General features: G+C 41.0%; 7 protein-coding genes and 1 long non-coding RNA gene across 9 annotated transcripts; 5 read left to right on the top strand and 3 right to left on the bottom strand.

The window, feature by feature from the left end:
• Positions 1-2326: 2326 nt before the first annotated feature.
• Positions 2327-20871, bottom strand: LOC116330101 (proline-, glutamic acid- and leucine-rich protein 1-like). The gene is made up of 7 exons (XM_039613086.1): positions 20816-20871; positions 20474-20673; positions 13228-13272; positions 12871-12909; positions 12200-12314; positions 10510-10671; positions 2327-8338 (listed from the first exon to the last, which is right to left on the bottom strand). The coding sequence occupies exons 2-7, from the start codon at positions 20582-20584 to the stop codon at positions 7218-7220; spliced, it is 1593 nt and encodes a 530-aa protein (XP_039469020.1). The 5' UTR covers positions 20585-20673; positions 20816-20871; the 3' UTR covers positions 2327-7217.
• Positions 20872-39859: 18988 nt separating this feature from the next.
• On the top strand, positions 39860-65398 carry mxd4 (MAX dimerization protein 4). Its single transcript, XM_031752162.2, has 6 exons — positions 39860-40092; positions 40755-40854; positions 44231-44260; positions 58136-58250; positions 60371-60533; positions 60953-65398. The coding sequence occupies exons 1-6, from the start codon at positions 40029-40031 to the stop codon at positions 61111-61113; spliced, it is 633 nt and encodes a 210-aa protein (XP_031608022.1). The 5' UTR covers positions 39860-40028; the 3' UTR covers positions 61114-65398.
• Positions 65399-65643: 245 nt separating this feature from the next.
• LOC116330027 (PRELI domain-containing protein 1, mitochondrial-like) lies at positions 65644-75880 on the bottom strand. Its single transcript, XM_031752196.2, has 6 exons — positions 75708-75880; positions 73996-74202; positions 73030-73255; positions 72092-72205; positions 71148-71226; positions 65644-67399 (listed from the first exon to the last, which is right to left on the bottom strand). Exons 2-6 carry the CDS (start codon positions 74085-74087, stop codon positions 67278-67280), a joined length of 633 nt encoding a protein of 210 aa, XP_031608056.1. The 5' UTR covers positions 74088-74202; positions 75708-75880; the 3' UTR covers positions 65644-67277.
• LOC120440685 lies at positions 75092-77170 on the top strand. The gene is made up of 3 exons (XR_005613446.1): positions 75092-75544; positions 76153-76233; positions 76812-77170. It is a non-coding gene; the product is annotated as an uncharacterized LOC120440685 (long non-coding RNA).
• A 1643-nt stretch (positions 77171-78813) lies between these two features.
• Positions 78814-81102, top strand: ndufb6 (NADH:ubiquinone oxidoreductase subunit B). The gene is made up of 4 exons (XM_031752209.2): positions 78814-79090; positions 80350-80442; positions 80766-80810; positions 80957-81102. Exons 1-4 carry the CDS (start codon positions 78911-78913, stop codon positions 81020-81022), a joined length of 384 nt encoding a protein of 127 aa, XP_031608069.1. The 5' UTR covers positions 78814-78910; the 3' UTR covers positions 81023-81102.
• Positions 81103-82183: 1081 nt separating this feature from the next.
• toporsa (topoisomerase I binding, arginine/serine-rich a) lies at positions 82184-87238 on the top strand. The gene is made up of 2 exons (XM_031752271.2): positions 82184-82354; positions 84038-87238. The coding sequence occupies exon 2, from the start codon at positions 84041-84043 to the stop codon at positions 86447-86449; it is 2409 nt and encodes an 802-aa protein (XP_031608131.1). The 5' UTR covers positions 82184-82354; positions 84038-84040; the 3' UTR covers positions 86450-87238.
• Positions 87239-88960: 1722 nt separating this feature from the next.
• LOC116330024 (methylthioadenosine phosphorylase) lies at positions 88961-109264 on the top strand. 2 transcript variants are annotated; one of them, XM_039613449.1, is made up of 9 exons: positions 88961-89072; positions 91472-91558; positions 91713-91771; positions 91997-92164; positions 100923-101025; positions 102655-102894; positions 104902-104997; positions 107549-107671; positions 108183-109264. In XM_039613449.1, the coding sequence occupies exons 1-9, from the start codon at positions 88974-88976 to the stop codon at positions 108219-108221; spliced, it is 1014 nt and encodes a 337-aa protein (XP_039469383.1). In that variant the 5' UTR covers positions 88961-88973; the 3' UTR covers positions 108222-109264. The 2 variants fall into 2 exon arrangements, with proteins under 2 accessions (XP_039469383.1, XP_031608054.2); XM_031752194.2 differs by lacking the exon at positions 104902-104997.
• Positions 109265-109983: 719 nt separating this feature from the next.
• On the bottom strand, positions 109984-112295 carry cdkn2a/b (cyclin-dependent kinase inhibitor 2A/B (p15, inhibits CDK4)). Its single transcript, XM_031752210.2, has 2 exons — positions 111862-112295; positions 109984-110935 (listed from the first exon to the last, which is right to left on the bottom strand). Exons 1-2 carry the CDS (start codon positions 111982-111984, stop codon positions 110675-110677), a joined length of 384 nt encoding a protein of 127 aa, XP_031608070.1. The 5' UTR covers positions 111985-112295; the 3' UTR covers positions 109984-110674.
• Positions 112296-112850: the final 555 nt, after the last annotated feature.

Below are 112850 nucleotides of genomic sequence, written 5' to 3'. Positions count from 1 at the left end.
CGATGAACTCTACATGCTGAACTCAGAGGATAGAAACAAAGTAACAATCCTACTAGTTGGTAGCTCTGATATCAATTCCAGTGTTGGTATCAATACTAACATATTTGTATTGTTCCACCCACTTCTACTCAACACGATTACCACCCAGCAGAGTTTCATCATGTTTTGTCATGTTTTTGTTTTTTTTCGATGCATGAACGATCGGTTTTGTTTTAATTATTATACTTTTAAAGTAAAAACAGCTGCATGACTATTGCCTCGCCTCTGTCAGTGCGCCCCAGGGTGGCTGTGGCTACAACGTAGCTTGCCATCACCAGTGTATGAATGTGTGTGTGAATGGGTGAATGACTGGATATGTAAAGCGCTTTGGGGTCCTTAGGGACCATAAAAGCGCTATATAAATACAGGCCATTTACCATTTTAAAGTAGGGCTATGGGGTAGTTTGTGTGTGTTTACTTGCCTTTTGATGCGCTATATCCTTTTATTTATGAAACCGTCCATCACACAGTGTCTGTTTGTCCCTGATATGAGTACTTAAAGTGGTTTTCTTTGAAATGCAGAATCTTCAGTCACATTACTGCAGGGGCCACTGACTGATTGAAGAACAGATGTTAGTGGTGCAAATGTTTGGATCAGCCTTGTTCTAGCTTCTTTTGCATTTACTGTCACAATCCTTGTGAATTTTACTACTGTTACAATTAATATGTTTATTTATATTTGTTGATTTTGAGGCTTTATGCACCCCTGGTCTGTATCTGATTACATGCAAGTTGCTCTGTGACTCCTTACTCTATTGATTAACTTGCTATAAATAGATAAAACGTGATAATCCACATTTAAGCACCTATTTATGTCATCTGAAATCTCACCGCTAGGTGGCGTTAAAGCATGTTTGATGACATGGGCCCGTAGTATTTGTCACTGTCACACTATTCTTTCACTATAATGGCCTGCCTGTTTACTCACTGGCTTAGCCAAATGTTGGATCACGGTGCACATTTTCTTCATTTTCTTTCTCCCCACGGTGATAGTGGGTCCTCCTTCACGTGTCGTTGAATGTGGGTGGTACACACTGATACCATCAGGCCATCAATAAACCGGTTTATCCATGTTTTCTTCAGTTAATGCCGTAGGCATTTTGTTAAATGCATATTAACTTTGGAATGTATGACTATAGATTGTGACTGCAGATTTGAGCGATTCGGTTACTCTGAGCGTGTGTGAGTTTGTGAAATAAGAGTATTATTGTTGTTTTGAGTCAGGGCACTGAAGTGAAGCTCAGTACTGGAGACGTGTCCCTTTTCAAAGGTAACATGTAAGCTCAAAACTTGTATAAGCTAGAAAATACACTCATTGGCCACTTCATTGGGTACAGCTGCTTGCTTGTTAATAGGGGCCTTTCTATGTGGATTCTCTCCAGCTACTTGGACTGTGGGAGGAAGAAAGATTAGGTTGAGATTAGGTTAACTACAGGTTCTAAACTGGCCACAGGTGTGAAGGTGAGCACAAACATAGAGATGTTTTAGCCCTGTGACAGACTGACGACCTGGCCAGGGTATACCCTGTCTTTGATTCTATGACAGGTCGATAGCCTCTCTTTCTCCCGCAAGAAAATAGGTTGAAATAATATGGTCAAGTTGACCTGGTGGAATTCAAACTGAGCATCAGAATGAGGAAGAAATGTGATTTAAGTGTATTTTAATGTGGTATTATTGTTGGTGTCAGACAGCTGAGTAAATCAGAAACTGCTAATCTGCTGGGATTTTCACATACAACCATCTCTAGGGTTTACAGAGAATTGTCTGAAAAAGAGAAAATGTCCAGTGAGAGGCAGTTCTCTGCATGAAAATGCATCGTTGATTACAGTTGTTAGAGGAGAGTGGCCGAGAGTGGACGGCTTTGGTAACTAAAACAACCACTCGTTTCTGAATGCATAATACACCAAACCTCATTAAATCTATGCCATAAAGAATTAAAGCAGCTGTGAAGTTTGAAATAGGTCTAACATAGTACTAGCAAGGTGTACCTAATAAAGTGGCTGATTAGAGTATAGAGGATGAGTACAAAAGTCACTTCTCAGCCTCTCATACTTTGTGCTGTGATCATCACCGTCGCATTGTCAGCGAGGCAAGGACACAGATATCAAACTTCGGAAAAGTCAAAAACTTCTCCGAGTCGGAGCCGACAGCCTGATTTATTCTTAGTCATTCACGGCGACAGATACTCACGAGTAGGAGTTTAGTCAGGCGTCAGATCGGGTGTATTTCACAGCAGAATATGTGAGAACTAAAGGCGCGTATAATGTGAAGCAGAAGTACACACATGTATTTGGTAGCACATTTATTTTGACACAAAATCCACAGTTTTCTGTTCAGAGTTAAGCAGATGTCTGCGTCCAATATGGCAGAATCTCAGTGATGATCGGTGAGATGGAAGAAATCTAAAAACAACCCCACCTTCTAAAAAAAAAAAAACAAAGCAAAAAAAACCCCCAAACAAACAGAGCAAAGAAAACATGATGTGTGCAACCAAACAGACACAACAAACGTGAGAGCATCTCACTCAGTATGCATCGGAAATCTCTGAATCTGCTTTACACCAAGATACAAAATCAACTTGATATCCATGATGACACGAAAAAGTTTTGGCTTTTTTTTTTTTAAATCGACAGTTATTATGTTAACATTATACTCAACATTATCCTCACAATAAGCGACAGTGATTTTTAACAAGAAAACGGCACGGTTACTCTCTCACACATACGTACGACACGCTGAAGAGCCGCAGGTAGAATTGCACAAAGATACCTTCAAAGTACACCACATGTTGTAGTAATATTAATCTGAACTATTCCATGTACAGTCACATATACATACTGCTATATATGCTGCTGTCTCGTAGCTGCAGGAGTAGAAGGAGACAGTCTTGAGTTATCCTGAATCAAAAGGATTGGATGTTTTGTTTTTTGTTTTCCTGGCAAAGTGGTTCAACGGCTGTACCAATGTGAGTTTTTTTTTTGTTTTTTTATTCAATTCTTTAACTTTTGGCATTACAAAATAAAATCAGTACAAATATAGAGTAAATACTATCTTCAGAAGGAGAAGTGAACAGTCCTTTACAGTCAAAACTCGAGCGAGGTAACAGTCTTATATCAGGCCTTGGCCAAAGAGTGGTAACAAAGGTAAAATCTGGGGCTTTTTCTCCACACAAATTGGCTTCTGACAAGGCAAGACAAATCAAACTGGTTCTATTTACACTGACGTCAAATGAAAGCAGGAGTCGGGATACAATAAGCCCCAGTGTGTGACTCCTATGTTTCACCATCTTGTTCAGTTTCAGTCATCGAAATTAAACATCCATCCATCCACTTTCCACCAGCTCATCTGGGGCTGGATCAAAAGGGAATCCCAAACCTCCCTCTCCCCAGCCACCTCCTTCAGCTCATTCGGGGAAAGCACCGAGGCATTCCCAGGCAGTGCTGAGGGACCTAATGTCTCCGGCGTGACCTGGGCCTACCCCGGGGCCTCTTTCCGATAGGGCATGCCCAGAAAATCTCCCCCAGGAGGCATTCTAATTGGATGCCTGAACCACCTCAGCTAGTATCCGATAGATCCACACGCTAACTTTGTGTTTTTGTTAACAGCTTCTATGCTGGTAGTGCAGTGGTTGAACCTGTTGCCTCACAGCAAGAAGGTTTTGGGTTCAAATCCATGAAGTGTTTCTGGGAGTTTGCATGTTTTTCCTGGTCTTTCTGACTTACTCCCAGACTCCAAACATCCTAAATTGCCCATTCATATGAATATGAGACTGGCAACCTGTCCAGAGTGTACCCCACCTCCTGCTCTATGGCAACTGGCATAGGCTCCAGCTAAGCCTCCGTGGAGGAGGCTTAGCTGGATAAGCGGAAGAAAGTGGATGGATACTTGCTAAACTAATATCAAGAGGATGCCATGTAAAAATTGTGTTTTTTGGCCTCTTTTCTAAGTGTAAAATCTAAAACAGAATGATGCCCCTTAAGACGATTATCCTAATTAAAATCTACAATAAAATGTAAAAAACTAAACACTCACTAACCAGAGCGTCAGTGACATTACAGCTCATTTGCTTCATGATCCATCACAGTTCAAAGGTTGTTGTAATGTGTGAAGTACAGAAAGAAAGCTGTGCAGCTTTTGTTGCACAAATGAATGAGAATTAAAGTCGAGGGAGAAGTCAAGGAGGCTCGCAAACAGTCGTATCCAGGATTATCTAGCCTTGCTTCACTAAAGTCAGACCAATACTCCAGGAGGAGTAGCCATTCTTGTAAAAATGACTTGTATAGCTTTGACCTTGAGCAGTGTGGGTGCAGACACATCAGGTAGTGATTAGTCATTAAAATCCGACCAGTACTCTGGGAGGAGTACGGATTCTTGTGAATTGCGGTGGGACAAACGGACGACGGACGCCTCGCCATGGCGTAAGCGCACTGAACCTTTAGCCAGATGAGCTTAAAAAAAAAAAAATCAATACGAAACACTAAAGTTTAAGGTCAGTAACATGCAAGACACACACTGGGGCTTTAAAATACAACCCGATAATCTAAGTTTGCACTTACGCCAAAGGCATTTTTTTTTAAACTGCTGTGTTTGTACAATCGAGGGCCTTTGCCCAGCACAGCTAGCAGATGAGTCATAAAGAGGTAAATGTCATTTCAGTTCATCTCATTTCCTGTCAGCCAGCATAAACCAGAATAAGGAGAAAAAAAAGTGTGAATACTATTGCTAAATACTATTTTTGCAAGTCTCACATGTAATATGAGAATTTTAAAAAGAGACTGCTAAGTACTCTTAGAAAATATTTTCGCCATTTGATTTACAGCTATTCATAATCCACACACACACACACACACGCTCAGATATTAGCTGGGAAACTACGGATTCCTAACAGAAAAATCCTTTTTCAACTAGGCACCACTGATCAACAACACACGTTACTTAAAACTAATGAAAATGACAAGAAATGCAAGGCTCCAAAAAGGCTTTTTTGCCAATATGTCCAGAGGATGAACCATCTTTGTCAGGCCATCAGTGAATCGCTGCACAGGTGCTTTGAAGATGTTCATCACGAGATCATCAGAAAGCAAACTGCCACTTAAACTTCCATGCAAACTCACATCTTAATGTTCAAAATAGCAAATGTGACTTGTTCTTTTTAAGAGTGAACTGTGCTAAATTAGATTTCTCTCCACACTACTAAGAGTTAAAAGCTTTGCCCTTAGGCATTAAACAACTAGGGACACGGAAAAAGTGGCCTCCAGTCAGTGAACTACCGAGACCCTTGTCTCATAATAACAACTACGCCAAGACAAACATGTACAAATTGTGTTGTGAGACACTCTCTGTTTCTTTTTGAGCACATTGTTGTACTGACAGTTTACTACGAGAGAGAACGTGTGTGCTATCCCCCGCCAGGTGAGCATGGCAGGCTAACGTAATCCCTGGCCTTGCTCTGGATGTCAACTAGTCATCAACTAGGAGGCATTTAGAGAAAAACAGTCTGACTCTGCGAAGTCGCGTTTCGCCACAGCAGTATTTAAAATAAAGGAGATTCTGTTCTGTGACTTCAGATGCTCACTTCGTACATTTACGCCTTTGATATTTAACAAGCATCACTCGACACAAACAGTCATCACAATGGGCACTTCTTCCCAAAGTGACTTCTCGAAGCACACGCCTACAGACTGGATTGCCACACTGGCAAAACTCTGTTATTTTTTTCTTTTTGTTAAAAAAAAAACCCAAAAAACAAAAAAAAAGCTTTCAGTCGAGCATCATGCTATAAAAAATCCTCAAAAAACAGCTTTGAGTGCGTTTTTTTGTTGCAATGCATAACCTTTTACATTCATTATCAGTTTAGGCTTAAAGTGTGCGCCTAGTAAAAAACTCAACACGAGGATTCAGAGTGATATTGCCTTGCAAAAGGCAGGAGCACGTTAAAACTGCACTGAACCCAAAGACAAACAGCTGGCTAAGTATACAGTATACTGATGTAACAGTCTGAAACTATAATGTATAACTACAATATCATAGTAAAGCTTTGCCACCTGCACATTTAATTAAAGTTTGTACCCGCCCCCCTTTTTTAAAAATCTTTAAGAAGGAGGCAACATAAGACACAAGGTATAAAACACTGACCCACTGAATCAATCAATCTATGATAAGGGAAGTGGGCTCCAATAAAAAAGAAAAGGTCCTTCAATGTTTAAATGCCTAAAAAGATGACCAATTTTTTAGTTTAAAATGTGTGGATTTGACAAAAGTCAGAATATTTTATATCCACAGGCTGGCAGCCGGTGATACGAGCTCCATTTCAAAGCTAAAAATGCTGCTTCGATGCTTCGTACGGAGCAACACGGAAAAAAAAAAAAAGTCTAGGATGTCAGGTATTTTTCCCCTCATCTGCAGGGAAAACATTTTATCATAGTGGCTCTAGCAAGAAAACGATGCAGAAAGGGGAATTTCTTTTTAAGGATTTTGAGCCATTTGCATTTTAAGAAAACAACACCTCGTCCTCCACAACAAACCCAAATCATCTCTTATAAATCATGAGAACTTTGAGGTCTGGAGTTCCCAAAATAAAATACAGAGACCCCCTCCTAAAAATGTTACTCATCCCATCTGATGGCTTGCAGACATTTCTGTAAGCTCTCCAAGACTTTTCTTCAGTGATCACATTTTTCACTTCTTAAGTCTTCATCGACAGGCGGATGACAAATTAAAGGAAAACCCAGAAGCTGTTGGTATAGTTCACTTGTCTTATTAACGTAGTAGTCTCTTCCAGGGTTGTCCCCGTCCACAGAGCGGTCCATCAGAGGTCACTGGGCGGTAGGATGAGTATGAAAATCATGTCAATAATTTTGCTAATGCCTTTGCAGTCACCTGATCTCAGCTCAGTTAGACACTAATGGAAGATTTTGGAGACTTTCTACAACCATCATCCAAATGTCTTTTTTTTTTTTTTTTTACAGAAAAAAAAGAAGAAAAAAAGGACAAAAAATAGTGTGCCATCCCTTCAGTAGATTTACAGAGATTTGTAGAACCAACACTAAGATGCAGTGAATCTGTTCTGATAGCCCAAATCTTTCCTAAGACCGATCGTTTTCTTTTTTTTCCTTTAATTCGTCACTCATCCGGTTACGAATGCTATCCCACTTTTCCTTCTTTCCATGGCTGTTTACTTACAAGGACTCCACAGTGATGATAGCCTCACTTCTGTTAATGATGATGCTAGAAGGGGAAGAGACATGGCCGCGCTGCTCCGCGCAGTCGCCCGTGCTGGACGACTGCGCGGCGACCTTCTTTTGCTGGGAACAGTCCACGGCGTCCTGCAGCACATCTGCCTTCTCCCCTTCCTTCACGACATCTTTCCCTCCCTTATCGAAGCCCCCCTTCTTTGGTTCCTCATCCTCTTGTTGCCCTCTTTTCACGTGGCAGCGGCACACCTCAATGCCCGAGTCACCCGTCAGCCGTCGATGCCGGAAGTGGTCCTCCTCATCCTCGTCTTCGTCGTCCTCCTCCTCTTCTTCTTTTTCCCTTTTTTGCTCCTCCTTGCCGCCGCAGTGCACAGAAATAGCCACGTTTGATAAGAGGAGAGCCTGCTTAGGAGCTGAGTGCAGGGGCCTAGCGTTTGGATCATGAGGTGACGTCTCTTCTTTCGCTCTCTGAAGAGCCATGGCTCCGAGCGGGTCCGATGGGACGAGAGGGTGGACTTGACCAGCGGGAATGGAAGATAACAGCGAGAGGGGAGAGAGCGGGAGGCGAGAGGAGTGCGAAGGACGGGAGTGCAAAGTGAGAGAAAGTGGATGAGAGGGAGGCGAGACTCCTTCACTGCCGTTAGAGGAACATCTCTGCACCGGAATGACATCCGGAGTGACCGCAGGTATAACATCAGGTGGAACCTGCAAGGGTGGTGATGGCATCAGCGTGAAGGGGACCCCGACCCTTGGCACCACGGCCAAATCTCCTCCTGCTTCACTGGGTGTGGACATGTGGCTGCTGTCGTATGTCTCATCCGTCACCTGGACAGAGAAGGAGGTGCTGGATGGGGAGGTGAGGGAGCAAGACTCACAGGAGCAGCTGGTGTAGTTATCAGAGCTCTGTGAGGAGGTCAGACCGCTGGGGCCAGGGCCCAAGTAGGGAGGGCAGGGGTGACGGTGGTGGTGATGATGGGGGTAAGAGGAGCTAGGACCTGCTGCGGCACCTCCCTGCAGCGCAAAGATGGAGCTGTAAGGCGGAGGAGGGGTGCTGGGCTGCGCAACAACCTCCTCGTAAGAGGGCAACTTGAAGGAAGCCAGAAAACCTGTGACGAAAGAAACACACTTTTAGGCTACGCAGACTAGTGTTACATGTCAGTTAGCTTTCTCATGGGGTTATGCCTCATTGGTGTGGTGTGGCGAGCTCATTTGTAGTCGAAGCTTACTCCTCCCACATGTCAGGGCGGTGAGGGAGCTTCACGGTGAGACGGTTATGGGTGTGAACCTGCTGGCGTCACGCTCCTTTGGTTTTGTGTTATTTTTGGAATCTGTGAATTTTTGCTTCCCAATTTCCGTCTGAAGGTGTTTCTGCTATTCTAGCATGTGATGTCTGTATTTTTTCAAGTTTTGGGTTCCTGCTTGAATTCTTTATTATTCTATAGAGTGATATTACTGATTACTCTGGTTTTACTTCATTCTTGTTCTTGTGAAGCCTTTTAGTTTTTGTGTTTTAGATTAACGGCTTGGGTTTGAATCTTCTTGTCTCTGTTTTAAGTAATTTTCTTTTGTGTTACAGTGGTCCCTCGTTTATCGCGGGAGTAGCCAACTTTATTTTTCTACAATTATTATAGATGTTTTTTTCCACACTTTTCTCTCTTGTTTAAACACTCAAAGTTCAAACCTTCGTAGAAAAATAAATGCACTATTACAGAATGAAACCAAAGGCACCCGCGGTTCCCTTTGATGGTGCAAAAGGTTTCGTTGACATTGCTGTTTGTTGGAGAGAAAACTTACAAACATACAGTGCAGCACTTCAGAGTCTAACTGGTAGCAATCGAAGATTTATGCAAATTTGACAAGCTGAACGCATCCTGTACTGTACAGGAGACACGGCACGGAGGAGATTAACTGACAATGGTCTACAGCCAATCAGGACGCAGAACACACAAAAAAAGCATGCAAAATTGCACACAAAAAAATCTGCAAAACAGCGAGGTCGCGAAAGGTGAAGCGCGTTATAGCGAGGGACCATGTATTTCCATTTTCCTTCCATAGTTAGTTGTTTCTTGAGTCTTGATGTGATTTTTTTCCCCTATTACTTTCAGTAGTGCTCGCTCTCCACCCGTCTTTCACTTCCCTAATTAACTCACAGTTTATAAATAGTTCAGTCTTCCTTATTGTCTTCTGCTGTACCTCACGTTTTCCCTTGAAAGTTTTCTAGCTCCTGTGTTTCTTATTTGGCTGGTATTTCATTTCTGTTGCTACATCAGAGTTATCAAAGTTTTGCATTTTCTAATACATGTCCATCAAAGCCTCCTCAGGCAAGCTGTAATAATATCTTTTAACGGATACTAAAACTAAGGATGTTTGCTCTCCATTTTTATTTTATTTTAGTTCACAAAATTGTTTCATTTTTTTTCCTTCCAAAAGTCTAGTTTTTATTTTTATTGTAGTTAAATAAAACTAGATGTGCAAAAACACTTTAGTTAACTATGAAACCATGTGCTACATCTGGTGGTTTTTTTTACCACTTCTTGAATAGTTGGATGTATATGACGCAGCATGTGAAAGACCATCCAAAAGGATAACCTTTAACTTTGTTTCCTAAAATTTCAAAACTTCTAGATTAACATGCAAAAAACTTATTTTTGTGGATTTTTAACTGTGTGCATTCTTTGAGTGATCACGGTTTAATAACAATGCAAATACGTTTCACTAGGTTTACAAGATGCTGCCAGTCGATCACAGTCCACACAGAGTTTTTCACCACAGGCAAAAAGACAGAAAGCATCCCTAATGGAGTAAATCTGCGGTAGACTTGAGAGATATTTGCCGATAATAGAATTTAGATAACAAACATTGAAAATATTGGAAAATCTGGTTGTCCTCAAATGCATCTTTGCTCTGAGTCTCAGTCTGTGCCTTTGGCTGGCTTTTGCGCTGCATCACACACTGGTGATTTGCAGACTGATGTGCACACCAAAAGCTTCTATATGAGGATTTTTACTCGCTGTTACATTAAAAGCACGAGCCTCTTTCCTCAATTAAAAACAAAAACTCAGTTCATTTAACAAAACACGCTTTACATTTACTGCTTTATTACTTCCATATGATGCCTGTTAACAGATGTATTTAGAAGTATCTAAATGTAGGCATATTTCTGTTTCCTCAGAAAACGCAGTGCAAGGAAATCATAACGCATGCAAAGTCTATGGAATTGATTTCATTTAGAATTCAAAAGCTACAGCATGTGTGATTTAAAATGAAGCGAACATACTGAGGTCCAGCATTGATGAAGGATAGTTGCAAGCGCCGTTGTAAGCGATCAGATTGATTTCTCTCTGCCTCTGCTGCTGTTGAATTCTCAGCTTGGCCCGGCGGTGGCGGTAAGCACAGAAACAGCTGAAGAGGATCAGCACCGTCCACAAGAGCCAGAACCCTGTAGAAAACAGGAAATGAGTGGCCATCGTGATAAAGAAAAAACCCAAACAAAATGTAACCTTCAGGTCTGTTATCTGAATTTCATCTCAGATCTACTCTGCTTACACACAAGTTTTGCTTTTTTTCAAAGGACTCATTGAGCTTTCAGGCGCATCAGGTAACCAACAGCCCAGCGCACACACTATTTAAATTTTCTGTTTGTGCAAGCAAGCCAATCATAAAACAGCTGTCTTAAAGACGGGGGAAGGACACATAAAAGCACCGCAGCAAGGCAATTTCAATAAGGAAAGATCATTTGGAAGAACTGAACACGATTTATGGAGGAATTAATGTATTTGGTGACTGATGACCCATCAGATAGGATTTAGGACAGGAACACCCAGAGTCTAGATGCTGGTGGTTGTGAAGATGAAGACTGAGGGTTGGGAAAGTGGGAGCGATGTAAAGACCAGAGAGCAGCCGAACCCCCGAGACAACAGATGATAGATTACAGAGCTTCCTTACTGAACTTAAACATTAAGGATTATTTTAAACTAAACCACGTAAGAACTAGAAAAACTCCAAGAGCGCAAACCTCCACCAAGAAAGGAAGATGCGTAACATCAAAGTGAGGTCAGAGGTCAAATATGACATAAAATCTGGATGCAAACTATAATGTGATATTTTGAATCTGAATATGCCAGTATCATCTCCTACAGGTTGCCAATATTAACAAAATTTAAAGCTAAAAACCATTTTATGAAATTTGACCTTGTTTGAACTTAAAGGAGAGGTCAGAGGTCCAAAGTAACGTAATATTTAGAATCTCCATATATCATTCCCTATACGTCCATATGCTGTCAATAAAAACACTTTGGCCTTCAGATCAATCCACTGAATTTAAAGTAGAGGTCAAATGTGACATGGCAGTTTAAGTCTTTATATGGTATTTTCTATATTTTTACAGTACACATCTAATTTGTAAGCATCATAGTTTCTAGGTTAGAATGTTTTTTGTCAGTTTTCGACCATTAAATCATTAAGTTGACATTGAAAGCCTTAGTGGTGTTTTAATGGGTCTAATAAAAGAAACCAGAGATTTCTTCCTGGTTCTTCCTGTTAAAAGGTAGTTTTTCCTCTGAACTGTCACCAAGTACTTGGTCATCTGGGGTTGTCTGAGTGTTTATCATTATTATTATAGGGTCATGTTGTGATTTGGCGTTACATAAATAAAACTGAGTTGAATGTGAGCGAAATTTTATGGATCGTTAACATGACCCCACTCTACACGCCTACGATGTTTTATCAGAATTCATTCAAAGCTTTTTAGCGTTTACAGACAGAAAGAATGACAGCTACCAAACGCTCCTTGGCGGAGGCAACAACATTAGTGGATTATGAGACCAGAACTTTAGAGCTGCAGGTGAGCATAATAGGACACCTTGACTGTTTCCCAGCAGGGCTAAGTAATGAACGATAAACACCGCCATTAAATCAGAACCCTTTCCTCAGTAGCACAGCAGAGAAGAAGCGGTCAGTTGACTCACACCAGAGTTCATAGTAGTAGGTGCAGCAGCCCGTCTCCCCGCAGCAATGTCCCGTTTCACACAGGTAACCTGGACTGTTGTTCACTCCAGGACAGTACTTTGGATGCCTCGCCATCTAATAGATAAAACACCACATCACAGTGTAACCACAGTGGAAATATTGTAGGAAGGTGGAGCCCAGTGCTAATCGCTGCACCACCAAGATGCCCAAAATCCAAAATCCACAGACTGTGGAAACTCTGACCAGCAAAAAAAAAAGCAACTTCACTGACAAAATAGTAAAATTACAATAAATCTATTTAGTTTCCCTGTATAAATAACACATCTCCACACATAATATGGTATTCCTATGCTCTATCAATTTCTTCCCCCACTGTCTTTGTCTTTCTGTTGTTTTCTAATGAAGCACACAGTAAGTTTAACCAAACTTTAAACTACTGATACACACAGATTTGTATGTGTACCTGAAACCCTAGAAATAAAACAGAGTTATTAAAAGCATCATCGGGTGAAAATTATCATAGTAGTTTCATATTAAATCTCTGATACTTTTCTGTTAACAATGAAATAAACAGTTATTGCATCTGTAATCTTATTTTTTATATGAGTGCATATTTAATGGCAGCTGCGGGTAAAAAAGTATTTAAAAAATGTTTTAAAAAGCCTCCCACCTTATTGATTGTGCTCATTTCGATCTCTTTCACAGGCACCTATAGTGAAAAGGGAAGAAACTAAAGCAAGTGAAAACCAAAATATTAAAAATGTACATATCATAAAAAGCCAGCAAATTTCAAAGCTTTTACAGTATAACAACCTCAATGAGCTCAGGCACTTGAGCAAAGCCATAAACCATACTAATAAAGCACTGAGGAGAGGTTGCTAAATCTGTCATGTGCATAGTTACCACACAAGACCCAAGTGCTAACAAATAATTATGCATTACTATAGCAACCACTGAGGAAAAGGCTCTGAGGCCTTTTTACCCGTGTGGACAATATTTAGTTGTGGTTAAAGGTTGAACTCCCTACCGTAGCTTCTTCGGTTACATCCAGCCCTTGCAGGGACATAGTCATCTAGCAAAAGGCAGAAAGAGAAAACAGTTAAAATGAAGCTTAAAAAAAGTAAAGGGAAAAAAAGCAACAAAAGATATGATGTGTTGTTATTACAGTAATTCAAGCATATAAAATTGGCCACTAAAGACCCATTTTCCAGTATTAAGCTGGTGGCTACTACTGACCTTTCGAGAAGAAAGAAGGGAAGGTCGTTCATACAACTGTTCCCTGTGTGCTCCCTCTTTCAAACACATGCCTGTAACTACCAATTATTTTCATTACTCATTAATCTGTTAGTTAACTGTTAGAGTCATAAAACATCAGAAAAGCACCCCATGTGTATTCTCAAAGCTCAACTTCACTCACATTTTGATTGTTTGACTTAAAATTCCCTGCGAGGGTGTACAGACACAAAATTACAGAAAAAAAATGTCCCACTGCCCCAAAACCCTAACAGTGTGATACTAAATGTACACTTATGCTTCTGTAAATGTCATGCAGGCCTGCTGAGAGTAAAAGGACAAAACGCCTGTGTGTGTGTGTGTGTGTGTGTACATGTGTGTCAGTGTGTGTTCTGGATGTGAGGCCACTGTAGAAACAATGTGGTGGCACAGCTGAGGCTTTGTTGCACACCCAAACCTCCAGCCTGGTAAACGAGACCCGTTTTGTTAAATATCTGCTGGTTACGTGTTTAGCATAAGAAACAATGCTGGTCATAGTCTGCATACTTTGTGTGTGTACAATGTGCACATGTCTGTGCAACTATTCTGAGTACGAGAATCACCTCTGCTCTCTATTTATGTCAGTGACCCAAACTTTCATAAATGATCCAACTCCACATGCTGCTCTGACAGTGAAGCGCATTTAGCCAAGAGACACTTATATTTACTGTTTTTCAGTATAATATATCCCACACAACTCTGCAGTACTGTATAGTATACACTTGTAACACCTGATGCATCCACAGGGCATTTAACATTGCATCACAAAACATTATGTGACATTAGTGGAAGAGTATCAACCTGACAAGGACAGACAGGCTCCAGATCAGTATCTGCCATTGTAGTAGACACAGGAAAGGATGCATAACTCACATTTTTCTCATCAGAAACTGGTGCAGTTATAGGTAGAAATATGTGTCTATGATTACAACCACTTTCCTCGAGATGCTTTTATGGAAAATTGCTTTTAAATTCAGTTTTATTCATATAGTACCAAATCACAACAGCAGTCACCTTAAAGATCTTAAAGATCCTATGTTGTATTATGTTGTTAAGTATAGACCCTACAATAGAGAGAATAGAGAGAATACTCCCAACAATTAGAAAACCCTCTATAAGCAAGAACTCAGTGACAGTGGAAAGGAAAACTGCCTTTTTAGCAGGAAGAAATAAGGTTTCTTCCTGAAACAAGGTTTCTTCCGGGGGTGACGGGAGGGATAGAGGAGAAAAGACACACTGTGGAAGAGAGCCAGAGATTAATAATAACTAATTAATAATCTAAAGTAAATGCAGAGTGCTGTATAAACAGTGTGAGTGTGAGTGAGTGAAAAAAGGTAAGTAAAAAAGAAACAGTGCAGATGGGAATCATGGGAAGCACCCCAGCAGCCTAAGCTTGTTGCAGCATAACTAAAGGAGGATTTAGGGTCACCTGATCAAGCCCTAACTATATACTTTATCAAACAGGGAAGGTTTAAGCCTAATCTTAAAATTAGAGAGGGTGTCTGTCTCCTGAATCCAAATTGGGAGCTGGTTCCACAGAAGAGAAGGCTGAAGGCTCTGCCTCCCATTATACTTTTAAATATACTAAGAACTACAAGTAAAGAGAAACTAATATGCTTCCTCTTTCTAGTCTCTGTCAGTAGTCTTGCTGCAGCATTTTGGATAAACTGAAGCCTTTTCAGTGAGTTTAGGGCAACCTGATAATAATAATGAATTACATTAGTCCAGCCTAGAAGTATTAAATGCATGATCTAGTGTTTCAGTGTCACTCTGAGACAGGATGTTTCTCATTTTAGAGATATTGTGGAAATGCAATGGAAATGCAAAAATAAATGAATAAACTCTAAGATTCCTTAGTGTTCCTGGAGGCCATCCAGAGTAAGCATCTGGTTAGACACCATGTTTCTAAGATTTCTAGAACCGAGTACAATGACTGACTTTAGAAGCAGGAAATTAGGGGTCAGCCAGTGGCCTCAGTGTCTTTGAAACAATACTGCAGTTTGACTAATTGGCGTTTGTTATCAAGCTTCATGGATAGATAAAGCTGGATGTCATCTACATAAGAATGAAAGTGTATGCTATGCCCTCAAATGATACTGCCTAAGGGAAGCATGCATAATGTAAAGAGAATTGGACCTTGCACAGAACCAAGTGGAACTCCATAATTAACCTTGATGTGTGGAGAGGACTCCCCATTTACATGAACAAATTAAAGTCTATTAGACAGAGACGAAATGTTAAAATTTCCATAAAAGCACTTCCTGGAATCTAATCTTGATGTAGCAACCAGGCAAAATCTTTCCCTCCAAACTTCAATATCAATTCCATTTTTAATTTCAGTTTTATCTATGCAGCACCAGTTTACAGTAACAGTTGTCTCAGGATGCGTTATATTATAAGTTAAAGACCCTACATTGTTAGTAAGAGAACCCCAATCATACAATCCCTTGTAAGCAAGCATTTGGTGACAGTGGGAAGGAAGAACTGCTGTTTTAACAGGATGAAATCTCCAGCAGAAGCAGCCTCAATGAGGGGCAGCCATCTACCACGTGGAAGTAAGAGGAAGCACAAAGGAAAATGAAGGGAAGTATAGGGGAACCACAAATTGAAAACATGGCAATAAACTATGGGAGACAGCAGACAATAGTTTCTGACATGCAGTAGAGGCATATGTCGTGTGTCCCGTCTCTCTCTGCTCCCTTTTATAATTTAGGCTTACACCTTTGGAGCTTAACTATGAGATTGTTGAGGGACAGCTCATCACCAAATCCAAACTGGGAGCTGGTTCCACAAACTGATAGCTGAAGGCTCTGCCTCCCATTCTGCTTTTAGAAACTCTAGAAACCAAAAGTAAGCCTACAGTTTGAGAACAAAGTACTCTGTTAGGATAATATGAAACTATGGAGTTTTAAAGATATAATAGGGCCTGACCAGATTTTGTTTTTAAAAAGAAAGATTTTAAAATGAATTCTGGACAAATACAGTAAAGATTCTTCTGTAAATTGACAAATATTGGGATATATTACCTACCGTTGCAAATATAACAACATCTGGGGACTGGGCCTATACTGATGGAAAACATAAGAGTCACGACAGGAAATGTTCTGTCATAAATACCATCAGGTTGAGTTCCTATGTACTTCCTGAGAGGTAAGCCCACCACACGGCACAGGATATGCATACAAGTGTGACGAGAAGTCATTCAGGCTTCCTCAGATACCGCAGACTAACCACAAATGATTTCCACCCAAGGGTCCTGACAAGTCTCCATAACTTTGCTTACAAAAAACAAAAGAATAGTAAAAAACTAACAATAAAAAAACAAAAACAAAATTAATATGCAATGGCATCATTTTACTTTCAAAGTTTTTTTTTAGCAAAGTCAACCAGTTCCCCAATGTTTAAAATGTAAACAGACCAAGTTCCTTGAGCAGGAAGAACATTCAGGAGGCTCAAGTGTTATATAGAAATATTTACTGCAACAAGCCCAACCAAGGAGAACAGAGTGCAACAAAACAGGTCAACACGTCCAATATGACAACAGGACACATTTATACAAACACAACCCATTCATGTGCACTGCACTCTAAGTTTTTCCCTCTCTGAAAATAGGGCAGGTAAAGTGCTGTGATTTCTTATTTCTTTTTTTTTTCTTCCATATTTGTTACACTTGCATGTTTCAGATGTTTTTAAATGATGATTTGTCCAAACCTACCTGGCCCTATGTGAAAAAGTAATTGCCCCCCTTGTTAAATCATGAATGAACCACACTGACCACATGAGTTCAGTTTTATTTGCCACACTCTGGCCTGATTACTGGTGGACCTGTTGAATCAAGAAATCCCTTAAACAGAGCCTGTCTGACAAAGTGAAGCAGGTTAAAAGATCTCAAAAAGCAACACATCACGCCACAATCCAAAAAAAACTCGAGAACAGCTGAGAAACAAAGTCAGTGACATCTATCAGTCTGGAAAGGGTACAAAAGCCAGTTCTAAAGCGTTGGGACTCCAGTGAGTCACAGTGAGACCCATTATCCACAAATACAGAAAAAAGATTATGTGTCTGAGTCGCTACACTATACACCACCACTGAGTGACTCTGATAAATGACCTCTGAGAGACCCCTCCTCAGAGTGACCTCTTGTGAGCCCACCTAAGGAAATAATTATCAGCAACTGGAAGCCCAAAATAACCACTGTGTAAAACACTCTACTATTTCTCTAGCACATTCCACTTCAGAGCCTTAAAATGCTCCACACCTTATATTTTCTCATGAACAGTAAAAACAGACCAAGCTGAATTTTAGTTTAAAGGTCAATGCAGTAGCATCAGCAAATCTTCTTTATTTTACCCTCAAAAAGTCATTTTCGTTCACTTTCATTTCCCTTAGTTATTCATGCCTCAGCAGTTTGAGAGTCACTGCATTGCTACAGCAAATACTCTGTGAATAATTTCTGACACTGTCAACCATCACAAATGCAAACAACCTAAATGGAGCCCTGTTTAGCAACTGAACAGAGACACCCAATCAATCTGCATGTGAAATAAACCACACAGTAACAACAGCAATCAGCAATTAATCAGAAGACTCTAGCAAACAAAACAACATTATGACCTGCCTGCGAGAAACTCAACAGCTGGTGAAGAGGGGGAAACGTATCCATATCATGAAACAGCAATGTGTGGGTGACATTTAAAATAATTTCCAGCCAGAGGTCAAAGACAAACTTTTATGTTTCCAGCAAGTTGCAAGTCACTCTCAACAGCATAGCAGGTACTTTCTCTTGTTTCCCTAGGGTCACTGCAACGGATGGATTTTTTTTTTTTTTTACATTAAGCAACATTTCCAGAACAAATTTCAGTTTAACATTTGAAAGGTTGTCTTAATAAAATTTTCCAACTACTCTTATAATTTAACATTGAACATTAACATGAGTTAAGTTAAAAATAAACTCAATCTAAATGATTGCTTTAAGGTTTCCTTAATTTTGTTTTCTATGAACTTCTATTTAAATTGTAATCTTACACAAACTTTTCAACATCAACAGTTTGCATTTCAGCTTACATATTATGATGAGTAATTGACAATAAGTTCTTGTGAGTGCTTTTATTACAGTAGGATCAAGCTATGTAACGCCCTAATTGTAAAAAAAAAAAAAAAAGAGTTGGGATATTGAGTAAAATTTACATAAAAATAAAATCAATGATTGCAAATCTCATAAAATTGCACTGTAGGCAGGCCAGTTCAGCACCTGGGCTCTTCAATTATGAAGCCATGCTACATCATAGATGCAGTTTAGCATTGTCTTGCTGAAATATGGAAGGCCTTCCCTGAAAAATGCATCTTCTGGATGGGAGCACATGTTGCTCCACCATTAATGCTAAAATCTTTCAGCACTGATTGAGTCTTTCCAGATTTGAAAGCTGCCAAGTCTACAGGTGCATGCCATCAGAGATGCTGACTTTTGAACTGAACACTGATAACAAGCTGGATGCTCCTTTTCATCTTTAGTCCGGAGGACCTGGTGTCCTTGTTTTCCAAAAATTAGTCTAAAACTTTAATTTCTCTGACCACAGAACAGTTTTTTTTAAAGTCAAAAAGCTTTGGCCCAGAGAAAGACGGACGTTCTGGCTCATGTTCATGTCTGGCTTTGTTTGTGCTTGATAGAGTTTTAACGTGCCTTTGTGGATCTCATGGTGAATTGTGTTCACCAGAATTTCTGGAAGCGTTCATGAGCCCCTGCTGTGATTTCAATGACAGAATCATTCCTGTTTTTAAATGCAGTGCCACTTGAGGACTGGAAGATCGTGAGCTTTTTGGCCTTGTTCACTGCACACAGAGATTTCTCCAGATTTTCAGAGTCTTGATGATACTATGGATTGTATATGATGAGATATTCAAAGTCTTTTCAATTTTACATTGAAGAACATTATTCTGAAATAGTTCTGCAACTTGTAGACAGTTTTCCGCATACTGGTGAACCTCTCCCTGCCTCCCTAAGATGCTCTTTTTATACCCAGTTATGTTACTGACCTGTTTCCAGTTAACCAAATTATTTGGAAAATATTCTTCCAGCTCTTTCTTTTTTAGCACCACATACATACCACAGCTTTTTGTTACTCACTTTTCCGCTTTGAGATGTGCTGCTGCCTTAAATTCAGAATGAGCTAAAAAATTTTCGTGATAAAGTAAAATGTCTCAGTTTAAACAATTCATATGTTTTATATGTTCTGCTGCAAATAAAATATAGGATTATGAGATCTGCATTTTACAGTGTCCCAATTCTTTAAGAATTGGAGTTGTATTCACTGAATACTTTTAGATAACTCACTCAAAGCAGGGAACAACACAGTCATTGAACAAACCACTTCCCCAGTTCAGTAGAATAATGTTCTTCTTCTTAACAGCCAAGATTCACAAGGTGATGTCCATTAAATAGCTCTTGTTTGACAATTGCACAAGGTTTTTAAGCCACATTAATAAACAAGGAATTCACTTGTCCACAAGACTTGAAAACTACAATCTCAAACTGAAATACAGCAACTCATAACCAACGATTCATTAATTTAGTGTCTCCGAGCTTGAATTAATATAAACCGAGAATCTTTGCTTTATTTTTAAAGGATTTGCAAACCAATCCTGTTATGTCTAAGATATTCTGTTGTACACGACCACGTCTACAACTCAAACTTAAAAATATTTTGCATTGACCACAGACTAACACACAGCCTTCCCAATGTTAAAAATAATTAATTATAAAATATAACAGAGACCTAAACTCACTGACTGCAGTGGTGCACAAATACACGTGCTGTCTCGTGTATCTCACAGATGTAATGACAAAAAGGTAAAAAAAATAAAATAAAATAAAAAATAATAATAATATGTCGAGGTCACTGCTGTTTGTCAACAACCACACAGGCCGAGGGAAGCATGTTGCTCTGCAGAACAGCTGCTGACAGCTGCGTGCGCATCAAAGGTAAAGCTGTGCAGTGCATTACCTCCATAGTCTGCAGCCCGTGGCAGAAAGTCAGCGTTTTCTCTGGATCCATGGCTAAACCCTCATCACCACTGTCCCACTCCACAGACAAGACAGCCTCCCCATCCGCCATTCCCCCCAAACGGGCTGATGCCCCTCCCCGTCTCCGCTGCACGCTCCGGTGTACCGGGGCCGCACTCTCGGTGTATTTTACGGCTGGACCTGCGCAAATTCACAACACAGACGGCTCAGTCGGCTCCTGTTGTTTGCTGTAGTAGAAGAAAGATGTTTCACTCGTAGAGACGGACGGAGCCGAGCGTGATGTCATGCTTTTTTTTTCACCCCCAGCCACCACAGTACTTACACGGGAGCGCTGTATGCTTTGATTGGCCGGAGCTCCCAGCAACAGCCTCAGAGAGGCTGCTGTCAGGGTCCACACGGTGTTGCTCTATTAAACACAAATATAATCACAGCGAAATAAAGAGTGGCAAAAATATAAGAGCTTTGCCCCGCTATGATTTTTTCTGAGGCAAAAATAAATGTCTGAATCTAGTTAGTTTATATTAATATTAACAAATTAGTATTGAAATTATGAAAATAATTTTCTAAAGAGCTCAACTTTTGTAAAACTTTTGCAGCACACCTGCTTGTATCAGATGCGAGTTAAGTCTTCAGTTATATTTGACATTATTCAATAATGTAACTTCCAAATAAACTGCATGCATCGCAACATTTCAGAACATTTATTTACTATAGAACTACTTTGATGCTGTAATTGTTAGCCACAAACAACTGTGACGGCCTCCTAGGGCTAAATTGCTTGCTAAGTCCCAGCCAATCAGAATGCCCCCTGTTGCCACGAGGAGGCTGCTGGTGTGCAGCACCAGCGGAAACGACCGCTGCTGAAGGACTGTGACATTGATTGATTGATAGATCGATTTATTTATTAATTTTAATGTCTTTTTTCAGGTGTGGGCGCGCGCAGGCAACCACGTAAAGTAAGTAAATTGAAGAATTGATGTTAGGTGACCTCGCCGTTTATGCTGTGTTTGTTACATGGGCGTAACAAGTCAGGTCTAGGCCCCGGGGCAGATTTATTTTTTGGGGGGGTGGGGGCGGGCTTTACTGCCACCTTATAGAATAGAGAATGCGTTTCCTGAAGAAAAAGCAGTGTGAACATTTGTGTGTACTAATATGCACGTGAGAGAAGAACTCAGTGGATTGTTACACACGCAAAACTTTTCTGCGTACAGCTTTAGCCTTGAAGTGGAGCAGAATGGAAACTGTACCAACAATGGATAGAAGAAGAATGAACATGGAAAGCTTGAAATTAGCTGAATACAAAAGGCCAGAATAATTGGAGAAAAATTACATTTTTAATCAAATATTGTTGAAGTTTACTTTATTTGAAGTGCTGCAAGGCTCGATACTGAAATTGTTATATGCTGGCTTTTGAAAATGAATTTCAGATATCTAATTTAGGCCTTTTTGTAACTGTAATGTCTTCACTGAGAACCAAAGTCAGAGGTCAGGGGATTAGACGTGTTCACTTTAGCTTAACTACACTTTGGCTCCTCCATCAGTCGTTATGCCTTTGTTACATGGTAACTTTGTCCAAGTTGTTACTATTTGCACTGCTTGGGCAATGTTTCAGTTATTTTGTTGTTGCATCTACCCGTTTATGGTGCCAGTGGATGTGGTTGTATGGAACCTCAAATCTTGCAGTCCAATTGCAGTGGGAAATACATTTTAGTGAAGTAGGCCAACATCTGAGCACATCTGAGCTTTGAAGAAACATATATGCCAGGGAAATGTGGGATTTTTTTTAAGTAAGCAAAATTCTAAAAATTGTTAAATAGAAATCATCTATATTTTTTCGCATTTGTCAGCATTTGTTTTGTTTTGTTTCTATTGGTTTGTATGACTTAATGCATATTCTGTCCTAAAACCCAAATACCAAATCCTTTCCTCAATTGTGCTGCCAAAAAACAACCTGGGTAGAGACATATCCAGCAGTCCACCACAAGAGGGCAGCAGACAACATGCTTTTGCTTTTGGAGGCTTTTTTTTTTTTTCCTCCTGGGTTCAATGACCTGTTGTGGAAAGCAACACTTAAGATCAAAGTGAGCAAAACGAGGGTGGTTACAGATGTATACATTTGTAGTTAAGGAAGTCATTTAGTCGTTTTTGTCTTTTATTCATTGTGACGCACAGCCTCTGCTTTATGTTCTCTTCTGTAGGTGTGTTTAAGCCACTTCAAACAAAAGGGAAAAAAAGGACTCTCTAAGCTGCTTTTGTTGCCACACCTATAGTTTTTTCCACGTTTCATATCTGTGGTTGAAATCCCTCACTGTGTAATACATGTTTTAGCGCTTACACACTGGTTTTGATTCATCTGTTTAGGGTAAGCCCAGTAAATTAGTCTGGATTATGGATGGCACTCATTATAAGGGTGTGTTATCTACTTTATTTGTAAAGGCACACGTGTTAATTGTCTTTTAGCGAGACGGTGTCACAAATGAACTTTAACATTTCTCGGTTTCGGTGAGTATGCAAAGTTTGAAATTGTTTGCAGCTCCACACACGCGAGCCAAGACAAATAATTTCTTTCCTTCCTTCTTTTTTTTACTGTCACCTCATACCAGCTCAACTGTGGCACTGTACCCAGGTTTACTGTAATTTACAGAGCACTAAAGAGAAGACGATTGGTCAACTTGTTTGTGACAAAAATACACTTCCTCCAATCCATTTTATGCACATGAATGCCCATACACACACATACACACACATGCACACATCACAAAAAAACAATATGCTTTTGCATATAAGAAACGGTCCAGTTTCTGTTTAGAATTTGCACATTTCATCATGAACTTTTATATCCCTCGACTGATTTGTGAGTCAAACTGTGCAATATAATTTGGAGGAAACTCAAAATGAAACTCATTTCACGTTTTGTGTTTTTCCACAGTGAGGTTAGTGTTTTATGTAATAATTACTCCGACTAATTGCTTTGTAACTTCTCTGTAGCTCATGAAATTTCCAGGTTACATAAATTTCACGCTAACTGTCTGAGACGTGACCATGCAGCACACGTCTTCCTCTTCTTCCTCGCAGTCTCACGTCAGAGTGTTTTCTTTTTAAATCCAGAGAGGGGAAGTAGGTACTGCACAAACAACATACATGCCAGCCTTATTTTGACATATATGCATTTAAAAAATAGTAATTTTGCATTTAGCTTCAGTTTAGGGCAGATTTTTATCAGAGGCCGTTTGGCCTCTGATTCCTGAGCCAGTAGGTACTCAGCAAAGTTCCAGCAAATCATTTTTCTACAGGCATGATTTAAGAGTGACTTGTTTTCTGCTTTCCAGGAAGCCCAAATCATCACCCTTCCACCGCCATGCTTAATAGATGACATGATGTGTTTGTGCTCATATGCTTTGTTTGCTTTTTCATCAAACAGGGAGTTGTACATTATGTCCAAAGGACACTGATCAAGATTTCTAGATGAATCAACTTTGTAAACCTAAGACATGCTGCCATGTTCTTTTGTAGAGAGAAATGACTTTCTTCTAGAAACCCATCTGTTCAGTCTTTTTCTGATTGTGCTGTCATGAACTTTAAAATTTACCATGCTAGCTGAGGCCTGTAGAGTCTGAGATGTCACTTTGGGGTTTCTGGAGTTTCTCTGAGCATTGCACGGTCTAACCTTTGCTTGGACGTCCACTCCTGAGAAGATTTTGGCACCTGAATGGTTCAGACCAGCAGACTGTCAAAACCTTTGCTTTTACAAAGGCAGTCACACTTGCTGATTGTAATCAAGTTAATCAAGTGCATTTGATTTGCAGCACCTGGCTGCTCCTTTGACTCTTAATTCCTATCCTTTTTAATGATTCAGATATGAAATATAAAAAAATAAATATTGAATTTCACCCATCTTATATCTGATTAAATTGTAGTTCCACAGTCGTGTGAAGCAAACAGGATAGTAATGCAATAAAAGGACAACTTAAGTGTGTGATTAAGTGCAGACACGGACTAAACTTGAGAGTTCATATTGCAGACTTTGACACAGTTATCAATAAAACGATTATATTACTGTGAAGACTGTTTCCTGTAGCTATGCATGCTGTCATTTTTAAACCTATCAAACGATAGGTGCTCGTAGGGCTTGACACTGGTGTCACTCCGGACAGCAGACCAGGAAAATGCACAAGTCATGCAACTTGTAACTTCCCCTTTCTCTATAAATCTCCAACAGAAAGCCCAAAGGAAGATGTCACCAAAGCTTAATAATTTGCTAATGCCAGGAAATGCAAAGTGGTCTGGCACTGGAAAAACAGCATGCATCTGTCTGCACACACCACACTGTCAATTCACATCCTGTGCCTCGTGGTCATGTGACATTTAAAAATGCCACTGTAAATGACAGCACAGTGCACAGTGGGTCCCTGATGGGCCCCTGAAGGGGAGAGCGAAATTCCATACGCTTAGCATTAGTATCAGCCATATTTCCAAGCAGTGAAGGAGCACTGCATGACATATAACTTTGTTTGCCTTTCCTCTTTGTGCGCCTTTGATCATGTGCATATCAGATGTTAATGCTTGAATTTTGAGAAAGCTGCTAACCTGCAGATCTCCTTGCGATGCTTTACTGGTTTCTAAAGGCCCTGTTGTTGCACTGCGTTTGACCTGCTATTTTAAAGCATACAAAAACCACAGGTTCTTAATTCACTCAGACGTCTAATGAGTGGTCTGCAGATTAAAATAATTGATAAAATTCCGCACTGTAACATCAAATTGATTGTTTCTGTTTGAGTCAACAGCCTCTTTTGTTGTGATTTTAAATACCCCATGAATAAATTGCAGCATAGTCCTAGACTGATATCTTTCAAATCAGCTGATCTGAAGGGGATTTATTGACATTGAGATTTTTTTTATTTAATCTATTCTCTTGTATGGTATATTTTAAAGGACCAATCAGAGTTTAAGAATATAGAAACAATAAGTAAATATAGTAGAGAATATAACTAATCCAGTGTTTGCCTGATAGCAGACAGAACTGTCAACCCACTGCGCTCAGTTTAAAACTTCATTCGGCTCGGTGGAGTTGTCACTTGCAAAGGTCGAAGCTCAGTCCCGTGCACAAACGATGTGTTCATGCCCCTTAAAAATTTGTCTAAAAAGAACCTATATACAACCATTCATGCTCACAGTTACACCCACGGCTAATTTAGAATAACAAAATTAAAGAAACATGCATTTCTTTGGACTGTGGGAGGAAGCCAGAGTACCTCGAGAGAACTGAGAGAGACATGGGGAGAGCTTGCAAACTCCACACAGAAATGCCTCAGCTGGCCAGTGGATTCAACCCCAGGACCTTCTTGTTAATCACCAAACCACTGAGCTGCACGTTGGACACTCAACTATCTTCTTACTGTAGCGATCATAGTGTATAGCTGTCTCTTCCCTAAGCCCTCCTAAACGTGTTAGTCAATGAATTTGTTTATATAAAACACTCTTTTGGAACAAATGTTAGGGGTTTTTGTAAGTGAACTAAAGTCCATGTAACACAGACCCACAGCACCCAAAAGATGAAAGGCTGATGTCATAGTGCCAGAGACCGTTGCGTGGATGGCAGCATGAGGAGGACCAAGACAACAATAGGCAGGTGGTTTTAATGATGTAGTTTATCAGTGTGGATTAAACAGGAAGGGATTTTGGAGATCCAAATTTGACAGTTTTGTTTTGTTACCTGCGTTGATTTTAAGATTGAAGAATTTTTCAGTGCTTAACTCATGTTATATCAACTGCAAGACTCGATACATTAAGGCGCTTTAAGATTTATTGGCCGTTTGTACAAGCAGCTCTTGGGCAATTTCTAATTTCTTGTCTCATCAGTCAGTTGGTGGTGATACATGACATTTAGAATGAGGCCTTTGGAAGATCCTCCTCCAGCTGTCCCTGGTTAAGAAACACAAGAGTCACTGGATCTGCGTCTTTGGGCTCTTTGTTTGAAGTATGATGGCAGTGTGTTGTCAGAGCCATTGTAAATCAGCTGTGCCTGTGCTAATATACTACAGCTGTCAAACAACTACACAGAGACGCATGCAGAAAAGTGTTCCTCTGATGTTTGTAGAAGGATCACAACTCTAATCCGGGAGCAAACATTTGTCATTATGTTCTGCGGCAGCACAACCCTTCACCAACATACAAAAACTCAATACTTGTCAATATACACACACGCACACACACAATTGGATTTAGTGCTTTTACACTCTCATTGTTTCTTTTTGTGTTATCTCTCTTATGAGACTGACATTCGGTTTGCAGTATTGTATTTCTTTGAGATTTGAGAGTTGAAATTACTGTTTCTTGGAAAAGGCCACACCTTGGCGCTGTGAATTGAGGAGCTCTTTGGGGCAAATGCTTCACTGAAACATTAGATTTTTCTCCACAGCACTGTTTCTTTGTATTTTGCGATGAAAGTATTGTTTCATTGCGGGCAGTCTGAGGGCAAACATGATTCATGGCTCTCTAATGCTGGAACAAACACAAAGCGGGGGGGGGGAAAACACATGTGACTGACAGGCTGTTTAGCACCCATACTCATACTCTGTTCCTCTCGTTGACAGCAGATTGAACTGACAGACCCCACCTCCTCAAGCGCATGCGCACACATACACACACGCACGCATGCACGCATACACAGTGGAACCACAGGCCAAACGGAGCTCCATGACAAGTCCTGGCAATTCAACCATAGTTAACTTAATGAGGGTAGTAGAGACCTTGACACATACACATGCAAGGGGCATGCTATCAAACATGATTATCGTGGTGTTGAGTGAGACAACCAAAACATCATATGAGAAGACTTGATCGGGTTACCTCGCTCTGCAGTCTGAAGCGTGCAGCTGCATAGCAGAGCAGCGTATCATAATCCACTGAATTATTTTTGTTTGCTGCAGGCTTAAAAAGATAACCTGCTGAGCCAGGTACATCGTGAAATAAGCTCATGGCGTTTTGATTCTGTACCTCGGCCACGGAGGTTTTGATCATGTTAATACGACAGCAACAAATGTACATACGTACAGTGTGAGCAGTAATATGGGTTTCAGTTTATACTTCATTTGGCATTAACACTTTTTTATTTGAGTTTACTTGTAATTGTGTGCACAGCAGTGATGCAAACAACACCGGTCTGTTCAGTCGAGCAAGAGAAAAACAGATCAAAGTGAAATGAGAATCACATCCACAGAAAGTTCATCTTTGGCCTGCAACAGGACTAGAAATAGATTTATATAGATTATTCTGCAAAATCTGATCTGAGGGGGAATAAAACATTGGGGTCAGATAATTAGAGAAAACCACAAAGTGAAATGGTTGAGTTTTTTAAAAAACAACAAACAAGGTTCCCCCATATTAACGCAGTTCCCCCGCCGCCCCTCCTTCTGCAGGACCGTGGTGACTTTCAGTGTTTAGTGCCGCTTCTGCTGCTGACACAAGGCTTTTGTTTCAGCTTGGCTCCAAAACAAGAGGAACCCAGAGGACCATACGAGCACAACAGGAGCACAACAAGTGAACCAAACTCGGTCACCCTACTGACTCCTGTAACCCAGTTAGCAGAGGAAACTCTTCACAAAAGTAGAAAAGCCAGTTCCTAGTGCATGTCTGCAATGTGTCTGCTTTCCCCGTGTGAATGCTTTTTTTTTTTTTTTTTTTTGCTGACAGTGGAGGGCTGACTAATTACAGTCCAACTACTGCAGCCACACTTTGATAGGCACCACGCTGCTGCAGCACACAAACATCCTTTTTTTTCTTTTTTCTTTTTCTGTTCTGCAGCCCGCATCGCTGCAGTTTCTGGGGACAAAAACAAACTGTTTTCTGGTGAGAAACTGTCAATATGGTATGCATAAAAAAAGAACTGTCTGATACTGAAACATGAAGCCTCTTTTCCACTTGCACTCTTTTTTTTATGCCACACCTGCTTTAAGTGCCACAATGTGAAAGAAATGCTTGTGAGAAATACTTTTGCAAACACCTTTTAATTTTTAGCTTTTGTGTTGTTGTTTTCTTAAAACAAGACTCAAGCAATGTGGCATCTGGTTTTGCCCTCTTTCTGCTCCTTGTGTGGATTTGTTGCTGCACATTTGAGTCCTTTGGATTCTTGGCTGGCCTCAACTGACTCTCTCTGTCTCTCGGTTTCCCCTTCTCCCCTGCTCTCTATTTTTCTTTTTTCCTCTCTTCTGGAGTCCTGAGACACAGTGACCCACTTCCAGTTCCTTCCTCTCTCCAAAGCAGAGTGTGTGTAAATGTTAAAGTTAACGGTTTTTGTTTTTGCAGCTTTTTTGCTGCACAAGCCCCCCCCCCACTCCCTTCTTTCCTGTCTTTTTTTTTCTCCCATACAACAAACCCAACTCCACTGACACTCTCTCTCTCTTTCTGTGACTCAGAGAAACTCAGTCAGTTTCTATGAACTTTGCCAGGGGTGATTACCAGGGGATCCCTGGCGGTCCACTGTAAGAATGGCGATTTTAAAAAGTTTTCTTTTTCCAGTAGCAAGGTTGTCCAAAGATGTGCACATATGCTTGGAGCAGCAATGGAAAAATTTGCAAGTGCTCACACAAGTCTGTTGTCTGACATGCCATGCAACCTGTCAAACCTATAGCTGAATTCTGCTTTTCTGTCTCTCTCTCTCTCTCTCACACACGCATGCCCCCCCCCCTTACTGTTTCTTTTACCCCTCTTGATTCCAGTGTCTCCTCCCTCTTGTTTTTCTCCCTCTACCTTCCCCCCATGGCTGAGTCTGGCAGGGCCACGGGTTCAAAGATGTGCAAGCACCAGAATGTAGGTCAGCCGTCGGTGCTGAGTTACCGATTAGAAACAGCTGTGTGTTTGTGGGCCATTTTCTCCACTGAGGCCATTGCAGAGAAACGGTGCAGAGAAAAGCTTTGCTGTTTTTGAACACCCTCTGCTCTGAAACTCCTACACTTCGTTCTACTTTCACCCCCCTAGACAGAGAGAGAAAAAAAGATGAATCAGCCACTTTGGCTTTGGTCATCTCCTCTACAATGACATGTAAACAAATCTAGCCGGTTAGTGCTGTCCTATCAGTCTCTATGCATGCAAAAACAATAAAAATCTGTTAGCATGTTTAATTTGCTGCTCTTTTGTTCATAAAGCACCCATGGTGGTTCCTTGCCCCCCCCCCCCCCTTTTTTTTCCTCTTTCCTCTGAGCCCTTAAAAATAGTCTGGCATGTCTGTGGTTCTGTCTATTGTGTTCGAATGAAACCATTGCTCAACTGCAGAATGTTTCCCTCCTTGTGCTGTAACTAATGTGTAGCATGAATTAACTGGGAATTGGGGGGGGATCTGAAAATGACACCAGTACTGGCATGTCTAGATCAGCCCTGGATGCCCCTCCAGAACAGCCCTTATTGCCAGTGCCAGTCTATATATACAATAATTATCTTTCTCCTGCCACAAAGCCATGTGTAAAACCCCTAAATACACTAGTGTTGTTGTGTGGGAGGAGCGCAGGGAAAAACTACAGCATGTGATCACTCCTTGCACATCCAAACTATCAAACAGCCCTCCTTCTAGTGCCGTCTGAGCACCGGATACGAGCCAAACCCTGTACCTTGCAGCTGCGTGCCCAACATGTCAGATGGGGAAAAAAACAAATGCATGCAGACACCCAAACATAGATTTACATGTAGCACACTCAAAGCAAATGTGCGTGCAAGCAAACAAAGAGCATATACAAAGGCTCAGATGCAATCAGTCACAGAAGCTCAAATTGTACGGTATGTATGACCTCGAGTGATGTAGTCATCATAGCGGCGTGCTGTCTCTGACAATTGTCCCTGCCACGCCCTTTTGAACACTTGTGAGCTAGCTAATGAAAAGCTTAAGATGGGCATGTCAGTAACAACAGTACAGACGCACACTGACACACACACACAACTTATCACTGGTACGGCACGTGTGCATTTTTTAAAGATTGGCAGAGCCCAGCTGAGAAACTGATCCTCCAACCAAAATATATGGTGTCCCTCATTTGTGCACTATGTGATATTTGTTCTGGGTCACGCCATCATTTAGCAGGAGTAGTAAAAAGTAAATTAAAGTGCAGAAGTGGTTAAAGATGTTTCTGCTGAATATTAGATTGGAAACTCTCGGGTAAGTGCGCGAGATATGGAGCCCTGACGCTGTCGTCACATGCTCTGGGATGGTCCTAATTTCCGCATTGGGAAGTTGTTCTGCAGACTTCTGTGTGTTCATCTGACCTTGAATTGGATTGTGGAAACAACATGAAGATGGGTCGCTTTTTAAAGAACACATCGGCAGGTGTTTCCAGTAAAATATTACTTTGCAAATCAGGTGCCTAAAAGTCTGAAATTTCCATAGTTTCTGAATAGTTGTCCTGGCTTGCAAGGGTGTTTTCCCAGTTGGGAAATTTATTTTTACCTTTTCCAGCTCTGCATGAATGTGCAATTAGAATAAAATTCGAAAACATAAATAGGTGCTTCCCATTAAACTACAAATTTGTGTGTGGTTTTACTTCTGGCCTGTGTTCAGCTAAAATAAATGAGATGTACACTGAAAAAAAGGGATTGGCCAACTCTTGGATTTACGTAAACATCTTGCGTGTATTTAACATACGTGCCTCATGCTTTAAAGTTAAGTGTAACTATATAGTGTAGAAACTACATGATATGCAGAGAGGCTAGATTAAATTGTTCATATCATGTTCGAGTGAAGTAAGTCAATAACTTTCAGTCTCGTACGCTTTGGATCATGGTTTCAGGAAGGCATCCATCTCAGTCAAATCGAGCAAATTGGGTGGTTGTTACATTAAAAAAGTCTAACTTGTAATTTAAACACAATAATATCATGTTTCTATGAACGTAATTAAATCATGAAGGATCTGTATGAAATTCAACAACTTAATTTGTTCTTGTTGAGATGACCTGATACAATCTAGTAAGAGTGGTTAGTTGCTGATCTCATGAAATTCACAAGATCGCACGAGATGTCAAACTGCAGGAAAATCACTGGAGTTATAAGAGGCAGACAATTATACACACACCACGTGTATGCTATTGCTATTTATTGTGGTTTAACCTGTCAAGGACAAAACGCATACAAAAAATTCTGCATCAAGCCTTGAAATCATAGCTTTCCTGCTTTTGTTAAGTCTGGATTGGTGGCATGGTGGTTAGTGCTGTTGCTTCACAGTAAAAAGATCCTGGGTTCAAATCCACAATCTGGCTAGTTTGCACTGGTTTCTCTCTGGGTATTCTGGTTTCTTCCCACAGTTAAAAGTCATGCAGTTTATTAGAGTTAGGTTAATTGGTGATTCTAAATTACCTGTCAATGTAAGTGCAAATGGTTGTTTGTGATAGACTTGTGAGTTGTCCAGGGTGTACCCTGCCTTGTAACCTATCACTTCAGGGTTATTTCCCTGCAACCAGGATAAAGGGGAGGATGGTAGTTGTTGTACATCCATTCAATTTTTATGGTAACCAGGATCTAGACTTTGTTGAACATTATATAATATGAAGAGAACATGTAGTATTTAAGTGACCAAGTAGTATTGGGGTAAAAGTTATTGAATAGTGTTGAAATAAAATGACAAAATTGTGAAGGATTAAAATATTCCAAGAGCTCAACTTACTTCATCTAAACATGTTTCAATCGCGTTTTATGAACACAAAATGCACAGGTTTATTGAATATGAAAAAGTTGTGTTGATTGAACTCAATTGTTTAAGTTTCTGCCAAAGCAAAACATTTGTGTGCAACCGATGTCCACTATTGAATCAAGTAAATCCAACATGGCCTTTTTTTCAGTGTACTGTCTGTTTGACAGTTACCAGACACAGTTGTTGGTGGGTTTATTAATATTTTTTTTTTCATTTCTGACAAAGCAAGTTTTTCCTGATTGATGGTTTCATAGGTTAGCTGCTACACATGCAGGAAAAAATTAACCGTAATAGTTAAGAATGTCTAAGTACTCGAGTATTTCACTCTCAGGCTGATTGATGTTGATGTTTTCTACAATCAAAAACTACAAATCTTCAAAGCTGCCTTTCAAGCCGACAGGGGCTGGGTGTCTCACTTCCAGTGAATACACAGAAGTGCACAGTCACAAGTCACAACAAGTCCAGAGGTTAGACGCAATGGCACAGCAGGGATCTGCAAATCCAGACATCCTGACAGGGAACCTCGGCAGGATATCAAACTCGCTTCTGAACTGTGAGACAGGAGCCTCGGTTTTTCTTTTTGTTTCAGAAACAGAGCGCTTTCATTTGCTGATATTCAGCCATTATGAGGAGAAAATCACATCCACTGGTGGGTGGTCTGTCACCATATGTCTGTGCTGCCCACCCACAGGAGAAGATTGGCCTGGTTTGCATATTTATAGGAAGGATGTTTGCTGTTGGAGCTGTTTGAGTGTATGAATTAGCTTAAGTTCGCCAGTTGCCATGGTCACCGATATGGTTGTTTTATTTGAGCCTGCCCCCCTCCAGGCTTCCTTGACTTTCTGTAGCTGTATGGGTCATGCTGTTGTCTGTGTTTCCGCCTGGTGGGACTTTTTCCCCCCTCACTACTAAACCACTCCAGCATGAACATAAATATTTAATAAAAGTGAATCAAGCAGAAAATCTATCATGATTTACACATCCTACATGGCATATTATGGATGCAGCAGTGCCACGCACTCAGGTTTTAACACTGCATGAGATCGTGGAGGATGCATGGAGGACATATGCCACAGCAACATGGTGCTGTCAGGACAGCACAGTGCCCAGGAGGGGAAGGAGGATGTGACAGTCGCTCTACCACATGCCAGGTAGGCAGAGGAACCCAGGAACCGGGAGGGAGTCCAAGTGAGAAGAGCCAGACACAGAAAATGGTCCAGAGTCCACCGCTAGTTCCACAAGAAAAGAGGTCGGACCACAAGATTTGGAACGGCAAAGGATAGCTGAACAGTTTGTCACCTTTCAGCCTCTCGTTGTGTTGACAGAAGTCAGCTCCGTGGGAGGAGCTGCACAGATGGAGAAAGCTGGGCATACTGTATGGAGGGACATGGGACTGGAGAGGAGGGGAAAAATGTTTGGTTTTTTGTGGCCTCGGTGTGCACGAATAAACCCGACAAAGTCACTAACAGAGGACCTAAAGAGCAGTGGCCTCCAAAATAATAAAACCCCCTATTTAAAAAAACAAAAACAAAAAAAACAAGGCTCACATCACATCAGAAGTTCCAAAGCTGTTTCATCATCTGTTAAGAACATGTTTTTAAACTATATAGGCCCTGAATTCATCCAGTCTGTGAGCATGTGTACATCATATCATATCAGTGTCATCCTGAGATTAGCACGGACGTTATTCAAAGAGACGTGACACCCAGCACATTGACTGTGTGCTCGGACTGTGACGCTGCCAAGGCGAATACTGACCTTACAAAACAGAAAAAAAAAAAGATGGCCTTCTTAAGTCATCAGAAATGTTGCAAGACAAAAAGATTAAAAGTGATGATTGTGGAAGGGAAATGTCTTTAAAAAAACCCAATTAGATAACAAAAAGAATGGATGGACGGTAGATACCATCTACAGAAGAGAGGCGTGGCTGATTAATAGTATAGAGCATGTAGATTGTACCTACACACAGATTATGACCTGGGAGGACGTCAAACAACTTCATGGTGATAGGATCTGAGTCACGTGACATTGTCTCGACCTGGAGACAGGGCCGAGAGACAAAAGGCAAAACCAACACACCACTTTGAACAGAAATAAAGGGAGCGACGAGGAGTGGCATTTTGTGTCTGGGACTGCCCAACACATCTGACAGAGTCTGACTGAAAGAAAGACATCTGATGGCTGGAAGCCTGCCAACGTCAAAGGCTTCGAGTCGGGCCCGAGATGAGACTTGAGCTCAGAGGTTTTGTTGTGCGACGAACTACAAGCTTCACCATGACAGCGTCCTGCCTTTTAAAAGCACAACGATGTGACGCAACAGTTCTCAGCACACCTTCTTTGTTGTCCTTTACAGTAACATGTTAAAATAGAAATCTCGTTTTCACCTGTTTTTTTAGCACTTTTTAACAGTTCTAATCAAACACTGATAAATACAGTAAATAAGTAAATAATATTACATGATGCAATCTGATGTGTGGCTTGCAGCACAGTAGTTGGACAGACTTATTACCTGTTGTGGACACACCCCACCTCGCCCTCAGGAACATTTCCAGACAGTTAATTCATTGGTATTTCTTTACTGCATCAACACCTATGACACACAGGACTCTTTGGAAAACACATCAGGATAGACGAAGGAACGTGCAATTTCAATGACTAAGACTGTTTGTGTCAGCGTCTACTACACAAAACATGTGGTGCGCTGTATCACGCTAATACCGAGTGGTTAATTTTCAATAGCATGTGTGAAGTCACATGAGGCGTTGGTACTTTTTCACTCATGTGAATATGAGGTGTTGCTCGAGACCAATCAGAGCTTGCTCATAGTGAAAAAAGAAATTTACCTACATGCATGAGCATGAACACTGAATTTTTAGATCTCAGCTTTAACTCTGTGCGCTCTTGGATTCGTCTTTACGGCTTGATTTTTACTTCGTGGTGCAAAAATGGCAGAACGCAGACCATGCTGAGGAACTTTGGCCCAGAGGATGGGAGGAGGGATGAGACGGAAGGAAGGTAGCCCATAAACAATCAGTGTCAACAAGATAAACAACTCCCTAAGTCTGCAAATCCCTCTCCCCTTGTCGCTCATTAGCGTTCCTGATTTACAATCACACTGAAGCCCCACGAGTACACTGCAGCCTGGCTGCAGGGCTGGTAAAGCCCAGATAGAGGTGTTTTATTACCAACCCACCACCTTATTTGAGCTAAAACTTTTTGGGCATTAAATTAGACGAATATATATTTACTGAAATAACACCGTCCTGGAACATGGTTATAGTTAAAGATCAAATGATAACCAAGTAAATGAAATTGAAATGTCTTGTCATTTCTTGCCACGTCTTTGCTGTTTGCTGCCTCGGCTGCTTCAGATTATTAATTACTGAAAACATCTTTATGACTCATGGGAACAACTGTAAGTGTTGTGAGACTAGCGTAGAAGTCTCATGTAAAAGAAAAAAAGAAGTAACCCCAAATTCAGTCACTTAATGGAGGCGTTTTAGGCTGTTTCCTGTGAACATCTCTGTGATTAGGGGATTATCACTTTGAAGCTGGTTGCCTAAAAAAGTGTTTTCGATATTTTCTTTGTCAGTGGTGACTAAAAATGGAAAACGTTGATTAAAATTGAAACCTTGCATTTTCATTTCACTGAATCTTCACCTTCTTTGATTTCTTGTCATCACAGTTAAGCCTTTGGTTTTGGTTTTCAATAACTGTATGTGGAAGGTTTCTGCAGATTTGGGTCTTGGTGTAGCATGATTATCTTACACGAAGTACACGAAATGCCTGTGTTTGTTTCTTTGTCCATGAACTCCTCCTAGATCATCGGGAGTTGAGCAACCAAACTAGGCACACAGATATATCCTTAGGCTTCTGAGGGTTCTTATCTATATCAGACATTATGTTGTGACAATGTTACCTAGAAAAAAACCTAGCAACCGGCAAAAATACCTGTTTTTAGCATTTATGCACCTGTGACACCTTATAAAAGCATTATGTCAGTTTTCAGTTCATGACAATAGCGTCTCATTTATATCCACTAAAGTTTAATTGTGCAGGCCTAGCAACTACCTAACAACAGGCTAAATGGGCGATTTTTAGCACCCCTGTTTTCCCCAGTTTTCATTTGTTTATTTGTTTGTCTTATTCACACTAAGAAAAGTAAGTATATCAGTTTCACAACAGCACAACCAAGCCAAGCAGTTCTGTACTAGTAAAAATAATATTCCAAACAAGGAGAAGAGAAACAACTTCAAAGCCCAAAATGAAGAAGCACGTAGTTTCATTTTACTCAAAGATATTTATGTATTAAATAAACACAATTTTTTTAAAAAAAACAACAACATTAAAATCACAAACAAATGCAAAAAATACTGGCATATACAGTTTCTGATCATATTCTTACATTAACATACAGTAAATAAAACCCCCTAACATTAGTTTAATGCAACCACTATTAAAAAAGCCAAAAATAAAGTCTCTTCCTCAGTTGACTTTATGACCTAAATTTCACAAATAGTCATAATGCTCTTATTCACAGTTCAGTGCTATTAATTTGCAGCACAAATGCCATTGGTCTGAGGCCAGATGGGGCTATAGCGTTGAGGCATTTGACTATGATGGAATGATGGATGAGGGGGTGTGGAAAGAAAGAGCAAGTGGAGAGAATTGTCATTTGTACGACAGGCCTGAAGCAATGAGCAATGCAAGGCCTGGGCTGCTGTGATCATAGAGCATGCAGATGATAAGTCTATAAATAGGCGTATGCAGCAGGAGGGACAAAGGCTATTTCCACTCATATGATGCAAAGGGATTGTTGGACTTCTGCACTGTAATGAACGCTTGAGAGGTTGACCAGTCATCACTTTGAAATTTAAGTTCAGGTATATAAAATGTGTGAGCCTGGTGTCTGATTTGGCCACGCTGTATTTCTTTTTAATGTCTAGTTTATGTCTGTAAAAATACTCTGGAGATGCCTACATGACAAAGTCTTTCCGGTTTTATTTTAAACTAAAATAATTTAAAATTCTAAGCACACATTTTTTATTCTGCACAAAAAATTTGCTGTCTTTCCCTTTGCATCTACTCAGTAGGACTTACCAACCATGCAAACTTCTTTGTGAAACATGTTTTGGCTGAATTTTCCACTGCAACCGAATGGGTTGTCAAACTATGCCACTGAATAATTACAGCAGCCCAAAAGCCACATCTTTCTACTTAAGTGCACTCGACTAAGAGAGGAAACAGAAGTGATAACACGCACAAGATGATGAATGCATGCTTGCATAAAGGATCTTTGCAGGATCAAGGTCAGTTTACTTGTAGGCATTTGTTTTATAGTGCTGACCTCCCCTTGAGGTCAAACAAATGCTCATACAACAAAACCCAGAGGAGGCAAACACACCCACTGTGTCTCCGTAAGCTTGTGGCCTTCTGCGATCAGAAACCAGCTACAAGATTATGCAGGTTTCAGTGGCACAGTGCATCAAATGCACATGTGGGTCTATGATAAGAAGTGTTCAAGTTGCCTAACGTCTCTGTAATTACCCAAGAAATAGTCATGAGATGTAGTCCAAATGCAGCATCAGGCCCGGCCGGAGAAAATGCAGCAACTGAGCTGTTGTGAAACACTTGCATTCTATGTGTGATGGGTTATATTCTCACTATGACTGTACCCAAACGCCGCGAGGCTAATTTCGTCTCTGTTTACTGTGCTCTTCGAGCACGGATATTCTCAGGCCTCCTTGGTATTGTCTAAATTCAAAGGAAACACAGACAGAAAAAAGCAAATTCTTCCTTTTTTCTGATCTGTATGTAAATAATTGCACGGGAGGAGAAATCTGCTTGCTGACAAGCAGGCATGCCTCATAAATGTGTATTAAAAGGAAAAACAAAGCATGGAAAGCATTCATGCAATCCTGCCTGTTACATTTCTCAATGCATTTATTTATTTTAGGGGCCAAAAACTTGCATTATTACGCAAAAACAAGAGTTCAAGCTGACACTCAATATTAAGTCATGCAAAACACAGGAAATAAAAGCTTTGGATGTCCATAAATTCATATACAGCTTGATTCGCACCTGACTGTGGTTTCTGCATGGCTTGAGCTGACTGAACCAAATTCTGAAACCATTTTTTTTTTTCAAAATGTCAAACGATCTAAACTCACCCGCATCCTGAACAACTTGTACAGTTTTAAGTGGACTGAAAATTCTCCAGCTGATAGCAGTGACATTACAGTTAATATAACATAATGCTTATAAAGATGATATTCAAAATTTAGCCTGTTTGCTGTGTGCTTTTATAAAGATGGTAATGTATTTCCATTTGAGTTGGTTTGGCTGCTTGTGGCAACTGTACACAGCTTCACACATTTTAGCTGTTTTCTTTTTTTTCTTTGCACATTGCACTTGTAAACTTGCTGACTGTCACAGACTTAATGTGTACTGTATTAAACCTTGCAATTCATGATATACTGCCTGCAGTTTAAGCCCCACAAGGACCCTGTGAAACACATAGTACCAATAAAGTACAACAAGAACAATGTTTGTGGTTCTCAAGTGCCTTTTCCTCATCATCCACACCGAAAGTCACTTCCCCCTCAATGGTATTTCTTCAGAAAGCACTCCCAACATTCTAGTATCTGACTGCTAGAAACATAAACTGCCAGCCATGCGAAGCATCTGCAGGCATCCCCCCTATTACTCCAGCAATTGCAACACGCAAGGTTCAGCTGCAAGCCTACACAGCTGAAAATTAATATACACTGGGCTTTGCTTCTGATATGATTTTGCAGATGAAATTAAATTAAAGGTGCTGCAGACAGAAATAGCTGCTATCAGAGGTAAGACTTGAAAAACTGGAGTCACATGATTTGGACTATGCTGAGTGATGAGTCATGACCTTAAACCTTTAGGGAAAAAAAAGGGGAAAATGTATTTTAACAGCGCTATATTAGCTGATTTTTATTTTATTTTATTTTGAGGACTCAGGGTTGATTAGGACTTGGACTGGACAAAACCAGAGACTTTTTTTTTTAAACCTCAAGGTGGATGTTTTGGGGGGGGGTTTAAACTGCTTTCTAAAAACGAGTTGAGAGAATTTCAAAGGAACTATCTTTATTTTCCTCAAAATACCAGACAAGAAAAGTAGTTCATCTTATATCTTTTGCACCACTAAGCCTGCATACTTTCTGCAGACTCATAAAAGACTTTCACAATGACTTGGCCAGGAAATGAACACAAATACTGAAAAAATTTCTCATGTCACACACGCATACGTGAAATTGCTGACGTATATTTAAAGGAAGACAAAAAAAAAAATAGACCTGTTGACTGACAGACCGATGGGGGCAGTTTACGCTAAGGTCCAAGCCCAAACGCATACTTTTTGAGAAGTTATTAAATTTGGCAACCAAAACAACATCCCAAGTTCAACGGTAGCACACGCCCAAGATTTCCTTTCAGCCAATCAGAGGGCTCTTTTTCCGCGTCAACCCAATCAAGGACGGAGAAGGCGGACGGCTCAGGCTTGTTGCTAGGGCATGTCCCTGCTCGCTTTAACTCCGCTCATCCAATAGCGTCGCACCTTATAGTTTTCCGCCGATTATTGGTTGAGACGAATGCCACACGTTTGCCTATACGGTTTTCCTATTGGCCAGCTGTTCCATCAGTCATTTCAGTGAGTTTTAGTTAGCTGCTGTTGATATGTAGTTTGGAGTCACCAAAGACTCAGAAGTGAACGTAGCCGCGCAGACATACCGCTCTGAAACATTTTTTTTTTAACGTTTTCATTCCATTCATTTTATGACTTGTACATTTCTGTAAATAGTTTCTAATTTTTTAAAATAACGAGACAACAACAAGATGGAGCTGAACTCGTTGTTAATTCTGCTGGAGGCTGCAGAGTACTTGGAAAGAAGAGACAGAGGTATTTCAAGCTAAACTGACAAGTTGTCAGCATTTCTACGCCACTAATTATGTCGTGGATGGTGGATTGGGACGGCAGCTAACTTCATTTTTTTAATCATTTGTTACGTTTTGACGTGCACTGCCATAGTGCAGGTATGATGTCACTTTACAGACAATGGGACATAGACCAGGCGATGGGTGCAAGCTGGACCCAGGGAGCCTGTATGCTAGACAGTGATAGGTGTAAATGCTTAATTTATAGTGTGTCGTTTTTATAAAATATGTTGGCATTATTTCCGCCTGTGTGTAGTCACAATCGAGTGTTTTTCCTTTGGATTTGGATGTAAGAAAATGAGTAAACAAGCCTGACATTGAAAATATAGGACAGAAATCGTTATGCAGCGGTGTCTATATCCTAAATATAGACTTCGGTGCTGAAAAAAAAAAGAAAGAAAGAAAGAAAGAAAAGGATGCACTTGAATCGATCTTATTAATGATTTATTACGTGTTGTTCCTCTTGAATTGAGTCCCCGGTTGATATTTCACGCCTCAAACATTTCTCCAAAATGACTCACTGTCATCTATTATTATTATGATTGTAATTGTTTTTTGTTTATTTGCTTTGCCATCCTTGCAGACCAAGCTTAAATGTAACACTCATTTTGCTTTCTGTGTTTACAGAAGCAGAGCACGGGTATGCCTCGGTTTTACCGTACAGCGCCGAGTTTTCCCGAAAGAAAACGAAAGCCTCGCCAATTTCCAAAAAAACTCAGAATAATAGGTAAATATAATCCTTGCTCCTTCCCCCCCCAGCTTTATTTCTGACTCCATGCCAGCTTATAAAAACACACACACTCTCTCTCTCTCTCACACACACACACACACACGCTGTCTCACTCTTCTGTCTGCTGCCTGGGCTGGGCTTTCTGTTTTGGGCTCTCCAGTAAACAGTGCCACGCGTACACTGTCAACCCTGCTGCTCGCACTGTTCTCTGTTTCACTCACACCTAACGCTGAGAGGAGAGAAAGCACCGCATATGCCTGTAACCTTTCGTTTCTGCATCTTGTCTTACACGATTGCATCCAACCTCTGGAATTGTGTGAAACTTTTAAAGAAATGTGTGTGTGTGTGTTTTTATGTGGTTGTTGCGTTTAAGCTTTCGTGCTTCTGATGGAAGTAAATTGCAATTTGGAAAGGAAGGGGAACCTCAGCCCAGCACACCCAGAGTTCATTACTGGTGTTGTCTGGAGGATTGAGTTGCTCCCACCGAGTTTAACCCCGTTATTGTGCAGCTGTGTAAGAAGATAAAGCGAAATATATTACATAAGTGCACGGCGTAGCTTTCAGTTTCGGTTTGTCTGCGCTCTTCTTCTCAGACCAGTGCCATTGGCTGATTAAAGGTCATTTAAAAACAATCACGGCTTTTAATGTGTAGCTGTGGAATGTGTAACCTGTGAAGTTAAAACACCTGTTCAGGCTTATGTTTGATTCCTAAAAGCAAAACAAACAAACAAAAAAAACCCTCCCAAACTTTTAACTAACAGTAGGCCATGTGACAAAGAAAAGCAGGAAATCCTCACATTTCAGAGGCTGGATCCATTTAGTGTTTGGCTTTGTTTTTTTTATCCCCACCAGGCATGGAGAAGCTTACTTTCTAGGCTACATGCAAATTTGGTTGCCCTTCTGTTTCATTTACAGTAAACAGACTATTGTTGAAACTCTCTGGGAATTTGCGTGTGTATCAATCTAGTTCTGTTCCTGAGAAGACTAACGCATTACGATCTGATTTAATAAAGTGAAAGATAAAAAAAGAAAAAAAAGCATTGACTAATAATAGTTTAGGGAAGCAAAGTGTGGAAATGGCTCGGCAGTGAGTCTGATGGTTACGACAGTGCGCATAGATGCATGCTAGAAAGTAGTGTCATTACGAAGGGTGACACAGAGCATCGGAATCAGCAAATAAGGTGGCAATTGCTGACGCCAGTTGCCGGTTTTTGTCTCCCGTGTCACGCCAGTTTTGCGTCAGCTGACTGTTGAAAAGACATCTCTTTAGATAAACCTCTTAAGATAAAGAGCGAAAAGGCTTCAGATCATTGCAGATGATACTTCATAATATTTTCATTTAACTAGCACAGAAATGAGTAAAACATAGGAAAATAAACAATCATCAAATCAAATAAACAAAATAACAAAGGTGTATTGAATGCATTCTTGACATCTGTATCAGACTTTTAGTGTGGCTGCATTCCCATTGTCTCTGTTAACTTCCACTCCTGTTTACAATGTGTGGGTGTTCTGATATGAAAGTGATACTTGCAGTCGTTTGGCAGAAATGTGAAAGCAGCACCTTCCACATTCCTCTAATCCAGTTAAGTTAACGTGCATTATATTTTGTATGCACCCGTGTGAGTGAGTGAAGGGGTGTGGTGTGGATGTGGCAGGTGGGTGCGGTGCCTGAATAAGGCGGGCATCTACGCCCTATGACAAACACCAGACCACTCGCTGGGCTTCATGCAACCAGGCCTGCGTTTCCATACTTTTTCTCGTGACAGAGCTTGGGGCACATCCCCCACCCCCGTCACCCCATTTCGCTTTTTATACTCGCCCTCAGCTTCTTCTTTTTTTTCCTCAAGTGTGGACAGGAGCTGATGCAGGCTGCTAGTTATAAAATCAGAACAAAGCAGTAATGTTTAATGTCACATCTGCAACCTAACACGGATAATGCGTTTTAAAGTGTTTACTTGAAGGCTGTTACTACCCTGCTTCATCTCTCTGTCACACCATATGTGAAAATTTAGGTCAGCTGACTTCGTTTTCCTCCTCTAATTCCTTGATTTGAATGTAAGAAAACTTTTTGAGTCCTCCCAGCTTGCCTTTAGGCCATTTGTATCTCATAAAAAGGTGATAAAAAGCTTATTTTAAATGCCTCTGATCGTTAGGGGATGATTTTATGACATGTAAAAGTCCTCCTCATGCCACCCTGTGGTTTTACATAACATGTAAAGGTGTGGGTTAACCTGCTGTAGTTACAGGTCTGTGAACATTCCCTTCCTCGGAATGATTTCCTGGTCGTGCCTTGTGCTTTGACTGGGACATTTCCCTGATTTGTGCAGGTTTGAATAGCACAACTTCCTCCACGATGGCTCTTTGTCGGCCTCTCAGATCGTCCGCCCGACATCCTGTGTTGTCTTTCGGGATGATTTTGTGCAGACGCCACATTACAGCAGTTGCACGGTCAGCTGTAACCCGTTTTGGTGTAGAGGACGGCGTCGTGGTGCACAGCTGTGGGAACCAGTGCTTCGCGAGCACAAGGGCTCCTCAAACAGTGGAAAATCTGAAAAGGCTTGTTGTCAGTCTGTCCCTTTTGTTGTTGCTGTTTTTGTTTTTATTGCCGTGGTATCCATGACGGTCTCATGAACAGAGGGCCTGTTTCAGATGGACCGCAGTGCCCTCGCTGCTCCCGGCTGTGTGTCATAATAGGGGCTCTCCTCGGAATAGCCCACACACTGATGAATTCTGTGGCGTCCGGGCCTCCAGACGTCTGAGAGTGTTTTCATCCCGTGTCCACGCTGAGCAGCAGCGGCAGCGGTGGTGGTGCGTGCATACTGTTTGTATATGTGTAGAGGGGGGGCAGGCAGGCGGTGTCACAGATACAGCTCTCTCTCTAACTGTCTCTGGGCCATTTTTGCCCTCGTGTGCGTGCTCTCTGACAGATGTCCCACAGAAATGGGAAAAGATTTTAGAAGTTGTTTATCACACATTGCCCAGCCTTTGCATGTCTGTGCCCTTAATCCACCAGACCGGTATCCATAGACAACAAATTTGTCCTGTTTTAAGCATTAAAATACTGCATTTATTTCTTATTGTACAGCAGCATTCACATTCAAAAGGTCTACAGCCACCGGAAGGCAGAACAGCAAGAAAATAGAGACGAATCTAGGCTTCTCTTTGATCTCTTGACGCACGCTTCTCTGATTGTTTCTCAGATCTGTTACTTAACATATTTGCCAAAATTGCTTTCATCTGCCTTGCTCTCTGATCAAAACGTGTACTAACTAAGCCTCTCGCTATTACACTGAATCTGATCTCATGTCAGATGATTTTTTTTGTAGTATTTTGGCTCTTCCTGCCCTGACACTCATCTTTGTCGTTTCAGATCGTCGCACAATGAGCTGGAGAAACACAGGTAAGATGACATCTGACCTTCTTCGACCTTCCCCATGTTTGAGTGTATGTTGAGTGTGTGTGTCTTTTAGTTCCTGACATAGGTGGTAATTGAAGAGTTTCATGGGGGGGCTGTCAGATATTTTCCTCCGAATCAGAAATACTAGTATGACAGATCGGATCAAGGGTCGTCTTCAAAGAGCCAAAGATTTAATCAATTAATTCCTTGTGCCTGAAAAACGGATAATAAGCTGATTTCAAAGAGCACCTTCACGCTGATTAGATCTGTCTCCGTTTCATGGATGAAACTCGTGTCCTTGTAAGGAAAGGGAATCCTGGGTGATAATCCTGCCCAGACTGACACTCTGAAAAGAAGAGTGGTAAATCTGGACTTCACCTATCATTCAGCACTGAAATCGAGCTTTTTCTCCTTTCTGGAGGCACAGAGTCACAGCTCATGGTTTGCTTGTGCGTGTGGGTTTTTTTTTTTTTTACTTCACAGCCTTAAGAGTATCTTGTCAGGAAGCAAACGTCTCTTTGATATCAAAAAGGCCTTGCTGCTTCAGAGTAGATTCCTTAAAAATTGCCTTGCAGACAGGAATAAGGAAACAGCTGATGTGACTATCAGCATGTGAGCAGTGGCTGAAAAGGGTGTGTGAGTGTTTGCGTGTGTGAGCGAGCATGACACATGCTGTCACCCACGATGAAGGCCAGTCACATGGCCGGGAGTGAGTAATGGATGTGCGTGGCAGAGGGAAAAACAAGCCGGGACATATTCCTCCCTGACCTGCGAGGCATAGGAAGGCTCCGGCTGATTACACTGCAGGTGTTGAGACACAGCAGTTACCTCATGTCCGACGATGGGTGTGGCTGGTTACCAAGCGCCTGTGACGTCCAGTCAAACTGACAAAAGTGGGTGCCAGTAAAGAGTTTACTCACTTCCTTTCTCATCACCGCAGCCACGAGTTTCTGAAAAAGTGGAGTTTTCATGACAGACATGTCACTGATTCCATGATGGAAGGAAAAGAAGATGAAGCCCTTTGAAGAATAAAGTTGCGTTCAAACACGCCGTCACATTGCGTCATCACCTGTGACAAGCGAGGAGTTATTCTGTATAATTTCATGCCTTATGTTTTTTCCTGTTTTTGCGTTCACCATGCCCGTTTGTGTGGAAACATCTCCACCCTCTTATTTGAAATGACAGGGCTGCACGGTCACGAGGTTTCGCCACGCGGTCCACCCTGAGTCAAACCCCCGTCTGAAAGCGTGGCCACAAATTACATGGTCAGCCACTATACAGGTGTTAACAAGGCTCAGACTCTGCCTCTTGGCACAGCCATGCCTGTTGTACTAGTGACCGTCGTGTGACTAACACGCAGCATTGAAACTACTAATAGTTTTTTATAACTGACAAAAAAAAGAGACTTCTGAGTTTCTCAAATGAGGCAATTTTTGCTCAAGTACCTTTTGATTGTCTTTTTAAAGCTAATGGCGGCACAAAATGAGCAACTTGTTTTCCTCAAACTTGCAAACGGGCATTTGCATATGACTATCAAGAATCTGGCATGCCATTTGACCACGTTAGCAATCGTGATCAGGCTTTTGTTGCAGTCACACGGAAAGTCTATATCTGATAACCAGTAGCTATCATCCAATGAAGATTTAGCTTTTTACATTATTCATGTGCAAATTTATTTTTGAATTTTTAAGACTTCCTCTTCCACACCGACAGATGGACCGAGACGCCTTATCCTAGATATCTGAAGCCTTGAATATTCAGCCGCTGGCCTCAGAGTCAGATTACCTAGAATATGAAACTTGCAATGAACCTTTTTGACGAACTTCTCGCATTTGATTTGTAGCTTAAAAAGATAAAGAGAAGAGCTTTAACGGACATGCTCAACAAAGGAATTTTTAACTTCTGATTCATAAGAAAACCAAAAGTCTTTAGGTGTCCTGTTCAACCAGTTTAATGAATGTATGACCAGTTCAGGGGCATCTGCTTAAAGCATCAGCCCTGTTTGATCTGCAGTATCGCCTCAGAAATCTGTACCTCCCACACACCCTTGGACGCTACTCCAGGGAGGTGGCTGCTGTTTGAGCCCTGACTCACTGTCTTTGTTTCTTCGTGTGTTGTGTTTTTGTTTCCCCCCGCTGCTGCACAGAGCAATCCTTGTACTATACATTCACGAGGTAGATAAGGTGGCGGATGAACGTCTGCTTTAGAGGCCGAAAGGCATTGCATGTAATAGTACCAAAATCACGTTTTCTTGCATGAGAATGTCCTCTAACCAGATTTTATTAAATAAGGGAACACTTTAGTATGCAGTTTTTAACTTTGAGCAATTGACAAAAAACTATGAAATTATTTTGTTTCATTAACAAAAGATGTTAAAATAAAGGAGATAAAACTTTGGAAAATGTTGATTGAAATTGGGAAAGACCTGATGTCAAACAAACTGGTGAATTGCACCAGTTTTCATGCTTTCTTATTTCATTGCAGCCCATAAACTGGTGTGCAGTGTACTGTGTGTTTGGAAGGAGGTTTTCATCGTCTTTTAAGATATTTTTTTTGTTTGGTTATTATTTGTTTTGTTTTTTTTATTTATTGATTGATTACTTTAAAAAAGAAATAAAAAGAAATTTTTTTTTAGAATTGTTTGTCAACAAAGATACCAAACTTTCCACATGCGACCAAGACAGAAACGGTGTAGCTAATCGATACATTTGCTGAATAAGCAGCTAAATGATTAATCAACTATTCATTGCTACTGTTATATGAAGCTGATTAAGTTGGAACTTTTTGGCTCTCTGGATACCGTTCGCTGACCCCTTGCGTGCTAGGTGTCTTTGGCAGCCACTCCGGAGACACCCTGCATATATTTGTGTCCCATTATCAGAGACAGTCAGCTGCCAGGTGGGTGTGGAGTCCCACAGAGTCGGCTGTCCTGACACTTATCTGCTGCAGCCTGATTTTTAGCTGTGACAGCTCTCTCTAGACCATCTCCTGAATGACTGTGCTGCTTTTTGTTATTTTTTTTCCCTTCCCTCGTCAGTGCTTCGGCTCAGCCCGGACCTGCAGAGCATCAGCTCGTAGTCTATGTGAAACTTAAGTGCAGTGTGTTTGTTCTCCACGAGCATTGCTTCCTTCCCATTTCTGACTTTAACCGCTTTTGATCACACTTATGACAGCTCAAGTTTCCTTTTCGAGCAACGCCAAGAAATTACGAAACTAGATGTTTTACTTTCCCACATATCACCTGTTTACAGGAAACCCAAGTCCAGTCTGCGTAATCTAGGCCGTCTGGTATGTTTGCCATGCTCGCCTCGATTGAAAAAGAAAAGAGAAATATTTAGAGTTCTATTTTTATCCCCACCCATTTTGGCTCTCAGGTGCTCTCAGTTTCAGTTTTTCGAGATCGCAGCGAAGCTTACGAGTTTGCAGGCTGATTTCGACAAACAGTATCCTCTTACACTACGCTCTGTATCACGCTGCAGACAATGTGCAGCAACTGTGGAGCACCCATTGCACTCAGCTTTAAATTTACATGCACTTCATGGACACGGGAGCAAGCGCTCCATTTGTCATGGTCTAGTCTTCTCTCTAATTAAACTTACTCTCCATGTGTCTACTACTCCCAGCTGTGAATGAATCACTTTTTTTTGGCAGTGAGCAGCTCCTTTTTTCCTCGAGTGAAGCGCACCTATGTGTGTCTATGCCGGCCGGGCAGCACCTCTTTGAGCACCTCTTTGAGTTATGGCAGCGTGTTGGTGGGAGGGATGCCCATCCACGACCCTGTTACTTCACCTCCTTGACATCTTTTCTTTGCCCCACCCCCACTTTCCAGAGTCCACATCTGTCTTTTCTGTTATCTATCTTTTTTTTTCTCTTCCTTCTCCTTATTCTCGCTCTCCTTTTCGGCCCTACTAAAAGCCCCTGAGTCAGCAGAAACTTGAGGCAGCGAGGAAGAGAAGGAGGGGCAGGGCTCTCTTCCTTCGCACTCTTTTTTTCTTAGTGATAAAACTCATCTGTTCCCGTTTCTCCTGTTTTGAGGTATAAATCTTTGTCGTCACTTCGATTTTATACCTAAGTTTATCCTTTAAATGTGCAAAGCTGCCTTTAAGGGCTGCTGTATATCCTGCTTGTTCTGCTTATTTTTTATTTTTATCTTTTTAAGTTAAATGTCATGTTTGCATCTCAGGGGCTGCTACGTAATTAAAGTTTGGAAAGTTTTCTTTTTTTCCTTCCAGTTTTGGTTTTGGTGTGACGTCCTCACATGTGACTGCATGTGCACTTTAGTTCCCTGCTGTCACAATGCCAGTTAAATTCCCCTCTTTGTTGGCATCGTGGAGGCATTTGGCTTTCAGCTCACAGCATTGTAGTTAATGATGTCCTGTACGCAGTCTAATTACAGAACTTGTAGAGCAAGCATGTTGTAATTTGTCATGAGGTTGAATCAGCCAGTGCAGATAGAGTCAACTACATATAGTCGACTATATGGATAACTAAGTTTTTCTTTTATTATCTGTAATAGTTTAAAGGCCGGAAATTATTTTTACATTATTGTAGTTGATAGTTTTGATTTTAAAATTGCAGAAAAAATTCAAGGTGACATTTTTAAAGTGACATAAAACTGAAAAGTGTAAAAAAAAAAAAAAACCCACACACACACAAAAAAATGTTTGCAGACAAAAGAGAACAATCTGGGTTGAGTTAAAGATGCAGTGGGAATAAAAATAAAATCTAGACAAGCAAAGACTGGAGGGGGAAAAGAGGCTTAGTTTGAACTTTGACAGGCCTCATCGTGCAGTTCTCCTCTCTCTGATCTAATGCTGCGTTCCATTTGAAGTGGGAAATCAGAAATCACGACTTCCAAGTTGGAATTTTCAACTGGGAAAGTCAGAAAAGCCCCACCAATGCCATCACAATCCAAGATGTCGGCAGAGCATGTAAACAGTAGTAAAACTGTAAAACTTGCAGTCTGCAAGTGTCACAAACACACTGTTGAGTGTTTGTGACACGCTCAAAAAAGCATGCACTGAGCAGGGACGGGGCTCTGTCCACGAACGTGCTACAGAGGTGTTTTTAAAAAAACAGGGATTACATTATGTCGCTAGAGATGCATGAATGGCTCTACTTTATGTATGAGCAAAAACAAATCCAGTTTTTCCTCGCTTTTCCGACCACTACTATGAATGCTGGAACGCAATCAACTTGGGAGTGACGCCACTCCCAGCTTCAACAGTGAGCTTAGAGGTAAAGGAATACACAACTGCTGGGGAATACTCCTCAGATGTATGTGTGTACGCTAAAAATAAGTCAGTGGTAACATTTGACTTTTTAGAGCCTAAACAAGGTCTAGTTCTGTCTTGGATTAAAAATTCCGTAATGGATTTTTGTCTAATGGCACTAAAATCATGTTGGATAACTCTAATTAAAAACATCCTATATATCTGTCAACCTACAATGAAAATGTAACAAACCTAGTCCTTATTAGTTTGTGTCGTTACCTGGAAAAACATAGCTAAAGAGAGTAAAGTTTGGCTTAGCTGATGCTTTCTCCTAATACATGTGGCCATGTTGGCGTGTAAAAGAAAAGGTTTGCCCAAACGGGGGGGTGTGTGTGTGTGTGTGTGTTTACTTATCTAGGCACAGGACAGTCTGGGTTTGTAGCTGAGCTGTGTGTGACTAAAGGGTAACAAACAGGCCACAGCTGGACGTCAGCAGCAGTGCTCCCATGTGGAATTTCTCCACCCTGAGGTCACCCAGCTTTAAGAAGTTCATCATTTCTCTCGGGTCAAACCCGGTTTGTGTAAAGCCCATGGACGATCTGCTCTGGCGGGTGGGTGGGGGGTATTTTTACACATAATGCAAATATTTCAGGCCGCCGCAGACCTACATTTACACAAGAATGTTCTCGTTCCAGCTCAGGTGTTACTGCTGCTGCGTTCTCCGCAGTAAACTCGGCTCGTTGGCACAAAACAGTCGGTGCTCATAAAAAAACAGCAGTGTAGGATGCACTTTAACAAGGTGTGTGAATAGCTTTGGGGTTTCCAGGATAGGAAAAAGAGAGCAATTAAAGAAAGACGCAACTAGAGACAGAAGTGCGATGACTGAACCATTCATGGTTCGGCCACGGCTGAGGAGGAGGAGGAGGTGGAGAAGGAGGAGACAAAGACATTCTTGAGTGTTGCTGAAGGGAGGAACTCGAGGCAGTGTAGGACGTGGCTGTTATGTGTGTCAGCCAGGCACCCTGAAATTCAGGTCAGCGGAGCATACACACATACACTGGAATGCAGAGTTAAATAAGAGAGGCGGCTTAGGGGGAAAGTTTGAAGATGGATGGCAGGTTGGGGTCACAGAACTAGCAGGCCGAGTATTAGTAGAATGCTTCACATTCAGCGCTGTCTGCTTTTTTGGCACAAGTGAGCCCCAAGTGAATGTTTGTATGATTATGCACTGATAGACAAGATTACAGCTGCAGACATTCTGGTTTTGCACTTTTGTCCAGCAGTAGTTTTAAACCTTTTGGTAAGCGAGCTCTAAAGCAGCTCCTTGGAGAAGCAACGTAGCCGTGGAAAGTAGTGGAAATCTCTTCTTTCCTCTTTTCCTGACCCCTCAGGATTTTTTCGTAGGCAGGCCCAGACCTTCATACAGGACCCCACCCCACTGCTCTAAAACCCTCCTTCAGATGTAAACAAGTCCAACTTTTACAGTCAACGTGGAGCCAGGAATCCTCTCTCATGCCACTAGATTCCTGCATGTTAATCATTGACAAGGATCATTATAAAACCAGAGCGCCCCATGTCAGGGGAACGTGTTTATGGTGCTTGCTGAACTTGTCTCTGCTAGTCTGTCCCAAGATTTGCGAGATGTACTTTTCATGGCACGCAGCGACAGGCAATTAATGTCCAGGTCTGTCATCTGACGTTGGCATTGAAATGGGATGTGCAGAGAAAAAACCTTCCTCTATTTTTAAGCCCCCGCCATCTCTGTTTCGCTCGCACGCTCTCCCCTTTAAAATCTGTTTGACATCTGTTTCTCTGTTAACACCGCAGTAAGCTGGCTGTGCTGAGAAAGGGATTTTGTAATGATCCTCGCTCGCACAGGGGGGATTGTTTGAGTACACGAAAACAATCAAATGAATCTAATTACTTGGCATTCCCAAGCATCCCCCGTGGAAATTCCAGTTTGTTTTGTGGAAATTGTACTACAGTGAGTGAGCAACACACTGCTTCTACTCTTTCCTGTTGTTTAATCACCAGAAAAGCATGCTGAGCTTTTCCTTTAGAGTAATTCACCGATAAGTGAAGTAACCTCCCTCTGCCTGCTTTGCTGCAATCGTGTGTGTGTTCAGGTTTCTGTTTGCTCCTCGCGTGTGAGAGCAGAGTCATGTGAGAGCGAGCTCCATGTTCCTGCCGTCAGGAGAATGTGTTTATGGGGGACTTGTATCCGTCTGTCTCACCTTACAGAGTTGTCACTGCACACAGTGGGCGTGTGGGTGTGGCGTCCCCGATGACAGAAAACAAACACAACTCGTCCCAGACGACTGACATTTCATATGTGCGAGGTAAAGACTTCTTGTGTCTCCTGGCGCCTCGGTGCGCGCCTTTCTTCTCACTGGCGTGGGCAGCGTGGTGAACCACTCTGTCAGTTTCACATGAGCGCGTCTTATTTTTCTGCCGTCTTGTTTTTCGTGCGATCGCTGTTAAATGGGAACACTTACAGGGCAGGCCTGCAGGGTGACAGCGAGACTAATAAAGGGCCGCTGAAAGGCTGGGTGTGTTTTTTGTTTCTGTCGGCAGGCCACTGGGCAGGGTCTCTCACCAACTCAAACTTCCCTGCTCTCTCACTCCTGAAGATATATTCAGCCTGATATAAACCTATAGCAGAAATTGCCATGTTTATAGCTAACAACAAAAAAATAGTTTTGGTTTCTATGGCTGCATGGATGGTAACTGTACAGGTAGTACATTTTTTATAACTTTAAAGTCATGCAATAAAGGGGGCGTGGTCACTTTGAATGTCAAGTTTATGGCGACTAGACTGCTCGTGCTTCGCTGCAAATTCTCTGAGTCTCTGAGCTGCAACCTGTCGACCGTGTTTATGGTGCCGTTTTCTGACTAATAACAAGCTCTGCTGTGGTTAATTGTACTTACTACCGGGTTTCAGAGTCTGTGTGATACTTAGCACTTCTGGATCTGGGGGGGAAAAAAAACACAAGCAGCCAAAAGGTTAAAAGTGGCTTTAAAATGTGACTTGAATATATGACATTACGGTGCCTATGTCCATCTTTTATATGCAGTCTGTGGTTATGTCATATAATCAAACAAGCAGTCAGAGAGTCACATGGGTTTTAAGCAAACCTTCAGGTTAAAGAAACACATTTAAAAACAAATGTAATCACATGATAACCCAAACTAACTACTGCAGGTTATTTGGAAGTAAAACTGTCACGGCAGCGGCGGCAGACGTGTGGAGGGTGTGAAAGAGGACCCAGATGCTGGCACTGGCTTGGATGGGAGCGAGCTTTATTTACACACACCGGTGGTGCAAACAGAAACACAGTGAGCAAAACAAAACCTAAAGGTGACCTAAACTGGAAATGACTAACAAACGAACCTGAACGGGCGACTCTGGGAGAAAACGCAGGGAAGAAACACAGATGGACTAGCGACGAACATGAGCGAACAAACACTATAAATACTCAGAAGGGAACGAGGAGACTACACACAGCAGGGAGGCACAGCTGATTGTGATCGACAAGACGAGACAGGGGAAACGCAAACTGAACACACTGGCATAAGACACAGACTTTCACAATAAAACAGGAAACTCAAAACACAAGCGAAGGCACAGACTCAGAGACGTGGGCTTTACACAGAGACCTGACTACACTAGGGGGGATACACAGGCAGGGATGACACAGAACAGAGGGAGCACAGAATTAACACTGGGAAGTCAAATAACAAAACCTAAAAATCAGAACTCGGGAAGCACCACGAAACTAGGGAGCTAGAAACACTAGGACAGAAACCAAACCACAGTCACAATCCATGATGAAATCAAAAGTAAAAAGTACAAAAACCAAAAACACTGGGTCACCGACCAAGGACCATAACAAAAACCCGAGGTGGACATGTACAAAATATCAGTAATAAAGCCACAAGCGTGTGCATGCACAGCTATGGTAAAAAACATGGTCTTAGCCTTGTTTTTTAAGCTTTGCTGTAAGAGTAATGAATAAAACGATAAGAATAACAATTCCTCAAGAACACAGTTTTTAGATCCTCTCAGATGCATCTTGAGATCGAATAATTGTAATTCTGTGCCTGCTTAAAGCTGAGCTGATCAGAAACTCTTCTTCATCTTGATGTCTTGTGGGCTCAGCTCAAAAGGAAAATAAACAAACAGGCATGGTTGTTGCATTTTCTGCTTCTGGGTACTGGGGCAGCTCTAGCAGTGAGAGCTAACATTGTATCACCGCTTCTGATGACCTTTGACCTCTGTTTAGTAGGACTGGCCCCGTGCCAGACAATCCACTCAGTCCTGTGCATATGGGTGGAGGAATGTGCTGGGCTGCAGTGAGCGAGGGGTGAAGGTCTGTTGTTTGCACTAGCTCGCCTTCTCAGGCCCTTTGTGTGCCGATGGAGCCTCCTGAGGGACACTGTGTCCACCAGGAAAGTGTGTGTGTGCGAAAACACTGCACAAATGGTCACTGCAACCTTTTTCCTCTGGTGCACAATACATCAATACCCCTAACGTGCACACCCAGCCTGCCGCAGATGCACTCGAGCTGGAAAACAAGATATATTGTTTTCCTTCCAAGGCCCAGAGTGTGAGGAGGTCTGTGAGAATGGCCTGATCTGTACCCGACAACCTTGGAGCGCAAGTCAGCGGTTTGGCTTGTTCCAGTTTCAGCAGCGTGCAGCTTTCTGAGCAAAAGTTCCTTTTTTTTTCACCTCCCCGGCTTAGTCTGTGCTTTGTTTTGGCACTGAGCTGCTGATGGAGAAAAAAGATGGAGGGGGAGGGAAGGCCAGAGATCAGACACAATCATCCCGTGGTGGCAGCACATGAGAACAGTCAGGTGGTGATTTCTGGGCAGAAAACAAGTTGATCAAGCAGATTCACTATTAAATCCTCAACTGCAGGCAAGAGTATGGGGCAGTCTGATTTAGCATTTTTAGCAGTTTTTATTTGCAAACTTTTATAAAAACAAACAAACAAAAAGAGACATCTTGCAAATATTGATATTGTTGTATAATGAAGCCCCAATCCTTTCAAACAAAATCTGGCTCAACCCAAATCAAAGACTATCCTATTTTCAAACCAGACAAATTGGAAAATTTGAAGTGATTCACAACCATGTGGCACGGTGGTGGGGGCAGTCTGCTTCCCATCATTAACATAGCATATGCGTTCATCTCGTGCAATGCTTTGCACAGCGGTTTTAGGCAATCTGATAAACACCGCGTGACCGGTGCTTGTTTAAGTAATAACAGTGAGAGGGGGTCCTAAGCCCCACTCCGAATCGGCTGTGTGCTCCTGAAGAAAAATTTCTCGTGGCGGGAGAACCCATGCTGCTGCTGCTAATGCGAGGGAGCTGTCAGGGACACACGTGCCAGGTTTAATTCTCTTAATTGTATGCAGCTAATCGTGTGTTGACAGAGATGTTGTTTTTACACGGGGGAAGAGCCTGATTCTTCTTGGCCGGGGCGGAGCGCACACTTTTGTTACTGTAAGGTTAACTAGTGGGGATGGTGTGGGAAAAGCTAGGTGTTTCCCCTCATTTTAACCTTTGTGTAATGCTAGGCTAACCATATGCTGGTTTCACCTTCATAGTTAGTATTCAGATATCAGAGCAGTATCAGTCTTCTCATCTGAAATAGTGAACAAGTGGGTTTTTGTTCACCAGTTTCATGAACTGAAGATCTGCTAAGATTAGTATTTTTTTTAACCACAGAGATCAGATTTTAGAAGAATTTGTCACAGGCTGACTTTTTCACAGGGGGGCGACGACTAACTTTTCAGGTGCAGCCGACAGACACCTGTCTCCACCAGTCATTGCATATGAATGCAGAACAAATAAAAACTAAAGCTTCTTAAAGACTGACTCGTTATTGCTTGATAGCAGACGTGATCGGCTCAAATTGTGAAAGCACAACCTTTGTAAGCCAGAGCTTCTGGAAACAAATATTTTGTCTCTGGCCTATAAATTCTTCTTACTCATTTTTAGCTATTAAAGTTGGGCATATATTAAAAGTGTTCTGACACTTGGATGGCAAAAGGGGGAGGGGCCTCCTTCAGGTTTTCTAAACCTGTCCAGTGGGCTATATTGGAGTCTTTCCCGAGCCGATTCTGCCCCCCTGGCCTTATGTTTGACACCCCTGCTCTAAAGGATGAAGGCGACTAAACCAGCAAAGCAAAGTGAAAAAATGTTACACGTAAATCCCTTTCTAAGAAGCTGTTAGCCCACATATTTGGCGAATCGGCCAACCCTAGCAAAACGTCTGTTTAAAAAAATAATATTTTCATTTTGGTCCTGGCAGCGTTTCACTTTATTTTTTTATCTTTTTTGCAGCTGCAGAAAACATGGGTGTGGTGTTCTCTCTTTGGTGGCGAGTTTGTGCGTTTAACTCTTTGCTCATTTGTTTCTTGTGTGGTCAAAGGGCACCAGGGCACTCTTCTCTCTTCTGCGTGGCAGGTAAAATATGAGGCCAGGATACATGAAGGGCCTGAGGTGAATAACATTGGTGAAAAAACACGGAAAAACAGAGTTTTCTTGAGGTGGGTAGTCGGGCAGAGTATTCAGGGAAACGCCTTGTTTTTGTTTTTTTTTCGCTACGAGAGAGCGGTGGGGGTAGGGTGAGGTGCAAGATGGTTGCCCATTGGCTCAAGTTACCCTTTGGATGATGCTTATGGAGCGCTGCCTAGTGCAGCTGAGCACACTGCACTCAAAGGGTCCTTTTTTCAAACCAGAGAGAAAGTCATCCACATGCTTGGACCCCCCCCCCCCCAAACCCCCCCTCCCTCGCTGCAGAACCCCTGTTCCTCCCTGCCTGCTTCCCCTGGCTGCAGACCAAGTGCTTCATGTGGCTCGAATGGGGTAAGCTGGAGGTGGCCCCCACCCCTGTCCTCAGAAGACACTTGTTTTCCAGTGGGATGAGGGTGTGTTAGTGTTGGCAGGGTGGAGCAGAGAGTTGGAGGGGTTCAGCGGATGGGGGTTAGGCGGACTTGCCTCCTGGGAGAGGAGGTAATAAAAGACTGAGAGCACTTTCACATGACCCTTTCACACACCTATGTGCACCTGTAGAGAGATGACACATTGTTTGTTAAAAGCATATCTTACTGTTTTTAAGATTATTTTATTAATAATTGTGCAATCAAATCCCTAAAAATCGATCCTGTGCATGAAGTGAGACTGGTGAAATTTATTGCCAACAAGATGTCTCTGGTCGAGGTCTAAGTGAAACAGACATGGCTACTGAGATGGTCTCATTTTGCGTGAAAAATGAAGGTGACGCCCTTCCTGAAAAAGAGCCGGGGGGAAAAAACACAGCGTGTGTAAAGATTGTGTATGATTGCGCACTAACCGTGGACTCAAAGAGAGCCCATTTCTCTGATTAGGTTTATCTAAGCTGCGGCAATGGCTGGTGGAGACCTTGTGTTGTTGGAGTTTGTTTACCATATACTCAGAGTTCCTCAACGGAACAGGAGAAAGGCAGTAGTGGTGGTGGTGGAGGGAAGGCTAGCTCAGAAGAATGAAACAGTTCATGGACTAGCTTGACTAATGGAGGATTCAAAGACCGTTTTGAACAAATCTGAATGGAGCAAAGTCAGAGAGGGGATCTTGCTGATAGGGTCTTCCTTTAAATAACATACAGTATCCATAAAAAAATTTAACTCTGTCTTCACTGTCTCTCATATAAACATCCAAACCACGCTGTTTACTCGAGGATCCAGGGCAGGGTTGTTGGCCTGCAGGGCTTTGGCAGGGACGCAGGGTTCACAGTTTCACTCTGCGAGCTTATCACAGCTGCCGTTTTGATTGGTGACTAATTTTTTTCTCTTCTTTTGCACGTTTTCTCGGTTTTAGCGTACGGCGGGTTTGCCATTTTGCGCACACGAGGTTTTGAAAATGTCGGTCAGACAGCTGTGCTGAAAAGTATGGGGACTACTATACTATGCGCAGTGATATTTAGGTCAGCGTGTAGCACTGTGGCACTCTGCCCATACGCTAGTGAGCGTGTGCACATGTGTTCAGAAAATTGTGAGCAGGTTTGGGGAATGAATAATCACCTCATAAATGAAAAGGGCCGGGCACTGTGTAATACATGAAAATCCCAAAAGTGTGTGTGTGTCACATGTTAGCTTACAAGAAGAAGATGCATAAACCGTGGCTGGCTTTCTAACAATCTAATCATTAACGTAGTATATCTCACTATTTTTATTATAATATTTGCAGTTGCTCGTGAACTCTTGATTAGTTCACTAATCACTGTTTGACGTAGCTCGTCTCAGATCATTACACACAGCAGTGACAGTAAATGTAGACTCTCTGTGTCAATTTTGCGCAACTACAGCACAGCCTGCGCTTTGTTGTGGATGAGGAGCTTTGAACATGACTAACCACAGATCCTCTGAACCCCTCAACCCTTTGAAAATGTCTCACGGTCAAGCCCAAAGTCAAAGTGAAACCAAGCGTGCAAAAGAGCGTCAGGCCACGATCGCGCAGCATTCGCTCACTCGTTATCAAGCACGAGAGCAGGACATGTAAAAAAAGAAAAATCGGTGTGTGTTTCTCATGCAGATAAGCCCTGTTTATGGAGGTTCTTTCTCACTTTCTGCCGGTGGATGTGTGCTGACTCACTTCTGTGTGTGCTTGTGTTCTTTCAGACGTGCCAAACTACGGCTCTACTTGGAGCAGTTGAAGAAGCTGGTGCCTTTGGGTCCAGACAGCACGAGACACACCACTCTGAGCTTGCTAAAAAGGGCCAAGATGCACATCAAGGTACTAAAATGCACAAACCTTATGAATCATTCAAGTGTTCACACGGCACATCGCATGTTGGATTTAAGTAATGCATACAGTTTTAATGTTTAATGTTTTCACCAAGCATTTATCTGATGGAGTGTTAGGGCCACTTAAGAAAAAAATATTGTTCTTTTTAAGATTAAAGTCAAAAAGTGGAGATTGAAGTTGTCGTTTCAAGTCAATCAAACTGCCAGGGCTGCTCTGTAAAATGCTTTGTGTAGATGAGTTAGTGAAACAACATCAAACATCAGCTGTCTTATTGTGTGTTGTGACACAGCATATCCCCTCTGTACCGCACGAGGGTGTAACCATCGGTATCCTCTCATCTGTGCATTGTCAGTTATTTCATTTTGCATGAATCCGAACAGCTCTTTCAAATTTTTTTTCTCTTTCTGACTAGAAGCAGCTTTCTGCACCATCTCTTCAATATTCTTAAATTTGTCACCACACTGTGTGCCAAAAGAGAAATCATTTCCTTGTTACTAAAACTGACTCAAGTGTGATTTCATTAACTCACAAGGCATTTTGTAGAGGGCACTCTTAAAATGAATAACACAATGTGGCCCTAATACTCTTTCGCAGTATGATGACAGCATTTTTTTCTTTATATTTTATTTTCTGAATAAACTATTGATGCTCACACTGTGGGGAGGGCCCCCCTGGAGGGGCACCGAGCCACTGTGCGTGGGTGTGAACACCCAGGAGAAGAAAAATTAAAAATTAGATCCAAGTGAGAGGACTTAACTTTTCTTCTTTTTTTTTTGCTTTTGGAAATGGGGTCATACCAGAAGAAGCATGACAACCTCTAGACTAAGCAAACAGAGTAATCTAAAAATCTTCTCTGTACCAGCTTCATGCCCCACTTCTCCTGTTTCCTCTAAGTAATTTTTTTCTGCACTTTAAGTGTGTCGTTGTTTTCTAATCTTTCAATCAGGATGGATCGGTGCTCAATGAAAATAAAAATCAAACAAAAAAGAAGAAAAAAAACCTATAATACAGAGCCTTCAAAGTGAAATATGTGGGAGATTTTGTTGCTGATCTTTAGATAGTGTATATAATATTTGGCTTGGCCAACTTTTCCTCCATGGTTCATTAAACTGTTTCAGTTCACAGACACCAAGTGACGTGCTAAAAAAATGCTCTGCAGCAGCAACCAGTGAGCGGAGCTTAAAAACAGTAGCAGCGGTGCTTCTACCCGTGCTGTAGAAGACCAGCTATAAGTAGACTTTAGGACACGCCGCACTGATCTTGCTGTTTACAAGCAGCAACAGTGTGGTTGGTGGAAAATCCAGACGTAGCGAGTTTTAACCCTTCGTTTCCTGTTTACTAAGCATGTCCTCTCTGCTCAGACGACCTGCGCTAATTCTCGGCATTGCGCCCGTTTCTTCTTGTGTCACAAACGGCCGCATGTGCGAGTTCGCTTTGATTCACCACCGAAAACTTTCATATACAAATAAGGGCACAAAAAAAAAAAAACGAACCCCACTCTGAGTCAAAATTTGACTTTGAGTTCAAGTTTATTTTTAGTTTCAAACCTGTGAACCTCACACAGTCATTTGGCTACTTCCCCAATTAAATGTTGAAATTCGATGTCGTGTTGTAACTTTGACAGAGATCTGATTTAAAGCAGATAGAAGATAAATCTGGTTTCATTTTTTCTGTTAATTCGATGAGATCAAAAACAAGAACTAATATTCCTATTTCAGCAAAAGTAATACTTCACCCTGCAGCAATGACACAATAGGAAAATACCGTGGTCGTCACAGTAGGAAGAAGTGTTGTCTTTTACTGCAGAGGAAGCTTTTTTGGTCTGGATTGTGGGTTTAACCATGTGTATTATGTGGTGTGCTGTAAAGAGAAGACAATTACTAGAACCCTGCACAGGCATGGACTGAGGTTGCAGATGAAAAAAAATCCATGTCTGCAGAACAGACACCTTCAAAACAGTCTTAAGTATGCTAAGGAAAAAAATATGTATACTAGAGGTCTTCACTTCAGTAGCGTACTTTAAAGGCACAGCAAAAACGGGCAGGTGGTCCGATCCGGTGATCATGGACGTTAATTTTTCTGCATTTTTGTGTGTGCTTTGTGTGCAGAAGCTGGAAGAGCAGGACAGGAAGGCTTTAAATGTGAAGGAGCAGCTTCAGAGAGAGCACCGCTACCTCAAACGCCGCCTGGAGCAGCTCTCCGTGTCCGGATCCGTGGAGCGCATTCGCACTGATAGCATGGGCTCCACCATCTCCACCGACTCAGAGCAAGGTAGGCTGTCCTTAAAGAGCCAATCACACCTTTCTGGATTGCATTTAGACATGGATTGCGTGCCGTATTATTAGAGTGCACTGTAAACGCTCTCCATGAGCCGGTTCTTTGTGTCTCAGATGTCTCTGTGGGGCTTAGTTTGAACTGTTGAGGTCTATTTGGTAATCCTGGACGAGGTAACACACATTCAGTTGTTTGTCAATGGATGGGGATTATCTGCTGAGGCACAAAGATCTGGCTGTTTGCGCGGAGGTAATGGCTGCCTAAATCCAGGTTTAATCCGCAGGCACAGCGGGCTCCCTAATAATTATGCCCATGTATTGGTTGTGTGGAAATAAACAGTTTCTTCTCTCTTGATCTGTTTCGAGCGACGCTAAAAAAGAAACCTTGCTGATTTTTTTCCTTCTTCTTGCGTGCAGAGGTGGACATCGAGGGGATGGAGTTCACGCCCGTCGAGGCAGACAGCGTGGACAGCATCAGCGACGGCGAGGAGGAGGACCAGTACAGCCTCCAGAGCAGCTCCAGTGACAACAGCTACACGGGCACACATTCCCACAGACTGCAGCCGCACCACTGTTAGACCCATGGCGGACATCCATCTGTCAACCAGCTTCCTCACCTATCCACGCTTCCCTCGCCTCATCCCCCTCCCTCCCAATCTCCCCCTTTTGTGTTCGCCTACGCCGCCCACTACCTACACCACACAAGACCACGATGGCGGTACCCCCGAGCCTGTTCTGTCCATACTTAAGACTTCCTGACTTTTCCTTCCTTCTCTGACCACTGACCCTACCTCACCTTACTGTATCCTGCCTGACCCCGCCCCCTCCTTAAACACCTGCCCTTTTAACGCCCAAACAGCGCAGAGCAGAGTTTGCAGTTTTTAATCTGGGAGTTCTGTGGTCAGGTGCACAGCTTTGTCCTGTTAATTGGTTCAAGAAAAGTAAAAGGAGAGAGTTATTATTAGGTGGCAATAATAGCACACACAGTTTGTGATATAACAGATGAAGCAGTTCGGTTTGTTCCGCAGCATATGCAACATTGGGAACCTCAGTAGTCATTTTCATCATACAGATTCTTCCCTTTTACACAACAGGATTGTGCAGGAGGTATCCTGTCCGTTCCTTGAAACATCTGATTGGTGAAAAATGACGAAATCTTAGAGTTTCTCATTTGGAGGCGGTGGCAGGATGTGCTCAATCCGCTGCCACCGCCCGAGCTCACGCAGTATGGCAACCATCTGCTTCACTTTTGTGCGCATCGAACAAACAAAGCTCGACTATGATAGCTGTGACTTCACAGTCACTGTGCACATGCGAGAAGGCTATCCACCGCATCAAACTCTCCACAAAATGGTGAATTAAGCTAGCCCTTAAATTTCCAAACTTCTTACTGACTCAACTCTGCACACGGGGCTGAAAATGTGTCCACAGACCACCTGAGAAGGTTCGAGAGCTGCAGCAGAGCAGGAAGAATGTAAATAGATGTACAGATACTGTAGAAACCCTCGTGTCTCCCCTCTGGTTGGGTCGCCTAACCACTACTCCACACTACTGACCACTACACTATACCACCCTATGGTGTGGATGGACTACTATGTCAAACAATGAGAAAAAAAAGGAGTTTCCTCACAACTAAAACGCTACTCCTTACATTTGACTCAAATCTTGTGTTTCCTTCTCAGTAGCTAATTGATGTAGCAATAAATACGCGAGGCGGGTGCTTCCTCTGAGTGTTTAATCGATTCTGGCGGACCATGAGGTTTTATGGGAGACTTTTTTTTTTCTATTTGTCTTTTTTTATTTCTAGATGGGGATTGGTCGCTCACCGTTAACGGACCTGCATCTCATTCACTAACAGATGCTTCTCTGTGAGCGCGTCGCCATCTACCCATATCTCGCGTTTCTCTGCAGCTCTTGTCGCCTTCTCCATCGGAAGTCGGTGGTATTTTAAATAACCTTTTTAAATCAATAAACAAGTCAAAGCTGTAAACACCCGGGAGGGGAGGGAGGGCAAGCTTGTAGTGATTTGTTCACTTTAGAGGCACTCGTTTTCAGCTAACCTAGCAAACTAATCACTTTCATAATCTTATCCCCTCGGCTGATCTGTCGCTTATTTCCGAAGCTTCGGGCACGGCTGAACACCGATGTAGGTGAACCTTGTTCTCTAACCCGTCTGTAACTTATGCACATTAGTCACTGTTGACGAACGAGGCGCTTCTGTCGCTCTCTGACAGTTTAATAATCCTTAGCCCCGGTCTCTGGCAGTCCTTTAGAGCTTGGCACTTTAAAAAGAAAAAGAAAAAAAAAACACACACACACAGACACAAAAAGGGGCAGGCCACCAAGACGGGTCTGACCCCAACCAAAAAAATAAAAAAAAAACTACAAAAGACTCGAACGAAAAAGAAATACTTGCATACAAAAGAATCTACTCGTCACTGAAAGTGAGTTTAGCCAGTGTAGTCTATATTTCTTGTATTAAATTTTGTATTATATTTTCCTAAATGTTCTCTTGTAATGAAAAGACAAAAAAGAGTGAGTATATCTATCTTATCTATATATAAATATATATATAAATATATATAAAAATATGAGTGACAGCCAGACAGACAGGAGGCCAGGCTTGATGAAGGGAGAGTGGGAGCAGGGGAGCTGATACACTGGCCCCTCTCCCTTTGGGTGACTCTCCTGCTGTCATTCTGTGCCTTGGTAAGCCTTCGACCTCCCTCATCCTCCTCCTCCTCTTTGGCCCTTACTCAGGTCACACTCCCCCGTCCTCTCCCCCTCTCGCTTGCATCCCTCCCTCCTCCTCCTCTGGCGGGGCCTTTTTTAATTTCGACGTGAGACACTTCCATGCGTGAGGGCTGCGTGAAGAGAGAAGACCTCATAAATGAGTAAAAACTATCCCCCCACCTCCCCCCTTAATCTTAGTTCCTACTGAAGCCTCTGTTGTACTACACCCTGTCCAGGCACTCCTCCACCCTCTCAATGCCCGCCTGTCTGCTAGTGCCGCCTCTGTCATGGAGATAAAAAACAAACACAGACACACACACACACACTGGTGAACTCCCATGGCAGCTTCCAGTCGCCCCGAATGGTCACCGACGGGGTTAAAAACTTCTGGGCTTGAAGCGTGTTTATCTTGATTTTGATTTTTTGTCATTTTACTATTGTTGTATGTTGACTTTGTGTTTGTTCGGTGGGAGTCACTGGGAGAGGAGCGATAAAAAAAACAGAATAATCCAATCAATGGCAGCTTAACGGTGTTATCCTCCGAGCTCCCGGTGGTGCGTCCCAAACAAAGTGTTACCCATCGATCAGGGGACCTCTTGAGACACAGCAATATTACCATCTTGTGCTTTCTGAGGGAGGGTGGGGCGGGCGGGGCCAGGGTTTTTAAAGACAAGCAGGTGGTTTTTGCTCTTGACTCTGTGGTGCATTGTTTTTTGTTTTTTTTGGTGACCAACTCTTATATATATTTTTTAATTTTTACCTCCTATCTGCACTCTCTCCATACTCTGCAGGAGGGGAAAAAAAGTAACTATAGAAAAAACAGCTGTTTGTTTTGGGTTTTTTTTTAATCATCGAGTTTACATTCATGTCAAAGACTCTGTACATGACTGTTTGTAGCAAAAATGTCCTTTTTTCAGTTTGTCGGTCAAAAGAACAACTGAGTAAACCATTACTAAATGGCATATTCTCTTGCACAGAACCTCCCAGAGCGATAATTGACATAAAAAGAAGCAGAAGAAGAAACAAAAGAGGGAGGGAGCGGGACGATGAGGTGGTGAGAGGGGGGATAGATATGAGAGTTTACTCAGTGCAGTGTATGATTGGACATACAGACATTTTGCTTGAATGTTGGATGGATCGTGTTTATGGGAAAATTTTAAAATGATGTGCCTTGGGGGGGTGAGGGTGGGGTGGGGTGTTCTTTAAAGAGATTGTACCACTTAATGAAGACTGTTGAATCAGTTGCCCTTACTTAAAAAAAAAAAAAAAGAAGTTCCCCGTCTTGTTCCGCTTCCCTTCTCATGACAGAAGAAGCAAACGGTTAACGGCAAGACACAGAGGAGGGTGGGGTGGTGCTGGGGTGGGGATGTTCATCAACATCAAAGTGGGATTTTTTTTTTAAAAACAAAACAAAGTCATAAGTACACAAGAAAAGATTCGATGTTTTTGCTTTCATGCTGCTGTTGCACAGAGATTTCTAAGAGCACAAAAGTTTGTTTTTTGGGTGGGTGTCAGCAGGCGGAGAAGAAAGAGGGTGGTGGGCGTGACGGAGTATGGGGGCGTCTGCAGCTCACGTGCACACAGATGAAGTGAGAAACACGTCTTTCTGTCCCTTAGCCTGCTGCTGCTTTAAAGGTGCTTCTATAAACCCACAGAATGACTTCCATGAAATCTTATTCCTGCCAAATAAAGAGTCACTTTTTAATCTTTTTCATGATTAATACGATAGCTTTAACTACCTGTAGGCTTTAGGTCAGCTTCCTGCTTTCTGCACTTCAGCCATTTATTTTGTATTTTCTCCTTAATTTTTTTGTCCTACAACGACGTTATGGTTGCTTTTTTTTTTCTTTGTGCCCACAAAGAAGCTAGAGGCTGAACTGGCTTGGATTTAGTTGAGGGGGAGATGATGAGGGGGTTTGTTTGGGCTGAGGAGGGGGAGTTCTGTGCCAGAGACCTGTGAATATGTTCCTTTTAAGCAGATGTGTAATTCAGAAGATGTATAAGTTCCTTTTTTTTTTGTGCGTGTGAGCGTGCGTACACGAGTACCTGGTGCTGGCTATGCTTTAGCAAACACTTTAAGGTATTGTGTATTCTCTCATTGTAATATAATTAAAATGTTTTATACATAAAGCCGTGTGTGCCAGTGTCATCAGTGCTTTTTGGGGGAAGGTAGCAGATAAAAACTGACGACCTACAGCTGAACAAAGCTGAAGGAAAATGTAGGTAAAGACGTTGAAATGTTTCGGGGTTTCCTGTTTGGTTTATGCAGCTGTGAAACTGGAATATTGTGCGGGGGGTTTAAAGTTCAGAGTTCATCTTTTGTCAGTGTGACAGCGAAGAGACGTTGGGTGACAGCGGAAATAACTCAACAAATAGCTCGTCAAACTTTTTATTAAATCTCAGCTTAAACACTGACGAGCTTCAAAACATCTTTAGCCGGAGAGATTTATGGACATCTTACAGCCTGGTGAAAATAAATCTGCATGAACACAGAATTACAAAGTCGCACGAAATCCTAAAGACTTCTTAAAAGTATATCACATGAATTATTTTTAATGATAAATAAAATCTTGCAGCGAAAAAACAAAACAAATCCAGTCAATTCCATCCTGAAGGGAATGCAGTTGTTGAAAACAGTTTACAACAGGGGTGTCAAACATACAGCCTGGGGGCCAGAACCGGCCCACCAAAGGGGTCCAATCCGGCCCAGCAGATGGGTTTAGAATATTGCAAAGAAGAAAAATGTACATTTTTGACATTTCACTGCATTTTGGTCAGTTTTAATATTTTATTATTACTGACAAAAATATCACGCACAGCCTAGCATAATACACCTAAACAAAAAATAAAATAATTCTGTAAAATTAACAGTAAAGACCTTTTATTTATTCATTTTATCCAGAATTTAAAAAAAACAAAAACATTTTCTGTTATATTACAGAACAAAAAGACCCTTTTTCTGTCAGTTTATGCTATTATTCCTTAAAGTGAAAGCCAAACAGCCGTCCTTGTTTTTCATAATGCAGAAAAACAGATTTAAAATTGCACTTCATGTTCATAATACATCATCGATTAAGCACGTAGTTAAACTTCTTTACACTGAATCTAAAGGGGAAACAATTGGCAGTGTGTTTTTAAGACTATTAGGCAGTGCTGTAGTTTCACTGGTCCGACCAACTTAAGATAAAATTACTCTCTATGCTGCCACAACATAAAGAGTTTGACACCCCTGGTTTACAATAAAATAAACTTCAACAGTAAAGAAGCTTTACTAAAGCTTTAATATTAGCTTAACTTTTTCTTGTGATTATCTGTGCATCAGTACAGACCTGCTAGCAGAAACATATATGTTTTCCAAACATACGAACGATATTACAGCAGACGCCGTGTGCCGACACCTGTAACAGATACTCTCTGCAGTTTATTGCAGTCTCAAACCTGAAAAAATGAACCGTAAAGCATTTCAGTACAATTAAGCATTCAACTACAAACACGGCTCTGATAACTCTAACCGCTGAAGTTAAATTAAAATTACAAAGTCACATGACCGTGATTTGGTCTAATTTGAGCTTTTAGCTGGAGCTCAATAATAAATGATATGTTGATAAATATAATAAACGTGAAAGAGCCAATGAGAAGAATGCATACGTGCTGATTAAAAACATCGTCATTATCGTCTTTGACAGCAGATTTGGAAAATAAGCGGCCTAGACCGGTTAAAGCAGAGAGAGGTGCTGCTGGTCTGAAAGGCAGCAGGGTTCACACGAAGGTCGAGCACCTGAGATTTTCTGAAAGCAAAGAGAAGAAGTAGTAGTAGAAGTCAGTCAGCAGAGGTAACCCGACAGAGGAGTCAGGCTGTTTCTTTTTAAGAGAAATCGTAAACAGCGAGCATACAGCAAAACTTCAAGATGATCGAGATGATCAAAGGCAATCGTGCCGAGTCCACACACACACACACACACACACACACACACACACACACACACACACACACACACACAAAGTGCTTTCAGACAAACTGCCGGGGTTTCTGTGGGACGGCAGCAGCTGAAGCCAGCGTCTTGGCTGCTTCTTTGGCCTTCTCTGATGCGTCCTTCACTGTGTCCCTGAGCAGCCGCTGGGGTGTCTCTCCTGTGGGAAGAGAGCGAGGGTGAGGCGGGAGAGAATGAGGACGACAGGCATCAGCAACACTGCGAGCTCCTTGCTGAGATCAGGATGCTCACTGACACTTCTGTGGCCGATTTCTTCTAAGATTTTCTCGTGACTTTCATGATTTAGTAGCTTGAGAAGTGTGCTGCCTTTTTTAGTTGCTGTTGTTGTTGTTTTTGGAGCCACCCACAGGAAACAAGCACACAGAAACACACGCCTTCAAAAAATCAAAGAGGATACTTTTACTACAGTGAAGATAAAGTGAGCTCCTCTCCGTGAACCTGCTAACTTTTACCAGACAGTCCTCACTCAGTTCAGTGTGGTTACTAACTCTGACCTAAAGATCATAATCGTGACTTTTCTCTAACAGTCTTTCAGGAAGGTAAGGTGACACACACAAAAAATAAATAACATATCAACAAGGACCTTTATAAAAAGGCTTCACTGAATAAGTCTGCAGTGTGCACTCTCCTCATCTGTATGCTGTTAGGAACAGCCTCGTACTGGATTCAGCGCCAGGGGCTGCACAGTCTATTTGTGTCTGCCCTGACTATGAACCCCACAACCTTGTGTGAGAACAACAACCTGAGTCACAACAAGACACAGTGATCCCCGCCCCCCCCCACTCAAACACGAGATGATAAGGAGAAACGTTTCCTTCAATTCTGCACTTTTATTTTTTTACACCGAGACGCAGATATGAACTGCGAGTGTGCGTTAGCGCTGTCGAAGGGAAAGGGCTCTTTGTGTGTCGGAATGCTGACAATAACAGCGGGGAGTGACTTCTTACGGTCAAAAACTAAAGTCTCTCATGTTTTTACAAAGAAGCATTTTTTAACCAAAGCAAAAATTGCTTATTGGATTTAAATGTAGCGAGCAATATTAAAAAGAAAAAAAAATCCAATCAGCAAACTATAGTGAAGTTCATATCAGCAAAGATATGAACTTTGGAGACGTGTGGTACTTTCAGATACCTGCTTAAACTCCACCCAAAGCATGCCAACTGTCTAGGAAAACATGTTTTGTATTCCAAGATTGTATCTTAACCTCTGCCCTCAATCCCACTTTTCTGATGATCGAGTGTGAGCGACCAGAAAGTTTTGCTAAGGGCGGAAACAGATCGAAACTGAGAGACTGGAAACACGGAGGAACGGGTTGGTTCTGTTCACAGTTGTTGTGGAAAATTCTTGGAAACCAATTGCTTTCATCTGAACGCCAAAACTACTCAAGCACCATTGCCAGGCAAGATGGCGGAGTAGAGATGACATCAAGAACAGGCTGTGCAGGTGACTTTATTCTATTTGTATTATTTTGAATTTTTTAAAGTTATTTATTTTAATTGCATTATTTCATTTTTTAAAATTAATCTATTTTTAACTTATTTATCTAGCTGCCAGCATTGCTGAAACCATGTTAATAAAAAAATGTAACAAAAAAAAAAAAAAAAAATCCACCCCTGTGTGTGATCAAAATGTCAGAAATATTTCAGCATTCCCATTGTCTGGGTTTACCCACACTGCCTCAGTGCTAAAGAGTCCCTGCAGACTACAAACACGGTGGGAAATAACCCGCCGGTCTGTTTCTGTGCTGCGACATTTCAGGTGATTTTAATTCATTATGTTATGAAACAAATACAGCTGTTTACCTTTAGACATCTCAGGACCCGACGACCTCTGAACACATCCTCATTAGTGCATCTCTCTGCACGTGCTCTTAAATAGCAAACTAACACATAAACATAATTTACACTGACATTTCCCTCACAAATGAACGAGGTATGGACAAACCTTTTAGACTTAGAAAATTGGATTGATCATTGTGTTTACCACCAGAATACAACATATGCTGAAATCCTTCTAAAAGTGAGTTTTGCCACTCTGTAGTGATTTTGGTAATGCCTCTGAACCGTTATTTTGAAGCTGTGTGTGTACAAATGAAGAGTGAGCCATAGTGCTTAAAAACGCTCTCAAAAACGCTTTGCTGACATCGACTCTTGCTTAAGATAAGGCTGAAAAACCTTCCCTCTGCCCCACTCTTACACTTCTCTTCCAAATATGCAGGAGAAGTGTAAGCTAATACAGTTGGTATGAAGTGACCCAAAGGATACATTGTGTTGTTTACATCAAATTCTATTGTGCAATTTTGGTGAGCTTGTGTAAATTGTAGCCTGAGTTTCCTGTTCTTAGCTGACAGATTGCACCTGCAGTGACCTATCTGCTTCAAGGTTGTGCATTCAGAGAAGGTCCTATGCCTTCTCTGGTTGTAACGAGTGACTATTTGAGTTACTGTTGCCTTCCTATCAGATCCTATGGCTCCAACAAGGCAAAACTGCAGCTCACTGAATATTTTCTCCTTTTCATTCTCTGTAAACGTAGAAATGGTTTAGAAAATCTCAGCAGATCAGCAGTTACTGAAATACTCAGACCAGCCCATCTGGCACCCTCAACCATGGCACATCTAAAGTCACTTAAATTCCTCCTCATAATGATGCACAGCTTGAATTTAAGCAGGTTATCTTGACTGGGTCTAAATACCTAAATGGCACCCAGTTGCTTCCACGTGATTGGCTGATTAGATATTTGCATTAACAAGCATCTGAACAGGCCTGCCTAACAAAGAGTCCAGTGAGTATAATGTTCTCTACATGAAGGTTTGTGCCAAATTTGATGAAATTCCTTCAGTGGTTGATGATGACTCAAAACATCACAACTGTATTTAATTTGTTCTACAATAAGAATCACATCAGAATCAACTAAATAACATCTACTTCTATACTCTAAACTACTATTTAGATCACTGTTGCTCAGACAGGGTAGAAAGTTACTGCCTCAGCTAAGCTGTCTACTCTGTGCAGCACCATGTGACAACCCCCGGGCAACGCCTGGGATGGCAGATGAATGCCTCAGTCCTAGCACACTTACCATGACACTCAGCCTGATGCCGATTCCTGCAGTGGCATCAACAAAAGGGGCAATAGGACGGAATCACAACAATCAGACACGCGTACGCTGCATCAGCACAACACACAGTTTGGAACAATGTAAATATTATCTTATTCTTTGGGGTTAAATTTGACTTTCCACACTTAATGTGCAAATTATTTGAGGTTATTTGCAGTGCGCAGACTTACAGTACTTTTTGAAAATCACTCAAATGTGAATATTTTCAGGTTTAGTTGGTGTCCTATCATTTTAAACTAAATCCTACCCAATACGAGAAGCTGATAAATCAACACTAGAAAAAGTGACTCATATGCAGATGGTTCATCTCTAACTGTTGTTGTTTTTTTAATACATCTCTTTATACATCCCTCATTATGATTTACTCTGTTAAACTCTCTTTATGCAACACTGACTACCTAAATTATTTCTGTCCAAACCTAAATTAGGAAATTGTAGCCATTTGTGACTGTAGCTGTCAAGGTTTCACATCCCCCCGCCTTTTATCACATGGCACGTGGAGGAGTAAAATTTCTTCAGGCTATTTGTCATTATTTGTTTTCAGGATCCTGGGAAGTTTAGTGTTGAGTCCTGAGTGGCAAGGGTGAGCCCCTTCAGGTTGTTATGACAGCACTCCTGTGTTTCTGGGGCAAAAAGAAAGCTCCATTTCCTGTTTAAGTTTTCCCCCTTCCAGAAATGGCAACAGTTAAAAATAAGCTGTTTTGTTTTCCTCTGCTTTTCCTCCTGCTCTCTGCCCCGTTTCAGCTGGAACACACATGAAGTGTACATACCCTGCACGTTGGACAGCGCATATTCCAGCCCCTTCATGGCCTTCACCTGGTTGCTCTTGAAGCGAGCCAAACCAAACTCCTGTGAGAAGACAGAACAGGAAATGGCTTTACACAGGGGAGATTGTCTGGGAAACAACACCGTCTTGTCACTGCAAGTCTCTGGGGATATCCAAACAAGCCCGGCAACTTTCATATTTAATGATTCCAATTTTAAGCAGACTTATTTTTTGTTTTGTTTTTTGCTTCAATTTCACTTCTCCCACTACTTTATTTTAGCATGAGCACTGCAAAAACTAAAGTAAAGACCTGAAAATTCAGGACATCGGCCTCTGGAGTGAAAATAATTGCATCTATTCTATCTGAACCGCTGTAGAGTAGATAAAAGCAGACGAATAAATGCTTCTAAGAGTACTCATACCATTCCTGTGCTGATTAACATCTAACTTACCTAAAGGACAGATGGGCTCTTACTGAAAGAAAAGAATTCATTTAGTGTCTCGTGTATATCACACATAGGACAGCCAGAGTACAGTCTGTATATAAAGGTTGGGAGAAGCAACCATGACATCGCTCTGTGGTTTGTGGATTCTTTTTTTGAATTTGCAGATTTAGCACGTTAGACATTTATGGATGGTTTGAGCAAAGAGTTGATCTTACTGAGAAACTAAAAAAACTGCACAATAAATCTTTATACTGTTTATTTTACTAAACACGGGATCATAACTTTTTTAAAAAAGGAACATCATGATTTGAATTTAGCAACCAAGTCCAAAAACGTAGGAGGAAAGTGCTTACTCTGAGCTGCTAAATCAAATAAGAAGTCTGATTTTTTCCTCATAGAGATCTGCTTGCAGCTACATGAGTTGCCCTCTGCTGGCAATGAGAGTGAATGCAGGTCTCAGGCACATTTATATACAGTGGTTTTGGCTGGAGTCTGTCTGTACCTGAATGGGTTTGGAGAAGCCATAAATGCTCGAGGATATCCACGCCTCACGTTTCAGCTGTGTGGTCGCTGGATGCTCCACTGAGCCTTGGAAAACACAACGCTCCTCAACAGACTTGATTGGGAAAGAAAAGTGACAGCAGGTTATAATAAACTAAGATGCAACTCAACAGATTTACTATGGAAGTCATCATTTCGGGATTTTAAGTAACTCGTGGTCTTGACAACAAGATTTCTGGGGACGTAACTTCACTAAAGATGATCTTTCTTTCTGCAAAAGCATTTGAAGGATTTGAAGAATTGTTTTTGTCTCAACACCTGCACAGAGCTACCATGTCTCAAAATGTTTTCCACATTTTCCCATTAAGCCATCATGTTTCAGACTGCAGCAAATTAAAAGCACAAGCATCATCAAGTATCATGCTGTTGTGCAGTAAAGTAGTTCAGTTTTAATTAAGGTTTTAAGAAAAGATCATAAAAATATAACATTTATTTGTGCATATATGCGTGTGCGAAATAAGGACCTCTGTCCTTGTGTGAACTGATTTCTTTATTCCTGTTATTGTGTGTGCCAGACTCTGGCAACCCACAGTACTCTACAACACCTGTAACCACAACAGTGATGTGATGTCAGACCACATTACTTTCCTTATATCATGGCAGCAAGATGACAGCTTTGACAGAAATCCTACACAGTTTCACATGTAAAAAAACAGAAAACAAACAACACATCTCTACTTTCACAGCAACTTCAGCAGAAAAACAAGCAGAGTCAAGTGAAAAATTTAATTTCTCTACACCACACAAGGTCACAAAGGCAATGATGATTAAAACCTGTCTGGAAAAAGGCAAAACACAGGAAACTGGCTGCGTGTTGATTAGAATCTCTCTGAAACAGCTCAACGAGTAGACGGCAGGAAAAACAAACACAAGCCTCACCATGAGAGTTGTGTGGTTGAGGTTCCAGGTGTAGGTGGTCAGGCTCTTGTTCACTGGGTCCACGATGGAGTCCTCGATGATGTACACACAGCGAGACATGCCGGAGGGGAAGAATCGCTCCGCCCAGCGAGGCAATCGATTGGTCTTCATTAGAAGCCGTCTGGAGAGGAGCCGGTGGTCTGCTGTTACCTCTCGGTACACGACGTCCTCCGTGAGAACATGGGTGCTGGGCAACACAAAAGACACACAGCCACATCACCTACATGGTTACTGTGAGGCTTCTTATCTGTTTCTAGTGTACATTCAAACAGTGCACCATCATAATATACACCAAAAGAAAGAAAAAAAATACATGCAAGCAAAATATTCTGATGTCGTCTAAGTCAGGCATAAAAAAAACCCAAAAAAACAAGAAGCACATAAACCACCTGCTCACCTCGATCAGCCAAACTTAGTTTTGCTTCTCTGATACACTGTCTCAGTTCTCAATCTCACTCAAGACTGACAGGTGTATTTTTGCTTGCGAGCCTCCAAAAGTGAAACAACATACACGCATCACCTGCAGGACTGCCTAGTTTTGGAGAATGATTAAACAATCCACTAAAACATTGCACTACATAATTATTTAAATTTTCTAAACCACAGTTCAGGAAAGTTAATGTAATTCCTACTTTCCAACTAATGAGGAGATCGGGAAAATAGAAAGCATTAAAAAGATATCACACAGCATTCGAATGTTCACCAAAAGTAAAAGCTAGCAATGGTAATCCCAAAGTCAAAAAGGACTCGTCTTTTCGGGACCTTAATTATTAGTAGCAAATTTTATGGCACTCCATGTGACGGCTGAAGGCGGACTGACATTTGAAGGCATGCTGCTAGCAACCCTAAGAAGTACTAGAGGTATCTTCCCTTGTGTTTTCTAATGAGCACCTTTGATAAATACTGATTATGAGAACGCTGGAGTACCTGAATGGGTTTGGGTACCTCTGCCAGAAAGCAGAGACAACATGGTCCCAAGCACTCCTGATGTCGGTGCTGCTACAGAAATACTTGACCATTTTTCTCTTGCTGATGTGCAGGATGGTGTGAATCCCAAACCCTGAGGTCCCTCGCTGTGATTATACAAATCAGTGAAAAGTTTGGTGCTGACTCCATCCACAGTCTGGGGTGATCCTGCAAAAGTGAAGGGAACAATGAGTAAAAAGGTTACGCAGATAAAAAGCTGAATAAAGAGTATTTTACTGCATAACGTACACTCACTGGCCACTTCATTAGCTACACCCCCTTTAACTTTCAGAACTGCTTTAATTCAACAAGATGCTGGAAACAACACATCATCCTTTAGATTGTGAGCTGGTGCCTGTGGAGGCCATTACAGTACAGGGAACTCATGTTTAAGAAACCAGTTTGAGATTATTTGAGCTTTGCGATATGGTGCATTATCCTGCTGGAAGCAGCCATCAGAAGATGGGTACACTGTTGTCATAAAGGGATGGACATGGTCAGCACCAATAGTCAGGTAGGCTGTGGCATGTAAACGATGGTCAGTTGGTAATAAGGGGCCCAAAGTGTGCCAAGAAAGTATCTCAAACACCATTACAACATCAACAGTCTGAACCATTAACACAAAGCAGGATGGATCCACGCTTTCATGTTATTTACACAAAAACTCTGATCCTAATGTCTCAGAAATAGAGACTAATCAGACCAGGCAGCATTTTTATAAGCTTCTATTGTCCAATTTCAGGAAGAATGTGTGAATTGTGGCCTCAGTTTCCTGTTCTAAGCTGACAGGAGTAACAGCTTGTTCTGCTGCTTCAGAGCTTGATGTAGTGTTGGCTCTTTTGCATATCATGATTGTAACCAGTGTTCATTTGAGTTGCTATTGCCTTTCCATCAGTTGAAAGTTGTCTGACAATCATTCAGACCTGCAACCAGCTTCACTGGATATTTTCCCCTTTTTTTGGCTTATTCTCTATAAACCCTAGAGATGGCTGTGCAGGAGAATCCCAGTAGATCAGCAGTTTCTGAATGCTTAGAGCAGTCCGCCTGGTACCAACAACAACGCCACATTCAAATCACCTTAAACTCCAGCAGGTCATCTGGAGCATACCTGCCGGGCTAAATGCACCGAGCTGCTGCGATGTGATTGGTCAATTAGCTAAAACAATGTGAACAAGTGTATCTAATAAAGTGGCCGGTGACTTCGTGTTTTTCGATTTGGTTGTATAGACTTCGAAGGGTCCCCCAAACATCCCTTTTTGTCAAATTACAGCCCCAATAAAACATTTTTGAAACCACCATTTGTTATCTTTTATTGACTTTTCACATTTTCATAGCTCAACATGACGTAAGTCCTTACGTAATATACGCACGTCACCTTGACATATGGTTGGCTGGTTATCGTTACCGTTGGTTTGCTGGACAGCTAAGAGCTACCTAGTTAGCTTACAGAAACCACTTAATTAGCCACATAATTCAAGTGATTTACCTCTAAATGTTATACTGAGCTTAGGTAAAAGACCGGTTATTTCACAGCTTAATGATAACTGCGTTCAGAGTTTGACAGAAGGTTCACAGCAATAATACCGCACTTCAAGTTTCGGTAGCCTCCCGTTCCGTTAAATGGCCACTAACCGAAATGTAAAACATTCCGGAAATAGGATAAGCAAGCTTACCTGTAGTTGCTGCTACTTTAATGCTAAGCTAATAAATATTAGTTGTCTGTTTGTTGAGCCTAAAGCCAACAAACTAACTGATGTTAGCTAGTTATATTCATAATGTCGTATGAACCCGGTCAGCCAGCTCCAAGTCGTAGGTCGGCCCGTTTGACTGTAAAGCCACTTCCGGTTGTCGTTTTAAAGTAAAAGCTTTCACAAACATTTCTCTTTTCACGCATTGGAGACTGTTGTGTGATACAAAGACCTGATTGCTATAGTCCCGAATCTTGAACGTTAAAAAATATATATTTAACGAGGAACCTACAGTTTTCAGAAAAGTACTCATGAAATACTTGTATTTAGATTCCCATCGTGCATGCTGGTGTTCTAATTTAAACAGTCAGCTAAAATAAACATTAGCTGCATCCATTACAATGTAGTAAAGACACTTATTTAATTCTAGAAAAACAGTGAGAAGATGAAGCCAGTGAACAGTCTTTACAGTTGTTGACTAAACGTCACTGTGAGACCACCCTGCAGTAGGGTATGTATGGTTGCACATGATATCATTTCACACTCCTTGAATTTGTCCTAGACCAACAAACTGCCAAAGCTTCTGCTTTCATGGAGATGTTACACTTGCTGATGATCAGTGAATGCATTGCATCAGGAGCACCTGGCTGCTACTTTACTCTCTTAATTCCTATGGAAGCAGTAAGAGTGCATTTAGGTTTTTTATTTACAGGGCTGCAGAGAGTCCTGTGACAACTTTCTTTTTCACGTGGCTGTGGTGTCGTTGAGCTCTCTCTGCTCAAACTCACATCCCAGTTTGCAAACCAGACTTTTAGAAATCATTGTTTTTTTAATGCTCACATGAACTGTGGAGTAGCCTAATCAAGACCCGGCACTGTCCCTTTAAAAGGCCCGTTGAAATGCTGAGGCTCCATGTCAGTCTTGAGTTTTATTTTGCCATCTAGTGGGCAGGATGAACCACAGACATGACAGTACCAGACATTTAAATTGTTGATGGAAAATCTCATTAATTCAGGTTGTCATTCTATTCTGGTCACTCTGAGGCTTTTGTCACCCACAAAACCAATTTCTGGATCAAACTATTCACAGATATTTGCAAGGAGGAGGTAATGTGACAGAAGAGCTGGTGCAGGGATTACAGTCTCTGCATCAGTGTCAGGAAAACAAAGGAGATGATCATGGAGCTAATACAGATCCTCAAAGGACTTCTGGCAGCAGCCTCCCAAAAACCACAGACATGTACATAAGCAGATGCTGGAAAGAGCCTCCTGAAGTTTAAAAGACACTACTCGCACAGCACACACACCGTTTGTCTCCCTCCCTTTGGGCGAGAGGCTGCAGAGCAGAACCACCAGACTGAGGGACTTTTTCCTGGAGGCTGTGACTCTGCTGGCCCAACCCAAAGGTAACAAACACGAGAAAACACCTGGGTCTTTGTAGTATCCACCACACACATTAAAAAAAATGTTTTTATTTATACTGTGAATTTATCATCCATTCCTGATTTCGGTATATATTGCTATTGTGTAATCCCGTTATTGTTCCACTTAGACCTGAGCAGTAGCGGTTTTAGATACGGGCGACACGGGCGGTTGCCCGGGGCGGCATCGTGGTGGGGGGCGGCATCACGGGCATCGGCAAAAAAAAAAAAATTGCTGCCCCGACATCATGCCAGCACATATTGGGGATGGCATAGGCACCGATCGGTTTTCTATCGCCCATTTGCTGGAAGTAAGGACGCCCTCCGTTTGCGAGGTGCGCCCGCTACTTGCAGCGCAGGGAGGAGAGGGCGGGGCGGCGGGGGATCCTCTGGCTGGCTGGAGCAGCGTTTAATTACCAACTCGCAAAATAAAACAAAATAAAAACAAACCAACAAAACACGAAAACACCAGACATTATGATACAGACTTATAATTTGCACCGATGTTTTTTCAAAATTCTATACGCGAAAAGTGAGCGCGAGAGCCCTCGGTGCGCCTGCTCGCTGCTGAAGTCAAAGTAAACTTTATTGTCATCTCCGCTACATACAGTCCAGTATATAGAGAGACGAGACGACGAGGCTCCAGTTACAGCAGTGCAAGTAAACGAACAATAAATATTTAAGAGTAAAAAATAAATATACACTTTAGGACTCGGGGTAAAGGGATCAATAACAATTTAAAATGTATATTTTATATTTTGTTGATTTAAAGTGTCACACTTTTTAAAGTTTAAAAAAGAGAAAAGAGGAGGAGTGTAGCGACTTCCACAGTCGCTAGAGGCCGGGGACTGAGCCTGTCTATTTGCCTGACGCGCTGTCAACTTTACGCAATAATGCGACAGGTGGAATTGCTTGCTTGTTTATTAAAATGCTTGAAAAGTTTACAGAGCAATGTGATCGGCTCACGATTCAAACTCTTAAAACATCACAGGCTCTAATCAGGTCAACAAAACTACGGCTACCAGCCCTCCTCTCTGTCAAAATCAAACAAGTGAAAGACAGACTGACAACGCCCTCTTAATGTCACCGCTAGCACCCACGTGACTCACCATAGCAACCAAACAAATGAAAACCCAGTGATCATTAAAATTCAATACATTTAATTATGGCTCCTAGAAGGAGAAACGAGCAAAAGATACAGGTAAGCAGATGTGACATTGGATAATGGCAGGTCATGTATCCTAAAACATTCAGAATCAGAATACTTTATTAATCCCTAAGGAAATTATGTGGGTTACAGTTCCTCCAAGAAAAAATGGTAAAAATAGTAACAGTAACAGACTAAACTCCAAACAATATATGCAATAATATAATATTAATTAGTCAGTGTCAATTGTTGATTTGTCCTGTTCTCATTGTATGACGAATTATGTGTTTAGTAGCCGTTTCCATACTATGCATACTCTCTCTCTTCATATGTGTGCGTGTTGTGTGTGTGTGTGTGTGTGGGGGGGCAGAGGGAGTGTTCGCCCAGGGCGCCAAACAGTCTAGGACCGCCACTGGACCTGAGTGCAACGTTTTGTTTCACTACTGTCATTGGTCCTCCAGTAACCAGTTCATGCAGCAGGTGGCGCACTATAATACACTACAGAACGATATGTGTCCCGTTTCCGGCTCTTCTTCTTCGTCGGTGCACTTTCCTGCAGAGGGAAGTGTCCTCCATGGTGTCATTGTAGATCTTTCGAGGTTGAATATTAGTAAATAAGAGATGTCTGGGTACACACCAGACCAAAAGCTCCGTTTCGAGCAGATAACGAAGCTCCGGAGGCAGTGGCTGAAGGACCAGGAGCTCAGTCCGAGGGAGCCCGTGGTACAAGCTAAACCGCCTGGCCCTGTCGCCAAGTTCTGGGCTGGTTTTCTGGAGCCCAAGAGCCTGTGGAGGGTTTACGTGAGTTCTCGTACACAGCTGATCCGACGACCGCTAATAATGACATTTACAGCTGGAATCAAACCGAGCGGTTTATTTGCTTCTGTTACCGTTTCATTAAGGACAAGGGCCAGGGTAGCTGTTTACTGCTAACGTGGTTGACCGCATTTACTTTGCAGGCTTCATGCCACACACACACACACACACACACACACAGATCGCATCTGTCAGCTTCTATGTCAGTGACACAATCTAAGGTTTTCCTTGGATTATCTTTACTTAGATACAAGAACTAAGCTACGTCAACTAAGCAGAAAATACTCTAAAGTGTATTTTTTTGTAATGGATTCTTTGTTTCCTTGCCACAGAATAGCAACAAACAAACATAAAAAATAAATGTTCAAATTGTAAGTTTTAAGCATGGTGTCTGTAAAATCTGTTGCTTCAACAATACCTTCTTAGTTTAAAGTGTGCACTATAGTTTAATGCTGGGGGAAACAATTATAGTTTGAAATAAGTTTACAGACAACGTTTTAAAAGTGACTAATCCATACCTATCCTATCCTATTAAAAATCTTGCTTGTATTATGCATTGTTATGACCCTGACGAAGGCCATAAGACGTAGCGGAATAAAGCAGAATTAATCTGTGCATCCCTAGCTTTTAGAAAATGTTGATACAAGGGTAGTCACTGCAGAGAACTTTACACAGGAAAGAAAAGAAATGAAAATCAAGCAAGACAGAATAAATGTGTGTGTGAGAATGAGAGGAAAGCAGGTGTAATGGTGAAGATGCTAGAAGTAAAGATGGTGAAGGTGATTGAGTTTAAATAACTGGGGGCAAGGGGTGGTTTGTGATAGAGGGATAGCAGAAAGAGTAAAAGGGATGGTTTACAAGGTGATGTAGAGTTTGGAGACGGGGGCACTGACAAAAAGACAGAAGGCCAAGCTGAAGATGCTGAGATATTTGTTGAGAGTGACCAGAATGGGCAAGATTAGATCAGATTACATTATAGAAACAACTCAGGTTAATCGGTTTGGAGAGATTCAGATGGTTTGGGTGTGTGCAGAGGATGGCTTAGTGGCTATATTGGAGATAGGATGTTGGGGGTGGGGCTGCGGTCTTCATAATCTGTAGAACACTGAAAATCTTTAGGCCCTTTATCTAAACCGTATATCACATATTCCACACATATTTAGAAAGAGAAAAAACTCAGTCACTGTAAACGTTATGATTCCGTACGTTCTTCTCTTTACTGATATTTGTTTGTCTCCTTGCAGACCTACAAAGCGTACAGAGGTGGAGTTTTCACATTAACACGGCTGCTGATACCCGCTTGGATTGTTCACTACTACGTGAAATACCATGTTGCTGTAAGTTTCCACATTTGATCATTTTTATTTACATCTAAGCCTTTAAATACTAACAGGAGATGGATGATAGAGCCATAATACGCAGTTCAAGAAGATAGCTATATATATTTTTTTAATTGTATTTAATTTGTTTGATAGTATGCAACCAAGGTAACTTGCACATAAAGAAGAAACAGTTTTAAGTTACAGACATGCAGTATTAACTTATTCTTGGCCAAACTAGAGAACCCTGCACCTTGGATTTTGTTTGTAGATGGAGATCATGTGACTGATTCGATCAGAATGGGTAGCATATTAAAATTCCGTGTCATTGTTCCCTGCAGCAAAGGCCGTATGGCATTGTGGAGTTGAAACCCAGGCTGTTCCCAGTAAGTGTGACCCATTTATTATTTATTACTTCCAACAGTTAACTTTTTTGTTTCTCACATAATACCCCATTCATTCTTCATATATTTGTATAAATGTAACTGAATGTTAGCTTGTTTTACCATAACTAATACTTTTTTGTGCTTAGGGTGACACGATCCTGGAGACGGGCGAAGTTGTTCCAGATCTCCCAGAGACCCATGGCCATCATTGAAGAGGAAATAGTTCAGCTTTTTCCTTGAGTTTCTCTTGTAAAAAAAATTCTGTATATGTGATTAAAATGCTCAAAAGTTATGAGTGTGAGCTTGACTTAACTGAATAAATTAGTGATAGTGTTTTAGTAGAGTTGTTTTTAAAATAATGTTTTAGTTAGGGATTTGTTCTCTTCTGTCAGGTGATGCATAAGTTCATAAAGAAAATTGTAATTTCGGTCCTGCTTACAAGAAAGCAGGGGAATTTCGGTCCTGCTTACAAGAAAGGACCTTCACAAATCATTACAGTTTGTATCCTGATGGTAGTGGTCTCTTTTGGGGTGATTATGTGCCCCCAAAGGCAAGAGCAGTGACTAAATGGCTTGGGTATGAAAACTACTTAAATCACATGCTAAAGTCACCAGATCTTAACACTTAACAGCAATCCCATTTACGATGCCGGTTGTAAAGAATATATTTAAAAGGAGGCTGTGCAGTAACTCGATGAGAGTTACAGATCATTTTTGCGAAGATGACCATGTGCAGATGAACACTTAAAAAATGCCTTTTGTAAAATACAGAAGGGAGAAACTGAGGTTATATCCCTTTTCTGTGAAAGGCTGGTAGGTTATTGTTGTCACTTCACTGCTCAGGCAGGTGGCGTGGACGCTCATCTTTGTAAACACAAGGATTTGAGGAAGACATCACCTAGGATTTTCAAAATGATGCAAGATACCTAAAATTCTTGAACAGTGTGAATCTCTGTCCTTCCTCTAAAGGTCAAGGTGAGAGGTCAAGTTTTCTGAAAATCCTTTGACCATGATAATGTGACAAATATGTCACCTGGGATTTTCAAATTTATACCAAAAGTGTATTTACTAAAAATCTCGACCTCAAGGTAAAGATCACAGGTGAAGTTTTCTGAAAATCATATGAATGCAATAACGCAAGAAGAATAAGCAACCTAGGATTTCTAAATTCATGCCATAAGTGCATGCACTGCTGCAGTTTTAAAGAAAGTCACCCCTCTCCGAAATGTTTTTACATAACTTTGCTTGCAGGCAAAGGACACTGAAAATATATCTAAAAATGTTAATATGTCGATAGCGCCTGATATTATCATGAAGGGCGCTAATCCCCGCCCGCCCGAAACATAAAAATGTAGCTTTTATTGTGAAGGAAGTTAGCGGAAGTTGCTCATGGAATTCACGGTCTGTTATGGAAGAAAGGGGGGTTCATAGTTCTGTCAACAGCCGCTCCAGGAATGACGGCCATATAGAAATTAATGTATTTCCACAATAAGGGAAGGAGTAATCAGGTGTCACCGCATTCGTGGCTGTCTGAAGGATTCAGAGGTAATTATTACTTAACTTTTCTCAAACGTCCCGAGGAGCCACAGAGTTCCAAGCTTTGTAACGTCCGTAGCTAGCCTGCTAACTTGAGCTAACCTGGTTAATGTGTGCTCAAACTACTGCTTCTAGTTTTGCTAAGTCACGTTAGTGTTTATGTAACAGTCCATATATCCCAAGGGCTTGTTACTATATATATAACAGCTCCTAAAGATGATTTTTAAGTTACAGTTTCTAGATATTATTCAACTTCTCCAAAAGGAAACACAAGTGTTGTAGTTGCTAAGCTAACAAAATGATAAATCGAAACAAAGTGGAAAACGTGGAAAGAAACACGAAGAGTTTTCAGACAGCAGTTATTAGGGTAATTCCGGTATATAGATTTTATTCTGTGACATGTCTGTCGAGATTAGCGATAGCCAAAAAAGACATTTAGGGGGTGTAATATGTCTTTTATCGCTCATGTATCTCATAAATGGGTGAGCTACATGCTCCGAATGGGTGACTGTAATAACATTACTGTTAACAGTATCGCTTCCCTCACACGACCCCACAGAAGTATCTCGCTGTAGCGAGATATTTATATTTATGTTATTTATTACTGATGCTCATCAGGGAAAGACAAAGACTTTACATGTTTTTAACACTGTAGACCCCACCACTTTCCACGCACCAAAGTTCAAGAGGAATAGTCTTCCAGAAATAGTGACACTATTTTTCGGATTGGTCAGTAGGAGGTGACCTCTGATCTTTCTCTGGAGCTGGTTAGGTTTGCTGCATAAGTTACTACGGCGATGTTCCCCCTGGTAAAGAAGTGAACTGCTTTCGTAGTACAGAAAACCCAGATTTAGTTCTGAAGTTACATGGATAATCTTCAACGCCTGCTTTGTAGTACGGGTTTTCTGGTCTATGGTGAATTAAAGCTGAATTACAGATGTAAAACTTAATTAGCTTGTTATTGAGGCCGCAATTAAGTGTTTATGTACTGCATTTAATGAAGACATGCATGTGGTGTTTTGTAATGCCCGTTTTAGCCAATGTGAGGATAAAACAGTAGAAAACAAATAATATTACAACACCACCTCTTTTATCTCTGAAGCATGTAAGTGATTGACAATATCGTGACAATGTGAAGTTTAGGGACACCGCTGGCTGCCTGGAATGGCAGTTGTATTGGGTTCCACAAGACAGTACATAAAAACAAAAACAAAAAAAGTGGCTAACAAGTGTATGTTGAATAAACATTTTTCCGTGCAGCGATTTTTACCCCAACACCACAGGTAAACACAGATGTTACTGATCACACTGATTAAGGCTTTGGCCTAACTAGAACAGAAGCTTCATTAGTGGCATTGCTAACTCCTGTGGCTGCTGAAAAAAGGTGTTTACACTATGTGTGAAGATATGTTTGTAACTTTATTGTTTTCTATGTTAAAGCTGACAGAAACCAAGTGAAGTCGCACAGTGTCTACAACAGAACATGTTATCAATGTATAATGTAAAGTGAGCCACTCAATAACATCTGTATAAGTCACAGTGGAATCAAGTGCATAAAAGTTACACTTTTGTGCTCTAACAGTGTTAATTATAAAGTCAAAATAGTAAAGTTTAGAACTCCATGAATGCCTTTTTTGGCTAAATGTATTTAACTATTTTTCATTTTTCAACTTGTTTTTGTTATCATGTCAGATCATGTCAGCAGTCAAGCTCGCCCTGCAACTGAGCCAAAAGAATGGCAGAAAAAGGTCCTCCGAAACAAAATCTGCAGAGGTGTCACCCGACTCCAAGTGCCCCATCTGCTTGGACACGTTCAGCAACATTTCCCGCCTTGACCGCTGCCTGCACAGGTTCTGCTTCCGCTGCATTCTCGAGTGGTCCAAGAACAAAGCAGAGTGTCCGCTGTGTAAACAGCAGTTTAATTCAATTTACCACAGTATAAAATCAGAGCAAGACTTCAAGACGTATGACCTGCAGCCAGTGGACAATGGCTCTTTTGGTTATTTTCAGGGAGTGCGGTTTAGATACCGCACAACTCTCACCGCAGCCCATCGACAGATGAGAGGAAGAATGTCTCTGGCTCCTGACATTGGTATAATATCTGAAGGCCCAACAAATTCTTCCCAACAGCGGCCAGACCGCTACATGCGGCGCATGATGATGAGGCTGGCAGCCCAAAGGAGAGCTGCAAGGGAAGGCGGGGCGGTGGCCAGTGTCCGAGAGCAAGAAATGATCAACTTTAGACGGGAGCTATACCGACAGGGGGTGAGGGTTCGAAATGTTCAGGATGGTGGCCGCTCCCGAGACACCTCAGCTGAGTTTTACCGAAGAAATCCAGCCTGCCTTCACAGACTGATCCCCTGGTTGAAAAGAGAGCTGAATGTGCTATATGGAACCCATGGCTCTTTGGGCAACATGGTTCAACACATTATCATGTCACACATTACACGTTATAACATGGAAGATGGAGCTATTCAGGAAGAGCTCAGGCACTACCTCCACAGTCACACAGAGCATTTTATGCACGAGTTCATTAGCTTCGCAAAGTCCCCCTTCAACATGGAGGCATATGATCAGCACGCTGTCTACGACTGTCCGGCGCCTTCCTCAAATGAAGACAGCAGCTCCAACTCATCAGTAATCGCTATCTCAGAGGATGAAGACAACTCTACAGGGTTAAACCACCCAGAAGACTCCACATCCGCTTTGAGCCTCTCGTTGTGGGATGATGAGACACCTGGGCCATCGTATTCTACAACAGCAGAGCAGAGCAGGACAGAGCGTCTGTCAGTCTTGGACTCAGACTCTGACAGTAGTTTGGAAGAAGAGACACAAGAGTTTGGGATTCCCCCAGAGCAAATGAGTCCTCATAACCAAACAGACCTGACTCAGGGCAAACGCAATAATGAAGAGTGTGTATCTTCTGACAGTGATGACTGTGTTATCGTGGGTTTTGTTAAACCAACAGCAGATCGGACTCCTGAGGTGGTTCAGCTTTCCTCTGACTCTGAGTGGTCTGTCGATGACGATACTCATGAAGTGCCTCTTCAGCCTCAACACATTCGCTTCACCAGTTGCAGTCCTGCAACTTTACATAGCAGTGATCGCAGTGGGGCTGGACTATCAGAAAATGTAGACACAGATGATCGTCACCACTCAAGTTCAAAAGAAAGGTCAAGCAAGACGTATAAGAAGTCAGACAGAAAAGGTCAGGGTAGAAGATTTGACAGCAAAGAGAGATCTAAGGAGAGGCCCAAATCAAAGGACAGACACTATAGGAGGAAGAGGAGGTCAAGAAGTAAAGAGCAGAGGCACTCTAGCAGAAGCCCGGTGATCTCCCACAGCAGTGTCAGCACTTATTCCACTGAAAAAAGTTATTCTTACTCCAATGGCAGAGACTACCCCAGGTGTGACAGATATAAAAGGGACAGTGATTACACCTACCAGTCATATAGCCATTACAGCCAAGAGAGAAATGATAGCGGGCTCCATTACACACAGAGGCACTCGTACTATTACAGCAGCCGCAGATACTCAGTTTTCCGCTCCCGCTCCAGTAGCCGCGGCAAGGACTTGCGGAGACGGGACAGGAGGCGCTCTCGATCCAGGACTTATTCCAGCAGCCGTTCCCCTTCTGCCAGAAGGAAATCTCATCATGACAAGCCTGGTGGGAAGAGGAAGTACAAAAGAAGACATTTAGAGGACCCCTCCAGTACCACAGCATTTAACTCCTATGCAGATGGTGACTCCTCTGCATTAAGAAAACACAAGAAAAAAAGCAAAGAGAAGCACCATAAAAAATCCAAAGAGAAGTCTAGAAAGACCAGCAGGAGTCTCAGTGTGGAGCTCCTCAATGAGGAAAAGGCACATGAGCGGGGCAGGCATCACCATAAGAAGAAAAAGAAACACAAGAAGAAAAGCAAAAGGCACAAGAGTAGCGAACGCACAGAGAAGCGTTCACCCACTATCATTACCATTGATAGTGACAGCGATTCTTTTGCTAATGACAGTATCACTCAGGCCACTAATGCTAATAATGATAAGCCCGCAGACGATAGGACAGATGACACAGTAGACACTACCCCTGCAGATGCACTGTTGTAATCCTATTTCAGATTTTTACCCTCAGCTGCTGCCACCTGCCACCATTTTTCTTTTATCACAACAGTGTTCAGTATTGTGAAAGCACATATCACATTTTTGCTACAGTGATATTTCATTGGACACTGACAAAATGATGGTATGATGTATGCATAATAAAAGAGATGACCTTTTTAGACCTCCATGGCCTGATTTAAAACAATGCTTTTATATGTGCTACTATGTGTAAGACAAATGGAATAATATTGAGAGTGTCAGATTTTTTTTTGTTGTTGTTTTGTTTTTTAAGAGTCAATTCTTACTCTTGTATTATGTGCTGAGGGTCTCTCAGGGTTAATGCTGATTACAAGTTGTGCTGCCATCAGTCGGCTATAATCTGGAGACAAAAGAATATAGTGTTTTGATTTCAAAATAACTTCATTTGTATTGAATTTTATTTCTAAATAAATTGTAAAGTTTCATTGTGTGTCAGAGAAAATGAACATAAGTACAGTCACAGTATTTTCCTCCCCTTTTTTATTGTATTATGTTACAGCCTCAAACTCAAGCAAACAATGTAAAACATGACAGGTCCAAGATGTGAATGGAGAATGTACGTTAAAAGTACATTATATTTATAGAAAAAAATTGTGGTAAAATGTTTGTAATGAATCTGAAAACATGCCGTAAACCACAGAAAATGATAACAATTAAAACCTTTATGAAGGTACTTAAGCTTTGTGTTATTTTAAAGGGTTGTAAAATAATGCAAAGCAGAAATAAAGTATTCAAACAAAAGATCCCTATATTACATCTCAAGCTTCAAATGGAGTTGGTTAATGAATTGTCCTACTATGTAATAGACGAGATCTCTATTTGTTTGCCTCCAAACTCCTCCCACACAATCAGGAGTTTGACAATGAGAACTGGCACACAGGTACATCTTTGTTCCCCTGAAGGTTCTTATGTTTCGTTATCAGATGTTATGACATCACCAAGTTGCTATATATAGTAACACTGCAACACTTCATTAAATCATTTGATTTTGTGATAACATCTCATTTAATTAATATTGAATATACTTGCTGATGTTACATCATTTGACACTTAAGTTTATGCAGTCAAGTTTACTTTATATAGTGGCTATACTAGCTAATGTTGGATAAATAGCATTCTAAAATCATAGTTTTTCCAGCATACTATTTTATGCATTTCTGTCAGGTGCTTGTTATTCATATTTATTTATATTACTAGTTGTGTGAAAAGGAAAGTTTCACAGGACTCTCCTGTCATGGGAAATATTAAGCATACTCCATGAGTAATTTTTTTCTGTGTGACTTTCTCAGTCTCTCATATCATTTTAGCCCACTCTTTGTTCCGTGAGGTTTGCATGCATTCATTTATACACTGCTGTCTTAGTGTTCTGCCACAGCCATTCTGTTGTAGATTTGCTGCTGGTCTCACTGGCATGCTTCACAACAAAATTTCAGGCTTTAACTGTTGGACAGATGGGGTCACATTTGACTTGAGAATACTTTGGTATGCAGAGGAGTTCATGGTCAACTCAATGACTACAAGGCGCCCAGGTCCTGTGGCTGCAGAACAAGCCCAAATCATTACCCCCCTACACCACCCCACTGACACTTGGTATGAGGTGTTTGTGCTGATATGCCGTGTTTGAGTTCACTAAACAGGTTGCTGTACATTATTATGGTCAGACATCTCCACTTTGGTCTTAACTGTCCAAAGAACATTGTTCCAGAAGTTGTGTTGTGTTTTTTAAAATTGCAAACTTAAACTATGCTAAAATGTTTTTTTTAGAGAGAAGAAGCCTTTTCCTGGTAACCCTTCCAAACAAACCATACTTGTTCATCCTTTTTCTAATATTACTGTCACGAACTTTAACTTTTAACATGGCAGTTAAGGCCTGTAGCGTCTGAGATGTAGCTGATAATTTTTTTAAATAATCTCTCTGAGCACTGCACATTCTGAACTTGGGGGTAGGCTTTGACCTTCACTCCTATGAAGACTGGGATTTTTTTTAACATACACCTAAATGGTCCAGACCAGCAAACTATCAAAAAATTGAGGCACTCGCACTTGCTGATGATCAGTTAATCAACTGCGTCTGCTTAGCAATACCTGGCTGCTACACTCTCTTAATTCTTATTTTTCCTAATTCAGGTAACCATAACATATGTAAACATGAAACCAAAATGAAAGTGAAGTGAGGAAATCAACTTTTACTAAATGGTTGTATACTCAGTGAACAAAATCTTGCACACCAATTTTTCATTATATACCTGACTTGTTCCTTTAATTTTGCACTGGACCGTTGACGAGGTCATATAAAGATGTAAATTGTTTTGCTGTATACAATCACAAGATTAATTCATTAATTGTTTTCTTTCTAATTGTGCATTTAAATATATAAACAGCACGAACAGACCAAACATTACTATAATAGGGATATTTTATACATAAAAGTAATCAAACGTTGCTTTGCTTTTATTTTGAAAAAACAAAACAAAACAGGAAGAGTAATTTGATGTCCCGCTTCCTTTCGGATGTTAAAAGCCTGAATTTGCCCAGCTCTTCTGTTAACAGCAAAAAAACTGTCGCTATGGCGTCCGCTGCACCTATTAAGGTATTAACATTTTCTTTAATATCATTTTAGAAGTTTTAGTGATTGAATGCTGTGTGTTTGAACGCGCTGACAGAGGCGAAACATCCATGAGAAATGTAACTTAAAGGCTGGGGCGCCGTTAAGTATGCCAGGTAGAAGCCCTTAACTGTTAGCACCGTGTTAGCAAAGCTTTACAAGTCTGTAAAGTACGCCCCCTGCCTTGATAATACAAGCTAAAATTAACGAACTGATTTCTGTTAAAGTGTCGTTCTGTTAAAAGAAGCTAAAGAGTGATTATATCAGGTACAGTTAGCATGGCACGTGGCCAGAGTAGGTGCACGCGGCTGCTGTACTGTTAACAGCTGTCAGCAGGCTATCAAAAAATGACAACTGTGCAGGTCATAAAAGCTCAATAACAGAAGTAATTACATGTTAAAATTGCATAACTATACGTCTTATCAGAAAGATGAAGTGGGGAATAAAATGGATTGCTGTGTTTATGCAAGCAGCTTTTCAACTGCTCATTAACGCAAATGTCTAGTTAGCAATCACATGGCAGCAAGTCCATGCGTATAGGGATGCAGATCGATGTTTTGAGCACCAGAATATGGAAGAGAGGGGATTTCAGTGACTTTGAACGTGACATGGTTGTTGGTGCCACACAGATTGGTCTACTGGGATTTTCCTGCACAGTTTATAGAGAGTGGTCTGAGAAAGAGAAATTATCCAGTGAGCAGTATTTCTCTGGGACAAAGTGCCTTGTTAATGCTACAGGTCAGAGGAGAAAGACCAATCTACTTCGAGCTGATGGAAAAGCGTCAGTTGCTCAAATGCAAGCTCACCAAAATGAACCATAGAGAACTGGAGAACCGTTGCCTGGTCTGCGTATTGATTTTTGCTCCAGCAGTCAGATGATAGGATGAGAATGTGGTGTAAACAACATAAAAGCATGGATTCAGGCTGCTGCTGGCGGTGTAATGTGAGAGTTTCTTGGCACACTTTGGCCTGCTTAGTACTAACTGAGCATTGTTTAAACACCACTTTTTACATGAGTATCTATAGTTTTCATGTTAAATTAGTGCTACTGAGACACACCCATCGAGATGTGTGTAGCTGTCCATACTTTGAAAGCATTGATCTTGGCAGCAGCGTAAGGCAATCAAATTCTCTACAAGGTGCAAGTAGATGTCACTGAACTGGAGCTTTGGAAGAGACATCACCACTTTCAGGGATTTAACTAGATTTGTTAAATATGGACTTTCTCTTTATATCTTTGTTTTTTTTCATCCATGCATAGATGATCCAAGCAGTTTTGACTCGAAACATGTATCACCTCCCCCCCCCTCCCTACTATTGGTTGTCACAATGAAGTAATTTTTGCCCAATAGGGCAGTGAATCGCGTACATGGTTTATGGCGCGGCTGCGGGGGAGGCAGACACACCTGAGCTCGATCAGCTCATTACACCTCCCCTGTTAAACGTGCCGGGACCTGAGGAGTTGGTTGTTGTTCTTGTGTGTAGGACACAGCTGGAAAGCTGCGGCCATGTGTGAAAGAAAACGACAACCGGAATAAAAGTGTGTTTAAGAGCGAATATGTGGTCGGGTCCGTCCTTACTGCCACGATGACCTAAAACTATGGATTGTTAATGACCATGTCTATCCCTTTATGACCAGAGTGTACCCATCTTCTGATGGCTGCTTACATCACGAAGCTCAAATAGTCTCAAACTGGTTTCATGAACATGACGTTGAGAACTCAAAAAGCCTCCACAGTCACCTGATCTCAATCCAATAGGTGGAACAGGAGGTTCACATCATAAATGTGAAGCCACCAAATATGCAACATTAATATTGATGCTGCAGGAGATGCTGCACTAGTTCAGACAGTGTACTGGTGCATGCTCAGCAGTCATGAAGCGTATATTCAGTTTTTGGTTGAAACTGTTTGAGGGATGTTGTTTCAACCCTATGAGTGTTTTGGACTATGTAGTTACTGGCGTTTTAAAAAAAATGTTTTCACTTATTTACATGTAAACATTTTCTAGACAAAATAATCATAAATGAGCCACGAAATAAGCTGTTGGATGTTGTTTTTTCCCTATTAAAATATAGTGAAAGGTTGAGTATAAATTAAATCATTTAATAAATGGCAAATTTGTCACTATTGTTGGCAGCTCCCTCTTTCTTTTGCTTCATTCTTTTACTACATCCATAAACCTTCTCTGGGGTCTTCCTTTCAACATCCTTTGTCCAATATATCATCTGTACTTCCATTCTTTGTATGTATGATAGTAAATATGTAATTGGCCGTTTTGTGTAGTATTTTTTTATTTTATTTTTAAAAGTCTTAAAAGACATGTTTCAAGAGATTCATTCTATAGAATACAGAATTATAGTGAACTCTTCTCATATCTTTCAGATTGGAATAATCGGGGGTTCAGGTCTTGATGATCCAGATATCTTGGAGGGAAGAACTGAGCGCTATGTTGAAACACCATATGGGAAGGTTAGTTGTATCTTGTGAATTCGTTCTCCAGGTGAAGTAGTATAAATATTAGACTCTATTTGGGTTATGCCCTTTTTTAATTGTGAAATATTGTATTGCCTTGACAATGAAGTTTGTGTATATATATAAACTATCCTGGTCCTTGTTTAAACAGCCATCAGATGCCCTGATATTGGGGAAAATAAAAAATGTGGACTGTGTTCTCCTAGCAAGGTAATGGTTTTTTTTATGTTTGTTTGTTTGTTTGTTTTTGTAATTGTGAAAATTTCCTTTCCATTTGCGCCATCTAGTGGACAACTGTATTATTTGCATGTCCTAGTTATTTCATGTAATAGTGAAGTGCATATTAAATCATGTGTTTACAGACACACACAATTTATATACTTTTTTTTTTTATCTTTCTTAAACGCATTAAATGTTGAATTTTGCTATTCGTAGGCATGGGAGACAACACACCATAATGCCATCTAATGTGAACTACCGAGCCAACATTTGGGCCCTGAGAGAAGAAGGCTGTACACATCTGCTGGTTACCACTGCCTGTGGCTCTCTCCGGGAAGAGATCCAGCCAGGAGATATCGTCATCATAGATCAGTTCATTGACAGGTTAGTAGTGAGTCCATTAGTAAGTTAAGATTCAGACATACGTTTTCTGACACATGATGAAACTAGGTGTTCTTTCAGGAAAAGTAGAGCATTAAATGTAGGCGGTGTCAGTCTTTTTGTAGGTGGAGTAAAAACTTGGTGATAATTCCTAGGAACACCTCCTGTAAAGAGTGTGAAGCTGATCAACAGTTCAATACAGGGATGGCCAAAAAAATAGTTTTGATATTTGTTTTTTGGGTTTTTTTCTAAAATAAACAAAGACTTCTACTATTCAAATATGATAAAGGAGCTCTGCACCACACTCAGGACATTTGATCAAACATGTAGATTAAACTCTTAACCCAACACTTGCATTCTTGCGTGGCTAGATGTATCTACTAAAACTCTCAGATGAGTTTGAATCCTCGTGACCTCGACATCCAGCTCCAGGTTTGATGTGAAGTTTTCTGAAAATCTTGTGAATGCGATAACTCAAGAAGGAAGTCTAAAGGATTAATATGGTGTGACAGCGCATTCATCGTTTCTGTGTACTGATTGAATTAAACTAGCAGAACAGGTTTGTCTTTTTGAGTATATAGACAGACCAGTTTCTGCTACACGTTTATTTTTGTTCCTATATCTAGACTGACTCTGTCAGAAGTCATTATTAGTGGTTATCCTGTGAGTCAGTTGTGCATTCTCCCACATATCGCAAGGATTACTGTTACTGGTAATCCCTGTGATCAGGTTTTCTAATTATTAAATTAACTTCATGCTTGCTGAATTCTGTTGCAGAATACCATGTTTATTCACATTAACACATTTGCCAGGTTACTGGATAAGCCTAGTTAAATATTAGTCTAGTCTGTCACAAGTCTTACAATCAAGTCTTCATTATAATGTTCACATTAGAGCATGGTGAGAGTGGTGTTTGAATTTGTTTTTCTTCAATTTCGAGCTTGCAGCTCAAACAAAATTAAATACATAACATGCTATATTTCAGCCACATCCACGGTATCCCGTTCAGGGTTCTCAAGCCTGTGGCTCTGTAGCAACTATTGAGTCTTTTGCCCATTTCCCTGTTGCTTTGGCAAAAACTGGATGAAGATGGAAATGAACAATCGTCATATTTAAATATTTTTATTTCTATGTATCACTGCTTTAATTGACTCATGCTTGCTATGGCTTCCAAATTCAAAAGTAAGTCACTGAGGAAACTAATGAATTTACAAGTGCTCGTACTGATGCCTTTAAAACTGGTCTTTTTCAAAATCTTTTATGTATTTATTTACCATTTTTAAAGCAATTGGACCACTTTGCTTTTTTTTTTTATTAAAGTAGACTACTTCAAATTTGATTTATTTGCACACATAAATAGGCATCATGGTGGTAATTAGCCTAACCCTAAAAATATTTTTCTCCTGCCTCACAACACCGTTTATAATTTAAAAAACTAAGAAAAAATAGAAAAAATAGTTCTGTAATTACATTGATGCTACAAAAACATTGGATCTCTGTAATGAAAATGCAACTACAGCAAGCATGTTGGAAAGATTTTAATTATTTACTATTAATAACCTATACTTATGAGTATACAGCCTTCTAAGGCACACATGTTTTGCAGCTCCATGCTGAGGGTTGTTTTGTCAAAAATCGCTCTTTTGATAGTAAAATTTTAAAACTTCTGACCAAGAGACAGTTGATTACATTAAAATAAATAAAGAGTTCATATTTGTTTAATCATGACTAACGACATATTAATGACGTTGGCTGTTTGGGCTTGGTCTCTAGTCTCCACACTAAGCTGTGGCCACCTACAGCACAAAATGTTACAATTTTCCAATAGTGAGCATTAAAGTCTACCATAGGAAGCTGTCCTCGTAGTGCTGCAGACCAGTGACAAGCACCTGGGGAGCTTCTCAAATGGACTGTTTGTGACTGTCCCCATCACTGTCTAAACAAAACTAATAACGGTCATTAAAGACATTTCCTGTTTGAGTTCACTGATGTTCATGATAAGCACAAATGTGCAGTCTTATAGTATCAGATATTTCAGGCACCAGTCTCATTTATGCATATGATAACCCAGCTTCATCTATCCATGAAGCCAGGTGACACCCACCAATTAGTTAAACTGCAGAAATGTCTAAGAGATGTGAAGCCCTGGAAGACCTCTAATTTCCTAAATCTAAATACAGGTAAAACTCAGGTAATTGTACTCGGCCATATTACTATTATTACTCAGTATTATCATGTTGTCCTAAAAACTCTCTGTAAAGCCTTCAGTTGATCAGAAATGCTGCAGAATGAGTATTAACGGGGACTAGAAAGGGAGACCATATTTCTCCCATATTGGCTTTTCTTCAGTGGCATCCTGTTAAATCCAGAATCAAATTTAAAGTCCTTCTCCCCACAAACAAACTCTTGAATAATCAGGCCCCATCTTATCTTAAAGACCTTGTAGTACTGTTTTACCCCAGCAGAGCACTTTGCTCTCAGACTGCAGGTTTACTTGTGGTTCCAAGAGTTTCTAAAAGTAGAATGGGAGGCAGAGCTTCAAATCAAAATCAAATCAAAATTTATTTCTATAGCACATAATAATACAACAAAGTTGACCAAAGTGCCTCACAGTCGGTCAGAGCAATAGCATAAGACAGAATAAAAAGTAACAGTTAAAAGGAGGGCAGGAAACAATATGAACAATATGGGGGGGGGGGACATAACTAGCCACGAAATAACATACTAGTTTGAATCAAAACTAGTATGAATCAAAAGCCAGACTAAAATAATAAGTTTTAAGACGCAATTTAAAAGACTGGATGGACTCGGAGGAACGAATATAAGGAGGGAGGTTATTCCAGAGTCTGGGAGCTACAACAGCAAAGGCCCGATCACCTCTGGACTTCAGACGAGACCTCGGTTGCATCAGGAGCATTTGATTGGAAGATCTAAGTGCCTTATTAGGGATGTACAAATGGAGGCGTTCGCGTAGATAGCTGGAAGCCAAATTGTTTTAAATTTTAAAGGTAAGCAAGAGAATTTTGAAATTGATATGATGTTCAACAGGGAGCCAATGGTTGGCTAAAACTGGTGTGATGTGGGCATAATTTCTAGTACCAGTTAAGAGAGGCGCAGCTGCGTTTTAAACTAACTGGAGCCGGTGAATAGAGGAAGATGGGAGGCCCGAGTACAGGGAATTACAGTAGTCTAATTTGGAAGTGATAAGAACGTGAATAAGCTTTTCAGGGTCCTACGAAGGGAGGTATGGCTTTGCCTTAGATATCTCACGCAGCTGGTAGAAACTGTTTTTTATGACAGAGGAGATCTGTTTCTCGAGTTTGAAAGAGCTGTCCAGGAAAACACCAAGGTTCCTAACAGTGAGCGAGAGATGGCTACCAAGGGGACCTAAGGCATCAGTTAGTTGTTCCAGCGGGGTGTGACTATCAAAAACTACAACTTCTTTCTTATCCTCCTTCAGGCCTCTCTTCTGGGGAACCAGCTCCTAGTTTGGATTCAGGAAATGGATTTCCTCTCTACCTTTTAAAGATTAGCCCTAAAACCTTTGTTTTTTGATAAAGAATATAGTTAGGGCTGGATTAGGCATTAAATCCACAACCGCTCTAAGTTCAGACCCACAATGAACAAAAACATTCTGAGCGTATCAGAGATACAAACTTTATGACACAAGTTTACATGTATATAGGGAGCTTGGGAGGAAAGCAGTGTTGTAGAGTGACTCAGTAGGGATAGTGCCAAAGCTTTCTTCTTCATGAATGGGAGATGCAGGGTTTAAAATGACAGGGAAGTGCATCTAGTACATGTGGAGTGGGCGCAAAAAAATTGGCGGAGTGCAACAGCAAGTACAACACAAGTTTTGGGCAATTTGCTCCAGCTAGCGGTTAGCACAGCAGATGCTGCATCCTGCCGTGTGAATGGGCCTTGGCTCCAAAAGTGATAGTTCTTCAGTTAATTCATCCTCAGTTAACAAAGCGTGTGGGAGGTAGAGGAAGAAAACCTCATTGTCCTCTAGTTGCATGATTCATAAAATTGGCAGTGAGCAGATAAAAAGCAGTCTCCATTTTCATCTAGTGGAGCTACAAGTATGAAATAATTGATGTGATGATGGCACTAGAATTTAGATGGAATCATACCATATACAGTCGACCCCCGCCTATTTCTGATTCAGTATTCACCTGTTAGCAGATCGTTTTTGTGGAATGTAACTCCAAATTATTTGTGGAAAATATTCACCTATTCCCCATTTTAAAAAACAAAAAATCCAAACTTTTTTTACAAAGCATATCTAAAATATTTGCTAATTATTTTCATTTTATTCACATGAGTGTTCACACATAGTTGTAAGCCATGTATTATTATACTACTACTACTACTACTACTACTACTACTACTACTAATACTACTACTAGTATTCAGACTTCAGCTATGGTGGTCCCGAACCCCTGTGAATACCAGGGATCAACTTACATTTAGTTGTAAGAGGTAACAGCTGGAAAAAATACTACTGGACTGGTAAATTTTGAAGTCCTAATCAGCTAATAAATACTTTCAATTTAAAAACATGTCAAGGTTCAGAGTGATTACCTCTTATCTGTTTGATAAGATTTAGTAAGAGAAGGATAATATAGTATGATTAGTTAGCTTGTTAAAATATTTTAACACGCAGTTGCTATAAAAATACACTGTGTGCAGCAAATGTACAATCATGTACAATTGTGTACAATCCGGTTTTGGGATGGTAGTTCTTCCATATACAGACTGAAAGGAACGTTTAGTATCCGTGCAACAGTTAGCAACAGGACAAGTGACTGAACACTGATCGTTGGCTTTTTAAAGACAGACTGGTATGTGCAGTGAATATTCAAGGGAACAGGTTGAATTGGTTTTATAACCTGTCAGTTTCCTTCTTGTCCACAGAGTCAAAGTGTGACTCAAAGAGTAACCTTGTTGACCTAAGGATGACTCTTTTTAAGTGTCTCTGTCCTTGCACTGAAAATACTTGACTAAAAGAAATAATCTCCAAGTAATAAACTAATAAAGATCCAGTATTTTGGTGATTTTATAGATGTAAACATATGCAGATGAATACACTCATATATGCACTTTGATATTTAGTGTCAAACCACTTTCTAAAACAGACTAGATATCTTATGGCAAAAAAACTGAGTCTAGTATTGTTTTATCCCTCAAAATCCACAAGAATTCACAGCTTCATCTTTAATGCTCATTATTTTGTATTGTATGGAAAAAATCCTACTTGAGAGAGAGAAAACAGCCTCTGGTTAGGAAGCACTTAGTGACGGTGGGGAGAAAGGGGCTGCCATGTTCTACAATATTTTTTTGGAAGGTGAAGGGAAAGAGCAGAGGGAAAACGCGCATTGAGATATGATGATATATGACAAAACAAACCGGGGGGGGAGGGGGGGTAGATAAAAGGTTATGGCTTGCAAGTGATCGCTGGTATTGTATGGCTGTGGTTAAAACTGTAGCACGCGACTGAATTCTTGCTTAAACACACTTGCTGGTAATCCTTGATAATTTCTTTCTGTTTCATGGAGGGAAAAAATGGCTTGTCAGCAGTTTCTGACCTCAAGGCATACACGCATATACTTCTGCTGTAGCGTACCAAGAGCACGACCTTGTGGGAGTGTTGTTCTCTCAGTTAGCTGACGACAGAGATTTTATTAAATGGCACAATATGTGCATTGAGAGGTGTAAAAAGGATTCCTTATGACTCATGAGTTGGCATGCATCTGGCTGAATTGAGATAAGTTGTAGTCTGCCTTCCCTAATTTATGTCAGTGTGTTCTATTATGAATTTCAACATGAGTGAGTTCGCATGTGGGTTTGCCTGTTTTGTTGAAGTCGATAAACTACTAGTATCAAGAACAAACAAGATCTGTTTATCGGAAATGAGGAAGTTGCTTGTTGGGACATGCACAGACTTGTCCCACAGCATGTGACAGCATGCTGTGCTGCTGAAGGCTTTATTTCATGCCACCACCTCTGCTTATTTGTTGTGTGCAAACCACATGGTCACCATAAGAGCTTACTTTGTCAGATTCTAATCATGGCTAACACTGTGCTAAATTGTACTTTTAAAATGCATCGACAGACCGTCAGGTTCTAAGTTTAACCTTTGCAAGAAATTCTTTTGCTTTTGGATGCAGCTCGTCTTATATTGTTTTATGCACACTCAATAATCCAGGAAAAAACGTTTATGTAGTTCATGTAGATTCAGTGTTTTCAGCAGGATAAGTGTTTCATCACTCATCCAAGCAACTTTTTTTTGGTTTCAACTAACTGCAGGTTTTCCCAGCCACATGAACAATACCGTTGCATTATGGCCAAAATTAGCACCATTACCTAACAATGGGCTACAAGATCGGTGTCATGACTGAAGAAGTTAAAATTACTCTTTACTGCTTTATTTGTTTTTTTGTTCTTCTTTGGCCACTTATGAGTCTGGGTTGCAGGGTCAGTCTAAGCAATAATGTCCAGACCTGTCTCCGTCTGGCCACCTCATCCATCTCTATCCATCGGACATTTGGCCATTTCTAAGCTAATAAAGAGATGGAATCTATTCAGTTGTTCCTGGCTGTACCCTGGACCCTCCTCACCTAGGAGGTGTCCAGGGAACATCCTAGTCATATTCCTGAACTGTCTCAACTGGTTCCTTTTGATGGGTTCGGGGCCCATTACTCAGAACTATCCCAAAGGACTGAGCTCCTCACCCTGTTTGATTGGGAGCCCCGACACCCTTCATCCTCTCGGATTCTTATACTTCAGATTTTTTTGTACAGGAAATATTCATGTGCAGGGGAACTGGTTAAATTGCTTTGGAACCTGATTGTTATCACTCTTCAAACTGTGACTCAAGTAGGGACTTTGGTTTGAACCTGGGGATGAACCCACAAAAGAGATCAAACAACATTCTTTGTATAGTTTTGAAGTGATTATACTGTTCCGATAATTACAGGGTGTGTGAGCCATTTTCTACAACGGCAATTGTGAAGTGCAAAATGGTAATGAAAGACCAGACCATGATAACTTGATGCATTGTACTCAGCTCCTTGTTTATCCCGCACATCATTGTTTAATGGCTTTAAGCAGAGACACAGATTTCTGGAGCTCTTTTCAAACACTGATTTTTATTCTTCCACTGCCAGGGTTATGAGTAAGAGATGGGGTTGGGCATCAGCTTAAAAGATTTCTGACAGAGGCATTCATATTTTGGATGTCTAAGATAATTATTTTAGGATTTGGTAATCCCCAAGAAAAGAAAGGAAAAATAAGCTGTGCCATGAGTCAGCTGTATATAAAAAGACATTACAACTATTAAATGACACATCTGGATTTATGCACAGAGTTTAAAAAAATGAGTATTAGAAGGCATAAATGGTTTTGTTTTTTTTTGTTTTTTCTCATTCTTCAAAGCTGATGGTGGTTTGGTGTTCCTTGTCCCAAACATGTCTTTCCTTATTATTCCGTGTAACAGTTAAAACAGTCACACAGCTTTCTCTAAACAATTGATGCGTCTACTTAAATCTCGGGAAGCACTGACATTAGCTCTAGTCATGCATGTTGAAAACAAAACTAATGATCTGCAGCCGAGGCAACTCTGTCTTCCATTTCATGATCTGTTTTTCAAGTATGAGATTTCTCTTAAGGTGCAAAGCACATTGAGTCATGGATGTGATAAATGTGAGTAGGGCGTAATGTGGAGTGTGTGCTGATACGTGAATCATCAGATTTGATGCATGGCTGGAATTCCCCTCCTTATTTTAAAAACAAGTGCTGGTGTCCCATTGACGAGCACGTCATTCATGCTGCATACCTTTTGATTGGTTGTTTGGTCCATATCTTTCATTGCAAGAGTATTGCTGTATAATGCAGGACCACTGCTTGAAGCCACCATCAATGTATCATCACATTTCTTCCACTTACATAATCTTTCACCTTTTGGATTACTAAAGTAGTCAGATGGGTCTGTTTGGTATAGAACCTCAGCATGATGCAGCTAATGCTTTTGAATACAGTTAAAAAGGAAATCATGTGAATGTGCACCAAGTCACTTCTGGCAAGCTGTACAAGAAAAGTGCAAAGCGGCCATGAAGGCAAACAGTGGCTACTTTGGTAAATCAGTAATATAAAGTAAATTTCTTCTACAGTGAAGAAAATGGCTTTGTCCAAACTGCACCCACACAGAATTCACTTTATACAAAAGAAGCTAAGAGGCTACATGGAGCACAGAAATCCTGATGTTTTCAGGTCACTTGGATAAGTGAATCAGCCTTTTGTGCACTCCTGACCTATTGCCATAAAGAACCATGGGGACACAGACTGGCACTTTGCCTCTTGCAACAGCACTGACTCAGCAGAAGGGAAAACTTTAGGTCGGTTGTTATAGCGAAGCTTGAGACCTGGCTTCTTCCATTCTGTTGATGTTTATAGTCCTGGGTGCTGTGAAACTGGTCATGCCACAAAAATTAGCAGATTTCTATCAGCCAAATAGTCGTGATTATGAAATGAATGATTTATCTTTGAGGACCTTGTTCATGTCGACGTGTTATATAGAATGACTTTGATGGCCATTCCCAGTATTTCTGCAGTTACTCCTCATATCTTTTCACACTTTTTCTCAACTTTAGGTCAGATAAACTAATTAAAAAGAAACAAATAAAGTTATTAATCTTACGTATTTAGGTGTTTTTATATTTTTGTCATGGAAACCCAATCTGCTTTTTTTTCTGTTTGGTAGGACAACCAAGAGGTCTCAAACACTCTATGATGGTCAGCCCACCAGTCCCCCAGGCGTTTGTCACGTCCCCATGGCTGAGCCTTTCTGCAACAAAACTAGAGAGGTAAGTCTATAAATCTAAACGCGTCCCATGTCAACTTGTTATTTTGTAACTGACATGTAATTTTGCTCTGTACAGTGGTCCCTTGCTATAACGCGGTTCACCTTTTGCAGCCTCGCTGTTTCGCGGATATTTTTTTATTTATTTATTTTAAACAGTGCATGGTGTTCTGCGTCCTGATCAGCTGTCGACCATCAATCAATCTCCTTCATGCCGTGTCTCCTGTACAGTACAGAAAGCGTTCAGCTTGTCAAATTTACATAAATCTTCAATCACTAGCAGTGAGACTCTGAAGTGCTGTACTGTATGTTTGTAAGTTTTCTCCCCAACAAACACAACAATATCGACGAAACGTTTTGCACCGTCAAAAGGCACCTGTGGTAGCACCCACAGGTGCTACCACCTGTGGGTGCTACAGGTGGTAGAGGAAGATGCTAACCATCGCACAAAAAGTTGGCCTTCTGGACATGCTAAACGAAGGTAGAAGTTACCGTAATTTTCGGACCATAAGGCACACCGGATTATAAGGCGCATTAAGCAAAACAAAACAGTCAGATAAGTCAAACTTTACTCAACTCATTCTTCTTGCTTCCTCCACTTCCATACCATTGATTCATTAATGTTGAATTCTCTGGCAGCTCCTCTAGTCCCATGTTCTGGACCTGAAAACAGGGTCTGATCTTTGGTTTCATTTGATAATACTTGACTTATTTTTCTACGAAGGTTTGAACTTTGAGTGTTTAAACAAGAGAGAAAATGTGAGAATGTTCATCCCTGTCTGGGGAAAAGTGTATAAAGTGTGTAGTGAGGGGTTTTACAGCCTTAAAATATTTATAATAATTGTAAAAAAATAAAGTTGGCTACTTCACGGATTTCACCTATCGCAGGTTATTTTTAGAATCGCGATAAAGGAGGGACCACTGTATACTAAATTCTCCTAAAGTGATTATTTTTATTCAATGTAAGTATTGATAGCATTAAATGCAGATCACTGTAGCTCTTTTTGTCTGACAACATAAAGGAGGTTTTTTGTGATGCTTTTCTAGACGTTACATGACTGAGGTGCATATGAGAGCACAAATATCCGATGCAGTCAAACTGGACATTAAATGGTCTTTAACCTGCCAGCTCTCTAGCACCAAGTCTAAGCGATGTCCTGTTGGATGGGAAAGTAATACAGGTAATTTGGTGGTGAGTTGTGTGTTCTGTCCTCTGCGGGCTCTGCTGTGGCAGCACCCTCGACTGAACCAACGTATCCATTCTAACAAATATTAACCCCGCATCATTTCCAGAAATGGGAACCTCGACTAACGTGGAATATCTGCTGCTGTGTGCTGATGGAAAGGCTTTACTGTCTGATTGCTGGTTACCTACTATTTTTTCGGGCCACAGAATGCACGAGGTTGAATAAAACCATAATTGTCTGTAAGTTTCCAATATTGACATGAAAAACTTCTCCTGGTCAAGAAAAATAATGGGCCCTCAGAGACTGTGTTTTCATGGGGGTAGCGTCTGTGTTTAGAATGAATATCTGCTTATCTGCAGTAGACTGAAATGGCATACAGATAAGCAGTTGCAACCCAGCCTAGCGGGTAGTGATTTATTCCAGAATGATAGTGATATTCCCTGCAGGTTTTGGTGGAGGTGGCGCGGAGTCTGGGGGTCAAATGTCATGTGCGAGGGACCATGCTGACTATCGAGGGGCCTCGGTTTTCTTCGCGGGCAGAGAGCCTGATGTTCCGCCAGTGGGGTGCTGACGTCATCAATATGACCACCGTGCCAGAGGTGGTCCTCGCCAAGGAGGCTGGCTTGTGCTATGCCAGCATTGCCATGGCAACAGACTACGACTGTTGGAAGGAGCACGAGGAAGCAGTGAGTGGCGGGCCAGAGGTCCTAACTGTCGTTTTTATTACTTTGATGTTTTGAGCTTTTATTTGTCTTGTGAGTCAGTGGCAGTGGGTGATGCCTTGTTAAAGTGGGTCAGTTAACGGCGCATCGTGCCGCTTCCCTGGCCCACTGCACAACAAACACCAACCTAAACATTTTAATTTTATAAGACATTTAGATAGCGTTATTTAAGAGCTGAATGAATATATCTGATTTTATAAGTGTAAGCTTTTTGATATTAGACCTGAAGATAATTGCACAACTTTAAAGAAAAGGGCAGCATGAAGCTAATGGCATTAGGTTGCATTTATCATATAATGTATTTGCAGCCTAATCATCATTTGTTTGCTCTGTGATCCTCAAACTGGCTTCCCTACTTTATCTTTACTAAGCTGTGATCAGCAGAGTTTGCAGGTGAAGTTCTCAGTTTGTTTTTTGGCTTTAAAAAAAAAAAAAAAAAAAAAAAATTCACTTTTTAACATTAATTTCTTAATAATACACTTATTTTTTTAGGGATTAAGGAATATGGATATCATTCTCCTATGCCAAAGCTTAAAAAAATGACACAGAAATCGCACCTCAAAGTATGTAGATTCATAATACTGTGACTAAATGTCAACAAGCGCAGCAGACTGTTTAGGAATTTACCTTTCAAACCCTCCTAAACGACAGTCACCCTACTCAGCCTGATCCAGCACATGCCCTGATGACTTATGTTGATACATTTAAAAAAACAAAACACAAAACAAAGAAGACACTAGGAAGCAAAGTATTGTTTATCAAAGCATCTTTTTACGCAGTGCAGACATGGTTTTGTTTCTTTACAATGGAAGACAAAATTTGCCAACAAATAGAAAACTGCCTTATACCACAACATCAGCTCTGGGAACTTTCCTGCTGGCTGGCCAACCAGGTAGAAGCAGTGACAACCTTTTAACTCTAGGGTGCTCTTCAGAATCTCATTCAAAGGCCATCTTGGCAAGCCGTGCGAGGGCAGTCTTGGCCAGGTCACGGGTTTCCTCAGTTGCTTTTGTGCAACACAATAAACGCACGTCCACTTCTTGCGTCAAATTGCGCAGTAAAATAATTGTAGTGCAATTATATCCAGTCCTCCCAGATTACCTCTGAGATAACAAAGTCTGATATGTTTATGATGCCAAAGCAATAAACACGCGTCTCTTACAGAAACATGTTGGCACGCCTGCTGTGTTCACCTCTGGGAACAAAATTAATCTTGCCTTTTTCTAATTAGAGTTAAAGGGTCAGTTTTAAGCCATTTAATTTTAGTCATTCGATTCAATTAAAGATTAAAGTAAAAAAATTGATGTGGCCAGTTAAGTAGCAGAGGGCACTGTTTATCGGTTTCAGCTGCTTTGGCATTAATGAAATTAACAGGTGCACTAGAGGGACAACAGTGAGACAACTCCTAAAACAGGAATGGTTTTACAGGTGAAGGCCACTGACATTTTTTCCCTCATCTTTTCTGATTGTTGTTTTGCACTAGTTTTGCATTTGGCTAGCATGAGGCCTGGATATCTGGATCCTAAAGAGGTTGCACAGGTGGGCCAACTCCTCCAGGATGGCACATTGATGCGTGCTATTGCTAGAAGGTTTGCTGTGTCTTCGAGCACAATCTCAAGCGTATGGAGGAGATTTGATGAGACAGGCAGTTACTCGAGGAGAGCTGAACAGGGCTGTAGAAAGTCAAACCCATCAGCAGGACCAGTATCTGCTCATTTGTGCAGGGAAGAACAGGACGAGCACTGCCAGAGCTCCAAAGTGACCTCCAGCAGGACACTGGTGTGAATGTCTCTGATTAGCTAGACAACGTCACCCTTGCTGTCATTAGGCATCAGGGTGAAATCCTTGGACCCACTGTCAGACCCTACGCTCTTCCTGGAGGATGTAGGAATTGATACCATTGACTGGCCCCCCACGTTCACCTGACCTAAATCTAATAGAACACCTCTTGGGCATTATGTTTCATTTCAGACTGTTCATGAGCCAAGTGGTGCCCTGGTCCTGATCTGGAAGATCCCCCTAGTCACCATCCATTGTCCCATTAGGAGCATGGTCCAGCATCGCTGGGTATGTGTACAAGCACGTGGGGGCCAAACAAACTGAGTACCAGTGTGAATTACAGTAATGAAATGTCAGCAAAATGGACTAGTCCGCTGCTTCATTTATTCACTTTGATCTTCAGGGTGCCTTTGAATTCAGCTCTCTGTAGGTTGATGGTTTTCATTTCCAAATTATGTGGCATCCTTTCGTTCACTACCCAGTCCATATCAGTATAGATGTCCAGTATTATTTTTTCCCCCACACTGAAATCTGATAAATTTGCTTTCATTTTTTTGAGCAGTGTATTTTAAGTAGTGGCTGTAGTTTTAAAGTTTACTGTATCACAACGAGTTTCTAAACCAGATTGTTCGCTCTCGCTATAAATGATGGGTTAGACGTTTTTAACATCTGTGCTCCATAAGTAGACAAAAGTATCTGTGGCTTCTTATGGCTTCCGAGTGACCTGGCCTCTGTCAGGCGCTCTGGATTATGCAGTTGATGTACTGCGTGTGGGCGAGCGCTGGCTTATGTAGAACTGATCCAGCCCAACTCACAACTCCACTTCCGAGTTCCTGCAGCTGACCTCTTCCCCCTCCTGTTAGAGAATGCTCGCCACATCCTTCCGCCCCCTCTCTTCACTCCCTCGCAGCTTGATACTACCTCCTGGCCTCCCCCCTCCTTGTCCCTCTCCAACCAGGCGCCTTGTTTGCCAGCCTCCGGTGGAAGCCCTGCCAGAGGAGGTTGAGTCACACTGAGTCATCAGCTACACTGTCTTCATCCTGACAAATACCACAAAAACATGAACCTAATCATTGAGTGTGACATAAAAACAAGCACTCAAGGGAAGGGTTAATGAAGGTTACAGGAGGTACACAGGATGGAAGTAATGTTGTGCAACTTACTGTAATGTACACTGGTGTTGTGGCTGAGTGAATTTCAGAATGATGGATTATGGACTAATACTTCACTGCATATATAAAAAAAAAAATAAAAATATGGGAATGAGAACTCCACATTTGTGCAGTATAACTGCTTATTGCACTGTTTTGATTTTTAGTTCCTCCATTGTATTGCATTAGCCACGTGAGCAGAGTGATTGCTAGTGTCGTATACATGGTTCAGTAGGCTCGAAACTGAACCATGTAATGAGTCACTAAATTTCAGAGCACAGGTGACTGTTGTAAAATGTACGCAGCAATCCCAGTACAGGTGCAAAGAGCAAAATATTGTTTTTCCACCTACTGCTGTGGCTCACTCACAGGTCCTGACGTGACTGATTTGGTTAAGCCGATACTTTCACAATCAACTGCTCTCTATGTTGTCCAGTAGCTTTATGTTTCTGTGGCACTCGCACATGAATATGTTGTAATTTTTTTTTTTTTTTTTTTTTTTTTATAAAGTGAAGTGATATTTCATGTAAATGAGTCAGTTTTTAAAAAAAAATAATGTCAAGTAATGTTTTACATAATTCTGTTTTCTAATTTGAAAATCGATTTTCTTTTACTACCTCTAGAAGGTTTTTTTTTTGTTTTTTTGTTTTTTTCTTTTGAATGGAACTTTTTTTTCCTCACCACATTTTATTTATTTATTTATTTTTGTATGGTTTTACTAAACCAGTGCTATTAAGATAATATTCACATACCTTTTTTCCACCAGCACAGTGAAGGTGCAGTCAGTTGTGCCTTGTTGCCAGATTGAGGGTTTTATTCATTTATTTTTAAAGGATAACATTACAGGGAAGAAAAGCATGTGCTCCATTTGCCAGACATTGGTGAATTTCTCACACACACAGCTCTGGTTTTGGTGGTTCTTAGCTCAGCAATTTTGTGTTGCCCTACTGATGCCGGCTTTTTAGCATCACTTCCAGTCCTTTGTGGAAATGCACTAAACCGGTTCCACATTGGGGGACTGACTACTGCACACAATAATCTTGTAAATTATAGCCACACACCACCTTAGTAATGCAAAAAGCATTTTCACACTAAAGATCATCTGTTTTTGTTTTCAAATTGTTAGAAATTACACCTGTAATGCATAGCTGCAAAAGAAATTGTGTGTTGTTGCATGTAGAATATGAAACTGTATCTTTCTTGAGAAAAGCAGACATCTACATTAACTGCACTGGCCTTTTACGGGAGGAGTGGGTGGTGTCATTTTTCAGCTGAGTGGATTTTATTCACCATTATGTTGAACTAGTTTGTTCACCAAAGGCATGAAAAGTAAAATTATTGCCGTTTTTGTGTAATTGTGACTTGAATAAAGATGAGGCCACATTATGTGCGTTACATCTTGGCAACTGAGTTCACACAGTTGTCCTTTTAAAGTGTATACATAATCTTTTCATAATAACCGCTCTGATTTTACAAGATGGTGCCTCTCTTTACATCATGGTCTGCTTTCATGAATTGTTCACAGAGGAGTGTTTACTTCACTCAGAGTAGACAAAATAAAAATACACACCAAGATGGTTATTTTCGAAATGCGTGGCTGTGACATTTTAAAGGAAGTGAAATTTGCACCATTGCAAGTGATTCCTCTTAAATGGCTGCTGTACATTTTTCTCTTCTTCTCGTCCTAGGTCTGTGTTGACAATGTACTGAAGACAATGAAGGAGAATGCAAACAAGGCTAGCAGTATCCTGTTAACAGCAATACCCCAGATTAGTCAGATGGACTGGGCTCAGACAATAAATACATTGAAAGTAAGCCGTCAGCTTTATGATGATTCATTTCCATTTCGCAAGTTGTGAAAGAGGGTCTGTTTGCTTTCTATCTGGTTATCGTGAACTTTGATCTCACTTTTTTTTTTTCTCTCAGTATTTTTAAAGAATAACAAAACCTGATGGTGCATGGCTATTTTGGGGGGAAAAAAGCCTATTAACAAGATAATTTTCTAAAAGGGGGGGCTCACTCAGACAATAGGACACATTGTGCTATGTTGGATCTCTTGCAGTACTTGCACCATGATAAACGTGTATTAATTAAAATTTTGAAAAACACTCGGTATTCCAGTGTTATTGCACCGAATGTGCCTTAAATTCCTCTTAGTTTCTCTTCAAAACTTGGTTTTCTTTAATGACGGTGCTAACTTTTTATAAAAAAGGTAGACTTTCTAAAGACAATGTTGATAACAACTTTCCCTAAATGTAGAAAAGGCTGCTTGGCACTGTGTCAGTGACACACTTCGGTAATAACATATTTTCTTTGTTCCAGTCGATGGCTCAGTCTTCTGTAATGATACCGAAGCACTAAACGCGGAGGAAACTACTAGAAAGGATAAAGAGACCAGACAACCACCCACACGGAGTCAAACACCGACCGCAAACTCAACCCTGCCCGTCCAATCGTCATCAGTGAATCACAACAAAGTGCCTCACATGAAATAATCCACTTTTTTTTTTTTCTGTCTTTATTTAGGTGGATGTTCAGTGTTTTATGTTGACTCTTCCCTCTGATTCAGAGATCACTCATTTATGTCTGGAGCATGTTTTCCTCTCATACAGTGTTAGGTGGGAGGGCCCTTCCACTCTAGCTGTAGTTGAGGAAATGGATGTTTGTTACAGTTACCACGTTTGAGTCTAAACATTTAATGAAAAAATCTAATAAAAGGTTTGAAGTATTCAGTATTTTGTGGATTTATATTTGTGGTCGAAACACATTTGTGTATGTGTTTGCTGGTTGTAAGCCACTGGTGTCTTAGTTTCTGGTAATACAAAGATGATTTTTAAAGCTTTGCAAGTTTAGCACATAAATACTATATTACTGCCTTAGTTGCATTTAGGCTTCTACTCTTCAAGCTTGAATCTATTGTCCGCATGAGAATGACTGAACGTCTACATGTTACTTCATTCTGACCACTCTTGTGGTCTTTACAGTATAATTTCATTTTTATGTGCACTTCATGACTGTGTGTTTAATGACTAGAGAAACATCTCATTTTGAATGGCATGCTGCTCTGTACCTGCAAATACTTAACCAAGTCAGTGAAAAGCTGTCAAATCGGCAGTAAACGTGTACCGACGGTGATAGTGGTGGGGAAACACCCAAATTATTTGCTATACTGAAAGTTTGGTTTTTCCCCCAAGCATGGATTGAAATGGGAATTTTTGTATGTGCTAGGAATTTTGTCATGTTGCATCATATTGTAGTCATTCGAGATTTTTCTTGTTTACATTTTCTTAACTTGAATTTACTCTGTACATTGCACAGCATATTTAGTAGCCTCTTCTTCAGCAGCCTGTTTTCTGTAGTATGAATAACTTGTCTCAATAAAAGTTAGATTTTGACTAATCCGAGTTGAGTTTGTGCTTAATTGAGTTACTTGGACTTGCAGTGAATATTTTCTCAGTTGGTTTGCGGCACGTGTTCATATCCTAGGGGGAACAATTTAGAGGGTCTTTTTTTTTTCCTGCTCTTGAAACAGGAGTGTGCTGGAAATCACTGATTTAATCTTAAAGATACTTTTTTCTGACACAGGATCAATTAAATCTTATTTGAAAGGGTTTACTATTGTTACCGTTTATAAAAATTTAAAAATGAAGCAAACACTAGAACTATGGAGTGGCTTTCTGTATGTTGTAGAATACACCTTTGATCATAGGTGAACCTACACAGCTTTATACATTTTATTATTTTCTTTATTATCTTTTCAGATTTGTTTTTTTTTATTTTTTAATGAGGAGTTAGTAGTGTACCACTATAAAAGTAATTCTGACCCAAAACACTACTAAAGCACCTTTAGGCGAGCTTAGTGACCGTGTCAGTTCTTCACTGAATAAACATTTGGACAAATACTGGCATGATAATCCCTACCATGCGCTGTATGCAGTCTCTATCAAAAACCGCATGGTTGTATTTTTATTTTCATTTTTATGTTCGAAATAGAGCAATTAAAATAAGCAACACAAGTAAAGCAGGTGAACAAAGAACAGGCACACCGGGCTGCCTCCGACAACTCCGTACCCGTCAATTTACACGCTGGAAAAGGAAGCAGGACGAAGCGGTTACAAACTTGTCTAATCCTACCCCAACTTAAGAAAAGTTTAATTTATTCAAAAGCTCCTTTTGGATAATTAAACTGCTGAGTTCAGAGTCACGTTTTTCATGTATTTTTCCATTTGTTTTTAATTCTCCAGTACGCATCCTACAGCAGTCCAGCCTTCACAAACCAGTGTTACAGTTTACATCAAGGTGCAGAATATCAGTATCAGGTATGAGATTAGGACTCAGTAGTGTGCATCCTGGATTAAAAAAAAAAAAAAGTTCACAAACTTCGCAAAATTTGCAATTTCTTTCTAAAATATCTTTTGTATTATTTAGTTAAATATCTGATATGCAAACAATATAATATTTGGGTAAAACTGTACATTATATTTACAAGGAAAAATGTTTAAAAAGTGAAAATAAACACTTGGAAAAAAAAACCAAATAAAACAAAACAAGTAAAACATATTCTTAAATTAACAAATGTTGCGATTTGTGGCCTACATTTTTACACATAGACCCATCGACAACCCTGATTTCGTTAGAAATAAAATAATGATACACACCGAAAGTGAATAAATAAAGAGTAATATTACATTTTACAGCAAAACTTCAAGTGTGTAATTTCGGCTGAAGGCCTTTTTAGGCCCCTGCTCTGCAAAGTCCACCTTCAGAACCGGCTGCAAGGAGTTAAAAAAATAATAAAAATAGACATCACAGCGTTAAGGATTTTGCAGACTCTCCAGGAAATCAACAACATCTCCATGGCCGTGCTGTCTGGCTAAATCGACAGGCAGACGGTTTAGCTTGTCCCTGGCCTGCGGGTCTGCGTGGTGCTGCACTAACAGGCGCACGGTGTCCACAAAGCCCGTCCTAGCAGCGTCGTGCAGCGGGCTTGCCCCGGTGCTTGAGTCCCCCACGTTGGGATTCGCTCCATGCTCGAGTAACAGCTGAGCCACCGACGTGCTCCCCATCATCATTACCTACACAAAAAAAACCAAAACAAAAAACATGACCGGGAATCATATTAACCGATTTAAATGAATCCGATTATTTTACTCTGAAGCACAAATACTTCATGTAGGCCCACCGTCACTCACTAATATAGGCGCACATTAAGCACAAGTACAGCGCCAGTTAATTAGTTTTGCACCATTTGCACAGACACTTAACCCTGTGTGTTTATTTATTCGAGTATTTATTATCATGCAGCTGACTTTAGTGTTGACTTTCATTTTACCTGAACCCGAGTCTTCTACACAAAACCAAAACAGGCCTGCTGTGACTGACGCAACAGGTTTTTTAAAAAGCTCCAAAGAATGTAGATAGAATGGATTATTGTAGTTGTTGTAGTGCAACAACTGAAAGGACAGCGGCATTTCACTACCGATCAGCGCAACATGTGGGCCATGAATTCAAATATACACATATATATGTGTGTGTATATATATATAAAGAAAGCGTAAAAATATACTATGATGCTTTATATTGTTAAAGTATTTTTGTGCCACATATATTGCAATGCAGCCTAACTTTTTAGGTCAATCCAAAGGCAAGAAACAATAATATAGTTTCATTTCACTATAGCCTGATGCCGTTACAGCTTTTACAATAAACCAAAGGGATCCGGGATTGTTGCTTTTTCTCAGTAAAAATACGCGACTTCCATAAACACAACAAAACGCGTCACTTTCAGACCCGTCGTTTCTTTCTTTCTTTTTTAAAGATTATTATTATTATTGTTGTTGTTAATGAAATGTATAAATATAAATCTCTAATAGCTCGGTTGTAAAAATAATAGTAATAATAAGGATTTATGCCTGCGTTTGCCATTTGGAAACTTTGAGTTAGCCCGCCTGATGAGACCCGTGTAAGTGGGAGAAAGTGAGCTGTTACTGACGGCACTGACCTGCAGAGCGGTTCGTCCAAAACTGTTCGTCCCGTTAACTTGAGCTCCTCTGTCCAGAAGAGCCTTCACCGCTGCCGTGTTTCCCTTCGTCGCGGCTGTGGTCAGTTCATCCTGGAGAGTCATTGTCACGTCTATAAAAACCTGCTGCGATAAGCTCCGTGTCAGGCTGCTCTGACAGGTAGCCCGGTGATGCTTATACGAGGAACAAAAAACGGCACTTAAACGCAACACGGTCCCCGTCGAATAGTCCCGGCTCCTCGCTGGTGTGGTCTACGTCGTGGTCTTCAACCGTCCCCGGCTCAGCAGTTTTTTTTGGTCCCCCGGTTGCCTGGGTCGGACAAGCAACGCCGCTCATCGCCTGCCGGTGTGTGTCCGGGCTTGCCTAGCGATTGAATTGAGTGACGTCACCGTCTAGCTGGTGACTGCAGAGCCGTTGCAGTGGTGCGACTGTGCGCATGCGCCTCAGAAAATTCGTTTGAAAGAACACGTCCTGCTCCGGGTGCATAACCATGTTTTTACTGTGAGGGGATGCTGGAAATCAGCTTTTACCGACAAATGGGACAAACCTCGACTAAACAGAATTGTTGGGGAGTTTTTTGTGATTTAATTAAAAAACGCAGCGGATTAAAGTAACTAGATAGGCTGCATTTTATCAAGTAGTGCTGTAGAATCTCCTTGAGGAAGGCCTATTTATAATTTTGTCTACGAGTTAGCTAAATGTAAGTGTTCTGCTGCTTTATATTTTCACAGCATTTCAGTGTAAAAATATTGTACTTTTTTAATTTTCTATTTAGTGACAGAGTGGGCAGGTTAATTTATTACTGCTACTATGCTGCTAGTTACATGTAAAGTTACAACATAAAGTAGTAATGACTTTAAGATATTTGGGACATTTTGCATAATTACTGCTTTTTCAGGGTGACCATTTATAATATGGTAATGTCAAGAAGCAAATCAATCTAGCTGGCTGTGAATATATCCAATCAATA

The sequence above is a fragment of the Oreochromis aureus genome, linkage group 6 (genome assembly GCF_013358895.1).
Source record: "Oreochromis aureus strain Israel breed Guangdong linkage group 6, ZZ_aureus, whole genome shotgun sequence".
NCBI classification, from domain to species: Eukaryota; Metazoa; Chordata; class Actinopteri; order Cichliformes; family Cichlidae; genus Oreochromis; species Oreochromis aureus.
This window is presented reverse-complemented; position numbering and strand designations above follow the sequence as displayed.

What these genes read in the sequence shown, in the direction of transcription:
- cdkn2a/b (XM_031752210.2), bottom strand. Translation starts at nt 111,984, where the DNA reads ATGACTCTCCAGGATGAACTGACCACAGCCGCGACGAAGGGAAACACG. An exon ending in TTGGACGAACCGCTCTGCAG is followed by an intron (nt 110,936 to 111,861) that starts GTCAGTGCCGTC and finishes TTTTTTGTGTAG; the next exon opens with GTAATGATGATGGGGAGCAC.
- LOC116330101 (XM_039613086.1), bottom strand. Translation starts at nt 20,584, where the DNA reads ATGGCGGATGGGGAGGCTGTCTTGTCTGTGGAGTGGGACAGTGGTGAT. An exon ending in ATGTAACCGAAGAAGCTACG is followed by an intron (nt 12,910 to 13,227) that starts GTAGGGAGTTCA and finishes TTTTCACTATAG; the next exon opens with GTGCCTGTGAAAGAGATCGA. An exon ending in TTCATCAATGCTGGACCTCA is followed by an intron (nt 8,339 to 10,509) that starts GTATGTTCGCTT and finishes CTTTCGTCACAG; the next exon opens with GTTTTCTGGCTTCCTTCAAG.
- LOC116330027 (XM_031752196.2), bottom strand. Translation starts at nt 74,087, where the DNA reads ATGGTCAAGTATTTCTGTAGCAGCACCGACATCAGGAGTGCTTGGGAC. An exon ending in TCAACCACACAACTCTCATG is followed by an intron (nt 72,206 to 73,029) that starts GTGAGGCTTGTG and finishes TTCCCAATCAAG; the next exon opens with TCTGTTGAGGAGCGTTGTGT. An exon ending in TGCGCTGTCCAACGTGCAGG is followed by an intron (nt 67,400 to 71,147) that starts GTATGTACACTT and finishes CTCTTCCCACAG; the next exon opens with GAGAGACACCCCAGCGGCTG.
- LOC116330024 (XM_039613449.1), top strand. Translation starts at nt 88,974, where the DNA reads ATGTCCCGCTTCCTTTCGGATGTTAAAAGCCTGAATTTGCCCAGCTCT. An exon ending in GACTGTGTTCTCCTAGCAAG is followed by an intron (nt 91,772 to 91,996) that starts GTAATGGTTTTT and finishes TGCTATTCGTAG; the next exon opens with GCATGGGAGACAACACACCA. An exon ending in ATAGATCAGTTCATTGACAG is followed by an intron (nt 92,165 to 100,922) that starts GTTAGTAGTGAG and finishes TCTGTTTGGTAG; the next exon opens with GACAACCAAGAGGTCTCAAA.
- ndufb6 (XM_031752209.2), top strand. Translation starts at nt 78,911, where the DNA reads ATGTCTGGGTACACACCAGACCAAAAGCTCCGTTTCGAGCAGATAACG. An exon ending in AGAGCCTGTGGAGGGTTTAC is followed by an intron (nt 79,091 to 80,349) that starts GTGAGTTCTCGT and finishes GTCTCCTTGCAG; the next exon opens with ACCTACAAAGCGTACAGAGG. An exon ending in ACGTGAAATACCATGTTGCT is followed by an intron (nt 80,443 to 80,765) that starts GTAAGTTTCCAC and finishes TGTTCCCTGCAG; the next exon opens with CAAAGGCCGTATGGCATTGT.
- mxd4 (XM_031752162.2), top strand. Translation starts at nt 40,029, where the DNA reads ATGGAGCTGAACTCGTTGTTAATTCTGCTGGAGGCTGCAGAGTACTTG. An exon ending in AAAAAAACTCAGAATAATAG is followed by an intron (nt 40,855 to 44,230) that starts GTAAATATAATC and finishes TTGTCGTTTCAG; the next exon opens with ATCGTCGCACAATGAGCTGG. An exon ending in AATGAGCTGGAGAAACACAG is followed by an intron (nt 44,261 to 58,135) that starts GTAAGATGACAT and finishes GTGTTCTTTCAG; the next exon opens with ACGTGCCAAACTACGGCTCT.
- toporsa (XM_031752271.2), top strand. Translation starts at nt 84,041, where the DNA reads ATGTCAGCAGTCAAGCTCGCCCTGCAACTGAGCCAAAAGAATGGCAGA.